Raw genomic sequence first — 143759 nt, forward strand, 5'->3', positions numbered from 1 at the left:
GCAAACCTGTACACAGCCTGTAGCTAAGCTAAGTGTAAAAGCTTACACCACATGGGTAAGATTAAGACTGCCATCATTATACAGCTCCAGAGTTTATCTCTGTGTGGAAACAGACATGAAATCAATAAGGGAGTGATTACTTTAGGAGGGAATACTGGTGTTTAGCTATCACAGTTGACAGCCAATGCATCACTAACAGAAACTGAACCTTCTATTGATGCAAGCATGGCTTGTACAATACATGGTGCATACACAGCTACTTGCCCAGCTCAATTTCCTAAGGCTCATTTTTGCATATCCCAATAGAAGGGTATGGGAAATGCATCCGGGAAGGAAAAATGTATTAAGGAGTTAATGGTCTGACATGGAGCCCTGCCTGCCTGTCCCTTCCCCCTCCCTCCCTCGTTAAGTTTTTTTTATATGGTGTGAGAACAGTCTTTAAGGTCCTGAGAACTTGGGAGGAGGTGAAGCCCCCCCCCCCAGCTGCCTTAATTGAACAATTTCAGGCAGTTTCTTTGAAGTTCATGCACAGACTGATTGGCCACAAGGCCATGCAAACTGAGGCTACCTGGGGGAGTCACTTCACTGCTTCTTGAGGGCTTCCAAGTGGCAGATTGAAGTGTTGGCTTGGTACGTATACATTGCCTGCTGTTTTAGAATAAAACCTTTAATCTTCTCACTTGTCTATTTTGTATTGCTTCTGAATCTCATTTTAAAAGAACCACCTTGCCTATGGCAAGACAAGAGGGCAGTTCATAGGTAACTCTAGCAAATGAGCGAACATGTAGTTTCCCCAGAGAGAAAGTAGTTGTTGCCTTGCTTCTCCAGTTCTGCTGTTGCAATTGCAGGCATGACTTGTCTGATCATTAAAGCAAGAGTCTGGGTTCAGGTATATCTCTTCGAGGCAAGCCACAAGTGGTAAGCTATAGAACACACCTTAGCTATATGTTATGGTTTGTTTGATGAAAGATAAAATCATGAGCTTAGGTTTGGATGCAACACCAAGCCAAAACATAGCTTATAGCAGCACAGCACCAGGAAAGACTGTAGAAGTAGGGTGGCTGCTATCTTTACCTTTTTAAAAAGCTGGACATTTCTAATTTACACACACAAAGTGGGTATGGCTAATCCATCTTCCCTTGGGATAGCAGTGTTAGAGAACCATCTATCACTTAGTTACTTGAGACCACCAGTATGTCTTACAAGCCAACTTCTCCTCCCCTCCCAAACTTTTACCAAACTAGTAGTGCACTCATAAACATCCTTATTTAACACACTGCTATACTACTGCTCCAAGACACTGAATGTTGGATAAAATTCCAAAGGGGTCAGTTGCTTAGTCTGTTACAGAAAACTCAAAGTATTAGAGCTGTTTGTTGTACTAGAACAACTTATCTAGTATGCTGGATTTCAGTGTCTTTTCTGAAACCAGAGTTAGGGTCACCCTGACTGCCTCCATCCCAATCTGCTAATATGCTACACAGAGCTCTATTGTTTTTAAGAGAAGTAGCAGGGAACAGAAGAATAATTTGGCTTAATCCCAGGTCAACAGGCTTTTGTTCCTGCTCACTAGCTGAAGTACAACCATGAATGTCAAATACGTAATTCTGCTAGACCTTTAACATCACTATGGAAAACAGTCAGGCCTAAAAAAAGCAGTAAAACTAAGCGACTTATTCTTGGCTGCCATTTTTATAATCAACCAAGCTTTAGACAAAAGAGAAGGTTCTTTATATTTTAGTTCAGAGTAGATTTTAAGCTGCAGTTATACATAGTAGGTAATATATTTAGAGAATCTTGCTTAGCAGTTGAAGAATTGCATTAAGTATTCAGGCTGCAACTGAAACACAATGGAAAAGTTGTGCTGATAAGACTAAGAACCCTCTGAATTGTGTCAAACGTGTCAGAAACAATGGAAAAGCTATTATAACTGTCTGGTGTACCCATTTCCAACTTAGGCAGTACTTCATGCAACCTTTTATTGTAAAAATAATTTATGGTTAACTTTACAGCTGAGCTTTACAAAGTGGAAAGCAAGAACAGAGACCTGGGCTTTTAAAAGTGGTATTGTTTTTGAATGCTGTTGGGCTGCCAGACAGGATTCTCAGTCTATTTGCATATTTAATAACTGGTACAGTCACAGAAGTCATTTACCAAGCCAACACTTAACAATGAAAACTGCAGTCAATCCACTGCTATCATTACTAGTAGACATGCAAAGGGAACTTTGAATCCAATTTTACTGGAACTATTTCTAGTATTTCAGTTAAAGCCAAGTCAGTTGCAAATGCACTCTACTAATCAGACATTCTAAAATAAATGCATACTGGACAAATGAGCTTGTAGAAGATAAACATTAACCATTTAATGGCTGGCCACTTTTACAAATATGTCTTTGCTTAGGCCCTATTATTCTGAGATGCACTGCAGCATTATTAGGTCCTTCATGCAACCACAGATTATTTTGTTCCTGTCTGAAGAGTTTTCTTCTCATTAGCTGCTTTCTGCTTTTGCTGCATAATTTCGGAGTCTCTGGAAAAGAAAAGATGATGTTTAGTGGAAACAATGAATATTTTTCAGGGCAACAAGAGTTTTGGTTTCTCACCTTCCTCAAAAATCCCCCAACCCTCTAGAATGGATTTTGGAGCACACAAGGGGGAAGAATAAGAAGTCCTGTTGAACAATGTTAGTTCTCAATTTTTAAAAGTTCGGTGTTATAGTTCTAAATTCTAAACTCCGCCCCCCCACTTCAATTACAGTAAGGCTGTATCCATTCCAAATAGCCAAATGCAAGCCTAAACACATTAAGTTAGCTTCCCAAACATTAAATATAATTTTTCAGTCTAAGACAGGGCCACAGTACAGAAATTATATTTTATATTTAAGCATTCTGAGGCAGAATTTTACACTACTTATATATGCACCAGGGTATGTGGGTTGTCAGATATTGCTATGCAAACATACCTCTGTTTCCTTTGAGAAGCCGACAGAGTATCCTCTTTTCTTTTTCCTTTATTTAGTTCTTGGTTTTTCTTCATGTTCTTTTGGCGGGCGAGTTCACGCTGGTTCCCACCTAAAGTTGGAACAGTTTTAAGAGTTAGGCTTTATGCTAGTTACCAGTACCTATTTTTGACGAATAGAGCCAAAGATTGTCCATCTCTTAGTTGCACAATAGTAAATCCTGCTGCCGATAATCCAAATTTTCCCCTTTACACTATGTTAAAAGTACCACACTTTGACTGCTCTTTGGTAAATGAGGCTTGTAGGCAAACCCTGTTGGATCAGCTGCACTACTGAGTTCCCAACTACGCAGTCCACAGTACAGCCGATATTCCCAACGAAGTGTGGCTTTGATAAGTGCCAGTCACCAAGGAAATACTTAGCTTGCCCAGGTAGTTTGAAATCCAATCAAGTGGGCAAGTATTCAAGCTGGCTTGCAAAGGAATGTGCTAAATCCAATAACATGGTGACACCTTAGCCTACAAGCTGGATAGTTCCCAACCAAAGTGGGCTACTGCATATACATGTTGACAAGAACTTGAACAGCACTGGTATCGATGCCCTTTAGGTAGTCTTTTGATGCCATGGATCCCCAATATGAAATATGTGTGCGTGTATATAATTTTGCTGCAAGTTGCTTGGAGACCTTTGGGTGACAAGCAGCTAATAAGTTGAACAAATAAATAAAAAACAACCTCTATGCCACAACAACTAATTCTGTAGTAGAAAAAGTTTGAGCACTGCAGTACAGTTTACATACACTTCAGCCAAATTTCACACCAAATCATTACTTTTTATACCTCACATCTTATCAAAATGAAATCTTCTATAGTTCTCAAAACTCGATACCATTAATGGGCTGCTACTCACATTTATTATAAAGTTCAAAATCTACTTTCTGTATGCTCAGCCATGTGAAGCACAATGAGTTTGACAACTATGCTTGCTAGTTGCTCAGGAGACTGGCTGTGGCTCTCTGTCAAGTGTGCACCAAGTGGCAAGCTGGCTTCTTATGCCCATTAATACTCAATTTTGTTGAATTCCATCCACATATTTCCTTGATGCAGAGAATCATGCAAGCTCTAAAACTAAATCAATTCAGCAAACAATTGCACAGGCACAATCAGCCTCATGACTGCCTTTATTTGTTGCAAGGATACAGATTGGACAATAACTATGTATGCCACCCTGAGCTCTTTGAAAGTAATGCAATCATATGGTAAACATCAACATACAGTTGTTTCATTCAGCAAAGTTTATGCACACTATTCTAAAAGGCAAAATAAATACAGAATATCAGCCAGGTGTTTAAGGTCCAACTCCTAGTCAGAAAATATGAACCAGATAACTCTACAGCTCTGCTGGCACTATATACTGCTTGAATTATTGTTTCTGGTGTCAGTGAAGCTGTAACCATATAGACATTTTATCCCGGCAGCTTCTCTCTGTGCTGAATTAGGAACTAGGAACCACCTTCGGGGGAATGAACTTAAGGGACCTCGTTTCCAAGTAAGCCTGCACACAATGAAGCTCTCAGCAAAACTTAGTTCCCGCTGAGGAAACAAATCGGAACGCTCCTATATAGAAATTAAACACACTGAGCAGCATCTTTTGTTTCAGTTTGAAGTCACTGGAAACTGAAGTCGGCGCCGCAGCTGTTTCCAAAAAGTTATGCTGCAGTTTGAAAATACAATACAGCCCGCATAGTGCAAACATTCAACTACTGAGGCATATTCAGCATTCACCCGCGGGACACCGAGCGTCACCGCTAGCTCTCTCCACTCGGGGAAGGCAGTTTGTGGCGCCAGATTCGTGAAAAGGGCCCTTTCACACGGCTCATTCCGAATAGGGGAGACAGTAACGCGAGCGCAGCAGGGACGTATCCTGCTTACAAAGAGCATGTTGTTTCCCCGGTCGAGGAAGGAAAACAAGAGTTGCGCTTTCTCAGGCCAGCCTTTCCTATGGCTTCCTCTTAAAAGAGAAGCGCTTCCCTCCAAGGAGAGTCCCCGTTCACCCCAACAGACAGACACAAGGGCGGCTGCTGCCCGTCCACGCTCGACCGGCCTCTCAGGCAGCGCAGCAGCCCTCGCCAGGTCTACTCGGGAACAAGCTCTACTGACGTCAACGGGGGCTTCTTCCCCAGACAAAGAGGGTCGCAAGCGAAACTACCAAGGTTTCTGAGGCGACTTTACAATTGCCTGTCTACAGGGACCACAACACGGGAGAGGCAACCCACGGCTGGCCTACGGTCCCCGCAAGGCCCGTTTCGGCCCCAGGCCGCCGCCGCCAATTATACAAGTCCCAACTGGCGAGGGAAGGCCATCAGCATGGCGGTGGCGGGCGAAGGGGCCGCCCACGCCGCATACTTACGGGCCATGGCAAAACAATAACCCCAGCGGCGACGACCGTTACGCGCACCAACAGCAACAACCCCGCTATCCGCTCCAACTGCCAGAACCTTCTGCGCGCCCCGCCCGCTGTTGTGCTCCTTATGTAAGGGGCCGCCTCTGTGACGTCAGGCCGCACGTCGCCGCCTTTCCCGTTCCCAGCCACGCTTCTTGAGCCGGTCCCGCGGTGGCGGTGCCCTTACTGCGCGCGCGCGCGCAAAACCCACCGATCGGGCCTCGTTGCCTCGTATCTGCTGCGCGAGTTGAAGCTGAGACGCTGCGCGCGCGTTACGCGGGAGAGTGGCTCAGTCAGTGGAGCTTGCTTCCGAGTTAACGCGTATGGTTGGGATGTCAATACCGCTACTTCCCGGCACGTGCGGGATATGATTGCTACACATAGCTGCCAAGTTCTCCCTTTTTTAAAGGGATTTTCCCTTATGCTGAATAGGCTTCCTCGCGAGAAAAGGGAAAACTTGGCAGCTATGTTGCTACACGATCTCCAGGTTTCAAATTGGATGCGAGGATCTTGCCCTAAAAGGCGGGATGGAAATAAAATGAACGGATATTCCTGTTTTCAGAAGCCCCACTGAGTTCGATGCACTTACCCGTGATTCATCTGAAATTATGGGGACTTTAAAGAAGTCTGGGAGGATAAGGCTGCTTTTTAAATTATAATCTATATCCAAAACTGGGGGATGTATTTTGAGATAAACCACTTGTTTGGTCACTTCCAGTGGTTGAATTCTACCATGTATATTTGCATATTTCTGTTGTATTGATGTAATATGTCAACAAAAAAGGCAAGGAACAACAACAACAAATGCATTACAATTTTATACTTTTATTGACACCCCTTCACATCCAGAACTCATCTGAACAGAACCAACTCCTATGGGTCCTCAAATCAACCAAATTCACAGGTCACACTAATGGATAGAATTGATGCAGTCACAAAGCTTAAGCAAAAAGTACTGTACATTCTGATACCATTTATTGCCCAGTATCATTTGTAGGTCAGATCAAAACCGATATGAATGAGCACTAAGCCGCAAAACGGTGTGCTAGTTGTTTGGAACCACATTGCCCAATGTGGCATGAATTTGATTGGTTTAGCTACTCAGAAGTTGGGTGTTCCTGACTGTTCTTCTGCAATATTGTTTATTGCTTAGAACAGGAATGAGGATGTGGTTTCTGTGGACTTCTTGTGGCTTACTGCATCATTCTCACCTGTTCCAATGTGACTTGTGAATTTGATTGGTTTGGTTCGTTTGGAAGCTGGCGCTCTGGGCCATTTTTCTGAAATACCATTTTTGCCGGTAAGTAAAATAAGGATGTGGTCTCTGTGGATGTTTTTTGGCATAGCGTGCTCTGGATACGACTAAACAACATCATAAATCCCATCATGGTTTGGTTAGCTTGATTTGAAAAAGTATAGGTTGAACTCATTAAGACACCATCATAAAAATGGGTGGAGAGCTGCAGTCCAAGATACGGTTGCGTCTTTTTGGAACCAACAGTATAATAATGCCATGTTCCATAGTTATATAAAGCACTGCATTTGCACTACTTTTCTGCTGATGCATTCCTTTTCATATCTATAGCTCAGTATATTGACTCATTCGGGTAGTGATAAAGCGGGATATCAAATCCAAACTCCTCCTCCTCCTCCTCCTCTTCTACTACTGAGAAGGTCTGCCTGGTTCCCTGCAGCTCCACTTTTCGCAGTGTGGGAACAGCCAGGAGGCCCTGGGCGCTGGACCTCAGTGTCTGAGCTAAACTATGGGGCTGGAGACGCTCCTTCAGATATAATGGGCCAAGGCCGTTTAGGGCTTTAAAGGTCAGCACCCACACTTTTGAAATGTGCTCGGAAACGTACAACGTGAAATTACCTTTTCAAAGAATATCCGCTCTAGGAAAACACTAACATTTAAAATCCAACTGAGGTCAACAAGTTACAGGTAGGTAGCCGTGTTGGTCTGAGTCGAAGCAAAATAAAAAAATTCCTTCAGTAGCACCTTAAAGACCAACTAAGTTTATATTTTGGTATGAGCTTTCGTGTGCATGCACACTTCTTCAACAAAACACCGGTCTCCGGATGCCTTCCTCGGGATGTGGACTTCACGAGGCAAGAGCCGCCAAGCCGGGAATCACTACGAATGCACTGGGCTAATAAACTAGCCGCCTTCCTTCTCCTCGTGCAAGTCAAGTTCAAGGCAAATTCGACAAGAACACGCGACGATCTCCTGCGTTTCAGGCGGGTGTCCGTGTCCTCGCTGCCCAGGTGATGTTCCTGTTTTGTCGCAGAGTGATGACGCCACGCCGCGCGCCGTCCCTGGAGCAGCTGACAGGCCCCCCCCACCCGCAAGAGTCGGAGAGGAAGGGCGGGGAGCTGGGCTTGGGCCGAGCGAGGCCGGTGACATGCGGCGGCCTCGGCGGCCGGAGGAAAAAGGAGACGGTGGGCTTTAGCGAGAGTTGGCGGTTCCCTTTCACGGCGCCATGTTCCGCCGCGCCAGGTTTAATGTGAAGCCCAACGTGAGACCGGCGGCGGCGGCGGCGGCAAGGGGCAGCAACCCCAGGGGCAGCCGCAGCCCCTCAGGCGTCGCCGCGGCCCCGGACCCCGGTCCACAGCCCAGCTCGGCATCTGCCCCCTGCTCTTCGGAGGATGCGGCTGCCTCGGCTCTCCCGTCGGGCGCTGCCGGAAACCTGCAGCAGGACGGCGGCGGCGGCGGCAGCAGCAGCCCCGAGGGGTAAGCTTCGCCTTTGGCTGTAGGCTGCGCGCTTCCTTTCTCCACAAAATAAAAGGAGCCCGTTTCATGAGATGAGCAGGAGCTCAAAAAGCTCTTTTTTGAGAGACCTGCGCCTGTAAAGGAACCCCTCGCAAAGGCCGGTGCTTCACGTCGCCTGGAGTGGGACACAATGCGGCGCTTTTATCTGGAGTCACTACACACGTGTAGCTGGGGATCGCCAGAATGCTGAACCAGCTCGGCGTCTTTTTGTTTTTATTTCAGAAGATTTATATACCTCTTTGATTGTCACAAACCCTCAAAGCGCGCAAGTGCACAATCGTCTATTATTTCATTCCCCCTCCCTTTTAACCAGCATGACTTTGAATCTGCTTTAGAGTGGTGTGTGTGTCTGTGATTCCGGGGCTTAAGGGAGTAGTCGAAATTATAGCTGACATTACTAGACAGTGATTGTGGTGCTACCAAATTTGTGTACTGTACTGCAGGTGTGGGGAGAATTTGCAATATACTGTACATTCTTTGGTTGACTGTGATGAAGAGGGATAACTCTAGATTTGAATTAATTGCTCTCTCCTGGTTCCAGAAACAAAGGTAGACAAGTCATGACCTTCAAGTTGTTGCTGAATGGCCCCATGATCTCTCATCTTATGCCATAGTGGCTGGGCTGGTGGGACTTGTAGTTTAATAGCGTCTACAAGACCACAAGTTTAGCTACATCTTCCCTAATAATAATATGCAATGTATATTATACCATAGTACAATGATAATATAGAAATATATTAGTTATATATGCGGCTGTCATTCCCAGCTTTTAGGTGTTCAAACTTTTGGTCATTAATTTGGATTGTTCTGTGCTGTGCCTATTTTATGGTGTTTATCACCTTTTAGTGATATGGGGTAAGAGTTATTTTTTATAGTTATTGTGGGATGAGCACCCTTATAAATTTTGTTCTGTTGCATTTTTCTATATATTTGGTTTTTAAAAATTATTGTTAACCTTTTTTGTATTATTATGTATTAGTAAGTCAGTTAGAAATATCTTCTTATGGAAAGTGATGACTGAATGTATCAGTTAATATAAATACTAGAATGCTAACAGTGAGCTGTATGTGGGACTCTAGCCATCTATATTCTAAGTAGATATAATGTAATATATTTTTTGCTTTAATTTTTATGTCTAATCAGAATAAGCATTTTCAAAAATAAACTCGTAATATGATGTGATTGGCTTTGTGGGAATATAGCGCATTTATTCATTTTTAAAACAGCCTTGATTACAATTTTTAGAAATATGACAGCTTTCTCTCTTTTAATCTTCCAGAAATGAAAAGACCAACGCTAGTGGTGATGGAGATTGTAGTAGACATGCAGAGACACTTCTGCAGAGAAGAAAACGAATATCTACTATGCCTAATCTTGCTAAACCACGAGTTGCACCACTATCCACACAACGAGTTGCCACTTCAGCATCAAAATGTTCTCAAAAGCAAGTACCTCAATCTCCTGTTATTTGTAACCCTCCACTTCAGAAGGACTTGCCGGCTTCTGAGAAGACCAATGTGGAGAATTCCCCGAAGTCTCCCATACTTCCTGAAAAGAAAACTCCTGTTCCCCAAGTACCACAGTTCTCTCCATTCAAAAAGTCCATGCCAAATGCATGTGTAACAGGTCAAAGAAGCGATGAAGCCCTGCAGAAGAACACATCCTCACCCCTCAAAGAGAGACCAACACAGGAAAGTCTGATTCAAGAAGAAATACCACACTCAAAATGTATTCCAGCCAAAGAGAAAAGAATATGTTCTGATCGTGAGAAAATAATCAAAGCTCAGAAGCTAAGGAAGATGCTAAAGGAAGAGTTGAAGAAAGAGAAGGTATAACAACACTTAAGAGTTTTGGTTATGAGGAAGAGGGGAAAGTAATAGAAAGAGCATATAGCCTGATTTCTGCAGAGAAGTCATACTAAATCAAATTTGGCATTTGATTGTCTCTACCCTGATTTTCTAGGGCTTTGGATAGGAGATTTATGTAGTCTTACCTGGAGATTAGCATTCAAAGCATGCATTTTGCCACTTCCACAAGAGATGTGGAAGCTCTTGATGTCATGATATGATGCTTCCCTATAAAAGGTAGTTTGCTAAAGGTTTCCAGTTTTTAAAGGTAAAAGCTGGTGTGACCCTCAGCAACATCAATTTATAATAGGGATAAGGAAATTATGGCCCTGCAAATGTTGTAGTACTGTACTAACTCCCATCACCCTTGATGCTCGGCCATGCTGATTGGAGTTGATGGACGGTATAGTTCAACAACACCTGGAAGCTCACTTATTAGCCTGCCGGATTTAGTAGCTTAATGGCCAGCAGACATTGAGCTTTGCTTGTATCTGTGGGATGTATTTTTGTAAGATTATCATGGTTGTATAGTATGCTCTGAATGTGAAATGATATAATGGAACTGGTTAGTGCCTCTCTTTAGAAGGTGGCATCACATGAAATAAGATTTTTAAATAAAGCGTGCTGCCTTTTAAAACGGAATGTAGGGGGACCTGTTAGGATAGTCTGCCCTTGGAGTCTGATGGATCCAATCAGTTTCCAGGTGACTTTGGAGGATTTTCTGGCTGATATATCTGGCACTGTTGTCGAAGCCCTAGCTGACCTCAGGAACATCTGAATGGGTTGCCATGATCACTCTTGAGTTCCTCCCCATCTTTGTGGAGCCTTTTTGGCTTACTGGTTCACAGCAGAGCTTAGGGCAAGGAAACAAGCTAAGTGAGATGGTTTCAACACAAGTGGAGGAAAACTCCAGTCAAATGCAGTCAAACACTGGTGAGGGCTCTTCATCAAGCCTACTTAATGACAGGGGGTGGGTGGGGGTTGGGGTTGGGACTCCCTGGTCCTGAATGGGGTAACTGTACCCCTGAATGAGCAGGTGCTCAGTCTGGGAGTCATTTTGGACTCACAGCTGTCCATGGAGGCGCAGGTCAATTCTGTGTCCAGGGCAGCTGTCTACCAGCTCCATCTGGTATGCAGGCTGAGACCCTACCTGCCCGTGGACTGTCTCGCCAGAGTGGGGCATGCTCTAGTTATGAAGGCAGCCCTGTTTAGGGAAGTTTTTTAACGACTGATGTTTTAATGTACATTATTTTTAATCTCCAGTTGGAAGCCGCCCAGAGTGACTGGGGAAACCCAGCCAGATGAGTGGGGTATAAGTAATAAATTATTATTATTATTATTATTATTTCTTATTATTATTTATTACTGAAACATATACACTGCCTTTCTGCATTCAGTGCCTAAGGCAGCTTAGACTATTATAAAAACAAATAGAAATAATCATATTAAAAGAAAACAATACATACAATTAAAACAGAGTAGTTGCAATTACTCCAGTAAAAAATAACATTAAAATGAGCAGTCAATTAAGGTTAATCAAAAGCTCCCACAAGGTCACTTAGAAAAAGAGCAAGTTGTCATGGATCTGTCTAAATAAGAAAAGTCTTTGCTTATATATTTGTTACGAAATATATGAACTTGATTTTAACATATAGACTCCCCATAAGAAAGCTGATTAAGTCTAAAACCCTATCAAACTCATATGAATGTTAATTTTTGTGTCTAGCAACAACAGAAATACAAATACCCAGTAATTGAAAAAAGCATGCCAGAAGATCGTTCAAAAATGGTTATGAGGGACTTCATATACTATCTGCCTGAAAACAATCCGATGAAGTAAGTATACATTTTCTTTTTTATTGTAAATGTAAATTGTTTTTATATATTTGTTATGTCTTCATTTTATCCTTCCTTTAAGATACCTAGGCCTCCTCCTTTTCACTTTCAGGGCTTGTTTAAAATTTGAGATTCCTTGTTAAGTTGCTTTAAATAATATCAGTGTTCTCTGTTGTCCATAGGAAAACATCAGGGCTCATAATAAAGGAATTTTAAGCAATTAGATTTCTAAATAATTCATAGTTGTCTTGTTCTGATAACCAATAAATCACATAGATACATTTTCCCCAATCCCACTGAAGTTTGTGTGAATTAACCAATTAAAAACCTAATATTTCACATTAAAGTGTGCTCTGAGTAGGATGGTAAATCACACAGGTAAACTGCAGGAGTTGCTGTCTTCAAATTTTATTTTAATAAATGGTTAATGAGAATTGTGTTTTTTATATTTAATAGATCTTCACTGGTGGAAGAAAAGAAATCCGAAAAGCCTTCTACAGTGACTCAAGCAAAAGAGTAATTTTTTTGTCCCTTCTTTCAAATAGAATTAGTGATCTGTGCAATAATTTAGCACAGAGGGATTTGTATGAAAAATATTTTAGTAGTATTGAATTATTGCTCTAAAGATTATAATCTAATCTGCTCAAAGGATTATAATCCCAGACATTTTTCTTTTACTTGAAGATATACTACTTTGGGCAGTGTATTGTAATAAATTACCTACATGGTAAAACTCTGCCAGGACCAGTTTAGACATAATCCTAGCTAAGACCAAGAACATCTTGTGTTCTTGGGTACATGGGTTCCCCAAGCCTCTTCCCTCTCACATGGAAACTCACTATACCTTATCTGCACTGCCTTTAACAGTTGTGGGCAAGAAAATCTCAGCAGAAGTCTTGTGTGCAAGTGGGTTACCAAAATTGGATACCACCTTTTTCCTCCACTGACATTAACCATGTTTAACCTTAAGTCCTAACCCAGCATTTGATTCTTGATTTCAAATGCTGGTTTAGGAGTCCCCAGGGTTAGTACAGAAATAATACCATGGTTGATGGCAGCAAGAGGAATATTAGTACATCAGAGGAGTGGGTTAGGATTGTGATTTATTTATTTATTGGACTTTCTCATCTGCTAGTGGATGCTGGCTCTCAACAGCCTATTTAAAATATATGCCTATTTAAAGTGTATGTGCAAGAACACATTACACTGATTACAGTCTTCTGGAAAAAGGTGTACAGTATAATGACAGTTGTTTTAGTGCCATGGTTAGAAGTAACTGATAAGTGCTTGGGCCATAGAAAAGAATTTTTATTTGAAAAGGAAATATGAAGAAAGTTCCCTGTTACTTAAACTGTTATCTCTTCCAATTTCAGGCCTGAAATCATTCTTGAAAGTGAAAATGAGGAAGATGATGATGAAGAAGAAGGGGGAGATGATGATGATGATGGCCCCCTTCTTGTACCTCGAGTAAAGGTTGCGGAAGATGGTTCTATTATTCTCGATGAAGAAAGGTTAGGTTTTGTCAATTTGTATCTGCTTTAGGAGAAGAACAAACATTTGCAGAATTTCTCAGTGTTGGCTCAATATATTTTGCTGCCTGGGGCAAAGCTGAAATAGTACTTCCACCTTGGCTAAGACCAGCACTTTAAGAAGGCTGCTGCACCACTTAGATACCAATTCTTGCCTTAATTCCTTCCTTTTCTGGGCCCTGGAACTCTTAAGGTCTCTTGTTTCTCAAATTGAGCTTAATTGTTGCTGGATTAGTGAACTATATTCATATTGGCAGGGAATGATAACTTAAGGCCATACTGGAGTTCACTGAAAAACTGTAAGCTGTTCATTAAAGTGTTTGCTAGTAAGAGCCGAAATTCTTGTAAATTTGAGGTGGGAATCAATTGGTCCTCACTATTTATTCACACAATTTTCTTGGAGCATTTCTTTTGTATTATAATATCTCTCGATTTCACATTTAGCTTAACCGTAGAAGTTTTAAGGACAAAAGGGCAATGTGTGGTGGAAGATAATGATCCCATCTTTGAGCGCGGATCCACAACAACCTACTCAAGTTTCAGGAGAAGCTATTATACCAAGCCATGGTCAGAAAAAGGTAGGTGCAGCTCAGTGATGTTCTTTGCATTTGGTTTTGAAGACCTACACTCTTTTAAGTATCTTGGCTTGTATGGCTTGAGGTGGACAAAGCTAGTGCGAATGGCAAGAGCTGCATGCATCCTTATCTTATTTCTATCCTGGACTTCAGTCTAGACTGCAAAATCATGGCGTTACTGTCATGGAATCCTACTCAATATTGATCCAGTGTAGATTCCATTGTCTAGTTGGCAGAGTAACAACTTAAAAACGTTGCAGGATTTAAAAAAAGAAGAAAAAAAAAGACCAGAGGCAATTGTATTTCATCCGGCAGAGCTACTGCTACTGAAGGCAAATGAGCATAATAGTCACAAATCCAATACATTCAGGATTGGCACTGTCCATAAGAAATCCAGTTGTAGCAGACTTAACTTAAACTTACAATAACTTATGACAAGTCTAAACCTTAACACTAAGCATGCTGTGTACAGAAGGAAAAGAGATAGAGCAAAGTGAAACCCAAGCTCCTTCTGGCCTTACTTTTATAGTCAGCATGACCTTGACTGAAAAAGATAACAGGACCAGTATAAGCCAGCTGTACTCAGCTTCTCTGAAGGAATAACCCAAACATCATGAACCTTCTGCTTGTTTCTTTCACACAGAGAAGCTTCCAGAACCCTCTTGAATTAATTAGAATAGGAAAGATCTCTGCACATCAGATCAATACTTTCTGCACTAGAAATGCAAATTGATAATCAATGGGGAGATACTGGAAGATCTGAAAATTAGTAAAGGGACTTGACAAGGATGCCCACTATCGCCTCTACTTTTTGTATTGGCGATAGAGTGTCTTATTAAAGATATAAAAGAAGATGATAATATAAAAGGGCTAGTAGTTAAAAATAGTATATTTAAAATCAGAGCATTCGCTGATGACATTGTGATTATATTGGAAGACCCAACAAATTCAATCCCGTTCTTGGAGGAAAAATTGGAAAAATATGGAGAAATTGCAGGGCTAAAAATCAATAAAGAAAAGACAAAAATAATCACTAAAAATATGTAAGGAAAAGAATTAGAGGATGCGAAAAGGATATTAAAATGGGGAATAGTTGAAAAGGTAAAGTATCTAGGAATAATTTTAACATCAAATAATGTAAATTTATATGAAGAAAACTATGGGAAGGTCTGGAAGCAAGTCAAAAAAGATTTAGAAAAATGGGGGAATTTAAATTTTTCAATGTCAGGGAGAATAGCCACCATAAAAATGGCAATTTTACCTAAATTTCTCTTTCTCTTTCAAATGTTGCCTATAATTGGAAGAACTGAAATTTTTGAACAATGGAGGAAGGAATTAAGTAAATTTATCTGGGGAAACAAAAAACCGAGGATCCAATATAGGCTCTTAACAGACGCCAAAGAAAGAGGAGGTTGGGGAGTGCCAGATCTCAAAATTTACTATGCAGCAACAAGTCTATGTTGGAGTTGGAAGGCTTTAGGAATGCGCTGAGCTGGCACACCTACCTGGTGAAGGAGAGGGAGAGAAATTATAAAGAATTTACAGATCACATTATAAAAAGATCATTATTGAGAGTTTGGGAAGAGAATAAAAAAATTTTAGAACCGAAAACACCCTGGTGGGCCTCTCCACTTGAGATGACAGCCATAAATAGAGGGGGAAAAGAGGGGAAATGGAGTACATATCAAGAGATAGTTAGGAAAGAAGAGGGGAGCTATCTATTGAAACCATATGAAGAGGTTAAAAAAGAATGTGCAAGCTGGCTCCACTACAACCAGGTCCAGAGTCTTTTCCAATGTCATAAGAAAGTGGGATTCCAAGAGGGAAAATCAAAACTACAAGAAATATTAATTGAAAATGGGGATAAACAAATTACCAAATTATATAAATTTTTGTTAGAATGGAATTTAAAGGATGAGGTAGTAAAAAATACAATGGTGAAGTGGGCGCAGGATATTGGTAGAATTATATACAGCATACAATGGGAAAGACTCTGGAATGAAAGCATGAGATTCACAGCATGGACGGCAATAAAGGAAAACATGCTAAAGATGACATACAGGTGGCACCTAACCCCTGAAAAACTACATAGAATATACAAGACAGGATCCAACAAATGTTGGAAATGTCAAGATAAGATAGGTACACTCATGCATTGCTGGTGGCACTGCAAAAAATACAAGAATTTTGGGACAAAATTTATGAGAAATTGAAAAATATTTTAAAAATAAAATTTGAAAAAAAACCACGGAATTATTTCTCTACCAGAGAATATACCCAAAGAGAAGAGAAATGTATTATTATACGCAGCAGCTGCAGCAAGGATAACAATAGCACAAAAGTGGAAAGGGGCCATAGCTGCCAAGTTATCCCTTTTTTAAAGGGATTTTCCCTTATGCTGAATAGGCTTCCTCGCGAGAAAAGGGAAAACTTGGCAGCTATGAAAGGGGCAGAGGTGCCTTCGATACAAGATTGGTTAATTAAAGTGATAGAATATATGAATTTGGACAAAATGACAGCGGCCGTGAGAAATGTAGCAAAACAGAGAGTTCAAAAGGAATGGAAACCAGTGGAAGATCACCTTAGGAAAGAAGGTTTAAATTGTGAATTGGTAGTTTGTCTAATTTAATTTGAGGATTGCTTAAAGAGAACATATGGGAAGTAATGGGAGAAGAGTAACCCACAAAGGGTGGGAAAATAAGAAAGGGAAAAAACAGGGAAAACTAAAAATTGTGAGAAACGGTATATCAACAATCGGATGTTTGTATTTTAAATTTATCTTTTTTTCTTTATTTATTTTTTTGTCTTCTTTCCTCTTTTCCTCTGTGGATTTACGTTCTTTCCTTTTCTTCCTTTTTCTTTTTTCTCCTCCTTTTCTTTGTCGTGTTTTTGTTTTAAGAATCTTAGTATATAATTTCATGTATATTATTTGTATTTGCATTTGTGTTTTTTTTGTGATGTGTTGATTTTGTGGATTTTGTTGAGTTTGTGGTCTGTATGTAATCTTTTAAAATAAGAAATAAAGCTTTTTTAAAAAAAGAAAGAAATGCAAACTGACAGTTACATCATGTAACATAATTTGTATTTTTGTTTTTTACAATCCATGGTATGTGTGTGCATGCATGCAACTTAATTGCAATAGTAAGTCTTAGTGGCATTTACTGCTGCAAAGTGTTACAGAGCCTTCCACTTTCTGTGCAAATCTGGCAGTAGCGATCAAATGATTATCTATACTACTGTATCCATATAATCTCAAGTAATTCTCAAGTTCTAGTTCTATTATCATGGGCAGCCACAGTGGTGCCCATATACATTGTTGGACTGCAGCTCCCATTAGCCCCAGCCAGCATAACCGTTAGTGAGGGATGTTGGGAGTTGTAGCCCAACAACAACTGGAGGGCACCAGGTTAGTTACCCCTACTCTAGATCTAGTGTACAGAGTTAAAAATAGCTGGATCCTAATTGACAATGTTTATCAGTGTGCTTTAAACTTGGTAACTCACACTAATTATTCATTGCTGCCAGAGGAAGATTAGTGTTAGTAGTTTGCTTCTTTAGGCTCCATTTGTGGTCCTGGAGACATATAACTCAGTTTTGCACCCTAACATTTCGAGTGAATAGCTTAAAATCCTTTTCACTGAGAACACCTGAAAAACAGAGCTGTGTTTCACTGAATCGTAAAGCTATGCATCCTTTATTAAAAGGTGCAGTACAATGCAGTAGCTAATGTTAGTATGAAATATTATCCATTTCATAATATGCAGCTAAAGGGAGATGCTTTGGTATTTAGCTGAATGTGTACATTTATTGATCATGAGATTAAAATTGGTATACCAAAATTGCTCATAAAAATGGCTAAACTGTTTTTTCTCTCTTACAGAAACAGACATGTTCTTCTTAGCTATAAGTATGGTAGGAACTGACTTCTCGATGATTAGTCAGCTTTTTCCTCACAGAGCAAGAACAGAGATTAAGGTAGGCACTGAAAAGCCCCCAAAATCAATTGAGAAGTGATAATCTGGTTGTGGATCTATCATTTTATGCTGTTCTGTTAAACATTTGCACAGATCATTCAATTGAGTTTGCTTCTGTATCAGCTGATGATCTGAGAATGGCTTATATGGCATAACTTTCTGTTTTCAGAATAAATTTAAACGTGAAGAAAAGGCCAATGGATGGCGAATAGATAAAGCATTCAGTAAGTATTACGACATGTTTAATCATTTTTTTCATTTGGAGGAAATGATGTGTGCACTCTAGCAAAATTAAACTAAAATTCCATAACTGTACCTTTTTACAATACTGTAGATAAACATTTTGAGTAAAGGATCTGTTTCATCGCTCTGTTAGATCTCATTTAATGGTTCTTGATATTCAGTAAATATTATGTTTTTTCTTGCTATTAAGTAGCATCAGGACTACATGTATTTTAAAATACTAATTTATAGTTGCATGAACTTTCAGTGACAAATCCTTTCAGGGCAACAGAAGCTCAAGACAAAATTATTATTTTTAGCTGGAATGTTTGTACATAAAATAACCATCTCCCTTTTTTACAGAAGAAAAAACCCCATTTGACTTTGATTTCTTTACAAAACTCCTTGAGAAGGTCCTGGAAAATGAAAAGAGAAAAAAGGATAAAGATGCTAAATGTCAGCATCAAAAAGAAAAAAATCCCAATGAGAAAAAAACACTCAAGAAAAAGCGAAAAGGTATTTCTAAGTACTTAAATGTATTGTGGAATAATAAGTAAATCCTATTTGTTATTAAATTTCTCTTCTAAGATCTGATGGAGCCACTGTTTTGCATTCCTTCTGTATGCAATGTTAGATTTGTCAGTGTAGACCAGGGATTGGCAAAATTTTTTAGCCGCGGGCCGGTCCACTGTCCCTCAGACCTTGTGGTGGGCTGGAGAAACAGCACTGGGGGGGGGGGAGCTAGAAGAAGAAGCGAGGGGGGCAAGTAGTCTTCTTCCCCACCCACCCCCACTCCCAGCCACTGCAGTTACCTTTCCAGGGGCTGCTGCTGCCCCCACTGCCACCACCGCTGCTGCAGAGGGAGCTCGTTTGCTCTGCTCTCTGGCCCACAGGAGCACCAGGGCAGTGATGGTGGAGGGAAGATGAGCTGCGCGAAAGGGCTGGCTCTGGAGAGGGGCTGCTTAAAATGGCGCTTAGCCAGCTCAGCCCGGCCCCCTTCCTCTAGGCAGGACAGGGAGAAGCCAGGAGGAGAGAGGGAGGAGACGCCATCACAGTGTGTGTGTGTGGGGGGGGAATGGAATGGCGCAGGGGGAAAAATGGCGCAGCCCCAACGAACAGAATCCCCATGCCGATCCATGGACAATCCGTGGGCCGGGTTCTGAAGGCAATTGGGCCTGATCCTGCCCTTGGGCCTTAGTTTGCCAATCCCTGGTGTAGACAGTACTGCACTCTAGAAAGCCCTTCTGAAGGCTTGATTGGCAATGAAGGCTGCAAAAACACTTTGCCTTACAGGCATTTCACATAGTGCATGTTTGATTGTTGCATTTTTCAATGCTGGAGTTAGTTTTGTTTTGATTTCTTTCACTGTTTTGACAGGTCATGGGCTTGTTCTCTTTTATCCTTGGGTTTTTATTTTAATTTAATATTACCATCTTGAATAGTTTTGATTGGAGTTTGTCACATGCATAGTCACATTGGGTGATATCCAATGGTGCCCATCTGCCAGCAGAAAAAACTTTGAGCTTCTCCTTCTCCATATAGACCTCATGGTCTGGGACAGATTTAGTTAGTTGGATAGATTTGCTGCAGGGAATGAGAAGTCCTGCTTTGCTATGTTGCATTTCTCTTACTTTCATATAATAGTGGCATACGTGTGGAATTAAGACTTTTCCTCACAGCTAAAACTGTCTTTGTGGGTGGGGTACAGTGGAGGGAAGGAGGACTGATGGAAGGGAAAGCAGAATACGTTGAATAATCTTATATGGAGGAAGTAGAATTCTATTTTTGTTCTTGGGATTTTGAAAAAAAGCTTTTTGGTATTTTTTTTAGCTTCCTTGTTGAGAATTGTCTTGCTGTAGGTATATTTACATTGTATACTTTGATAGCTAAAGTTGTCAATGGACAAGCAAACCATGGTCAGGATGATCCGCAGAATGCCAGAATTTCTGATGCAGAAATGGAAGTGGATGCTGGCACAGCCGAAAAAGAGAACGAAGAATCTCCTAGCATTTTGGAACAGGCAGACGGGCAGACAGTTACTGAATCAGTGATGGTGAAAAAGAAGAGAAAAAGGAAGAAAAAAGATTCTGAACAGGAGGCAGAGAATCTTCCTGACGAAAGAACTATTTCTGCAGAAGTGGCTGAGGGAGAAAAAACAAGAAAGAAAAGTAAGAATCTATAAATGTTGCTACTATGTCACAGTGTGCATGTGTGCTGATTTTGCTAATCTTCCAGAGGCTAAACCTGGCCCCCCCAGCTGTTTTGGGACTACAATTCCCATCATCCCTGACCATTGGTCCTGGTAGCTAGCGATGATGGGAGTTGTAGTCCAAAAGCAGTTGGAGGGCCAAGTTTGGCCACCACTGGGATAAACACTATTTGTTGCAAGGTAAAACAGCCTTAGGAACACCACCAGATTTAATAATCACTTAACTGAAGCTCATTTACCTCATCTTAATGGCAAGTGTACAGCATAGAGATGATTTCCATCTAGAATTTGAGACTTACAGTTACTTTAAAACCTGTATGTAACAAAATGGTTTGATCTGCATCTGCAAGTAATTGGATACGATATGTGTTGTATTCCCAAAGATTTGTAGGCTGTGCAATTGCACAACATTGTTCTATATTTCAGGGTCAATTATGAAAAGCGAGTATTATAATGGTTTATTGAATTGTTGCCACAGTCACAAGAATATATCCACTTGAAGTTATTTCGTTAATTGATTTTTCATTATTTTTTATGTCATTTATTCCATTAAGTATTTTCAGGAACTGTTGTCATAGTTAAAGTGCCATATTAATAATTATGAGAAATAATGAAAGATTCAGCTTACCGTTAAATAAACTGGCATTAGAATGGCTGGGTTACGGAGGACATTGTGTAATTTTCTTTTTCCTTCCTGTTAACTTGAATACATGATTAATGCTTTTTAACAGTGGGAAATCACAGATCACTTTAGGAAATTGCACTTCTTTCACACTAGAGTCCTTCCAGTAAAGGGAACCAGTAAATTAAATGCTCTTCATCAGATCCACTGAATAGAGTGCAATAGAACTAACTGGATCTGGTAGGAGGAAGCTATAATTAAAAGCATATTAGTTATTCAAAATCATCCTGCCTGTCCATAACAAATAGACCAGTGGTGTAACTGAAATTTACTTTGGGGTGGGTGGGGAGGAAATGATCAAAGATCAATTTGAGAAAATGGGAATGCAACACAGAAAATACTGAAATGTAGTGCTTTTGAAAATTGCCATCTGGATAGTAATTTCAAGGAAAAATGTTAATATGAAAGCAACCAGAGGCTCTGTCTTTTAAAAGTGTGTTTGAGTGGTAATTACTTCAGTAGACATACCATATAATGTTCAACAATATATTGTCAGGAAAAAAACTATCATCTGATGTGGAGATAAATGGCACAGAAGAAATTGGTGAGGAAGTGGAAGTCCCTGATGAAGAAACACCTGCTAATACTCTTCCATCTGTTGAAGAAGACCCACAGGTGGATGAAGAGACAGAGGGAGACCTTGGTTCAACTTTATCTGGGTAATAAGATATATTATCTTTGCAGAATTATATGAACAAGCCTTGATACAACGTGTAAATATATCATCTTTATTACTTCCTTTCCGAAAGTCTCCTAAAGGTCCCCTGCTTTGCTGTATTACATAGGGCCCATTTCATTTGCCACTCAGATGTGGCTGACAGATCTGCCTATAAGGTGGATACGTATATGGCTGCAGTCCAAGTTGGAGGGTTACAAGTTAGCCTCTCCTATTTTGTTTACATTTTTTTATATGGAACTATTGAGTCTTTAATATACAGAAACAAACATTCTTTTGTTTTTGTTTGGAGAGTGCATAGAAGCATTCAGAACAAATGTCATAACTTGCTTTCACTTTGGGCTGGGAGAAAGATAGCACATCTCTATAGAATCTCATAGGCAAATATTGAATAACTGCAGTGTGCTGTGATCTTCTTTTTAATTGCTATCTGTGTGTGAGCAGTGGGATTCTGCTTGAACAATGTGGCCTCATCTTTCCTCCCACATGTAGTCCCCTGCCCCATGCAGCCCCACATCTGCTCTGAAAGGTTGCAGGGGGAAGAGAATTAGAAGTCCTATTGTGTGAGCAGAAGTGTGCTTTCACAATGATGAATTTTGCCTTCAGATCCTTTGATAGGATGTTACAGTGCAGTCTTCTAACTTCAGTGGGGCAGCAGTGGAGTGTGATAGAATGGCATAGCCACCTCCACAACTCCTCTGCTCATGCTTGCTGGGGCAGAAGGCAGTGGGAGGTAAAAACCCTGTCACGCCAGCCTGGAAATGATGCAGTGATCAGGCCAGATGCTGAGTTTCCTGGGGGAGTGATGCCAGTGGAACTGTTTTGGGCTTGGCCACCCCCAATTCCCACCCCCAGCAGTACAGTAGATAGGCAGAGAGAGGGGGGCTGGATTCCAGCCTTAGCCTTATATGAGTATACAAATGTGACAAATAAAATAATAAGTGTTAGATTTAGACTTCATGCTAAATTCTTGCCCAGCAAGTGACTCTCGGGGTAATCCTGATTAAAGCCTTACCTTATCTTTGTTTTCCAGCTGTAAAATAGGAATAGTGAACTAGTCTTCCATAGTAGGTGCGATGAGATTGCACATGAACAATCGTGTGTAAATGCCAGTAAAGAGAGAAGTGAGTTTGAGCACTTTTCGCTTCTCAAGCTCTTTGAGTAAGCCTCTATCTTAGTTAGCACAGCTGTTGAGAGACAAAAGTGAGAGGCAAGAATCCGCCATGAACCTATGGGATAGAGTAGGAAAACCACTAATGCTTTCTTCATATTCTTCTTATCTTTCCAGTATTCAGAAAGGGAATGAATTCCTAGACATTGATTCTGGAGAAGTAGATGATTCAGATGTGAGTTCTGAGCATCATGTTGAGCGGCCTTCAGAGTTTCAGATGTCTCTCAAAACAAATAAAGAAGGTTTTGAAGAAAACAGTGCAGCAAAGGTAAACAATATTTACATGTGTTTCTAGCCTACTTCCTATTTCAAAGAAACAACTCATAAAAATAAAACCCACGAGAAGGCACTGAATGCCACACTTAAGGTTTCTGTTTTGATTCGGCATAGATTCTTGCATACGGATACTGCTTTTGGATGTGGGCTGTTACATACAGAACAGGGTGGGGTAGGTAGTGCGTTGAAGACACTGCACATGCATTTGCAGTCCTGCTACCAGACAAGGGAGTGTTACCACCTCTGATAGCTTATTTGGACAAGGACTCATACCAAATGTTCTGGGAGCTCACTGATCGTTTCCCATTTCTTTGTTCTGTATTTGTTCCTTCGGGTAAAACAACTCAGAATGAGTGGAGGACCAGCTGGGTGAGGGACTGTTTCAGCCTTCTTCTTCCCAGTTATTTTCCCACTCAAAATTGCCTTCTTCCCAAATGCCTTTTTTTCCTTGAGGAAAAACAAATAAACCAGGACCTGTTTCCCTTGGGGAGAAAAGCAGCCTGGGAGAGAGACAATTCTGAGAGATGACTTAGGTGAGAAGGAAAGGATTAAGCAGTCATCAACCCACATGGGGAAAACATTCATGGCACTATGTGGAATATGCATGTCCACCCAGAGAGTGCCTTCAGTGGGGGAGATGCACAGCAGTCTGCAAAGATTTTTGCTTCGTATGCACAAGCTGTAAAAGCTTCTGACACATTATCATCATCACTATTGTTATATTTATATATTTATATATTACATTTGTATACTACCTTTATCTTCCAAGGAGCTCAAGGTGGTGTACTTGGGAGCTGGCTGAAATTCTGCTTTGGTTCAATTTCCCCCCAGAGAGTTGGAGAACAATGTGTACCTTCAGCCATGACACACACATGAAATTCTCATCAGTGTTCACTTCTGTTTTGTAGAGGAAGTCAGCTTAGTGGTTAGAAGTTCTTGCTCCCTGGCATAGCCTCTCCCGTAATCATTAAAGAAGCCAGGACCATAGGATCATACTAACTGTTCTGATTTCCTTGCAGAATGAAATAGCAGAGTTAGATCAACCGGATGAAAATACAGCCTCTCCAAGTTGTAATGATGAGCTTATGTGAGTAAAATAATTGGCCATGATTCCCATTTCCCCACATATAATGAAACTAATCCTTTAACCTGATTTGGGGGTGGGAGAGGCTTTCAAACAAGTTTGGAGTTCAGGTGATCTCTCTATGGATAGAGTAGGAAGGAGGTTCCTGTCTATGATCTCATAACTGCTATTCCTGGTTCTCAGCCTTGCTTTTAATTTATTACATGAGCTTGGTAAAGTTGGTCTGGATATTTTTGAAAAGAAAACTCACTACCATTTGAAGTGAATAAAATAACAGAAAAGGGGTGGACAGTATATGATGGGTGTGAGGTCTATTTGCCGAAAGGAATCTGTCTTTTTCATTTCATATTTGCTTTTCTAGAGTGTAATCCTATGTATGTAGATTCAGAAGTAAGTCTCATTGAGTTCAATGGGGCTTACTTTCAAGTAAGCACATAGGAATTTGTATGTTCCTATTTCTGTTTCTTAATGTTTATAGAAGTAGATCCTCTGCTGTGCAAGATTGAAATACATAGTTTGAATCCAAAAAGTGTGAGTATTGTTTTAGTGGCAAGTCTTAGATTTTTACCAATTTCTCCATCCTGCAGAAAATTTCTAGGCTGTATTGCATGCCTTTCTGGAAACTCATGTAACACTCAGAAGTGGCTTTTGGGACACAGGGGGTTTCAGCAGGAAGTGACTGGCAGGAAAACATAATAGATGGCACCACCACTTCTACATCCCATAATAAATTATGTTAACTGAGACGGTTGGTGATGGTCTAGATTTGTGTGTTGGAAAATATAAATATGTTCAATTTAACTTCAGGGAAACGGATAGAGCAGCTATTGAAAAGCCCACAGAGAAAGGACAGCTACAGAGACTTGCATCAGAACCGTCAGAAGAAAGAGAACTTCCAGTTGATGACACATCTGAGGGCAAGATTTCTCTTTCAGAGGTTCTGGTTGCTGCAGAAAAGGTATGGGACTAAATAATTTTAAATTAATACAAGCTTTTATTGTCTCTTCTGTGTGCATGGAAGCTAGTTTAATTCACAACCCAATCCTGTTTGCAGAGGGCTTAGGAGATTGGTTGCATTGTTGCACACACCTCTGTTGTTATTTCAATTTGTATACTGCATTTTATCAAAAGACCCCAGGGTGATGGACAGCATTGCGGACACATTTTATGGAGCATAATAATAAAAACATAATACAAAGCACAATAAATAGACAGCATAATGATAATACAGTAACTCTTATCTAAGTTCTTTATGTCTCTTTCATTTAGAGTTCTGTGCAAGATGAGACTGTTAACATAACTGAACCTACCACAGAGCAAACAGACAGAGCAAGCAATGATGTGGCAAATGAATCCCAGTAAGTATATGTAAAGTAGAAAGACTGAAAAATATGGCTTACAGTGTACATCACTCACCACTTACAATATTTAGCTGTGGTGAAGGAAGCTGCTCCTAATAGTGCCTACAGAATGTCATCTTCTAATCAGACATTGTAGGAACTACTAGGAGTTAAGCAGCTTACGCTGATTTGCGTTTCTTTGGGATAGAAGAAGAGGTGACATTGTGGAGGAATGTCTTGCTTTGATACTGAACCAAATCTATCCTTTTTAGAGATGAGTAAAATAGTACTAAACTTTAACCGTGACAGAGCATTAGGCATAACTGTTGTAATGAGTGGAAACTAAAAACAGAACTTTTCACAATTTCTTTTTGGATTTTTTGCATTTGAAATCACTTAGACATTTTAGGGAAGGGATGGGGAATCTGGTCCCATCCCCGATGTTGTTGGACTATAGCTCCCATCGTCCCTGAGCATTGGCTTTGCTGACTGGCGCTGATGGGAGTTGTAGCCCTACAAAATCTGGAGGGCCGCAGGTTTTCCATCTCTGTTTTGGAGAGTATAAATAATTGTTTTTATAAATTATTTGCAGGTTTTGCCTAAATAGTGTTGGGATTATAATTTTCTCTCTCTGTGTGTGTCCAGAGACACTCAAAAAGGACCTGTAATGAGAGGCCGTCGGCAGAAACCTAAACCTAATATATTGAAAGTGTCGAGCAGAAAAGGAGCATCTCTCCGGGACCAGCCTGAAAAGCCAGAGGCTGATGAAACAGTAGGAAAGGTATTCTAGATGTTAGATTTAATTCTCCCCTCGCCCTGCTCCTGCAATTTGGGAAGCTGAACTACTATTATTTTAAAAATGTATACTCCACTTATTTTTATGCCTATTCCTCAGAACAATGACCAGCATGATGCACTCAGTATCATCACAGAGGAGACTGCAGAAAAAGATTGCCAAGTTTTAGATACTGAATCTCTGTAAGTACATTTATTCAAGTTTATTCTATAATTTATAGGCTTACTGTTAGAGTTATCCCACAGCAGGTTGCTCATCGACATATTATAAACTTTAAAATTGTTCTATAAAACACAATACGGCTAAAACATAATAGCAGCAGCAGCAGCAGCAGCAGCAGTTAAAAACAGTATCAGAGAATTAAGCAGATTCAGATAAGCTGGTCTCAAAGCATATCATACTTTAAAGACCAAAGCCAGTACCTTGGATTGGGCCTAGAAATTAATAGGCAGCCACTGTAGTTGGCACAGAATAGGTGTGAGATGACTGGAACACTTAGTTCTCATAACTTTTCTTACTACTGCTTTCTGTACCACCTGAAGTTTCCAGACAGTCTTTAAGGGCAGACTAGTGTAGAGCACACTGCAGCAATCCAACTTGGAGGTTAAGAAAGAAATGTATTACAGAGGCAATGTCTGCTTTCTCTGGATAAAGCCACAGCTGGTAAACCACTCCTGTTTTTATTATACAACTATGCCTGTTTATATACTGTTGTTGTTGTTGTTGTTGAGGATATACCTTTGGTTTATTCATATGGGGAGAGTTGATCCTCCATGGTGACAAGCTTCTAAAATTTGAAGTGCCACCTGTAATTGGTTCAAATAACAATCAGGTTCAATTACATTATGAAATGAATGATCTTTGCAATGTTTAATACACCCTAATTCTTTCCCTCCCTGAAATCATTGTTCTTTCAGGACTAGTAAGAAATCACAAGAAAGCAGCAAGCAGGTTGTCTTGAAACCTGCACCATTAGCAAGGGGACGAATACAGAGGCCCAAGCCAAATTTAGGAAGGGTTGCTAGAAAGCCGGAAGAGCCAGCAAGAAACATGGAGGCAGAAGAAGAAGAAGAGGCAACTGATGCAGCCATTGAATCATCTGAGAAGATTCAGATACAAGATGAATATAACAGCCACGAACTCCCAACTGTTACCACAGTAAGTACCACAGCCTGCTTCCGACTGTACATAAAACATTATGTAAGCACTTGACATTTTGGATGAATTAGATTCCAGCCAGGAAACATTTATGCTTCTTACAAACCAGTTAGTCTCTAAGGTGCCAGAGCACTCATTTTCTTAATATAGATGGTAAGATTCACATCTAAGTACTCAAAGCTTTCTGTATTGTATTTTTTCCTGGAACCCCACATGCTTTCCATCCCCTTTGTTATTATTTTTAGCTAGTTTCATAAAGCTGAACATGCACAAATTAAATGAGAGGAAGTTGCAGGCTTACTGTACACACAGTCTAGATCTTTAATTCAGAATTCTGGGGAATGGGTTTCCTGCTGATGTAGAAGCTGTACTCCGTAGATGCACAGGGCATTCTATCCCTATTTTAGCAGACAGCATACAAACCTTGCTTATGTTTGTGGGACTGGGTCCTATATTTGAAAACATTCAAGAGCTCAGCATTATTTTGCTTAAATAAGATGCATTCTGGTCCAGAAAATAACATGTGCACATATTGGCTTTGTTACCAAAGTAAAAACTTGCCTTCTTTTTTCCAGATGTAATCCTCAATAATTCAAAACATATGTTTTATTGTGCTAACTGTAAAGGGCAGCACACTTTTGAATTGCATTGACCTCATGAATAGAAGAATCCTGAGCAGCCTGAAAACTTACTGCTTTATCATACCAAAGCAGTCTAGTACATTAGCAATTTTGACACCCCCAGTACCAATGTAACTTATATTTTTTGTAACTATTATTTTTAACTGTTCTTTCCTTTTATATTGATATTAATTTCTTACGTTAATGCGGGTTAAAGGCTTAAAAGAACACACTGCTCTCGTCTAAGTATACACTAGCTGAATGTCTTCAGATTATTTTCTTTATGAACTATTACACGTTGGAGGTTTCAGAGAAGTTTAATTTGTTTCCTAGGAGGCAGCTAGTTATGAAGCTGACATTCCCCACTGTGGTGTTTTAGAAGACAAAGCTGTTGCCAGTACTGAGAAAGTGCTTTTGGCACACACAATCCAATCTCCTGTAAAGACACTCTTTGAATGTGAGAGCCATGAATTTAAAAATGTGTTTCCGTCAAGTGATAAAGTGGAGGATGTGAAGGATCTTGCTACCAGGTAAGGTTTATTATATTTTGAAGGTTAAAAATAAGGGGCACAATGCCCTCTTCTTAATGGAAAAAAATGCATACTGACATGTGTGTATGTTTGTGGCAAATATATTGTGCAGGCACTCCCCCCGCCCCCAATGCACATTCCACTCGGGTTCAACCATGTTTACGTGCATTGCCACAAAATAAAAAATAGCGCAGAAATGGCATGAAAAGAGTGGAGAGCAGTGGAAAACAGCTTGCCTGACTGCTCCAAGTGTCTTGTTGCCTCCACCCACTCATCCTTTTTGGCTTTCTTCTTCCTGGCCGCCAGAGCCATCGTGTGTGGGGTGCTCTGCGCTTCCCCCTGCCTGCCCACCTACCCATGCCTCCCTTGCTCACTTGTCAATTTTGTTCCTTGAGCAGGATCTGAGAGTCCCTCTGCCCTTTGATTGCCATCACCCACTCCTTCGCCGCCCCACAAACAGGCAGCAACATTATTTATTGGGGCATGAGTGAGAACATCTGTTGCCTGCATGATAATTATGGGAATTGTCCTTAGTAATTGAAACATGTGCAAAGAGTGTAAGTAAGCACATATTCATGTGGGTTGTGGTGTTGTATTGGGCAACACTGTGTTGATTAGTTTTTTTGTTGCTCCTGAGATTTTAAAAAGGAAAACAAAACCACACATCCTTTCTTGCTTACTTAGAAGTTATAGAAGTCCTGTTGACCTTTCTTCATCCAACAGAGATTCCAGTTTTGTACAAGAAGAAAAAGAAAATTCTGCTGAAGTAGAGCCAACTTTGAAAAGTCTAAAGGAGAACACAGAAAAGGTGGCAGAAACAGAGGAATTTATACAAGCAGAAAAAGAAATGCTTACAAATGAACATAAGACTGACTCTGGAGAAACTATCCTGAGTGAAGGCAGCAAGTCCTCTAATCTGGATGTAAGACTTATTTTTAATGCTTGTTCTTGATAATTTAATAGCTTCAGGTTGCTGTATCGTTTGCTCCTGAAAGTACCCATGAATTCACTATCATCACAATAAAACATTAAACATTAAATTATATTTAATACTGAGATTTATAGAAAGCCCTGTGTGGGACAAATGGTGTATTGGCAGTCAGTTTGCATGTTGTTTCCTATGAGATCACTTGTTGACCTTAGGCCAAAAATGAGATACTTGCAGTTTAAATTCAGGAGCACAGTGTCACTATTTTTTCCTTTAAAAAAACCCAGGAGTTCCTGGCATTGTATGGCAAATCATTCTTGAAACTTAAGCATGAAGGATTTCTTTGTGAAGGATGTCCATGTTTTAACAAAGACATTAATATGATTTTCTTAATTTGGGGTGGTTGTTTTTTAAAGTCACATAGGGACAGGCTTGTAGTAAACTGCATGAACTATTTACAAAGCTTAACTGAATATCAGATTCTTAAAATGACTGAGAGCTAGTAGAACAGTTCACCTGGTTTAATGCCACTTTTCCCTTTGCTGATGTTGCATTACTTCCATGTACAAGAACTGAAAAATATTACCTTGTATGTTAAAATAGAATAAGCTTTTGGTAGTTTTGTGTTGTACTTGGATTCCCTGCATGATTTGTGTGTGTGTTTTCCCTTGAACTTTATAATATAACTGCATGCATTTTGCACCAGGTATTAAACATTCTGATAATATATTTTAGGAAACTATAGCATGCGTAATCCTGCCATCGTCACTTTTGTCAGAGGGGAACTCTGCAGATACTCAAAAAGCAGCTGCAACAAATGAGACCCACTTGTCTCCCCCAAGCCATTCAGACTTCAAAAGTAGTGATCCAAATGAAGTTTTATCATCCCCAGATATCCAAGAAAATATTACAGTTGGGTAAGGATCTATCAGCTTTTAAAGAGTTTTATCAGTTGGAAATCCACTTTCCCCCCTTTACAAGTCTGCTGATTTGAAACATAGGTTGAAAAAAATCTATTCATTTGATATGTTGATAGATGTTGGAGATAACGGATTTTCCTCAACTGAAAATGAGATGCAATAAAAAACATCCAAAATTAAACCTTGTTTTCCATCCTTCTGTGATGGAGCTATTGCCAGAACAGGTTTATCTGTCTCGCTTTGGGGCCAGGGATACCCAAGCAGCCTTGCCACGGATTGGTTTATTCCCTCTAAACTGATCACTGCAGTACCATTTCTGGGGATTTCTTGATCTTCAGGAGTCACTGTTCAGAGGTGGGACATGGTGCTGCAGTAGTGTAGGCATGGAACATGGTTCCCTGCATCTAAGCCGTAGTTAACTAGGGAATCCTTGGGAAAGAAATGAATGTGTGATTACTGAAGATGAAAGCAAGATAAAGCCACATAATTAAATTTACTGATGAACTGAAAAGAAAATCTATTTTGATTGGTTGAATTTACTTATGTGCCGTTTTTCCACAATGAACTGTGTCCAAAGCTGACAGCCGCAAAAGGCATATGTTGGGGAGGGCAATGATGGTAAGTCTCTCCCTCAGCCTTGTGGAAGTACCAAATGCTGGTTTTATTGCACTTGTTTTTCTGTTACATATTTGAGAAGTACACTAGTTACCATCTGTGAAACATGGGATAAATTATTAAACCTATGGATATAGTTTTGTTACATGTGTGTATCACTGGTGATGTATCTGATGAGTGATTTTAACTGCCGTATATGCTGCTTTGGGTCTCCCCTCCAGCAAACAGAGCACTGTTCAGCCAACACCTTTTCTCAGAGGCAGATTCCAGAGACCGAAACCTAACATAGGAAGGGCAGCTGGAAGGAAAGAAACACCATCTCTAGGAAATGAAGCAGCAGCAGCTGGAACTAAGAAACCAGAACTGCAGAAACATGGACCTTCCAGAACTCTCCCTGCAGTAGTAAGTTAAGAAAAGGGCCAAACTTTCTTTAGTAGTAAAGACATTTCAAATTAAGAGAGATTTTGTTTCTATATTTTTGCAAATACAGTGTAAAGTTAAGACCATCATTGCTAAAATGGTTTCGCGTTTTGATGTTCGATATTACTTCCAGCCTCAGTTAAAGAGTGACAGAAAAAAATTACCTGCTGAAGGCGTGGAGAACAGATTGGTAGACATGGAGAAAGTGATTCACGAAGACCCTCAAGCACCCAGTACCTCTCAGAATATTTCAGATCAATATCCCAGGTGTGTGTTCTTCAACAAGGTCTTGTTAGCTTGTCCCAAACTCCCTTTATTATGTGTGCATGACTTTACAAATCCTCCATATTTTTAAGAGTGCAGTTATTCTCTGCTGGGGCCCCAGTGGGGATAACTCTTCTTATGCCCTCAAGCTGGTGATGCTCAGGTTTTGATAATACAGCAAGAGGGAAAACAAATGGGGGTTCTGCTGTGACACAGGGTAGGCAAAGGTTATCTAATTAAACCATCTTAGCTATAGGAGAGCTTTGGGTTAGTGCATTCCCACTATTAGCAACTAGAGGGCACACAGTGATAAGAAAAAAGCAAATCAAGTCCTCCTTAACCGGGGTGGGGTGGGGTGGGGAGGGAGTCCTAGGTTATTCCACCTTTCCCTTTTCTTGTGTGCGCTTGCCTTGGGCTTTCTGGAGCTACCTGTTTCCTTCCCTGCTTGGGAAAACCTGTACCTCCTTCCTAGCAGTCTCCCATCTGCTCCCCCATCACCCAAGGCTATCAAAGCATGTTTAAATGGCCATTTATCCTCCCACACACTTTGGATGATTACATACCCTCCTTTCTGTTCTAGCTGCAACTGTTTTTCTCAGGTGTGGAGATTATTGACTTGAGGCAAGGATGCAGCTAGCATGGGGCACAGCTCTGGCAGAACCCCAATACACTTTGTTACCAACTGCAGTTTCCTAGGTCCGAATTCAGGAAATGGCAGTTGTTGCAAACCACAGAGTCACATTTCCTCTCCTGCTTCTTTGTAGAAAAAAAAAGATGAATGATAATAATAATAATAATAATAATAATAATAAATTTTTATTTATACCCCGCCCTCCCCAGTCAAAAACCGGGCTCAGGGCGGCTGACACCAACAGAACCACAATAAAACATAAAAACAATTAATTAAAATACAGATTAAAATACAGTATTAAAATTTAAAGTGCAGCCTCATTTCAAGTAGGCCATAAGTGGCTGACACCAACAGAACCACAATAAAACATAAAAACAATTAGTTAAAATACAGATTAAAATACAGTATTAAAATTTAAAGTGCAGCCTCATTTCAAGTAGGCCATAAATCCAAGCCATGAGGGAGAAAAACACAGGGGTCAGGCTGAGTCTAACCCAAAGGCCAGGCGGAACAGCTCTGTCTTGCAGGCCCTGCGGAAAGATGACAAATCCCGCAGGGCCCTGGTCTCCTGGGAAAGAGCGTTCCACCAGGTTGGGGCCAGTACTGAAAAGGCCCTGGCTCTAGTAGAGGCCAATCTAGCCATCTTGTGACTTGGGATCTCCAGAATATTATTGTTTGTGGACCTTAAGGTCCTCCGCGGGGCATACCAGGAGAGGCGGTCCCGTAGGTACGAGTCCCGTAGGATCCTGAACCCTTTTCAGCATATTAGATCTGAATGCAGCCATTCAGCTCTTAGGCATTACTTTACTTCCTCTGGTTAAGTTTGCTCTTTCTTGCGCTAGAACTGCCACTGAAAGAGAAGCAGGGTTGCTCAAGTGGGAAAATCTGTGAATTTATTAATTAAGAATATTTCTAAGCTAAACTTTCGGGTGGAGCTATCTTTCCTTCCTCAGTAAAACTGTAAACAACAACTATTGAAAACAGTTAAAACAATTGTAGCACTGGCTTTGTAGCTGGTGCTGTAGCCAGGAGATATAGATTGGCTGCAGATGCAGAGGTCACAAGACTACTGCTGCTCTCAGCTGCTGAGGCTGGCTTGCCTAATGGTGAGAGGCTCAGCATGTGCAAGGCTAGCAAGCAGGGGGAGTAGCTGTAGATCAGGCATAGGCAACCTTGGCTCTCCAGATGTTTTGGAACTACAACTCCCATGATCCCTGACCACTAGCCCTGTTAGCTAGGGAGCATGGGAGTTGTAGTTCCAAAACATCTGGAGAGCCAAGGTTGCCTATGCCTGCTGTAGATGGTGAAATGATTGAAGTCTCTCCTCCCTTCTCTCCTGTTTGGTTTTTGCCACAAACAGCACTCCCTTAGTTCCTGGGCCTGTTGAATCACTTCAGTAACATTTTCTCCTTTTGTGGGATAGGGAAAAACCAACTTCCCAAGAGAATAAGCCATGTCCTATCAAACCAGCTCAGCTGGTGAGAGGTCGATTCCAGAGAGTCAGGCCGAACCTTGGAAGAATGAATGACAAGAAAGAAGACCCCGTGTCAGAGAGCATTACTGTTCCAGTTGAGGGAGACATAGGAAAAGCAGAGGTGACCAAGGAAAGTGATCTGCACCCACCTTCAGAGGTTAGCCACACACTTAGTTTAATTTAAGCACAGCTTTACCTGTTCCAACATTGTGGGAGATGCTGCTGTTTTTCCAGTTCATTTTTGGGCAGGTGAGGGAGCAGAAGGGTCTGCATTAGGAAAGGGGGCACAGAAGCAAAATGGTTCTGTCCCACATCCTGAGATTGACCATTTTTCTTGCAAAGGCTTTATAGAGTTTTTCCCACATCTTTTTCTATTGTATATTTTAAATTAATTGTGTTTTTCAACAATGAACCTATTTGTGTCACCTTAAAGACTCATAAATTTACTGTGGGGTGAAGTTTATATGAGCCAGCAAAGCCAAACTTAAATTCCTACAGCAATGATAATTCAGACAGGAGTCAAACAGAAAATTCTTAAAGAGTTGAGCATCTTAAGACTCTACAGGGAAATTCCAGTTCACACTAACTTCTGGATCATAATCCAGATGAAGCTTTTGAGCAGGGATGCCATGCAGATGTTGGTAGACTGCAGCTCCCATAATTTCTGATCATTGGCTGTGTTGGTAGGGGCTGATGGGAGTTGGAGACCAGCAACGTCAAGGGGTTGAGCACTATGTTGTTAGGGTTATGTTTTCTCTGTTAGTAAACTGACAAGCATATGTGTTCTAAAAAATCAAGGATAATGTCAATGTCCAGGCATCCCTTGGTGATCTGGAGAAAAAAGAAGTGTCAGAATCCAGTGAAGCCCCATCATCCGAAAGGTATATTGATCAGCAGAAAATTGATTGTCCTGAGAAGCCACAGGGATGTGAACTTCCAAAAGACCAAAAAGAAATGTTTGTTTCTAAAGATGTTGAAGGAAAGTGTCTGGATCCTTCAGAAAGGTAAAATAGTTTTCAATAAGTTAAGTGTGTTACTTTGAGAACCCAAGTCTTTATATCAAGTGTTATTAGAACTTTCAGTGATCTCCAAGCTGAAAATAACCATGCCAGAGGGGTGGGGTTGGGGTTTTGTTTCTACTTTTTCTCACTACCACAAATTTATTGGGTTCATGTGGAGGAGCTAAGAAGGAGCTAAGATTGGTACTGGGTTTTTAAAGGAAAAAATATTAATATGGTCTAGAGACTCTAGACAATAAAAGGTAGATATACCCACGCGCGCGCGCACACACACACACACACACACACACACACACACTCTTTCAGGAGTAACTAAACACTGGAATGATCTAATTGTTTTGCTGTTGCTTTTTCTTTTTGGTCAGTGATATCTCTGGCACTCAGGAAGGGAGTCTTTCAAAAAGCACAAAATCCACACAGCTGTTGAGGGGTCCTCTTCAGAAGCCAAAACCAAACCTAGCCCAAGCAGCTAAAAAGAAAAAAGCCTCTTCAAAAGGAGAAGTCAGCATCAAAGAAAAAACTGGAAGCAGTACACAAAGCAACACAACCCCAAGTGACAGCAAATCTGGGGAAATACCCACATTAATGGTGAGCCCTGATCATGTTTTGATTTAAATGGTTTTGACAATATTGGATTTTCATAAACAAGCTAGTTGTCAGTGGTGTATTAAGATAGGGGGGGCGTGCCGCCCTGGGTGGCAGGCTGGGCGGGGGGCAGCAGGCTGGACGGGGCTGACCTTCGACGGCTGCCGCACGACGCAGTTGCCGCCATCGAGGACTTAAGCCCCAATGCGAGTGAGACTGCCTCACTCCATGGCTTGCTCGCAGGGTTTGCTGTGGCGCCGCCCGTAGGCCTGCGTGCGCATGCGTCATGCATCATGACGCATGCATCGTGATGTGCGTTGCATGTGCACGACGGACGCCCCGTCCCCCCCGGCTGGGTGCCTTCGGGTTTGCCGCCCCGAGCAGCCAGAAGGCTAGCGATGCTGCTGCTGGTTGTTGAACTGCTTTTATGCTGTCTGAAATCACCTGCAGCAGCATGGGAACAGCAATGAAATCCTAGGATGAGTGGAAAGCACCCAATCATGCAAAGGGTGTTTTTTTCTGATTTCGAATGATTCCCTTCCCTCCGCACCCACCAGATGCAGTGGCCTGTGTCACAGTGAACCCTTTGGAGGGGTTTTCAGGGGACACATAGAGCTGCACCAGGAAGGAGAAGCCAGGAAATCCTCGAGGTGTATGTGTTTTTGTTTTAGCAGATCTTATTCTCAGGTTCAAAGTCCTTGAAATTGCCTCCCGTTTTCTTTTTTAAGGTTCCTTTGGCAATAAGATACACAACATTAAGATTTTGTAGCGTTCTCTCTCCGTTTCTTTCTCATTAATTAGTTTTATTAAAGTGGTAGCCTCACTGGCCTGGTGTTCAGCTTTTAAACCACAGCTAAGCTTAACTGTAGTTTAAAGTTACGTGCAAAAGAGGTCACTCTGTGGACCTAGCACAGGCATCCCCAAACTGCGGCCCTCCAGATGTTTTGGCCTACAACTCCCATGATTCCTAGCTAAGAGGACCAGTGGTCAGGGATGATGGGAATTGTAGTCCAAAACATCTGGAGGGCCGAAGTCTGGGGATATCTGACCTAGCACACTATCCACTTCATTACCAAAATTAGTAATGGACTACAGATATAAATCAACAAGTATAACCTGGTTTTTTTCCCCCTGTAGCTGTTAAAACAGCCACCTTTAGTGTCAGTGTGGAAAGCCACGATATAATTTAGATAATAAATTTGACATTTTAAAAAGAAAGACAATTATTTCAACATTTTTAGATAAAACTGAACAGTTTTTCAGTTTTACCTGAATGTTAAAGAAGCTGGTTGTCTGCTGCTTTTGTTTAAAGCTGAATGTGAAAGGAGGGGTAGGAGATCTGAAAGGACACAGAAGAGTTTAACGTATTAAATTTGGCACAATTTTGTATTGTTTCCAGCACAATTCCGCATCATCTTCTGAATCAAGACAAAGAAATCATATAGATAGTATTGAGATGATGTCCCCAACAGGACACGGGCACTCTGGAAAATGTGATTCTTCAGAACAGTCCCCTTGGAGTGGAAGTCAAATCAAGAAAGAAACCTCTAAGGCCCATTCAGTCCAGGAGAGAGCATCTGAAAGAATAAAAGGGTAAAGTTACTCTTTGAACTTTATTCTTTAAATCAGGCACCCCCAAACTTGGCCCTCCAGATTTTTGGGACTACAACTCCCATCATCCCTAGCTAACAGGACCAGTGGTCAGGGATGATGGGAATTGTAGTCCCAAAATATCTGGAGGTGCCTATTTTGGGGGTGCCTGTTTTAAATGGAAACGTGGGATATAAATGCTTCTATGAATAAGTAAAACTTGAACATTTAGTCTATATTGATAATGTAAATGCAGGCCCCTAAGGAAAAACATGTTAGCAAAAGTTTTGTATCTGTTTAAAAAAGAGTTGATTGCTATCTTTTTTCATCACAGAAGAAACATAAGTATGCACCCTGGCTTTTCCACCTGTTACAATGAAATCTTCTTAACAAAATGTCTTTTTATACTTATTTAGAAAACAAGTGAGAAGGACAGTGAAACAGAGGAAAAACATAAGTGGATCAATAACGTCTTTCACTTCTGAATGTGAGAATGACCTTAGTGAAAAGGGTAAACACTACCAAAAGGGGAAACCAAATGTTGGTAGAGGCAGAGGTTCAAAACCAGTCCTTCGCAAGAATGCTAAAAAGGAATATGGGAATTCAAAGGTTAACCTGGTGACTCTTAGGGCTTCTTCTCAGCAAGAGGATGATGATGATGATGATGATGGGGATGACTTTGAGCCAGACTATGAAGTTGAATGCTTTTCACCAGAGGAAGTAAACAAAGCTCCAGTGTTTGTTCCTAAAGGGCTTCGATCTCCAAATCCAGTTCCTGTTCAGATTGAGGAAACAATGGAAGAGGTATGACTGAAACACCTGTAAAGTGGGGGTAAGGAACCGGTGCCCCTCCAGATGTTGGACCCCAACACCCATATGGCCTAGCCAGCATGGGCAGTGGTCAGGAATTATGGGATTTTCAGTCTCATAACATCTGGAAAGCTATAATTGCATCATGCCTGCTGTAAAGAGATGACTGCAGATGTGCCAGTTCAGTGTGTCTCTCTGATTGGCCATACTTACAAATAGCTGCTCAGCATCCTTTAAGCTAAAGCAGAAAATAGAAGGTCTTAGACATTTTATTGTCAAGTATGAAAGAACAGCTAATGGAGAAGAGTTGATAGATCATTTTGCCATGACAAAGATGGTCTACATTATACAATATGGGGCCGATTGCTTGACATGACTTTAGTTTTTTTGGCCCCCGTCATAGTCTGTGACATAGAATTCTTTCCATGTGTTACCTTACTGGCAATCTGATGACTTGTTCTTAAGAAAGTTATTTCTTCAACATTTCATTTGATGTTATCTGTCCATTCCTTCCGTGGCCCCCTCCCCCATTAGCAATTGTTCATCTAAATATTCCTATTCCTAAGAGTGCATGCATACTTAAGTCCCATTGAGGTTTTGCTTATGCCTCTTTTAGGAATAATTGCATTTTGAGAATTGTGAAACACATAGCACTTTGACTGCATCTGAAAATATATCATACCGTCACTTTTGTTATATTTAACTGTGCAGATAGCAGTTACAATGCACACAGGACATTTCTTAGATCCCTTTTCAGGATGTGTTTGGTTTTGGGGAACTGCTAAACTGAATTGGTATGCTTCCTTGTCCAACAGCTTGAGATATATGAGAATGTTGCGGATGAGCCATTTCTGCATCACGAACTGAATGTAGATGCTCAGCCTGTGATTCAGAGAGAGAAAGGATTGTATTCCTCACAAAATGTAAGTATTTTGATTTCCCCCTTTATGCAATATCATTAAATGCATTTAAAACTTATTTTCTCTAGCATAATTCAGTTCTTGTTACTTTAGGACAGTTAACGTATGATTTGCATGAATAGGGAGAAAGGCTAGCGAAGATATTACACTTTTGTGATGCCAGTTGAATAATCCCCACTCCCTTAAGCAAGATGAGAAGCAAATGTTTTAGGGAGTGGCAATACTGATTAAGGAACTGAGTTATTTTTAGCAGTGTATTCATCTATTCAGATAATGCATGTAGCACACCATTCCAGTATGGCATGATAACAGGCAATCCTGTAGGAATGTGGAGCCTTGTTGTTTGTGCTGAGGTAGGCCTTATTTGCTCTTCCTCCTGGTGTGACTTGGCTCTTCCTGTTTCCCCGCAAGGTGTCCACGTGGCTTAAATGAGCTATAGTATGGCTGATGATGTCATTTGAATATGGATCATGGTTTGCGTGTTTCAAACAAACCATGCACCGGGTTCATTTAAACAAAAATGAAATACATGAAACATGAAATAAACATTAAATGAACCTTGTGCATGGTTTGTTTGAAACAAGCAAACTATGATCCAGATTTGAACAACACAACAAGCCAAAATATGGTTTGAGTTGTGTGGGGAGTGTAGATCCATGTGGTAATAGGGGAGCAAGTTCATGATTAAAACACGTTTTATGACAAAATGTGGCTTATGATATGCCAGCCAAGGTGTTATTGTCACTATGCATGCAAAGTGAAAAAGCAAACTGATCTGTAGAATTTAATTTAATTGGAGGGGGGGAAGGATTCAGAACTACAGTCGTTAACTTGTGTTTCTTTTTATCTAAGGCGGTTGCACAAGAAGATCAAGAAAAGAAAGCAGGTAAATGGTGCAAGTTGTTGACACTGAACAACTGAATAGTCACTTAAAGAAACTTGTAGTCATGAAATTCTTATGGGTTTGATTTTCATCCTTTTCCTTTTGGGCCATGTCTTCTAGCAGGAACTGTCTTACTATTGATTGATATAAGCCACTGGGAGCCTTGCTTTGAGTGAAGCGAAGGGTAAAAATACTACAGTGGTACCTTGATTCTCAAACTTAATCTGTTCTGGAAGTCCGTTCCAAAACCAAAGCGTTCCAAAACCAAGGCGCGCTTTCTCATAGAAAGTAATGCAAAATGGATTAATCTGTTACAGACTTTTAAAAACAACCCCTAAAACAGCAATTTAACATGAATTTTATTATCTAACGAGACAATTGATCCATAATATAAAAGAAATAAACTATGTACTGCAGCCCCACAATCAATCAATCAGTAGCTGAACTGGGTTCCACACAGTCACAAAAAAGCCTCAAAAACAGACAGACCTCAGTGTAACACTCAAATCAGAAGCGTAACACTCAAATCGGAAGTGTGGCCCTCAAATTGGAAGTGTAACACTCAAAACGGAGCACGTTCGGCTTCTGAAAAGAGTTCACAAACTAGAACACTTACTTCCGGGTTTGCAGTGTTTGAGTTCCAAGTTATTTGAGTACCAAGGCGTTTGAGAACCAAGGTACCACTGTATAGATAAATAAATGTACCATTGAGACCAAGTTAAATTTGTGAATTTTATTAATACTGGTCTTTACAAAAAAAAAGTTTTAAAAGAGGAGATCCTCAAGTCTCTCATTCACTAAATAAAGAAATAACTACTCAGGCTGCAGTCCCACAGACAAGCCTTGCTGGCTGGGTTCTGACAAGAAATGTACGCCAAAAACATGTGGAGGCCACCAGGTTGGCAAATGCTGCTATAGACACTTACCTGGGAGTAAGCTCCATTGAAAACAACAATACTTACTTCTGAGTAGAAAGCATATCAGATTGCATTGTAAAACAAGAATTTTGAAACCACTTTCATGGTTTGTAAATGAGGGGTGCTGAATGATGCATGTGTCAGAAACTGCTTTTAATGCCTAGAATGATCCAAAAGCAATTAGCTGTTTTTAAGACAAGCATACGTAGTTTGGGTGTATTGGAGAAATAAAATTTGATTTTGGTGGTTTTTGTTTGGTAAACTTTTTTCAGGGATTAGTGATGGAAGTACTGAAGCAGCCATGACTTTACTTGCTATGAGAGATCCAGCATTCCAGTTAAACATTGGAATCCAAGGTATGGTCACTATCACCATATAGCACTTTAGTATAGCAATAGGACAATGAATTCTGTGTTGTTTTTATTCTATTCTAGCATTGTGATTATTTAGGAGGGTGGAAATCCACAGGGCCGTCTCAAGCCGGTTGGGTGCCCTGGCGCGGAGATCGCTCCGGCGCCCCCGCCCTGGTGGGCGGGTGCAGCACCCTCCTGCTGGCCCGGCGTCCTGGCACCCTGCGCCACCAAGACTACCCCTAGAGCCAGGCCTGGAAATCCAGGTCATCCACTTGTCAGCCAGGATATATTTTATGGATTCTATACTGACAGTAGTAGGTTCTTATTTCCAGGAGGTCTGTTCCATTTTTTCTTTTTAAATCTACTTTTTATTAAAACAAAGAGAAAGGATGTGATATGTGTTGGATGGAATGCTTTTATTGAATAAGTGAAACACGAAACTTACACTTGGGGACCATTTTACATTATTTACGCTAGTCACACATTACATTACAGTCTTTTGTCCACTAAAAATGCCTGAAGGATGCCCATCAGATCTGGACTAAGAAGTATCTAGTAAACCCTAAACATAATTTTAGGTACTCTTCGATTTAGAAGGCATTCAAAATGCAGTGGTGTAATTTAATGAAATTTAGACATGAAAAATAAATCATTTGCTTAGGATTTCAGACTTAATCTTTATATTGTCCTAACTGAAATTGCACAGTATAAATGTTTTGTTATACATAAATTAAGAATTTAATTATTGTCAACTTTTTCTTTTTGTGGAAAAAAGAACAAAAAATTCAGGAGTTTCCCAGTAAAGATGAAATGAATGTTACTGATAGCTTCCCAAATGAGTGTCACGAAGAGCAAAGCATAGTCCATTGTCATATGCAACATCCTGCCCCTTCAGAAAATGAATCGCTTTCTTCAGTCAATGCAAACGTAACTGCTGCAGAGAATCATATTGTTGAACCATCAGGCTTGGAGGTTTACTTACAGGAAGCAACTAATGTGTCACTTTCAAAAAATACAAATGAAGCTGCTGCACAGCATTGCAGTACATCGGTTTTGGAAGCATGCTCAGAGGAAACAACTAGAATCAGCAGGTTTGCATCTTTCTCTTTAAAAATCTGATTGTGTTAGCTAGGAATCCCTCTCATTCTTTAGGTTGTAAGAAGTTTTACCATGATAGCATGATATCACCTAGCTCTTCTCCGTTTTAACTTGATCTTTTCAAGCCATCCCATGTAAATATAGGTAAATAGACAACATAGGTGTATAGTGTTATACACCATCTTCAGTCTATGCTTTGTAGGACTTGGTCACTCTCTCTGAAGCTGCCCAAACACATTAGGACATATAATTGTGCTTGCCATGTGGTGGTGAAGACAGCAAAGAAGACAATACTTTGCTGCATTTGCCACATCCTCAAGGGGTCGGCCGGCATTTTTGTGCTCTGTATCCAAATATTAGTTACCCCAGATTCCCCTTTAACAAACTGTGATTAGTTTGAGTGGTTGACAGGGCACTTGGGGGATAAAGCCACTTGACTTTGTAGCGACTTGGATGCCGCTATTATGGCAAATTTGGTCAAGGTGTCCAGTGCCACATCTGGCCAAGTGTTATGGAATTGTGGCCTGATGATGTGGTCAAAATTCTTGCACTAATGTGTCCAACCACATGCCCTCTGTACCTCTGCCCTTCTTGTCTAGTTAAAGCTAGTTGAAGCGGGGTGGTTGGTTGCGTTCAAGGTGTTTGAACTGTCACAGAAATTCTTATGCCTTTTCCAGATTGGTTGCATAGCTAGCTAAGATTTTGACTATTTCTGTCAGACAAATGTTAAAATTAAGGGTGCTCAGTGGTGGTTTCTGTTTCTCTGCAGTGATTTACTATCATTCAAAGGAGATAAATCATCCAAACAAGCAAGATGTAGATTTCCTAAGCCTAAACCAAATCTTAACAGAAGTCTGAGGCTGAGCAAGAATGCTTCTCAAAAATATATTGATTTGTGTGTTGAACAATCTGAAGAACTCCAGAATGGTAAGTTTTTGGTTCTTGTGTTTAAAGCATTTAGTTATCAGGACTTTACGAATCCTTTACCCTGAACAGAAATTGTACTCTGTGCTTGTGGGGATGTTTTCTGAGAATATCTGATTTTATTTTTCGTAAATTTCAAACTTCTGGTCCCCAAGTGTGCATCCAGACCTGTATGTATGGTACCTGTGTCTGTCTGTTCATCCTTCCAGCTGGGGATTAGGTGATGTGATGCCCTGTCAGTGTTGTAACCTCATCCAAAATAGTATATATTTATTCTGCAAACTATACTGAGTGGTGTTTTAATGTCTAAAATAATAGAAAAGAAGGTGTCAGACAATGCAATAGAAGAGCAGAAAGTTGAACTGGAAAAGAATCTCAAATTGAATGAGCTAACTAAAAGCAGCTCTGTAGAGAAACATAATCTACAGCTTCCAAGTTCTGGTCCTGCCATGCAGAAAGACAACATAGAAAGGTAATAACACTAATAATTTTCACAAGCTTTTGGCATCTCTCTTAGATATCTTGAGCTGCTGTATGCGAAATATATAGTAAATTGTGTTTTATAGAATAGGAGCATATCCAGTATATAGTTGACTAGAATTATGGGAAAATATGGAACTGCACATTTACTGGTTTTATATTTAAAGAGGATTTCATTTTTTAGAGAAAAGAAAGGGAAATAGCACCCTGCATACTTAATATTTAATTGTTAAGCCACATCATCTCACCCAAGTAACTTTTGAGATTTGAGAATAATAAAACATCTTTAAGATGCTTGAGGAAGACACTTTAAGACATTGCATTTTTTATTAGCTGAACTTACCTATGGAACGGTTAATAGTACTTTTAATCACTTTGACAAAATGACTGTAAACCTGACATTATTTGTTTCAAAGCTATGCAGCATGAAAACATTTAACTGATAAGCATTTTATGAAGTGAAACTGGCTTAATTTTTCCAAAGCGACAACACAGCGAGAGAGACTTGGGAAGTTGCATCTCTGTTAACTGCTTCAGAAGTTTCTCCAGAAGCAGACCCTCCTGAACCACCCGGTGGTTGCAGCACAAATATTAGTGCCCAAGTTTCTGCTCCTACTGAACACCAGTTGTTGGCAATTAAACCTGCACAGGTATTTATTTTTTATAACTAAAACTGCTACCTTATGGGGGAGAATAAAAGGAGGAAGCTGTTTCAAGCGCGCGCGCACACACACACACAACCGTTATAAATAGAAGCCATTCTGAATACAGTAGTACATTCCGAGTGTTCCTGATACAGTTATTGCACAATCAACACCCCTGCTTATATGTACATTGTTTGTCTACGTCTCAATCATGGCCCTGGCCCTCATTCTCAGGAGGAGCTGGCCAATCCAAAGACTGCTACTGGCTGAGGAACTGGACTGGACTGACCCTTCAAGAGAGACTGTTTTTTGAACAAGCGGAGGTAGGGCTTGAGGGGGTGGACTAGAGACTGTGTGTCATAAGGCCTCAGGTCACCTCTCAGCCTTTATTAGAGCACGTTAGTCACTTAGGACTATCTGTGACACTGCAGTCGTCTTGCTGCCTTGTGGGTTCCTTACGGGAACCAGGACGGTATTCTTTCCCCCTACTAGATCTCTTTTTCCACAAATGGTTTCTGCATCCCTGTTTGTTGCTGAACTGTATTTTCTATATTTTTTTTTTAAAAGTTGCTTTGAATTTGGGAGCTTGATCAATCTTTTTTTTTTTATTTGTCTTTAATGGTCTTAACACAAAAGGCATGTCAGACTGCTCTTCTGACAAGCATTTAAACTAACTTTTGTTGTAAATGTGCAGTGAAACTGTAGGAAAATGTCATCTGTGAAGCAGCCTCAAGCTCTGTGGGTTTGGATGAACACTTCAGTAATTAGAATAATTGAAGGAATTAATTTTCTTTGAGTTAATGAGCAATCTTTTCTGTGAGTCACTTCAGGCAAAGATTGTGCTATAGGCCAAAGTTGTTCATTACCATGTAGTTACAAGGTAAATTTATAAGCAATATTTTATTTCCTAATAGTACGTTTCCTGTCAAATATTCTTTCTTTTGGGTTACAACTTTTGCCAAGTCTCTTTCCTTTATTTTTAGTGATGTTCTTTCAAAGGAGGAGATCATGTTTATTTATTTTAAAATGGATTTTTACTCCACTCTTCTAAAACATTTTTGCCAGGTGGCTTGGCAGAGGGGAACAACATGGATAAAAATATGTACCGGTATTCATTTTAAAGCAGTTATCAAGAATTTTTCATTGCTTTATTTTCCCCTTTATCTTCTGAGCATTAGTGTTATTTGGCAAGCTTGTTGATTTTTATTGTGATTTTTTAATTGCCAGACTGAAGCAGCCAAGTGTTCCAGTATTTCATCCACTGCAGAGATGACTGCAGGTACATTTTACACTGTTTTATGATCACATATTTGCTGCTGTAGGGAACTAGCTTCACGTAAACATTTGTTATGCATTCATCATTTACAAGTTAGATTAAAAAGAAGAAGAGATATATGCAAATGCGGATCACCATAACCTCCCCCCCCCCAGCAACTAGGTATCATTAAGGTGTCTAAGACTGAAGCATGTATACATCAATGCTTTGGTGAGGATTGAAGAGTTTTACGTTTGAAACACTTTTATGACCAGTTCTGACTAATTTTATTGCTTATATATGGCTGGGGCATGGGACTGCAGCTTGCTGACTCTGCCTTTAGGCCTGCTTGATGGCCACACTTGGCATCTCCCTTATATACCATGCATTCTTGAAAAATCCAGTTTGTAGAATTCAAGTTGTGCTGTCAAATTCCTAGTTTTATGTGGGATGTTGATCACTCAGTTTGAGTCTATGTGCATGGAATGTTTTGCTACGAGACGCTATGCAAACAGTATTTCCACATGTGGAGTTTCAGTGGGATAGGCACTTGAAATGGCCTGTAGCAATCCTGCTTTCCCTACTACTGTACATGTAGCAATAAAATTAATTAGAACTAGTTCTTCAACATTGTACAGAAGGCTTCTTTGCGTTTGCTTCTGTGAACACAAAAGATACAAAGAAAACAGCTATTTTGGTAAATAAAGCTAATGTTTATACTAATAAGCTGTCAGGAATGTTTTTATAAATGTAAGGTGAGGCATAAATATTTAAGGAATAAAAATTGGAGTTGGCACATTATACAATTTATAATGTAGTCTAATTATATATGATTTTAAAAGATATATGGATTCCATTTGTTTGGCTATATCTCTAATATGTGTTACAGTTGCCACTGCTTACATACAAAAAGGGAAGTTGTACATGGCATTATCAATCGTATATCAAGGCTGGCTGCAGGGGGCAGAGAAAGGAAAGATCTGTTGTGGAAGTTTCCCATCTGTTTGAACACCATTGGATACAACCCAGGGTTGTATTCATTATGTAGCTGAGCATGGAACAACCTTAATCTCTTCTTACAGCACTTGCATATCACTTTACTTGTGAAAATAAATAAAAAAATTCTGCAAGGGTTTTTGAATAGAGTAACAGCATGCAGAACAATGTTATTTTATATATTATTAATCTTTTATTTGCCCCACATATGTATCTTAGTAGTTAGTGCTGGAGTTGAAGAATATCCGAAGGGAGAGGAGCCAACCTTCATTTTAACATTGGTGGAAATCACCGTTGGATCAGAGAATTGCAGTGACGGATCCGGTTCGCTACAACAAACGTCCGAACAGCTGCTTCCAGCACCAGTTTTTTTTACCCCAGACAATCTGAACTCCACAGAAGTGGCAAGAGAAGATAAGTAAGTAACATTATCTTTTAATATGAACTGATGTTCTTTTGTTGGGTGTACTTAAGACTGGAGACGATAGTGCCCTTATATGAGTGTGCAGCTCCCAGAGAATTGGCCAAAATGGGAATATAGCCCTCTGGCTGAAAAAAATTAGTTGTGCCTGATTTAAAGGGATATTATGGAAGAGAATTTGCCCTTTTAACAAATGAAAGTTTTGAGAGGATTCTCCTTGTGGGAACATGAAGTAGGCTCTATGTTTCCCCTCTTTTTGTGGGCAGTCAAGTTATTCATGATAAAACTATTAGAACGGCCAGCTGATTAGAACTGTACCTTGTCAAAGGACAAAATGTCTTCTTGTGAGCCCAATGCAAGGAGCGACTTTCAGGAAAAGAGTAGTTTTTACTGCTCTTTCCTAAGCAGGATGTATTAAGGATGTATTCTTAGTTTTAGATTTTGATCTATGTCAAAACTGTTTTCCATTCGGTTGCGTATTTTTTGATGTGGTTTATGTATTGTTTGTGACTTTTGTAATTGTGTTATTGCTGTATTGTTTTGATATTCAATTGGAAGCCGCCCAGAGTGGTTGGGGAGACTCAGCCAGATGGGCGGGGTACAAATAAAAAATTATTATTATTATTATTATTATAAGCATACAGTAGTTACTTGGACTGTAGTCCCATTGGTCTAAGTGAAACCTCTACCAAGTATAGGAAGCAAGCATTGCTTTCAAAGGGCATTAAATTATTGCTATTAATGAGAGTTTTAATTTGAATTACATTTACATTGAATTAAATAACAGTTCCACAACTTTTGCATGGCAACTTTGTACAGCTTTGGCTCCGTAACAGCTGCTGTTGAAGAAAATGCTGTCTCTTTGGACAACACTGCGAGGGCAGAAGAATTGCTGGAAGCCTCGTTGGAACAGTTTGCAGAGCTTGGTTCAACCTCTTGGCGGAATCTGAAAAGGCATGCTGAGGCCCTTGAAGAAAGTGGGAATGCCCCTGAGAAGCAAAAACTGTCTTCTGTAGGGGGAAACCAGGAAAGCACCAATAAGGTCAGAGATTAATTCAGAGAATCACAAAAGTTAGAATCTTTTGGGTTCGCTGTCTGTTGCCTGAGTGAAGAAAACTTGGGAGCCTGCATGAAAAAAGGATGGGGAAAGCACTTCTAATATGTCTCAGTACTGTTTTTTGATGGCAGCAATAGAAAAGAGTCCATTTTTTTAAGAACCCTGCACTATGGTGAAGTGCTGCAATTGAAAACAACATGCTTATTTTTTTAGGATGTTCTGATTTTTAACTGCTTTCTTATGCACAATAGTCCATTCCATTTTGAGAAATGTATTTATTTAGGGTATTTATTATAAAGAAGAAATCTAAAATTAACAAATGTTTTATACCACTCATTTGAGAACTTTGATAACAGGTGTTAAAGAATTTGGCTATTGAGTTGAGAATTAGTTTCCATTGTATTTATATTTTGTGGTTGTTTAATTTGGAGAAGGGTTAGGTACGTGTATATAGGAAAACCAGTACAAAAGTTAAATGACACTATCTATTTAAACAAACAGGCAAAGTGGGCACCTTATAAATCTTTGCAGAAGCATATGACCAACCCAGGGACCTAAATATAAGGAATCTAACCAGAAAGAATCAGCAAAATAAAATCAAAATGGAAAAAACCCTGAAAGTTTCAAAAGAACACAGATTGGGACTGGCACAGTCAAGAGCATAGAAAACCAGCAACATTTGTTTAGCTTGTGCTAAAGCCAGTGTAAATTTCACCTATTTTCATCACCATTTGTGAGCAGTAAGACAGTTTCTGTGACATTTGACTAGGATTCTTGACTTTTCCAACAATTCTGAAAGAAATCTTTTCATCACAGAGTGGATTATGGGATTGTGCAAGAGGTAATACAGTGCCTCCTCATTCTAGTTTAATCTGCATTCAAACCCCATCACTGGTTTGTATACTGCAGGGGTTGCCAACTCGTGGCCCAAGGGCTGTTTCTGCTCCTGCCCCCCCCCTGCCTCTGAAAACAAGTCACTTTAAAAAGTGGTTTTCTAAAAACTTTTTTTTGGGGGGGGGAATTCTCCCATGCTCTGATGCCAAAAGGTTCTTGTGATCCAATCCAGACCGTATCAGAATTGTTCCTCTTTAAAAAATGAAAATGAAAATATTAAACTGATTTTGTAATGATTTTAAAAAATGAATTAAAACAGAGGGAAATGGCTAATGAGAAAGCATTTTTGAAGGCAGCCACGATAATTTGGTTTTAACAAAGCTCACGTCTACATTTTGGTCCCCAGAAACATGACTTGAAATTTCATCCTGAAAAGGTTAGCTACTGCTATTATATTGAGTTGTGGGATCTGCCATCTAAATTAATAATGCATAGCTGCTATTGCTGTAGTCACATTAAAGATAATAGTGGCATTTGTTATCTTTCTATTGTATTTTGTAGAGTAATTTTTGTGTGTTTTTACTATGTATTTGTATGTGGAACTGAGCTTTATTCATGTTTCAAGTTATGCTGTTTGTATGTTTCTATGGGTAAAATAAATAAAAAATATATCATAAACACATGCTGCAGATTAATTAAATAAACTTTGAGAATTTCTCTTAGGAAATTTAGTTTTGGAAATTAGGGGTCCCTACTCAATGCTGCAGCTTTACTGGCTCAAGGCGTTTAAATGTGCGCAATGGATTTTCCTTTTTCCCTTCTGTCCCCTGAGCACCATCAAAATCAGCTCTGAAGATTTGGGAGATCTTCCTGAGCAGATTTGGGGGAGATGTAGAAGAGGAGAGTAAAAGTCCTGTTGAGCCACTGGAACCCCACTGGTGCAACATTTGATTAAAAAAACCCCTAGTTTTCCACTTTATGGGTTGCACCCAATGTTGCGTGTGCCGAGTTCTAAGTGCACAGTGGAACTTCCCCTTCCTTTTGTCTCCCTGTGCACCCTCAAAATCTGCTCCAGGGGGTCCTCCAACTCTCAGGGGCAGATTTTGAGGGTGCACAGGAAAGGAAGGGAAAGTTCTGTTGGATGTGGAAGTCTGCTGTGCTAACAGAACAGCAATGTTGGACACGACCCCATGTTTAATCATTTGAGAACCAGGGAACAAACATGGGGTCGTGCCCTACATTGCTGTTCTGCTAGGACATCAGACTTCCACTTAGCTGGCACAGCAGACTTCCACTTATGCAATAGAACTTTTGCAAGACAAATTTTGTTGGATGTATAAATTTATAGCCTCCTCTCAATTTCTGCTTTAGGTACCTTGGAGTAGACGCTAGAAAAACAATTAATTGAAAACCCAAATCTAAATGGTTTTCTGGAAGCAGTGTTCAGGTTAGGAAGTACATATATGAATTAGTTCATCATGCAAAATTTTGGAAGTCCACCATTGGTATAGATGTTATCTTGAATCCCCAAATAGATGTAGTATTTTTCCATTCAAGATGGAGGATCTTGCAAACTGTTTCAACACATTTACCCTTAGCCACATATCTTAACTCACTTGTATTGAAATATATTGGGGGGCAAATAATACTAATTCAGCCTTACTTCAGGAAATGAAGTTGATGTATCATTAAAAAGTTCATGTTCTTTCACATTCTAAATAATGTAAGCAATTGTATTGTCCTTTTGAATCATATTTCTGAAAAGGAACTTATACTGATGTTCATATTTCCTTTCATGCAGGGCACCTCTATTAAATCAAGTTGTATACCAAGGAAAGCTGCTGGTAGGTGAAATTTATATTGTTTTCACATACAAAGGCACGGTACATGTGATTTTCTATAGTTAGCTATTGATGTACGCCAGCATCCCAAATGCATTTTTGAATTTTTATTTTAGCAGCAGACATTATTAACTAATTAACTAATTAATTAATTAAATTTCATCCAATATACATAACATAATAACAAACAAAAACAATACCTCACACAGTTTTAAAGGCCTTAGTTATGTTTAATTAGCCAAAGGCTTGGGAGAAGAGGAATGTTTTTGCCTGGTGCATAAAAAGGCACCAGATGAGCTGCCCTGGGGAGAGCATTCCACAAACGGGGAGCCACTACAGAATAGGCCCCCCCAGATCTCTCATGGAGGAGGCACTCAAAGAAGGACTTCAGGTGATTGCTGGGTCTGGCTTGGTTCATATTGGGAGGGGCAGGCCCATTCAGATCAGAAACATCTTTCTTTAAATTACTTACATATCATCTTTCATTTCAAAGAAATACTGTGGTGGTTTATATGACAATAAGTAAAATAAAAATACACCATATAACAACAAAAGATCCATATCAGTAAAACAACAATAAAACATTACAATAGCCAGAGATGCTAGGAGCTGTGAGCTTGGATGTAGGTCTGCAGTGGCAGAAGCACTCAACTGTCACTACCCACCTGATTCCTGATTTTGAAACTCACTCTCTAGTTTCAAAAATAGTTCCTCATGTGCTGTGTGGTTGGGCAGATGCTGTTTGGGAAATGCATCTATAGCCACTTTCGGATTCAAAGAACTTGTTTTCTCTTGGGCATGTTGATGTTACTGAATGTCAATTTCTCTTATTTGTGGGGAAATGAGACAAATTTGTTGTTTTGTATAGAGGAAAATGGAATTTCCCTGTAGCAGATTCTATATTTTTTGCTTATTTAGTTGTATTTGTTGTCGTCTTTTTTTTTTAAAGGGAAAAAGTCAGGAAAATCGAACATTTCAAAGAAGAAAACCACCTCCACCACTAGACCAGTACCTAAAACTACAGAGCTAAAAGTAATGGAAAGAGAGCACCCTCAATCTTCTCTGAATTTAGGTGCTGTGCTCCTTGATGAAGCAGCTACTACAGGTGACCAAGTGTCAAGAACACTCCATGCAAGAAAATTAGAAACAAGTGAAAAACAGAATAACTCAGTTGAAACCTGTAAATCTGTACAATCAGAGCAAGCCAGAGGCACAGCAGTTATTCAAAAAACACAATTATCCAGGTACTTTTTTAGTAGCTGTTTTCAGTATGCTATGCTGCTCCCCTGCTTTGTAGTGGTGTTGAAATGGTCACATGTGCTCATCACTAAACAGCGTTTCCGTGTGCTCTGGCTTCTGTCATGGTGTCCCATTGCACCAGATGCAGTTTAGGCATGCTGGCCACATGATCCGGAAAAGCTGTGTGCAGATCAACGCCAGCTCCTTCGGCCTGAAAGCAGAGATGATCACCACATACCATAGTTGAATTTGACTAGACTAAACCATCCAGGGGTACTTTACCTGCTTTACTACTAACAAGGTGCAGAGGAGACTAAAGTACTATGTAAACCCAACACAAGCGTTAAAATAACCTCGCATGAACACTATATCAAGTAGCAATACCACCAAAGGAGTTGGCTAGCTCCCGATTCTGTACCATATACAGCAGGCCCATGGATGACTGTTAGTAGGATTCTTGCATTGCTGGGCATTGAGCTAGAATAACCCTTGGGGTCCCTTCCCACTCTACAATTCTGTGATTCCTATGAGCGGGTTGTGGTTTTTTTTTTTTTAAACTATCATTATTATCACCATATGTTGGACAATTTATCTTGACATTTGTATTATTTTTGTATTGAATAGGTCATATAAAAGATCTCTGGGATTTTTACCTTTAATTTGCAAAAATAATAATAGTGATGATGAAGTAACTAGTAAAGGGAGTAGACAGCCTCTCCAGGAACCTCATATATTGGCCTCTGAAAGCACTGTTGAATTTCCAAAGTTGTCCTCAAACAACAAGGAAGATACTCAAGAAAATAGTTTGTTTCCATCAACCTCCAACTGTGAGAATGGAAGCTCTTCTACTGTTCAGGTATGCATGATTATATCTACACATAATCTATTAAAGTGTGTTGAACTCCGCAGCTCGTAAGATAATGTCATGTTCTTCCTTTATTAGTGCATTCCTCATTGTGTTGCACAAAGAAAGGTGCTTTAGTAGTTAGGCTATATTTTGTATGAATTGTTTCACTTTGTGACTGATGGAATGTAGAACTGCATGGTCTTTTAAAGACAGGCACTGCTATGATAAATCTCTAGCAATTTTTTGTTTAACTTATTTATAAAAAATTATAAATTTATAAATTCACAGAGGACATGTGAAATTGGGAAAAAAAAACTTCTTCCCTGCCTCCTTTCCAAGTAGAATTCTCCATTGGATCAAAGACACTTCTGTTCGACAGTTCGGCAGTGGAACTTGCTGCCAGGAAGTGTGGTGGAGTCTCCTTCTTTGGAGGTCTTTAAGCGGAGGCTTGACGGCCATCTGTCAGGAATCCTTTGATGGTGTTTCCTGCTTGGCAGGGGGTTGGATTGGATGGCCCTTGTGGTCTCTTCCAACTCTATGATTCTATGATTATGGACAGAGACTCAAGCAAGAGAACTTTTGGATTCAATTCATTAAAAAATGTTTTAGAATAGCTACTGCAGTGTGATTTGTATAGAAAATTATATTCTGAAACAAGTGAGCAAAATCATGCACTCCTAGCAGATGTTAGTTTATTAGGCATACATTTAACATTCACATATTTCATATCTGTTGCTTTTATCTGTTTGTTTTTCTTGTAGATTTTATCTGAGTTATCTGAAAATGAAGGCATTTCTAAGGAGCAGGAAAAAGAAGAGCCAACCAGGATCTCAGAATATTTCTTTAGTGATATTTTTATGGAGGTGGATGATTCAGAATAACTGAGATGCTTATCAAATGCCTGGCATCCAAGAATGCACTGTAGCAGTAATGTAATGCCTTTGACTAGTCACAAGTTTTCAGTTGGCCCTTACATTTAATGCAGAATTATTTTTCTTTTACTATGAATAATCTATCATTTGGAAACAGTGAAGAAAACACAACTCTCTTAAGTTCCAAGATACTCACAAGAACAGCACCAGATCTGTGTTTTATTTTGGTACAAGTAGTTTCTAGATGCATGGCTACACTTGAGAAATGCCATGAAGAATGAGCAGACACCATCTAAATATACCGTAATGCTCACGTTTGTGGGGGCTGTAAATTATCTTTACTTCTTTTTGTGAAGTAAATGTTTATGGGATGTGGATCATAAAATAGGCCAAGTTCTGATTTTAGTCATCTTATTAATATTATTATTTTATAACAAATGCCTATGTGAATTTCTTCAAAAATGTAATGTTTAATTTCTTTTCAATGTACAGAGATAAACGTGAAAAAATATTTATTTAAGTTGAATGTATAGAAATTTTAACTATGCCAAGTTAGTTCTGTTGTCCTGGAGATAAAAGAGGAATTTAATATTACTCTACTTCTAAGCACTAAATTTTAAATGAAAAGCTAAAAACAACGAAAAGCATAAAATGACCCATCAAACACCCACTGACAAGGAGAAATTGAATGTTCAAGAATAAGATCAGCCCCAATATATAAAAGGATAATATATCATGATTATTACCGGTTCCCTCCCTCACTTTTGTTATCTGTTTAGATTTTTGACTTCTATCCTTCCCTGTTTATAGGCTTGGTTGGCGATGATTTTGCTAAAAGGCACATTTTTTGGAAAACCTGTCTAAATCAGTTGTGCTCATTCTGAGAAAGGTGTCCTGTTTTCTCTGCATTTTTCTTGAACCTAGTGATTTGGATACCAAATATTGCTCATCTCCTTTACTACAACTAGCAATTGAATATAACTTTATTCTACATATCCCCATAAATATTAATATTTGGAAGTAGTTCTCACTTGCAATTGTCCAACCAAACATACAATTTTTTAGCTGTTTCTCGTTCCCAAATCATCTGGTTTGTGACATATATCATCCCAAAACAAAATTACTGATATTATTAAATTTGATAACAGAAGCATTACAGACTTTTCACTTTTTCTAAAGGTATCTAAAGGTTTTCTAAAGTATCAGTAGCAAATCAGTGGATGTCTACTAAGTGTGTCAGTTCTCCACCAGAACAAACTGTCCAAATGCTATCCAAATCTGCTCGAGTGGGTTGGACTACCCTCTGGAGCAGATTTGGGCAGGTGAAGTCAAAAAGAAAAGAAGGGAAACTCAACTGCACAAGTAAAAGTCCATTCGCATGACACTGCACGTTGCCCAATATTTTAATTTTTAAACTAACAAGTCTATATTTGCCTACTGGTTTGAGCATTTCATTTTTGTTTCAATTCTGTCATATCTGAAGCCCTAAATAGAACAAAACAAAAAACAAAAAAGCCAAATAAATGTGAATAATTTACCAAATGTAAATTTAGATCAACAGACTCGGAGAAAGTGGAATCCATTCCAGTATGCTGTTACTTCATGTTAATCACATGGAGGAGATTTAATGTACTCTCAAATTATGTACACTCAAGAGGCTGCTGAAATAATGAAATACGTATTTATGTAATTTGCTGGAATTGTTTTAAATTACAAAGCAAAACGAATTGTTTTTTAGAAATCACATAAAAAGCTCAGCTAGAAGGTGCCTTATCTTTCCTTGCTAAATGGGAAGAACAATCAATCCTATTAGCTTTCAGTGTAAACCATGTTTTCTTGGTTATCCCTTTTAAACGTCTTTAAAACATGCATATTTCTTTCATGAGTATTGTATATATTTAATGACAGAAGGGAACTAAACATGCCAGGTTCAGGAACAGCATTTCATTTCCATAAAAATATGAATAGGGTTGCTGTCCTGGAAAGTGTGACACACTTTTTTTTTCAACTGTGTGTAATGTTTCTGTGGAAGCTTTCTATTTCAAAGAAAGCGCTAGTGGCGCGTGTGTTATATATGTAAATTATGTGAATAAATAATTTTGTACCACTGAACTTGTTACGTCTTTCTTTAAAGGCTGGTGATTTAGGGTGCAGTAAATGGTACTGCCAACCTAGCAATTTGAAAGCACATCAAGGGGAAGTAGAGAAATAGGTACTGCTTCGTTTCCATGCGCTGCTCTGGTTTCTCCAGAAGCAGCTTAGTCATGCTGGCCACATGACCCGGAAAAACTGTCTGCCAAATCTAAAGTATTGGAGCCTCAGCTTCAGAATCTGTCCTTCCAGTGAGCACTCAGGGCTGATTTCCTTAAGAATGGATAGCTTTGATCTTCTTGCAGTCCATGGGACTCTCAAGAGTCTCCTCCAGCACCACAATTCAAAAGCATCAATTCTTTGGCAATCAGCCTTCTTTATGGTCTAGCTCTCACTTCCATATATCACTACTGGGAAAACCATAGCTTTAACTATACGGACCTGTGTTTGCAAGGTGATGTATCTGCTTTTTAAGATGCTGTCTAGGTTTGTCATTGCTTTTCTCCCAAGAAGCAGGCGTCTTTTAATTTTGTGACTGCTGTCACCATCTACAGTGATCATGGAACCCAGAAAGTAAAATGTCTCACTGCCTCCATTTATTCCCCTTCTATTTGCTGCTCTGTACTTGCCAATTTATGGCTGGTGAATATTCAAAATATCTCAATATATACATAGGTTGATAATAAATTTGCGCATAGTTTATCTACCAAATGTACCTTTTTGAATGGCCCGGCATTGTTTGGAAGGTGGAACTGGCAGCCTTGTACATGTACCCAAAATGCTGTATGCTTTAGGGCTGTGCTAAGCTTCATGGACATATGGTATATTAATTTTATTTAAAAAGGAAATTTGTGGACTTGTCAAAAATCAACTTGTCCTGCTCAGAGCAGTGTCTTGCTTACTTGGGTCAAATACATTGATCATTCATTCTATTTATAGACCTGTTGTGTCTATTACATAATTGTATGCAAAACCTATTTCTCTCTCCATGCTTAACAAAAAGCACCAATCTGGTTTCATAGGCTACTGCCATTTGCATTTCTTCCTTTTTATTTGAAAGTCTGTATGGATGTTCATTAATTTTCCTATAGGGTAGGATGTTTTGTTCCATAACAGAACTTTTAACAGGTCTATGATGAATAAGCATTCCAATAGGTGTAGTTTGTCCCACTACTGAATCTCTACACTAGTAATCTATTTTGTTCACTATTTCACTGCCGCAGAATGTGGATGACAGCAATTAGCTCCGACACACTTTGAAACAGTACTGGTGAAATTTATGGAAGATACAGCTGCTGATGGGCGTAATTTCTTTATGCCAACCTTCCCACCTCTTCCTCCTACGTTATCTCCAGCTGTTTGCAGCTGTACAAAACCTCCACAACCAGAGGTACTCTACCTCTGAATACAACTTGCTGGAGCCACACAGCAAGGGGAAACCTTTTACCTTTACTACCCCTGCTTGTGAGCACCAGTGCAATGGAATCAGTAAAGAATGGAGATCCCGTGGTCCTGTAGTGTAGAAGGTGTTTGGACTACAACTCCCATTATCTGAGAGTGCTGGCTTGGGGGGGGGGGTCGCCACCATCTAGTAGACCAGGGTTTCCCAAACTTGAGTCTCCAGCTGTTTGGGGCCTACAACTCCCACCATCCCTAGCTAGCAGTGGTCAGGGATGATAGCAATTGTAGTCCAGAAACAGCTGGAGACCCAAATTTCGTAAACAGGTCCCAAACTTCTCCACGCAGCAGCACAAAGCTGGTTTGAACTTCTGCCACTCGCGTACCTGCTAAAAAGTCATAAGAACGTTGCCCCGAAAAGAAGGCAGCCTTCTTTTAAAGGGACGGAAAAATACACTCTTCAGGAAGACGGCAAGGAACCTGGAACCGACGGCGAGAGAGGACCGGCGTGTCGGTTTCCACAATCTCCTCCTGTTCCCATCGCCTGCCTCTTCCATTGGTTTGGTCCCAGGAAGAAGCAGGCGGAGGGGAAGGCCTCGTGCCGCCTAGGCCTCGCTCCGTCTCTCTATTGGGCGACGCGGGGGGAGTGGCCGTGAGGTTGGTCCCAGGCCCGGGAAGTTGTTCCTCCGCCGCCGCCCGCCCTTCCTCCCCCGGCCGCTGCGATGTTACCGGGCCTGAAATGCCGCGGCGTCTGCGCGCTCTTTCGCTGCCCGCGCGCGGCCGCGGCTTCCCTCCGCCGCGCTTACCATGGGGACAAGGTGGGCACGGTGGGCTCTCAGCCCGACGTCGCCTCCCCGGTTTATCAGGTAGGCCGAGGAGGAGGGGAGGAGACCCGCTTCCTTTTCTTTTCTTCTTTTATTTTAAAGGAGTTTGAGGTAGTCCATACACGCACACGCGCGCGTGAAGGGCGCTCAGGTGAGCTCGCGCGGGTTTCCTTGGTGCACACCTGTGCTTGTACCTGACGCGGTCCTAGTTTAAAAAGGGAAGAGCTCTCCCGTTTCCACGTAGGGAAAGACGGGGCTTGTGTGCCTTTCTGGCGGCTAGAAGCCTTCTTCCCAATATGGAGAAGAAGCATGTCTAGCAGTTCGGAGTGTGGTATGTTTCTCTGTAGGTTCTAAAGGTAGTCCGAATCAGCGTGGAAGCCTCATCCCACAGCTTCACACTTGGCATTTTCTCTCACGGGGAGCGCAACAGCTTGCCACATTAGCCTAGTTTGGCAGGGAGATAGGCAGCGGTGTAGTGGAGCAGAAGCTCATCGTTAAAACTGTGAGCTATCAATAAGGTGGGTGATCTGTTTCTCCAAAGAGCAGCAGCAGAGCAGTCATGTTGAGAACCCGAGAGGATGCTTCAGAGAAACTAGCAGTTCATTCCTAGTAGAAAATGGGTGTCACATGCTCTGATCTCCTTGACCCCACCAGCAATCGAATCAAATAGTTTGATGTAAGGGAGAAGCAATCCCTTCAGGAACTTGGGTCCCAATCTGTTACCACTTTTTACACTAACATAAGCACCTTGCATGCTGACAACTTCTAGGAGCCACATGTGAGAGCTGAGGTCAGGGTCGTGACCAAAGGTGGACACACTACTCCAGGTATGATGTCCCCCACCAGAGGTACTACTCCTCGCCTAACTATACACTCACAGCTTTGGCTGGCAGGCTAAACCAGGCGGGGGTAGCTGATGGGTCTCAAACCTTTGGTGAGTTAGGTTTTTGCCTGTATGCAAAGACGGGCTCTGGTGGATTGAGCAGACAAGACTAATAGTGGTTCCAAGGGTTAAGAAGCCAGTTTTGCAGGTGCTGTAGAGGGACAGATGGGTCTTGTCAACGCGAGAGAAGGAAAACTCTGATTCTAAACCTCTGTTGACTAGTGGGATATGTTTGGGAGAAGAAAAGGCTAAAGCACTACACAAATCTGGAGTACAGTCCCTGAGACAGTTGGATGGTGCCTTGTACCCTTCCTTCTGGCAACTCCTACAGCCAAGCTGGTGCACAATATATTGCTCTATTTTCCTTTGGACCACATCAGTGAGGCCGAGAGAGCAGACTTGTCATCTGGGCAGCCCAGGGCTTCCATACACACTGCCCAGACTTGTGCCCCAGGGAGGTCACTTTGGTGCTGCTAATGGAGCAGTTTGACTTCACCCCGGAAGGCACACTCCATTGTCTCTCAAGACAGATGGATGCCAACAAGCACCATAGGCAGCCAATGAAAATTCTTCCAAATGGGTATTATATGGCTTCGATGTGTTGAACCATGTAAGAGTCTTGTGGCTACATTTTGCACTGACTGCAGCTTCTGGACTGCCTCCAAGGGTAATTATTGGCCTTTTGGAGCATGTTGAAGACATTTTTCCTTCAGCAGGCCAGGTTTTTATCCCAGCTGGTATCTGTGTTGGATTTGAGTGGATTTTATATATGTGGCATTGTTGTTTTAAATTGCTATACATTTTTTTCTAATTGCTTTTATAAATGCAAATGTTTCAACTGTTTTGTATATGCTGTTGCTCTCTCTATATTTCTATTTTATTCTAAATCGCTTCAGGATGCCACATGTGAAGTAATTCATAATTGAAATAAATACTAATAACTGTAGTCCCACATTGTAGGGTTTAGCAGCTAGTGGATCTGGCACCTAGTTGACCGAGAGAAGAGAGGTGCGTGGAAGTTTTTGTGGCTGTGGCAGTGGCTTGCTGGAAGTCCATTTGGGGCTTCCATTCACTCCTGTGAAATCAGTTGCTTGTTAGTGCTCTGCTGGATCTCATTGTGAGTCTTGATTAGTTTTGGATTTTCTTTTAAAATTATTTAAAAGGAAGTTTCAAGTGAATGGCCAAGGCAAGCCAGATGTATCCAGTTATGCTTAATAAACAACTATTCACGGGTATATCTAGTATAACATTCAAGGAGCAAGATGGCCCATGTTGTTAGCTGTTGAACAGGTGTAGCTATTATTTATGAAGGTCATAATATGTACACTTTGTTTCACCAGCATGTGAGGTTCCTTCCATGAGGTGCTCATACTCTGAGCAAATGTAATATGGCAAGATACTGTGCAAACTCAGAAACGGTGCAGCAGCAATAATGAGTTCCCCTTCTTGATCTTTATTGTTTGTTCATTTCTGAAGATTTAACAAGGCAGGGTGGAAGATAGTTTTCAAGGCAGGATAGATGGAAAAGTAGTTTGGTAAGACAGAAAGCGTATGTGTTAGTTCAGGAATCTAAATTCATTGATGAGGTCACAAGGACAGAACTGGCAGCAGATTCATGTACCGTGTTTCTCATATTATAAGACACGTCTTATATTTATTTTTTCCTCAAAAAAACACACTATGGCTTATTTTCAAGGGATGTCTTATTTTTTTCCTCCTCCTCCTGCTGCGGCCGGTGCCTATCACTATGGCTTATTTTCGGGGTATGGCTTATATTCCTTGAATGCTTAAAAATCCTGCTATGGCTTATTTTATGGGTATGTCTTAAAATATGAGAAACAGGGTAATGCACCATTTGTTTTTCCTCTCTGTGTTAATAATTATACATTTAGTATTCTGCTTCTTTACTTTCCATTGTCCAACTAAAGAGAAAATAATAATGGATTCAATTACATTTTGCTGTGGCTACATGAAGTTCATAGTTCTTTTCAGATCCCATTGTCCATGATTCATTAAATACAAAGATCCAGCTTGTATATACTGTAATGCCAAACCATGGCTTATTGGCTTATCCCTTGCATGAATCAAGGTTGGGCAGAGGCACCCTGATTCCTTTGCTGACTTTTGGCTTTGGGCACATCATAGTTTTCTGTTACACATCAACAAACTGGTTTGCATTTGCTCTTCAAATCATGGCTTCCAGTTCTCATTTGGAGAGCAAGCATGTTGTTTCCTGCTTTGGTTATAACAGTATACCATGGCTTGCCAATTCAGGTATACCGGTGATAGTAGGGAATTGGCCCATGCAAGAAGAGGAAGGAATTTGCGAGACTGAGGCTTCCTTAAGGGAGCTTTGGATTGGCAATTCTCAGACAGCAACCTTTGATTCCCTATATAGCAAGCCATATTTGAAACTTGGGAGACTTCAAAAAACTGAGCAGAAAACTGACATTTTGTTTTACAAATGGGAGAAAGAACCAGAAATTTGTGGCCAAAGTAGATCTTTGAATCCAAACTATAGTGGATAAAACTGGAAGTAACTTATGAAAAAGGAGACCGTTGCTGCTGTGTAGCTTCAGAGTAAATAAATAGTATAAAAAGTTTCTTATTCAGCCCATTTTTACTTATCATTCTGTAAGAATATTCTAACATCAATAGAGTGACGGAATGTAAAATATAATTTAAGCATAAGTAGTCCCTTTTTAAGGCTTGACAGGTATGAATAACTGAGGCAGAGACTGACCCATGGTCATTGTTCAGGATGTAGGGTTTATTTTATACACTTGAACACCCTTCCCTCCACTGCTCTTCTTGTGACTAAACTGGCATTACAAGCTTTTATTTGTAGCCCACGAAATGCCATTATTATTAGTACAAAAGGGCATGTTAACTTGAATTGGCTACATGGAAAATGAAGAACAGTCAAAACTTATGTTATCAAAACAGATTTCATTGTCTTAGTTATCCTGGACTTTAATCCAGAGAGTTTCTTTCAGTACACAGAAGTGGGGGAACACATGTACTTTTTTGTGTCATTCGTGCTGGTCTGGGACATCCTACTGCATTTGTCAGCCTCTCTCTCTCTCTCTCTCTCTCTCTCTCTCTCTCTCTCTCTCTCTCTCTCTCTCTCTTTAAAAATTCATCATCATTACCATCTCTCTATTTGTATCCCAACTCTGCAATATTGTGGCCAAAGCATCTAATAGCTTATCAAATGGGCAAATAAAATGAAACATAATATGAACAATTACCAAAAAAAACCTAGTGTCAATAAGCAAGTACATAATAAAAATCAGTGCAACTCTACAAATAAAGTAGCCTAACTCAAGAGCTTAAGACTAGTTGGAGCGAGAATAAAGTCTAACATGAGAATAACAACAACATATATGGCCAACTAGATCTCAGTTCCACAAGGCAACAGGATCTTCTCCATATTTAACATGCACACCTTTGTTGGTAGCCTCACCTCTCACTTGAGACAGTCTTTCTCCTAGTGCTCATTTGGCATGTTCTCTCACTTCCCCAGCTCTGATATGGGGAAGTAAAGTATCTTTCCTCCTTCAAGCCCCATGTATATTTTATTCAATCTTCTCCAGCCAGCAACTCTTCCAGGCAAGCTTTTTAAGGCACCGTGGTTGTGGTGGTGGAATAAAGCAGGTGGAAATGCTCTGACCCTTGATTTTGGCCTCCCCATCAAGCAGCTCTTCTAGCAAAGCTTTCAGGGCATTTAAAGAATAAGTAGGTAATATTTATGGATAAAATAAAACAAATAACAGCATGTGTTCCTTAAAAAAATAAATAAATTAGAAAGCCTGGGAGAATAAAAATGTACAGTTTTCTGACAGCTGAAAAAATGGTTTGGCACCAGGTGAATCCCCCTCTGAGAAGACTTGCTTTTTGGTTGCCATCCGGAGGAGAGCCTTTGAAGATGGCTTTAATGCACAGTAATCGGCAGTGGTATTTGGTGTGTGTGTACTTCTAAAACTCTGGGATAAATACACAAAAGAGAAACAAGTATAAAGAAAATGCAGTTAAAACAATGGATCAATTGAAATGTATTTAATAAGCCTTTAACCAGCTTTGAACAACATGTTTTGGAAGAGTGGTTTATAAACATAATTGTTCAATAGTGAAGAAAAGGGAGGATTTATTGTATTCTGGTTAAACATTTTCATAAGTTAACCTGTTGAAACATTCTCCACCAGGAAAACTATGAACGGATGAAGGCATTAGTAACAGAACTCCAACAGCAATCTGAAAAAATCAGGTTTGGTATGTCCTGTTTTTCTCCTATTAGAGCATTGTATAATTGGAAACTGGTTGCCACTGAGCCTCTTGGGCTTGCCGATCGGAAGGTCAGCAGTTCGAATCCCCGCGACGGGGTGAGCTCCCGTTGCTTGGTTCCAGCTCCTGCCAACTAGCAGTTCGAAAGCATGTCAAAGTGCAAGTAGATAAATAGGTACCGCTCTAGCGGGAAGGTAAATGACGTTTCCATGTGCTGCTCTGGTTCGCCAGAAGCGGCTTAGTCATGCTGGCCACATGACCTGGAAGCTGTCTGCGGACAAATGCCGGCTCCCTTGGCCAGTAAAGCGAGATGAGCGCCGCAACCCCAGAGTCGTCCGCGACTGGACTTAACGGTCAGGGGTCCCTTTACCTTTACCTTACCGTGATAAAATGTCATTGCTTTAGGACTTAATAGAGAAAGACAGAAATAGTATCTTTTAACAGTTGTTTAGCATGAATGTACTATATTACAAATACAAATAACAGAAGTTTATGAAAATAATGCATCTTTTATTAATGTCTTTGATTATAAAATAGTATTGATTATTGCTAAAGGGCATGAGCTATTTTTTCTGCTCCTTGCACAAGGAATAATAAAAGATCTTGCATGGCAGGTGGTGGAGAGAAAGCACGGAAGCTTCACACATCAAGAGGAAAATTGTTACCTAGAGAAAGAATTGACAGACTTATAGATCCTGGGTGGGTACTTCTTTCTTCATTACAGTATTAATATTTTAATGTACAGGATGTTTAAGTTAGCAGATTGCTTTGTTTCCAAGATTTTAATGTCATGGTAAACAGTTTCAGATTATATTAGAAATTACTCAATTGGAAAGACAAATATTGTGTACTTATGTTGTTTTGGTAGCCATCATTATGCAGGATCTATAAATTATGTCTGTGTTTGGTAACCAGCTGTGAAGTCAGTACTATCATGGTTGTTCTTTTTTGGCATCTGTCTGTCTTGGGAGACAATGGAAGAGTGCACCTTCGGGGGTAAAGTTGGAGAGTTACAGTGTCTGCTGTAGGTAGCACAATAATATTATATGAATTTATCAACATTTAAAAGCAAGTAAACTGAGCCTGAGCTCTGGGAAATGGAGGCACTGTGCATTGGTGGCTCCTGTCACGTATTGGAGATTAGCTGGTTGCTTGTTCTGGATGGGGCTGAACTTCCTCTGAAATAACAGGTACTTGGAGTTCAGGGTTGCTCCTGGAATCGTCTTTGTCTCTGGAGGCTCAAGTAGCCTCAGTGGCTAGGAGTGCCTTTTATTGCTGGTATGTTCACTATGGCTGTCCTTGAGCAGGGATAATCTAGCCGCAGTGATTCATGCATTGGTAACTGCAAGACTCAGTTACTGCAATCTGCTCTATAAGGAGTTACCCTTCGGCCCAGTCTGGAGGCTCCAGCTCAGGCATAGGCAAACTCCAGCCCTCCAGATGTTTGGGACTACAATTCCCATCATCCCTGACCACTGGTCCTGTTGGCTAGGGATGATGGGAATTGTAGTCCCAAACATCTGGAGGGCCGGAGTTTGCCTATGCCTGCTCCAGCTAGTGCAAAATGCTGCAACTTAGAATGTTGATGCTGGCAGACAATTGCCAGTATATGACTCCAGTGCTCAAAAACCTTGTGCTGCCTTCTCATCCACTACTGGATTAATTTACATGGCCCATAGCCACTTGGGTCCAGGATGGAGCTTTACTTGTGGCCTTGCCCCATATATACCCACTTGACAGCTTCAGTCCTCAGAACTGGCACTGTTACAGGTGCTACATTAATACTCATTCTGCTGTTGTAAGAAGTTTATCTTAGTGTGGCAGCACTTTGGAACTTCCTACCTATCAACACCAGGTCTATTAACAGTATGCTTATTTTAATTTTCTAAGAATTATAATAACAAAATATGGCCAATTTTTCAGGGAGCCCTGCGGAAATTTAAAGAATGAACTCATTTCTGGCATGAGTTTTTATATGCAGGAGCAGGCAGTTTGGTGCCTCCAGATATTGTTGGACTACAACTCCCATCATCCTTGACCATTAGTTATGTTGGCTTGGGCTGATGGGATATGTAGTCCAGTGAAATCTGCACACTACCACATTGCCTACCACCGCTATAGAATTTATGTCTCAGCTTCAGTTTTTTCCAACCTGGTTGCTTGTTCTGGATGGGGCTGAACTTCCTCTGAAATAACAGGTACTTGGAGTTCAGGGTTGCTCCTGGAATCGTCTTTGTCTCTGGAGGCTCAAGTAGCCTCAGTGGCTAGGAGTGCCTTTTATTGCTGGTATGTTCACTATGGCTGTCCTTGAGCAGGGATAATCTAGCCGCAGTGATTCATGCATTGGTAACTGCAAGACTCAGTTACTGCAATCTGCTCTATAAGGAGTTACCCTTCGGCCCAGTCTGGAGGCTCCAGCTCAGGCATAGGCAAACTCCAGCCCTCCAGATGTTTGGGACTACAATTCCCATCATCCCTGACCACTGGTCCTGTTGGCTAGGGATGATGGGAATTGTAGTCCCAAACATCTGGAGGGCCGGAGTTTGCCTATGCCTGCTCCAGCTAGTGCAAATTGTTTGCTCCTCTAACAGCTTCCATGAAAATTATCTGACCCAATTCATGGTATCATAAGCAGATACCACTTTTCTGTGAGATAACTCAAAATCTGGCAAGATATAAAACTTACATTATATGTGAGAATGGAAAGGTGGAATAAGAATTCCAAATAAGTAATACATGTAATTAAATTATGTTTTGGAGCCAATCTATGGGCTTGAAAAGTTACCTACCTAAAATGCTTCATATGACTTATGTGCCTGAGATTTCTAAAAAAATCTTTTCCCAGGTCTCCGTTCCTGGAGTTCTCCCAGTTTGCAGGTTACCAGCTGTATGGCGATGAAGAGGTACCAGCAGGTGGCATCATTACAGGCATTGGGCGGGTGTCAGGGTGAGAACTGTTACTATCTGTGCTTTTTGTGGGTTGCAGCTCTGGCTTTCTGACAGTTTGCAAAAAGTCAGAAAACAATCTCAAGAGATCACAATTCATAGTTCTTTTTATTTTCCAGAATTACTGTGTAATAAGAGCTGTTTCTGAAGATTCATTAGCAGCACATCAGATGCAGCAATGCCACCTTCAGTTTAAGTGTAATAGATGTTTGTGTAACACTCTCTGTCATGATACAGGACTGATGGAAACCTTTTATCAGATGTGATTGGCATTGCAAACCTAAGTGTGTTTATTTGGATGAAAGTTTGATGTTTTTCAATCTTGTTAGGATTAATGCCAGCAGTTCTCTTGCTCAACTGGGAAAGATTTAATCGCTGGAAATAATTTGTGTTTCAGAGTGGAGTGTTTGATTATTGCAAATGATGCAACTGTCAAAGGTGGAACATACTATCCAATCACTGTAAAGAAGCACCTGCGTGCTCAAGAAATCGCAATGCAGAATAATCTCCCTTGTCTATATTTAGGTAAGTTCTATTGCAAACACTATTATTAACTGATATGCTAAGGTTGGAGGCAGGCTATATTTTTAAGAGTAGGCTGTCAATGACAAATTTGTTTTTACCCTTCTAGTGGTTGGGCTGTGGAGCCATAATGCTTTTACTCACCAAAATGTGGTTAAGGAAGCTCAGTTATGGTTTGGCTTGGTGTAAGAATTGACAAAACATGGTTTACAATCAGCTGGCAAATTTGAATAGGAAACTCTGGTTTGAAGTGAGTTTGGAAATCAAGGTTTGCTCTAATAAATGTTTGGCACTATGTCTGATTTGGCAACCATAGTTATGTTCATCAAAGGCTGCTACACCATGGATGATGGAAATGAATTTCTGAAGCTGCATGCTGAAGACAGAAAACAAATGCACACTAGTAGCTTTAAACTGTAGTTTGTCTGTTGTATGTCTTATTTATTTATCCTTTATCCCACCTGTGAGGGACAGGAACTATAGGTTGCCCCCTCCCATCGTGACAACGAGTTCCTTTCCGAGCACCAGCGGGAGCAGGGAAGGAGATGACTCTAGCGGAGAAACAGGAAGCAGAGGGCAGGGCTCTGACAGGGTCACAGAGCCTCTGCGCCGACCGGGAGAAGAAGGAAGGGAGAGGGAAAGAGGGAGGCAGGAAAGCACGGCCAGGAGACCCCCTCCCTCCAGTTCCGGAGTTGCGCGTAAAGAAAAGGGGGAGGAGATTGGGGATTCTCAGACTACTTTGCTGGAAAAAGACGCGGGAATCCCCATTCCGGGGTACTGACCCAGACTGAGAACATGTATATTGTACAGCTGCTGCACTGTAAATAGTCTGCACATAATAAAAGCATGAAAAGGCAACGTGCCGGAGTCGTTACTCTAGAGTAGCCGCCAGCGATCCTGTGACACCACCTTTTCTCACAAGAGAGCCCGATGCAGTTAACAACTTTCATGAACACCACACACAGTTTTTTATACCATAATCTAATGGGTGCAAACTAAGCTTAGACAGTGCTTAAATTAGGCCTCTGTGTGTGCATCTTTCTTAGAAATGGCAAACATAAGTTGAAGTGGCAGAAGATGGGTTTTTGTACACATTACATAGTGTTTAAACAATTCAGAGCAGTACAGTGGAGCAAAGTATTGAGCGCAAATATCAAATTGCAAATCAGGCTGTACGTCTCTAATGCTTCATCTAAGCATCCGAAATGGCTGGGCTTTAAGCAATTGTTGTCCAGAGTAAAGCTGCCTGTTATTCCTTTTTCAGGTGCTGGACCCAACCCTGTTCTTCCCTTCAGTGGCACTTGCTTAGATAAAGGGCTGTAGACTGCAGGCAAGGACAACCCTTCATCCAAGCAATTGCCACATAAGGGTTTTGGCTTGCATTGCAGCAGTGACAGTGGCTGATTAAGGACTTTGGACGGGGGGAGGGGGAGCAAGTGCCTTTTCTTGCCTCAACCATCTATGATTTCTCTGCATCTGAGCTTTCTCAATGTCCTCCGCACAGGGAATAATGCTTTCCAGTAATGTTTAGATAAATATGTTGTTTATCAATGTTCAATCTTTATTTTAACTTAGTTGACTCTGGAGGTGCAAACCTACCACGCCAGGCAGAAGTGTTTCCTGATCGTGATCATTTTGGTAGAATTTTCTATAACCAAGCACGCATGTCTTCACAAAGAATTCCACAGGTAACTTTATTTGAGAATAAAAGAAGGAATATAATTAAGCTGGATTGTATAGGCAGTGACATGCATCATATGGAATTGAGTACTAAATCATTTTCAGTTACAATGGAAAATGCCAATTAAAAGTCATCCTTGCTATTTAGGAGACATGAATTTCTTTTCTCTGTTTATCACATTAGTGTTTGTCTCTTGTGTGTATTTGGAGTTGGCAAGAAAACTGTCTCAGGTTTATTTTGTTAAACCCAGACCTCTTTGCTTTTCCTTTGTTTTATTTCAAAGGGACATTTCTTCTTCTTCTTTTATTCATGTGCTGCTGAAAACACATAGCAGTGGGTAGATTATTTTATACAACTTGTTTAAAGAAACTGTTTTGACCGTATCTGATCTTATGCTTGGAAGCAGAGGCACAGCAGCAGGAAGCAATTTGCTAGCACTTGACCTATATGGCTTTACCCCACTCCATCACCATTTAACTGGAACAGCTTTGAGTGTGTACTGATGTACCTCAAAACGGGAATTGGCATTCCCCTCCCTATTTCTGCACATCATTCTTTTACCTTTTGCACTGCAATCAAAATGCGTACTTGCCTCTTTGAACACTGATTTAGTTGTTCACTTTGTCCTTCCTTCCATATCTTTAGGAAGACTGTCTTCTTTTTAAAAAATGTTCAAAAGACTTCATTTGGAACTTTTTTCAAGAGAAAGAAATAATTTTTTCTTTTTAAAGTTGCAAAAGTTCACTGGGCAGAAGGGCGATGATGGATTCATGATACCATAGGTCCCAGCCGGTTAGTACTAGGCACTGTTTCTGAAGCTGGCCAACTGGGTTTTGCTTGTATTTGAGACTGGAAAGAGAAAGGTTTGTCTGACCACAAGATGATGAGTCTTCTTCAGAGTGCAATGACTCCCCAAATAGCTCTACGTATTTTGGATTCCCTCCTTCACTGCTCTCCCACTGCCAAGTGGCTGTCTGTCTTAATTTCTTTCAAAAGTGAGAATCTAATAAACTAGAGCAGGCATAGGCAAACTCAGCCCTCCAGATGTTTTGGGACTACAACTCCCATCAACCCTAGCTAACAGGACCAGTGGTTAGGGATGATGGGAGTTGTAGTCCCAAAACATCTGGAGGGCTGAGTTTGCCTATGCCTGAACTAGAGGATGTTTTCCCCAATGTAAAATTAATATTACGTAAGTCCGTGGGTAAATAGATGTCCCTTACACATTTAGGGGCTTCGTGTTTTTCTTGGATGATTGAGAAATATATTTGTCTGACCCACTGGGATAACAGACAAACCTTTATGAATAAATAAATAAATAAATAAATAAATTTCTCTTTCTGGATTCTCTCTTTTTTTAAATATGGCAACCCTACCAACTGGGATAACAGCTATCAGGTTATACATTAAAATAAATGATTCTTACTCATTCATACAAATTGCTCATATGTCTGGCATATAATAGCCTGGAGACAGTACAAGAGTTATTTTATCCATTTGGTTGTTGATTATCGTGTTATATATAAGAAACAAGGTCTTTACAGCCATGTCATAGTCCTAGAGGCATGTAATTTAATGATTGGGTTTCAGATAATATCACAAAATCGATGTAATTGCAGCCCCCCCCCTCCAGCTCTGTTACCTATATCTTTCCTAAGTTGTTCTTGTGGAATCAGATTTCTGTTTTGAAAAAAATATAATCCTGCCTTTCTTTTAATCAAACTAAGAAAATACTTTTTTCCTCATAAATGTCTTAATGATGTGAATAGTAGCCTGTAACACTTTGTCCTGTGCCTTTAGTGTTCTTAATGGACATAAAGGGGGCCTTTTCAGTTGATGATGATGCCTAATTTACCCTCGATTTTGCAAAGCGCATTTGCTTTTAATACATACCCACCGAGACAGCAAGGGCGGAAGGTTATATCCTTTCATTTCTCTTTCTTGCTTTCTCAAGCTCTTTCTATGCTTTTATGGTCATACTAATTTGGTGAAAATGTCATGCTCTGTGCTTCCTATTTAGAGGTCTGAGTGCACCGGTTGGAACAATATTCCTCTCTTACATTGCAGGAATGAAACTTTAAAGAAGGAGTGACTCTGGGAAGGGTTAATATTACTGTTCTATAAAACGCTGCCTGGAAGGACCCCTTGGAGGGGAGTGTTGGACACCACTTGGCAAGTTTGCTTTCTCTGCTTGCTGAGCAGTTGGAGGTAGAGGGCAGAGGCTTGTCTTTGTGCCTGAAAGCCCTTGAAGCTCCATCTTTCCAACAGGTGCAGAGTAAAAGAGAGAAAAAGAAGATAGCAGAGAAATGTGTGTAGCTCTGCCCGCTAACAGCTCTGACTCCACCCAATATCTACTGTGGCCCCCAAATGGGTTTTATATGACCTTCCATATAAAAAAGGTTTTCCAGGCTGGTTTTAGAAAGAAACAAACAAATAATATTTTTTTCCTGCAATACAGGAGATTGTACTGATCACTTTTAAATGTTCAGAGGCATCAAGACAGCATTCAGAGTGCAGCAGTGGTCCCTGCCACGCTGGTGCTACAGTGGTCCCTTTCAGTCCAAAGAACTATGGGGAGCAGCACCAACCAGCAAAGGCTCATTGATGCACCTTGTTGATGCATTCCAGACTTTAAAGTGACTTGCTCCTCCTTTGCACCTGGTAACCTTACACAGCAGCAGCAGCAGCAGCAGCAGCTTGCATAATTTATAGATCCAATTGACAGAACTAAAGAGAACTATTCCTCTTCTGATCAGCTTACAGTCTAGATGTAAATAAATACGAGCCAGTTGCTGCACGTTAGGTTCCAAGACTACAAGGAAATGAAGTTGCCCGTAGGTGAGTCTATTTGTTTTGTTGAACACTGTGTTTTCTCTTTGTTTTCTCAGATAGCCGTGGTTATGGGTTCATGTACAGCAGGAGGAGCCTATGTCCCAGCAATGGCTGATGAAAGTATAATAGTTGGCAAGCAAGGGACTATTTTTTTGGGAGGCCCTCCATTGGTGAGTGAATGGTTTTGAATGGATTTTGTAGGATTTCCTGCTTTTGTTTTAACATATAAATGTGTCACAGGCTTCTATGAAGAAATGGGGTCACACCAAAAACGATATCTGCCCTAGCTGTATCTCAGATAGTTGGAGAAAATGTCTGAGATAATATGTGTTCTATCATCTAGCCATTTTCCTTCCTGTATCCTTTTCAATGTGATGTAATCTATTACAGTGGTGCCTCGCTTAACGAATGCCCTGCTTAACGAAATTTCCGCTTAACGGAAGGATTTTTCGAGCGGAGCTTGCCTCTCTAGACAAATGCGTTTTACGCGTCTAGCGAATCGCGGTTTCCCATAGGAATGCATTGTAATTCAATGCGTTCCTATGGGCAAAAAAAAGTCGACAAAAATTCAGTGCATTCCTATGGGATTCGCTAGACGAATTTTTCGCTATAAGAAAAGACCCGTGGAACGAATTAATTTCGTCTAGCGAGGCACCACTGTATTTCCTTAACTATATCCAATTCTGCTTTTTAATTATATGCATCCATTTTCCAATATTTTGTCAGTCCTTAATTAAAAACATAGCTAACACATTAAAGGGGAAACATGATATGGAACTTTTAGAAGTTTGGAAATTTGTAGTTGTTGAAAAATATTTCAATAAAAAGTGGTAGCCACTACCTAGATTTTTTTTTGCATACCAAGATGATGCGGTGTCAAAGCTGAAACATGCACATTCATTGCTTGGCTTGCAGGGATAATGACTTCAGCGTGGGAAGTGTTTTCCTGGGTCAGGAATAGTGTTCTGGTACAAAAGTAATCAGCAGAAGCAGACACAGAAAATCAATAGGAAGCTCTGGATGACGAAACTCTACCATTTAGCCCTAATTAATTTGTTACTTAATTTCCTGCTTGAATTTTCAGCACTAATTATATCACTTTAGAAAAATGGAACAGACTCAGAGCTTATTGAACAGTTTTAAGCGTAAAATCTTTCTTTTGAAACAAATGATTTCTTTAAAAAAATGGCTTTGAGCTGCTCAGTTGAATGGAAATGGAGAATTGAGGTAGGCAGGCTCTGATTAGCATCAGATTAATATTAAAATGTTAAAATTACCTCCCGCAGTTTGGTCAGACTCATGTTGGTAGCTTCGAGAACACTGTCCAACCATATCGTCCTCTGTTGTCCCCTTCTCCTTGTGCCCTCCATCTTTCACAACATCAGGGTCTTTTCCAGGGGGTCTTCTCTTCTCATGAGGTGGCCAAAGTATTGGAGCCTCAGCTTCACGATCTGTCCTTCCAGTGAGCACTCAGGGCTGATTTCCTTAAGAATGGATAGGTTTGATCAGGGGTCAGCAAACTTTTTCAGCAGGGGGCCAGTCCACTGTCCCTCAGACCTTGTGGGGGGCTGGACTATATTTTTTTGGGGGGGGGAAATGAACGAATTGCTATGTACCACAAATAACCCAGAGATGCATTTTAAATAAAAGTACACATTCTACTCATGTAAAAACATGTTGATTCCCGGGCCATCCGTGGGCCGGATTTAGAAAAAGCGATTGGGCCGCATCCGGCCCCCGGGCCTTAGTTTGGGGACCCCGGGTTTGATCTTCTTGCAGTCCATGGGACTCTCAAGAGTCTCCTTCAGCACCATAATTCAAAAGCATCAGTTCTTTGGCGATCAGCCTTCTTTATGGTCCAGCTCTCACGTCCATACATCACTACTGGGAAAACCATAGCTTTAACTATAAGGACCTTTGTCGGCAAGGTGATGTCTCTGCTTTTTAAGATGCTGTCCAGGTTTGTCGTCGCTTTTCCCCCAAGAAGCAGGCGTCTTTTAATTTCGTGACTGCTGTCACCATCTGCAGTGATCATGGAACCCAAGAAAGTAAAATCTATCACTGCCTCCATTTCTTCCCCTTCTATTTGCCAGGAGGTGATGGGACCAGTGGCCATGATCTTAGTTTTTTTGATGTTGAGCTTCAGACCGTATTTTGCGCTCTCCTCTTTCACCCTCATTAAAAGCTTCTTAATTTTATGTTATTTGGTTATATTTTTATGGCATTTAATACTCTACTCAATCAGCTATGTCCACTGGGCATAGTGCAAAGTGCTCCATCCCCTCTTCCCTTTCCAGCTTGAGTATCCCTCTCTTTTCTTTCCAGCATTAGCACCAAGTTTAGCACAAACCAACTGTGTAGACCAGTGTTCATTGCTAGGTCCAAACCTTGGTTTATATGGGCCAAAGTAGTGAACTTAAGAGATTCTTGGATGAGAGGTGGGGGAAGTTACAGGCAGGGTCCAAAGCCTGAAAATTTCAAAGATTAATGTAGTTAACTTTTTTTAAAACAAACAAACAAACAAACAAACAAACAAACACATAATTGCATTGCTGCTTATCTTTGTAAGCTGTTTTCGAAGCCTTTTCAGCTATGGACTGAAATTGCTTTAAATATATAAATAACAACCCTAGTTCTATGAACTTCTGTGCTGAGACTTCGTTTTGTGATTTAGGTTAAAGCAGCAACAGGGGAGGAGGTATCAGCAGAGGATCTTGGTGGTGCTGATCTTCACTGCAGGTAAAACAAAACACTCCCCTCCACCTTCAGTACATTTTAATGGAACATGCCATAAATGATGTTGCTCTGAACTGTTGTTGCATTCACCTTGCTTTAAATAATGGTAGACTCTTCTGCTATCAATGGATATTACTGCTAAATGCTTACCCTTTATTTCTCAAGTTTCCTTTGTGTTTGGGTTCTATGGCCTGTCATTCCCTGCCCCCCCCAAAAGTATTTCACCATTGAATAGTAAATAAAAATATACTGCTTAATAACATGCCATGGTCTTGTATTTTAAATCTGTGCAGAAAATCTGGTGTAACTGATCACTATGCTTTGGATGATAACCATGCACTCCATTTAGCTAGGAAAGTGGTGAGAAGTTTGAATTACCAGAAGAAAGTAGACGTGAGTATGTTTTGTTCAGTTTCCTTTGAAGCAATGTATGAAATAGAATACTTAGAATGTGGCTTTGGTAGTAGTGCTGTGCATTTAAAGTTTCCATTTGCACTGTGGCCTATTGAAAACATAGCACCGCTGGTTTCTTAATCATGGTTCGATTGAGAGTGGACTGTAAGCTTATGTGTTCCTTCCCCTCTCCCGTTTCGATTCTACCCACCCTCCCTTGTTAACACTATCCCTGGAGCAGTGTGTTATCTGTACGGTCACTAGCCAGGTTTACTCTAGGCTAGAGTTTGACATCAGAGTTTGGCCCCTTATTAAGTGTTGCTCAATTAAGTGTTGCTCAGTTAGAGCCATTGAAATTAATGCACATGAAAAAGTGAAGTCCATTAATTTTAATAGGTCTACTCTGAGTTAACTTCAATCATGGTTTTCATGTAGGTACAGATATATCATTCAACAGACCAAGGTTCATATGGTGTTCATATGGTGGGAGCGAGTGGCAGATGAAGTAAGCAAGTCTGAAGATGTATTAAACTGAGTTCAGAAAGTGGAACAGTTATGCCTGCGCTGGCCCTGACTAGATATTAGACTATTATTACCTTTTTGGACCAACAATTTAACTTGTAGTGGCACTTAGGATAGTATACATCATCCATCCTATCCTCCTGTCACACACAAATTCATCTAATCTTCCTTTCTCCGTTCCAGGGTTATGTGTGATTGTAATGAAACCACAGGTGTTCCTGAACTTTGATTGTGATGCTCAGTGTGAGTTTAGGAGCATGGTAGTATCACCTCCTTGAGCAGAGCTGAAGCTGGACACACCTGCAAGAAAAAAACCTCCTTTGGTCTCAGGGAGAGAGAGTTGGAAGGAGAGCCCTGCTGTGCCCTTCTCTCCTCCTCCTCTTCCTCCTCCTCCTCCTCCTCCTCCTCCTCCTCCTCCTCCAGGGGTGACCTATTTGGGCTTTAAGGCTAATTTCTGCAGAGGCCATCTGCTAAGTCTCAGCACAGCCCAGTGTGCCTCTTTCCCCCCTAGCAGCTCAGACTGTTGTCACAGCAAGACTTTTGCAACAACAGGATGGCAAAAATAGAATGATACCCCATTCCCAGTCCCTTAACCAGGGTTCAGTTTTCTTTCTATCTTTTATTTAATTTGATTTCATACCCACCTTTTCCTATATCCCTTTTAAAATGTGTTGGGGATGGGTTTTTTTTGTTTTCATTTTTATTATGAATTTTGTGTTTTTATATTGTGATTTTATGTTGTAACCACCCTTAGACCTGAGGGTGTAGGGTGGTATACTAATTTAATAAATAATAGGGTCCCAAGGTGAGTTACAACGATAAAATATATAATTACAAAACAAATGAACAAATTGTAGGTCAGAACTGAACCATAAAGCTGCTTTGGAAATGTGTACCGTAAATTACTGCTGGAACTTAGAAAGAGCTGCGAGGAAGAGAGAAATGTTCTAAATCCAGGATAAGTTTAACTGCCATGCTGAATGAATTGTTACTCAGATGCAAACACTTGAGCCTGAGCTGGTATAGAGAGAGACTGGAAAAGCCTGTAGGAAAATACTGACGAGCATTTTGATTAATTTGTGTTTTTTTGAACTTTAAATTATTGCAGGTGACAATAGAACCGCCGGAAGAACCTTTGTTTCCTCCTGATGAACTTTATGGGATAGTTGGAGAGCAGCTTAAAAGAAATTTTGATGTTAGAGAGGTATAAATACGAAATATTGCTACTGTGTCATGTACAGAAGAGTGTTCACACATACTGGTGCATATAGTGTATATTATGTGCTACCTTCTGGCACAAGTCTGCCAGACCACCTTCCAGGAACTCACATGTATTTTGCAAGTTACTGAACTATGTTTCAGTTTTGTGTGGAGCTACCCTTGGGCTTGGTCTAGAGGCTGCAGTTCGTGCAGAAGGCAGTGGCTAAGTTGCTTGTAGGGACAAACGACTGCCAGCATATAAGACCTTTCTTGCGGGGTTTGCACTGGCTGCCAGTCTGTTACCAGGCCAAGGTCAAAGTGTTAACATTTGGCCCTATGGAGCTCAGGACCATCTTATCTCTTATACACCCAGAAGATCACTGCACTCAGTGGAAGAGTTTCTCTTGTAAGTTCTAAAGATCTCAGTGTGGCTGATCCTGTGTGGAATAGCATTCCTGTTGAAATATGGCAGATGTCCACTATCTGCGCATTCCAGAAATAACTGTAAACATTTTTGTCGTCAAAAGTTTTACCAGCTGGATAAATGTGTCTTTGCCATGATTGTCTATTTTGTATTGCTTTAAATCTATCTGCTGCTTTTTGTGTTCTTAATTGATTTTGGGTTTCCCCCCGCTATTTTTATTGTACCTCACCTTGAGACAATTGTGAAGAAGGTGACTGATGACGGTGATGATAACAGCTACTTTCTATAATAACTGGGCTTTCAATTTCAAACACGTTCAGCCTAGTGTGTTCCTTCAGCTGGTGGTAATGAAGCCCAGTTACTTCGAATTTAATATCAATCTAATACAAAAGAGAATGTGATCTTAAAAATATTTTCAGTTGTAACAAAGGATGAACTAATAATGTGCGTCTTGTTTGTTTTTCTACTTAAGGTCATTGCTAGACTTGTAGATGGAAGTAAATTCGATGAATTTAAAGCCTTATACGGGGATACCTTAATCACAGGTATTATTTTTAAGTGATTAGAAATCAACTTTCCTGCAGCTTTATCGTCTGCTATACATTTCAGAAAGTAGTTTATTTGTTTGCTATGGACTTAGACGCTTCTTATGATATCAGAATCAAATTTGCATAATGGTTCCTGAGATCAAGGAGCAGATGCCATTTTGAATCAAGATGGTGAACTGAACCTTTCAAAACCACCTATTTTCTCTACTTATTTTAAAACTGAACTGATTTTTTGTCTTTTGTTTATAATTCCTGAGGAACGCGAGGTATGAAGCTGCTAATATTTAATACATTGGAATGTGGGTATGTTTGCCTTTTAAAAATATTTTGTAAGAGGTTGTGGAAAATTAACCATTCATATAATATATATGGAAGAATTGTGGCTGCAGGCCTGAAGCTCTTATTCTTAGAATACTGATTTCATTCAAAAGGTGTTGGAATGTTTTATGCTAGTAGCCTTTCATTGTGAGGTACATGTGCAATTTTCTCTTATTCTCATTTCCCCCCCTCTAGGATTTGCTCGAATATTTGGTTATCCGGTAGGAATAATTGGAAACAATGGTGTCCTCTTTTCAGAATCTGCAAAGAAGGCAAGTATTACATACGGTATTGAAGCTCTGCCTTCCAGATTTTCATTATTGCTGAGAACAAAGCAAACACCAAAGACTACATTCAAAGTGGGTAATTAATTACCTTTTTGGTAGTTACTTATGACAATAAGCATAACCAAGTCTTCAAAATAAAATAATTTTGTGTTTACATTTTCTGACATTTTAAGGCAGGGATGGGGAACCTGTAGGCTTCCAGATGTTGCTGGACTGGAACTCCAGTTGGCTGGGGAATTGTAGCCCAGGACATCTTCATGGCCGCAGGCTCCCAATCCCTGTTTTAAGGAAATATAATTACTCTTGCTGGTTTTAGATGTAAATTTGCCCAATACCCAAGACATTCTGTCATAGTTTTATTGTTTGGTTGTGTGTGTATGTAATAATACTGACTTACATTTCAGGGTTGTTGTAAGGGTTGCAACTAGTCAGGCATCCCCAAACTGCGGCCCTCCAGATGTTTTGGCCTACAACTCCCATGATCCCTGGCTAACAGGACCAGTGGTCAGGGATGATGGGAATTGTAGTCCAAAACATCTGGAGGGCAGAAGTTTGGGGATGCCTGAACTAGATAGTGCACGTGAAACGCTCTGAACATTTGTACAGATGCTAAGTATCATTATTAACAAAGTTATGAAAGCTTTTTCTCAAGACCTGCCACACTGCAATAATTTTTTTAGTCCAACCTGCTATTTTGTCACTCTTAATGGCAGTGATCTAACGTACTATTTCTAGCATTCAGTACCGTAGCAAACTTGTTTCCTCAGTTATTACCACCTACCATTTATCACATCCTTATGTGTTGAAACTTGCTTCAAAGCTATTTTAGCAGTTATCGGGGAATGAGTAACTTCTTCATGAATCAGCTGTTTAAGGAGATAAGTAACACTAATTGGGAAAAGTTGTTTTGTTCTGAAGCAATTTGAGAGTATTACTACAGTTGGAAAAAATAAGAGACAAGCTGATGCTCAGGTATAGGGTCATTTCCAATGGAGGGAATTGGGAAAGTGCAATTATGTGTTTGAATGTTTTTTTAAATTAAATATAAGCATTATATTTCATGTAAAAGATTGTGATTTTGTTATATACATACACACACACACACACACACACACACATATATTTATAGCAACTTGATAAAACTTTGTCATGGAAGCACCTATTGGTTTTACCAATAGATGGGATTGAAGATAAGCTCTCAGTAGATCAACTATCTTTTTACTGTCTTTACAGGGCACCCATTTTATTCAGCTTTGTTGTCAGAGAAATATTCCCATTGTGTTTCTGCAAAACATCACAGGTCTGTGACTCGTTATGATTTATGCAGCTGAATCTCAGGGCAAATCAATTATTTGGAGCTGCAGATTCATTGCATAGCCCTTGGGCAACTAAATATGTAGTAGGAATAAATATATTCCTATCCATTATTTATAACCTTTGCTTGTTTTTTTTAGGAGAGCTATAGAGCTGACATTAAGTAAAGTGTTATTAAAGTGTATTAAAATCTAAGCAATATATAATGACTGAAATTAAGAACAAGAAACCCTGCCCTGAATGTTACAATCAGCAAGGACTGTTATCTTAAAGTAAGAATAAATTAAAACCTTTATGAAAACCAACTTGGTAAAGCAGTGAGGAAGCTATTTTTGTCGTGTTTTAGTTGGGCCCAGTAAAGGTGTTACCTTACTGTTGCTTTTGGATTCTCTCCCCACCCCCTCTGTAATGGACCAGTAAGATTGCTTTGCAAAATTGTTTGACATTGGTTTTGCTACTTTTATAATTCACTAGGTTTCATGGTTGGTAAGGATTATGAAGCTGGTGGAATAGCAAAAGATGGAGCCAAGATGGTAACTGCTGTAGCATGTGCCAATGTGCCTAAAATAACAGTACTAATTGGAGGTTCCTATGGTGCTGGAAATTATGGGATGTGTGGAAGAGCATATAGGTAAGTACGTGTGGCCCAGGCAGACTATGCTACCTGTGTTTATTCGTTCAGAACACCTACACAGGTGAATTAGTGAATGCATACATTCGTATGTCCTACTCATTGTATTAGATCCCTTGGTCGTTCCAGTTACACGGTGCTCATGTCACTTTGTATGTGCAATGTTGCAGTATCCGGGCACAGAAACTAAAATACCCCTCCTTTATAGCTAGAAAAACTTGATGAAAATTTTGATGCTCACTGCAGGTATCAACAGCTTAGAGTTTATGGATAATTAAGCAGTATAACAACAATGCTAAATGAATTAAATAAATGGCATGGTTAAGGAAAATGGATCTTTGTTGCTTTCATATTATGCAAATCACAATGACAGTAAGGAAGTTTAGGCAGGTGATGGAGCGGGTCTTTGAAATTCTTCCTCTCCCTATGCCCCTCAAAAATAAAATTAAATTAGAATAATTCTGGAGTAGGGAATTTGGAAAAAAGCAGGAGATTTGTGCCCTGTTTTAGTTTGTTTTATCTTTTTCAGTCCCAGATTCCTTTTTATGTGGCCAAATGCTCGGATCTCAGTTATGGGAGGAGAGCAAGCTGCAATGGTTTTGGCTACAATAGCCAAGGACCAAAAAGCAAGGGAAGGGAAGCAGGTGAGTGTTGTCTGTTACTGACGTGGGTAAGAAGACAGGTGTAAATCAGGGAACGGGGCAGGGAGAGAGATGTGAGATTGAAACTTGCTGGTTCTCATTCTTGCCATGCTAACCTATGGCCTTATGCAACCAGTGTGCAATATCACTTATTAATATATAGAAGTGTAGCTCTTGCAGACTAAAATCCCACTTTCTTTCCATATCAATTCACTAGCTAACTGAAGAGGAGGAAAAATCTCTCAAAGAGCCAATCATCCGGAGGTTTGAAGAGGAAGGCAGTCCTTACTACTCTAGTGCACGGTAACATATAGATTATAGTTTAACATGCTATGGTGTTTTCCTTCCATGTTGGTGGTTATGATAAAGCTTAACCTGCAAAGATGTTGGATTGTCACAAGACTCAGACAGATAATGCATTACTCTTCCATTAGCGGAACAGAGACTTGATTGGATCAGGCCCTTTATTATAAACTGTTTTTTAAACATTGCTAATGTGCAAAGTGTTCAGTCCTGTGCACCCACAAAATTGGTAAATAACCCACACTCCAATTTAACAGATGAAATAAAGGGACCCCTGACCGTTGGGTCCAGTCGCGAACAGATGAAATACAGTCATACCTCGGTTTAAGTACTCCTCGGTTTGAGTATTTTCAGTTTAGGTACTCCGCGGACCTGTCTGGAACGGATTAATCCTCTTTCCATTACTTTCAATGGGAAAGTTTGCTTCAGGTTAAGTACGCTTCAGGTTAAGTACAGACTTCCGGAACCAGTTTATGTTTGTAAACCGAGGTACCACTGTACTGAGGTTCAAATATAATAACTCTAGTTAAGGCTATTCTGTGTACCTGAGGGGGATGTGAAGTCTGATAACCAAGGATCAAGCTCAGTACTCTTATTTACTAGCCGAAACTGGCTTTTCATGATCTGCTAGAGATAAATTTACATGGATCATTTTGTATTTTACTAGGCATGAGAGTAGCTAGCATCTCTTAAAATTACTAAAGCAGAGTGTATGTTTATTATGTTATTTAAAATCTTTTATTTAGTACAGTAATAGTAAGCCACATCTTTCTTGTGATACCGTAATTCAAGAAACACATTTGAAGAATGCTAGAGCTTTTATCTTCCAAAAAGCAAATAAAACTGTTTACCACAGAGGATATATTTTACTTGCATATGAATTACCACCTTGTAAATCTGATCAGCCAGATTTATTAAAAGGTGTTAATAAGTGTGAGTTTAAACACAAAACTTCACTGACTATTATTCATTATCCCTGTCCTACTGCCAACACCAAACAATTGCAACAACCCGGGGCGATCCTTTTTTTCTTGAGAGTTGACATAGCAGGCTGTGTTGCATGTTGTCACTAAGCCATTGTTTAGCATTCTGAAAACAAACTGCAATGAGCCTTACAGGGCTTGCTTGCTCCCATCTTCCCCTCTCCTGATCCCAAACAACTGCAAAGAGGTTAAGCTCACAGCTTGCCATGTTCTCTGAACCCAGACAAACTGTGACCAATGTTAAATATACCTGGTTGCAATAAATCAGCTTATTCAAACCACAGTCAACATTGACTGTAGTTTTGCAGGGTTCAGATGATAGGCTAAAGCACAGTTACACTAAAGCAGTAATTTCCTATCCATTGGCCATTCCAGAGGAAGAAAAGAGCTTGCAATCCTGAGGTTTACTACAATTTGTTCTCAGAATGCTAAACCATGGTTTTAGCATTAAAATCCAAATGCATCCAGCGTTTGTGAATTACTCAGTTCTCACAGACTTATCTATATAGTAGTAGCCTATCTTGTACTCCTTGCTGTCAACTGGAAATTCATGGTCTTTGATATAGATTGGCCTTAGCAATAAATACGAATCTGGGTGCTACATCTCAGTTGCAAAAATATGTGTGGTTAAACTGCTTGAGGACCTGGCTTTGTCTAGCTGTCACAAAACCTCATATGTCTCCCCAGGCCAGAAGGGACAAATAAATACATGTATTTTCATCTTTTATTATTGGATTATGCTGGAGTCAAGAAAGCTTCTCATTGAACTAATTACATTAAAGAAATTATCATCAGACTGTATGTGCTTAAACCAAATCCTTAATTTGGAGGTATTTCCCCCCCTCTCTGTGTTCTCTTCTTGGATATAATAACTGGAGGCCCTTTATAATTTTTATATGTGTCAAAGGCCTGAAAAATAATTGGATTTTTAAGCATGCAGTATGTGCATAGTTGTGATACAAGAAACATTTGCCTTTCAGTGGATGATCTTGTAAGCAGTCAATTAGTTATTGGTTGTACAAAGGTTATTTTAAGTTTAGGCTTTTAAACTTGTCTCTAATAAGAAATGTTCATTAATTGTGATGAAAAGGCTAAAAATTAGAGGCATTCCATCATTCTTTGCTTCTAAATTTGAGATCTTCATGAGAGAACATTTCAGACATGTTTGGTCTGCCTCTACCTATGCGAAACAAAATTAATTTTTTTAAAAAAATCCTTCCAGTAGCACCTTAGAGACCAACCAAGTTTGTCATTGGTATGAGCTTTTGTGTGCATGCACACTTCTTTAGATACCTATGCGGTGCTTGACCTTTTCAGTAATAAAGTATCTCTGATGCTCTTCAGATCCATCATTAAATTGCTGCATTGTTAAAGTACTTGGAAAAATAGGATCTACTAAGAACATTTCATATACAACCTCATTGAAAGGAATAGGACTTACACAAGGGCACAACTGTGATTGCATAGAATTTCCTGATAGTTTGTATCCACTGATATAATTGGGCAGTCTAGATTCCCTTTTCCAATTCAGCTTCTTGAACTTTGTTGAAGGTACCTCTAATGATCCCCTGCTTGTCATAAGCAGTGTTTTAGGTGGTAAAAGGTAAAGGACCCCTGGACAGTTAAGTCCAGTCAAAGGCAGCAACTATGGGGTGTGCCGCTCATCTCACTTTTCAGCTCGAGGGAGCCAGTGTTTGTCCACAGACAACTTTCCAGGTCATGTGGCCCGCATAACTAAACCGCTATTGGCGCAACAGAACACCATGGCGGAAACCAGAGCACACGGAAACACTGTTTACCTTCCTGCCGCAGCAGTACCTATTTATCTTCTTGCACTGGCACGCTTTCGAACTGCTAGATTGGCAGAAGCTGGGACAGAGCAACGGGAACTCACCTGTCACAAGGATTCGAACTGCTGACCTTTTGATCAGCAAGCTGAAGAGGCTCAGTGGCTTAGACCACAACGCCACCCGCAAGCAAGAGCTCCAAAAGCCTGTTTTCTGCACACAAATTATATGTACAGTACTTTATACCCTAAGCATTGAAATATACATCCACCAAGTGGAAGTGGAAATATTTCACCTTGACTAAATTAATCCTGGTGTTTCTAGTGGGTAAAAGTCTGTATGCTTAAGTTCAAAAGGAAAAGCCATCATTGTCTCAAAAGACACTAGTCTGTGCTACAAGGGTGTCAGAACTACAACGAGGCAAAAAAGGGGGAAGCTCCTCCTTTTATTTTACGATCCACCACTGACTCCTTTGATCCACTCTGGCTACTATTAGCGCCTGTGTGGCATTTTGCTGCTGCTCTTGCTTGATATAAGCTTAGGAAGTACTGTTTGTTTCATAAGAATATTTCCCTCAGAGCTGCAATATCAATACACAAATCCAGTTCTTTTTGACATTAAAAAAAGTTTTCTCATTGATTTGTGACATCAGAGTGATTTCTATAAAAGACATTAAGAGAATGCTAGATTACAAAGTCAAATAAAAAGAATTTTTATTGACATTATTATAAGGCCCAAGTATCTGAATCTTGGACAAATTTCCAGGACCTGTGTGAATCTGCAGTAGTGGATCCAGTGACATTTTTGGATCGAGACCATAAGAGATCAAGGCCAATTTGGTTTTTGTTTGACCCGCTTCTGGGTTAGGAATAGTGTGTGCTTAAGGGAGCACTGAATTGCCGGAATTAAGATTGCCGGAATTAAGATTGCCGGAAGAAATATCAACAACCTCAGATATGCAGATGACACAACCTTGATGGCAGAAAGTGAGGAGGAATTAAAGAACCTTTTAATGAGGGTGAAAGAGGAGAGCGCAAAATATGGTCTGAAGCTCAACATCAAAAAAACCAAGATCATGGCCACTGGTCCCATCACCTCCTGGCAAATAGAAGGGGAAGAAATGGAGGCAGTGAGAGATTTTACTTTCTTGGGCTCCTTGATCACTGCAGATGGTGACAGCAGTCACGAAATTAAAAGACGCCTGCTTCTTGGGAGAAAAGCAATGACAAACCTAGACAGCATCCTAAAAAGCAGAGACATCACCTTGCCGACAAAGGTCCGTATAGTTAAAGCTATGGTTTTCCCAGTAGTGATGTATGGAAGTGAGAGCTGGACCATAAAGAAGGCTGATCGCCGAAGAATTGATGCTTTTGAATTATGGTGCTGGAGGAGACTCTTGAGAGTCCCATGGACTGCAAGAAGATCAAACCTATCCATTCTTAAGGAAATCAGCCCTGAGTGCTCCCTGGAAGGACAGATCGTGAAGCTGAGACTCCAATACTTTGGCCACCTCATGAGAAGAGAAGAATCCTTGGAAAAGACCCTGATGTTGGGAAAGATTGAGGGCACAAGGAGAAGGGGACGACAGAGGACAAGATGGTTGGACAGTGTTCTCGAAGCTACCAACATGAGTCTGACCAAACTGTGGGAGGCGGTGCAAGACAGGAGTGCCTGGCGTGCTATGGTCCATGGGGTCACGAAGAGTCGGACACGACTAAACGACTAAACAACAACAACAAGGGAGCTTTAGTCATGATTCCTATGCCTGAGTCTCTGGATCTAGTTCCCTGCAGCTGCTTTTATAGATTCCAGTCACTGGATTTGAATTCTGTGCCTAGCACCCAACAAATGAAATTTCTGCTCATTTGTTGGGGATTTTGGGGAGGCAGATTCCAGTCTCCCCATCACTTCTTCAGCGGGTGATTGACGGTATTAACAGTGACAGTGTGCTGCATGCATGTGTGTATATATTATTTTGCAAATCACTCTGTATGCACACTGTGTTGTTTATATTGACACTGTGATCTTTGTACTATAAAATCGGGACTAGGGAGGCAGAACAGTGCTTTTTCAAAAAATGGAGGCACATTTCTTTATTAGCTCTGCATATAAATTATATCTCATTCTATGTACAGGATGTCAGTAGTCTGCTCCATAGTTGTATTTCCTCATCAAACGTGCCTTTCACATGCAGAGGTCTTAATTATCAAGAGTCATTAGCCAGACATATTTTTAATGAGCCTGATTAATCTGCTTTCAGGTCTCTAAAAGGAGTTTAATCAGTTTACCTTGTAATAAATGACATGAGCAGCTTTCTTCCCAAGCCTCTTTTTCTTGCAGAGGCCCTGTTATGAATTTTTTACAAGCAGAGATATGATTCATGGTCTCGCCATGGGGTTTGATGGGTTGCTCAATAATTAATGCTTTGTCCTGTTACAGAAGGCAGTTTTCACTAAACAAAGATAGGAAGCCACAGTGATTTGGAGAAAGTAATCTTTTATCTTATGGTGAAAAATCTTTCAAGTTGCCAAAAAAAATTCTATTTGCCATATCAAAATTGTGTTCTACAGATTTAAAGGATAGACAGATATTTTTCTTGTTATAGTGCTTTTTTTAAAGGCTAGACTTGGGCCAATAAGATTTTCTTAGAATACAGTCCTGGTCAGTGTTTTCATTTAATTTTGATACCTTGTCTAGAATATCAAAATGTGTGTTTTTTTAAATCCTGAGAGAGGAATTCATCTTTGGCTTCCAACAGGACCCCAAGAGGCTATACTGAGGTTAAAGCCAGAAGGATAAAGTGTAATTGAAAATTCAAATGAAAAGCACAGGGCAAAGCAGGTTTTTTAAAGTCCTTAAAACTACCAGGCAGAAGTGACTATGCCAAAAGCATCCTTGAACAATATGGTTTTTATAAGGAGTCTAGAACCGCCATCAAGAAAGAGCCAGCCAAGCTTCCCAGGGCAATTCACAGTCTTGGCATCATGAATGAGATGTGCTTCATACCCACCAACTGTTCAGGTGGTTGTGAAATTTGTAGCAGATCCTCTATTGAAAACCTGAGCAGAAGGATAGGATTGTGGGAGGATTGCATTTTAAGTATCCTGGTCCCAAACAATTGAAGGCTTTAAAGGTCATAGCCAGCATTCTGAATTGGGCTTGGAGATGGACCAGGGACCAATTTAGATGGTACGTAATTCACCAAGACATGTTACCAATCAATGTGTAGGAGCAACCAGATCTGCAAAAGCAATCCTGGCCCTAGACATACCTTAGACATTTAGAGCAGAGCAAAGCTGGAGCCATGCACACTCCCAAACTGCGAACCTAGTTCTTAGTGTATTGTTCAACCCCATCCAAAGTGGGTATCAATTATTCCCAACCACACAGTAGTGCTGCTAAGTACAGTAATTTCTAGACTCTGTTTTGCTAGTCTTAAGAACCCTCACTTTAAATGCTAGTGTGTTGTTCCTTCACCTACTTCAAAGTGTCGTAAGCCAGTCTGCTGCATTTGGGGGCTCCCCTCATTCTGCCATGGACTTCTGCTCCCAAATACTTCCCTGATATCAACACTCCAAACAAACTTCATATTTTAAAAGTTCAGGCCACTCGCATATTAAAGAAAAGTACTATCTTTAGTTAGTTAGTTAATTAGAAAAAGATGTGGCTAAAGGATATATGTATTTATTTTTTTAAAAAAAGCCAGAAGCTAAAAGATAAATGAAGAGGAGCTAAGATGCAGGAGCACATTGCAACAGAGAGAGCATGCTGCTTGGAAATCTCACATCTAGTAGTGCTAAGTTTGAATAATCTTTTAAGGAGCTTGAAAAAGGTCAAAGAACAGCTGTTATGATTGTAAGTGTAACAGGCAAAAGCAAACCAAGACCATCTCCAAGACCTGATAGGGTTAGGCTGCCATAATGTTTTCATGTACAAATGAAGTTTGGTTTGTCCTGTTCTTTAGGAATATTAACACTCTGGAAGCGGGCTGCACGTTTTCTGCATAATTAGATTTAAAAATATAATCTTCAGACAATAAACAGTTGAAGGCTTGATTCTTTAGCCAGAGGAAAATACCTTATTCTAACCATTCAGTTCCGACTGCTTATTCGCAGATGAATGTTCTAAAGCACTTGTTTTCCAGATGGCCTGCTCTCTCTTACTTCCTGCCCTCTAAAATAATAATCAAATGAAATTACTTGAGAGATCTGTATGATCAGTTTATTGACTTTGCAACTGGCTAGCACCTACTGGCTTCCACACACTCAACATAAATCTAAAATTTAAATGAATGGATGTACTCAGCATTGGGATAGAGTGCTTTTGTTACCTTCTTTTTTTAAGTTTTGAATCCATTGCTTTAAGGCAATTTGTTATGACTTGGATTAGTTTCCATTAATTTCCATTCTTCAACAAAGAAGATTAATGAAATGATTGTTGGCAGGGCATTACAAAGAAATGTCTCACCACTTTCTATATCTTTGAGTTGAATGCGAAAACCATATTTACTTTACATTTAAGCCTAGTAATTAGTCATAATTTACATTTCATTTCCTCTTTGGAGAACAGATATTGTAAAAAAAAAGTGTGTGTGTGTGTATGTGTACATGTGTACATGCTGGAGGAGATTTGAAAGTTTCTTTGGATTGTGCACTATATGTGTGGGATAGCGTAATACAAAACTAAATAGTTTTGTTCAAATTTGTTGAATAATAATAACAATAATAATAATAATAATAATTATTATTATTATGATTAACTGAATGTATATACCGCCCTATTGTTTTTGTGTAAACCGCTTTAAGATTCTTGTTACATGTTGTGTGTGTGTGTGTGTGTGTGTGTGTGTGTGTGTGTGTGTAAACAAACAAACACTGGGTTTAGAGCATAGTTGTCAGAAGGGCTGACCAATGCCTGTGATTCGCATCCAATTCTTGCACAAAAGACTTTTCCTTTAAAAGGTTCCCTGTATGGAAGCTCCTGGATAGGTCTGCCTGAAATTCAGAAGGCTTTATCCTCTAAAAGAGGGGCTTCTTTGCATGCAAATTTCATCCACATGTGGAAAATAAAAGTGATACCCCTTTTTGGATTTCCCTCTTACAGTCAGTGGTGGTGAAACAGGTTCAGATTTAAAAGTCCAGATTTTGGCCTGAATAACAAATCAAATTGGGAGAACACAAAGTGCATTCAAAACAGATCTGAAATGTGCTATTTCCACATACTGCAGATACGGGTGAATGTTGTGGTCACTGCAACCTTTAGCCTTTATGTTGATAGGTGGTGGTGGTGGTTGTTATTCCATTGTAGTTTGACTATAGAAAAGTTGCATTCTCCTCTGTTACATAGTTGTCACTTTTGGTTTTTTTGCTTTTCTAATGGAAATACTGGTTAAATATTGAATGACTGACAGGATCTATAGCAGTTTCAGGATGGAATCGTAACTGAATAGAATCCATTGGGATGTTGTGGCCTTTAAATGTAGCAAAGCTACGTATGTGGGAGCCACATGGCACAGTGCAGATTCTACTATAGTCTACTGCCCATGTAATGGTGTCACTTAAATGCTACTACTAGCAAAATGTAGTTAGGTACTATGCTAAAGGTTCCATTTATTGCTTATTAAACTGAAATAGCTTTCTGTGTCACTTGCAGTAAAAATGTAACCCTTTATTTTTGCTTTTTTTTCTCAGTCTGTGGGATGATGGAATTATTGACCCGGCTGATACAAGACTGGTTTTGGGTCTCAGCCTGAGTGCCGCACTCAATGCACCCACCCAGAAGACAGAGTTTGGAGTTTTCCGAATGTGATTTGGATGGTCTGGCAGTGGCACCTCTGGATTATTAATATGATTTTAATTAACAAATCAAAAAGATAAAATGGGCTAAAAAAATCAGTATATCAAATAAAGATTTGTGCAATACTGTAGTTGGGTTTTATTATTATGCATACTGAAATCAGACTTCATATGATACTGCTCTAGTAATTAGACAGGTAATTGTGGCATTTTTGTAAAAAAAAGGGGGGGGACAATTTATTAAATAATTGAAATTTGATCCACAAATATCTTTCCCCCATAACATTCAAATTTGCATCTAGGGCATATAAATGATTCAGAAGTCAGACAGCTTGTACATCTTCATTAATTTAATTTAAATAGCCAGGCATCACACACACCTTTATATATTTTAGTTAAACTAAAATGAGCTATATTAACAGTGAGTAACAATGAGTAGGTAAGAAAGAACAAAGCCATATATCTTAATTTTGCTGTACAATCATTATATTTCTCTTACACAGATGTTATTTTGTCACTAATGTTCCTCTCCTCCTTTGGTGCCCCACCTGTAACGTACAGGGTGACATTCAATGATGTCTTGCCACTTGCCCAATGGAAATATGCTTGCACAATGGGAATTGCAGTCGTCGTCCCCCCCGCCAGCCCCCATGTGCCCCTCCCAAATTATTTTGGTGGGAGGAGAGAAAGAAGAAGCCCCACCATGTATAAATGAACACCTGCTTCCACTATGTTGGGTCTCACCCACAGCATTTAATAGCAGAAAAGACTTGGACTCCAGCAAAGATTAATTGCCTTAATGGGAGGAATTTAAGATAATACAGTAAAACCAATGGGAGCTGCTTGATACTTGGCATTTTTGAACCTTGTATCGTATTCCATAACCCACTCCATAGCAAGGCAATCTGTTCCAAGACACAGCTTTAGTCCAAATGTGTTCAGGCATAATTTAAATGAAACTAGATTTACTACATTGTTATCTAATTGTAATTCTCCCCAAGTTACATACTCAAATAATTAATGTTTCCTTGGAAGGCAAGAGTGTGCCCTGTGAAAATATGCACTCAGAAAGGCAACGAGTGATGCCCAGTGGATTGCCGGATGGTGTGCCAATGACTTCTGGCTAAAGCTGGGTCAGAGCATTCAACTCCTGCTGACGTCAACAACACTCACAAAATATGTGAAGGCATGAAGAAAGCCTTTGAGTCAACAATCGGGAAAACGTCACTGTTGTAAACCTTGTTGGGAGAGCATCACAGACCACAGCAAGCAGATGAAGTGATGGGCAGAGCACTATCAAGAACTGTACTCCTGGGGAAACATGGGTCTCTGACACAGCAATCAACAGCAGCCAGACTCTGTGTGCCTTGGAAGAGCTAGGTGTCCCTCCCTTGACAAGCTGAAGAACGCCATCAACTTTCAGGCATGTGAAACCCCAGGACAGGATGGAATCCCAACAGAAGTGCTGAAAGCTGAATTCCTCCCACATGATACACCTCGACAGCCTCCTCTTGTGTTGTCCAGAACAAGGCATTGTGACCCTCTGCATCAGGCATCCCCAAACTTCGGCCCTCCAGATGTTTTGGACTACAGTTCCCATCATCCCTGACCACTGGCCCTCTTAGCTAGGGATCATGGGAGTTGTAGGCCAAAACATCTGGAGGGCCGCAGTTTGGGGGTGCCTGCTCTACATGAACAAAGGTGACCGCCGTCACTAACAGCTACAATGAAATCTCCCTGTTGTGAACTGTGGGGCAAGTCTAGTTCTCAACAGATTACAGTGAGGTTCTGTATCTACAGCAGTGACGAGGTAGTATGACTACTGGGAGGAGAGCCAAGAGAAGAAACGCTATGGAATGTCTGCTGCAGCACAACTGGATGCCTTGATCTGCCCCAGTTGCAACAAAACATATATTTCATATTGGTCTCTAGAGCCACAGCAGGTGCCGTAGCTCTCCAGCCATTTGACTTCACCCCAAATGGTGTAGTCTTCCATTGTCTCCTGAAGACAGATGGATGGCAACAAACAGGAGGACGGGGAGGTACCAACTGCCTTGAAGGAGGCAGTGATGCCTTCTCTCCTTGCCTTGACCAAGAAGTGTTAGACAATTATTTCTTAGTGGTGAATATCCTTTTTAGAGGCAAGGTGTTGGAGAGGGTGCTGGCGGTGTAGCTTCTGGCATGCTTGGAGGAGACCTATTACCTGGATCCATTTCATTCTGGCTTCAGGAATGGATGGTCATTGGCACTGAAACAGCCTTGGTTACCTTTGGTTGATGACATTTGTTACGAGAAAGATGTGGAAGTGTGGCCCTGCTTGTTATTGACTTCTCGGCAACTTTCAGACCATAGTAACTTCTGGAAAGGCTTAGCAAGGTGGGACTTGGGGGCACAACACATTTGTGGTTCTGATCCTACTTCCCAGACTGTAAATGGAAGTACAGTGGAACCTCGGTTTATGAACACCTCGGTTTATGAATTTTCGGTTTATGAACACCGCGGACCCATCTGGAACGGATTAATTCATTTTCCATTACTTTCAATGGGAAAGTTCGCTTCGGTTTATGAACGCTTCAGTTTATGAACAGACTTCCGGAACCAATTACACCCATGCTTCAGTTTATGAACATTTCAGTTTAAGTACTCCGCGGACCCGTCTGGAACGGATTAATCCACTTTCCATTACTTTCAATGGGAAAGTTCGCTTCAGTTTATGAACGCTTCAGTTTAAGTACTCCGCGGACTGTCTGGAACGGATTAATCCACTTTCCATTACTTTCAATGGGAAAGTTCGCTTCAGTTTATGAACGCTTCAGTTTATGAACAGACTTCCGGAACCAATTGTGTTCATAAACCGAGGTACCACTGTAGTTATAGAAGGGCAACTCTGAGTGCCATGGGGGATGTTCTATGGTGTTGAACAGGATTCCATCTTGTATCCCATGCTTTTTGATATCTTTCTGAAGCCACTGGCTGCTCTGATCAGGAAATTTGGCGTGAGTATCAGCAATATGTAGATTAATTTTATTTTATTCAGAATATTTATATCTCACCTTTCCAACAGAATATTGCTCAAGGTGGATAACAGTAAAAAGGAAATTCATCAACCTAGAGACTGTTAAAAATATGTTGGTTCTTATGGTGAGAGGCGCTCCTTTCTATTGGGGTCCTGAACCACATAAGACTTCATAGATAAAAACCAGCACATAATATTGGGTCATCTTTCCTATTCTAAGCACATTCTTCTGGGCTGCAGACAATGCCTCATAGAACTATTTGCCAGATTACTTGTCCTTTAGTTGCAGGGAGTGGGAAGACTACTTTCTGATCCCAGGCCTTTGCTGCAGAATTACATCCTTAGCTTGCCAAGGTTCCCACAGAGAGTGGTAATTAAATCCCTTCTTGAGCTGGGAATAATTCATCAATAATCTTGAGATGTAGATAATGAAAAAGGATGCATTTCTACAGACTTCATACCTTGCAAATGTTACCTCCTGGTTGCTTATTATAAGATGTAGGAAATTATTAATTTTCACTGTGTTGTCATATACATATGTAGTCTTGACTCTCAGGCTGGGGTTTTGTTTAGGGTTTTGTTTTTGCGGGGAGGAGGGGGTTGTTATTGATAGTATTTGTAAATATATTTTAGATACTATGGTTTATGTGGAAATTGTTCAATTTGGTCGTGTACTTTTTGACATTTTTATTGTTTAAAATGGTGGCATACAAATAAAATTATGTATATTAGGTAACATTTGGTTTTATTCATTGAGAGTGCATTAAAATATTAAGGAGCTAGGCCTGTTATGGTTGAGGAACAGATGCAATTCCTTGGGGGGAGAGTACAAGGGATAGTATCATAGAGTCATAGAGTAGACCCATTAAAATTAATAGTCTTGTTAGTTGTGGCTAACTTAAATAATTTATTTCCATGCCCTACTAAAGTAGGACTTAGATGGATACATCCCAAGTTGCATCCGCAGACGAGAGTCTAAAACTCAGGGCTTTTTTTCAGCTGGAACTCACTGGAACTCTGTTCCGGCACCTCTCAGGTGGGAGCCATTGCCATTATTAGAGAACAATTCATGCTGAGTTCTGGCACTTCTTTTTCTAGAAAAATAGCACTGCCTAAGAACATGGGCAGTTCTTGATAGAACTGGTTATTTTGTGTGAGTCATGTAAGTGAGATGTGATTTAAGTGCTTGTTTTAAAATTACTTGGCATTACACGGTTGGTTAATGAGATAAGTTAGACCTAATCTATAATAGCAATTTATTTTGAAGTCCATAGTTGAGCAGTCATTGCAGTTTCTAAATGTTACATTCACTGCCAAGCCTTAAAGCACCTTACCTCCACCACCTCAACTCTATCCTGTTTTATAAATTGTATAACCAACAATCCAAAACAATTGGAAATGTGTGTCCTTCCAAAAGTGGAGTACAACTCTCAGCAGAAGTCATGGGCCTAGCTTGGTGATATTTAGATGCTTACAAAAGACAGCTTTGTTTACAAAGGCTTTTCCTGAAGTGTAACTCAGTCATTTATGGAAAAATCAATTTTACATTTCATGAAATGTTTTTGTTGTTTTTTGAGTTTTGTTTGGATAGTTCTATTGTTACAGAATTTGTTGAACTGATTTTCTTGTTCTTGGAGATTGTGCTTCTGTGTTTTACTTTGTTTTTACCCTGGACACAACTTTGATGGCTTTATACCATGAAGCTGTCTATAAATTTGTTTAATAATAATACTTATTAAATTTTTGACCATGTACTATGTAGGCTGGGGTTGGTGAGGGTTGGAGTCCAAAAAATATCTGACCACAGCCTCCCTATCCCTGACCTATACCAAAAAGCCATTTTAAACAACATATTACAAACATGCAGGATGCAGACTGCCCAGTACCACTTACAGCTTTCATTTGTAACAAGAGAAATGCTAGACTGAAGGCCTAGAGCCACCATGACCATTTTCCTTGGCATGATGACAACTGCATAATGTAGACTGCAAAGTTATTCCCCCCACTACCACCAATCCATCCTGTTGTGTGAATTCAGGTCTGGTTGAAATGTGGTCTTTGTGCTGTGATTGCTGCCTCTTCTAGTTAGCTCTTGTGCTTTACTGGCATCATTTTAAGTTCTGTACCACATTAGAATCATATGGATATTTCGCCTGCCAGTGTCAGCAGTCCTGACACTAGGAAAGCAAGCAGGAGCAGAACCATGAACCACATGATGTGGAACTTTGAGCCTTAGTGCATAACATGGGAGCCACCCATGAGCGTGACATTCATTCTACAAAGGTAACATTCGGATTACATCCAACATTAACCAGCTTTCCCAGATTCCTGAATAGCTACAGAAAGTTGAGAGGAAGGACCAATGATCCGAACTGGCAGGAAGGAACTGCTTCCTATGTTCAGTCAACTGTTTTCTTTTATGTTTTCTCTGGGGCAACATGTCTGGTGCTCTCATTGTCAGCTTTTTAATGCCAGGCTATGGCATTTCTTTTGCCCATATACTTCAGTATGATCAAGCCTATTTTGTAGTACTCAGCTTTTGGTCTGGGGTTATCCCTTTCATAGGACTCCTGGATGAGAAAATTTGTTCACTGTGTTATGTTTCCCTATTGTTATCTGGTTCCTAACTGGTTTTATTAGTTTTCCATTTTATGATGCTGCAAGTTGCTTGGAGACTTTTGTGTGTGTAATGATAACATATTTAAAAATACAGATATTATATGTCAAAATTTTAGATGCTCCCAGGTACCTTCTGACCATGCACAGTGATACTAAGTTGGAACACACTCATGTCCATGAGGAACATGTTGCGTTAGAAATAGGAATAGTTTCTGTCTCCGGAAAGAGGCCCGTCACTGCGCTTTACCCTAAGTGCAGCCTTCCACCCCACCCCACCCCACCTCACTTTTCTTGTTGTCTTGCGTCTTCTTCTTGCTCTCGTTCACCCTGGAGGAAATTGAGCTAATCGCCCAACTCTCCGTCATCCACCTTGCAGTCCCCGCCTCCCCACCCCCACCCCATACACACACACCCGCGCCAGGACTGACGTATCGCAGAGCAAACAGTTCTGTCAACAGGTGCCCCCAGCCAGCTGTATAAAGAGGGCTCCGCGAGGTGCAGCGTTTTCATTTCAGCACCATGGAGAGCTGCCGGCTGCTCGCTTTGCTGGGAGCCGCGGTGCTGCTGCTGGTGGGCGTCAAAGGGCAGGAAGAGACGGACCTCCAGCCGCGAGGCTTGGACATCTACTCCACGATGGAGGACACGTCTCACGAGAAGGAGCTGGTAGGTCCTACAGCAGGGAAGGGTGTGCATGGGCAGGGCGGGGGCCACCCAGAAAGCGTGCTCGGATCGCGGGTAAAATAACTTGCTTAGTTGGATCGCTCCCTTTGCTCGGCAGAGGTAGAAGTCTAGGGGAAACTTCGCCACAGTTAAGAGCAGGGAGATGATCTAGGGACTGAGGTGGAGATGAAGCTCGAGGAGGAAGGCGCTCAAGGAGGGTGTCCAATCTCGTGGCGCCCATGGGCAGCGCAGTGCGTGTCCGCGAGAGGCAGGGAGTGACCCCACCGCCCTGCGAGGTTTGCTTGCGCGATGCACTGACGGCTCGCTTTGTGTGTCTGCAGATCGAGGCGCTGCAGGAAGTTCTGGAGAAGCTGAAAAGCAAGCGGCTCCCGCATTACGAGAAGAAGTATGGTCAAGTCCCCATGGTGAGTTGGCTTCCGAGTTCCGATCCCATCGCGCTGAGAGGGAAAAGGGCAGCTTTCGAAGGAGAAAGTTGTCCGGAGAGGGACCAGAGGAAGTTGCAGGGTGTGTGTGTGGTCAAGACAGGGCTAGGACTGTCAATCCGGACTTCAGCCTGGTTGACTGGTTCTGATCCTGGCGTCCCCCACTTAATTTGAAATCGGGACTTGGGAGTCCACACCTCTCAGAACTTTTGCAGGTTGTTGCTCTTTCACGCAATTGCTGTGATTCCAAGAGTTCTGAGCTCTCCCTGCCCTATTAATCTATTAGGTATCCCCGATTACACAGACCTGGGAGTAAATCCCATTAAATTTACTTCTGAGTAGACATGATTGAAAATCGAGTGGAAGCGGAAGGTTGCAGTCTTAGTTTCTTTGCATTTTTTGTTATATTCTATCATCTAAAATTGATGTGGAACTTGGAGCACATTAAAAAGAAAATTCCTTCTGAGTAGCCAATAAGAAACTGGTCATTGATTTCAGCTGAGGACTAGATTTCACTTACCCCTTGCTATATTAAGGTATTAGAAATGACTTTCTATTGCACTGGGAGACAAAATTCCTTAATGTTATTAATATTTAAATTTCCAGTTTGAGTTTTGAGTGGATTCTTATATAAGTAGGGTTTCAGTTCTCGATCTGTACTTGAAACGTTTGGCAGCAATATGTGTGCTTTGGTCAAAAGAGTTATTTGCTTGTGATCTTTTATTACTTACCTGGAAGGAAGCACCACTGAAAACAATGGGACTTCTGAGTTGACACGTACAGGATTGCTAATTCAAATACTGCATGCTTCCATTATTAAACAACAAATATCCCTAGGGGAAGTATGTTTGGGAACTTTTTGATGAGGGCTAGAGATTTTAATGTGGTTTTCTAGATACTCCAATATTGGTATCCATGTTTCCAGATGGGTTATTACTGTGGGATCACTGTTCCTCGTTGCAAGCAGGTGTTGGTTTTGTTGTTTTGTTTTGTTATTTTTGCAGCACTACACATCATAATTGGTCTCATAGTGCCAGCCTGGCTTCACCTCCATTTAATCTGAATTTATCTGAATGAGTAAAAACAAAACAACAAAACAACAACACAAAGACCTGTTGCCAATGACCTATCTGCAGAATGTCAGTGATCCATTTGCAAATTAAGCCCCATTCTGGAAGCCCCCTAACCTGAAGTCGAGCAAACCAATTCTCCCACTCATTTGTTGTCCTGTTAGGATATTGGGATAGCAGAATATTAAAATCCTCAAAAAGTAAAGCTCGGGTGTTGAAAAATTAGTAGAAATGGCACTGTAGCCATTTTTGTTCTTCTGCATGGTGACTTCCTTTGTCTAACTGTTGGTTACTCTCAACAACAGTGTGATGCTGGAGAGCAGTGTGCCGTGCGGAAAGGATCCAGGATCGGAAAGCTCTGTGACTGCCCCAGAGGAACATCTTGTAACACTTTTCTCTTGAAGTGCTTGTAAAGAAATGCCCCTCCCTCGACCATTGGAGAACAGAGAAAGATCCAGTTTTGCCTTGCCTGAAGGATCATACCTGTGACACCGTGGCGGGTGGGGTGGGGTGGAGAATAGTATCCATCTCTCTCTCACACACACACACACACACGGGAAAAAAGTAAACAGTTATATTTAACTGTTGCCAGTGCATTACCTTTTAGGATGTCTGATATTTTTCTGTCCTGCCATTTCTTCTCCATCTTGCCGTTCAGTTTTCTTCCCTGTGCCCATCTTCGTTCTTTCCATGCATCTGTATCTCTGTGCAAAGAAGCTCAAATGATATTTTGAAATTAGTATTTTTGTATGTGGAATGTCCTCATGACAACTAGATCTAGGGAGCATCCATTAACCTGTCTACCTTCTTTGCAGCCAAGGGCCCGAGAGACAGGACATGTGGGAGGTTGCAACACATAAACAATAAATAGGACAGTGTCTGTTAATACCTTTTTCATTAAAGTGCACCAAGGGAAAATGTGTATATGAACAGTAAGTAAACAAAGGCATCATTCCAGAGCCCCCTGTGGGCCAATCCTTTTGTCTCTGTTTGCTAATACCTTCACCCCAGTGCCTGCACCTTTTAGGAGGGCAGCCAAATTATTGAATAAAAAGCAATGGAAGCTACTTGTATACTGCATGCTAGGATTCTAGGTGCAATTAGAAACTAGGAATGGTTTTTTCTTGACCAGGTGTGTAATGGATCAGCCTGTGGTGTTGCCATTTCAAAGGGCAAGTGTATGTAATAGTAGCCACATTGCAAACATGCCACTATGGTGACTTCATGGTAAACAACTTCAGCGAGTGAATCTGTACTGATTAGCCACCCATGTTATTTCATGTTTGCTTCTTGGTTACTAAATTCACGTGGTATGAAAACAGTCCTACGTTGAAAACCATGTACAGTTGATCTGGAGCAAAATCTGAAATAATTGGAAGAAATGCTTAATATGTAGCCAGATTAGGTTTTGAAGGAACCACAAGGGGGGGAAAAGGAATATTGCTCAAATCTTCCTCTGTATAAACTCCAGTTGTTGGGTCTTCCTTTCTCAACAGTGAAAAAGCATACAGGTTCAAGGAAAACAAGGGTCTTCTTCAAATTGTCCAAAATGTCTAGGCTTTTACCAACAGTTTTACTTGTAAGAAAGCATTGTTAATGGATGTATCCACTTGAGATTGTTTTGGAGACCCAGTGCATGAATTTGATGCAGTTACTGCAAACAGCATGGCCATTGTGCACATCTCTGACCATTGTGCTGACCAAGTCTTGGCAAGAGATTGAAAAGAATAGGTCAAGGCATCATAAACTCCAAGTAGCTCACATTAAAGGTGTAGGAGTTACTGAATCAAGGTGGGTACCACAGCACTAAAAATAACAACAATGTTGTTGTTGTACAAATTTCTATTAAATATGGAACACCTTCCATTTTTAGGCACTATTTCTCATACATCTTATGTTGTGTGGAGTGAATGGTAGCTGTTGCAGAATAGATCAGGGTCCAGAACTGTGAGACTGAGTGTTCAGTGGAAGAGTTCTAATGTTTTAGAAGCACATGAAACAGAATACTTCTGTACTTCTGTAACAATGTACAGCTCACATATTTAGATGTTTTTCAGTAATGTCCCATTGTGTTCAAATCCTTTATTTCATTGTTAATAAAAATCATTGTTACAAAGTCCTTCTTCAATATAGTCCTCCTTCTTTTAGTATCTTCAGACATCGAGGAATTTTTATACTTGGGCATTTTGGGTTAGGTGGTTGCAAGTTCTTTTTCGCCAGCACAAACATATGCATACATGACTGTGTGAATAGCAAAGCTGAAGCCTTGGCAATAAAATCATCAGAATTTGGTAAGGTAAATTGGAAATTTGAAGGACTGCTGCCTTTGTTTGGATGGACATTGTCAGCAAGATTAACCTGATGCTCTAAAGAATGCCTACAGCAGAAAATGCTGGGCGGAATTAATCAGAGCGGCGGAATCCAAAGACCAAAACCTTTTTTGGAAACTGGTGGCCCCTGGCACCCGCAAGACCAACTCTTCCCTAACCTCACAAATTCCACCAAACCTCTGGGTTTCGTATTTCCAATCTCTATATGACAACATTGAACTACCACCCCAGACCTGCAAAATAGATCAACTGGCAAAATGGCCCCCAGTAACACTAACTGAAATGAAAACCTACATCAACCAACTGAAATCGGCTAAAGCCCCAGGCCTAGACGGCATTACGCCAGAAATGTTAAAAGCACAAGTAGACTGGTGGGCACCATTTCTAGCCGCCTTCTTCACGCATATAGACGACTCTGGTCATATCCCCAGAGATTGGGGAATAGCCTTAATAGTGCAATTCTACAAAAAGGGCAACAGAAGGGACCCAGCAAACTACAGGCCGATCAGCCTACTAAGCGTGACCAGTAAGCTCTACGCAAAGCACCTTCTCACCAAGTTTTCAGACTGGTTAGAGAAGGAAGACATTCTGGCAATCGAACAAGCGGGATTCAGACCTGGCCGGTCCACGTTGGATCACTGTCTAACGTTACAACATCTTATAGACAAATATAAATCAAGAGAGCAGGCCGCTCTGTAGGCCGCCTTCGTAGATTTAAAAGCAGCCTTTGACACCGTGTCTAGAACCAGACTCTGGGACAGACTGCAGGACACATCAATCGACAAACGGCTCCTATTACTAATTCAGGCACTCCACGCAAACACGGCCCTCAGAGTCAGGTGCAGCCACCTAGGGCACCTAACAGATCCCATCAAAACCTACCAGGGCGTCAGACAAGGGTGCCTTCTGGCTCCACTACTTTTTAACTTTTACCTTAATAACCTAGTAGCTGCACTAACTGATTTAGACTTCCATCCACCAAAGCTCGCAAACAGGCACATCCCTGTCCTTTTATATGCTGATGATGCGGTCATCTTATCCAGAACACCAATCGGACTTAAAGGGGCACTAAGGAGGCTTGCTATATATTGTGAAACAGAATGCCTCAAAATCAACTACCAAAAAACTAAGGTAATAGTGTTTGGGAAAAAAAAATCAAAGCCCAGAAGCTGGGATCTGCAAGGATATAGATTAGAGCAAGTTTCCAACTACAAATATCTCGGAATGGCAGTACAGGCCACAGGATCCAATAAATTGCACATAAACTCTATTGGAAGCTTAGCGGAAAAAACCGCAAACTGTATTCTCAAATTTTACAGAACACAAGGGGGCTTCTTGTTCTTGTGGCCCTTAAGCTATTTAAGGCCAAAACGTTGGCTCAGCTCCTTTATGGAGCCTTTCTAGGCCCGCCCTCCTCCTCCTCTCCCTTGGAGCGCGTACAATCCAAATTCCTCAGAGCCCTCCTACACGTTCCCACGACGAGAGTGGAGGCTTTAATCTGCCTATCATCAATCTATAAATGGCTGGCTCTATATTTGAAACCCCAAGGGATTGCGCCACTGATCCTATGCGACCAGTTCCAGTCCAGTTGGCAGCTAGCGGTTCTGAACTCTCTCCAGAGTATGGGCCTTGCCCCCCAAGCCCTCCTAAGATTGGATCTAAGACAAGCTAAAACAATGGTCAGACAACGACTCATTGATATCGAAAGACAACAGGACTGCTCAAGATGCCCTGAATATAGAATTGGAGAAATTGAGAGATACATAGCCGCCCCGGCCGGCACCATACCTCTCCTTTCTCCTGGCAAAAAATGCAAGAAGGGCTTTTACACTTGCCAGAAGCGTGGCATTGCCCACGCCTGTGCTGGAGGGGCTTTATAAAAAAAATCCCATACACCCAAAGACTCTGCGTATGCCCATTAGGGGAAATAGGAATCCCAGAGCACTTGTTCTTCAGATGCCCCCTCTATGAAGAAGCTCAAAGGGAGATCCTGGACCCCTTACTGGTGAGGTTAGCAAGCCTCCCGGAAAAGCAATTATACAACCTGCTCATGCTAGGTAATGACCTGAAGACAACCAGGGTGGTCGCCAGATTCTGTGCCCAAATATGCAGACACAGACTTTCTCCCGAGTCCGCCTGAATTTCCCCAAAATATGGTACCCTGAGCGAGCTAGGCTCAGCTTTCTGCAGCTTCTATTTTAAGGGTTAAACTTTTAGCATAGTTGTATAATTAACAATTATCTTTTAAATGTTGTTCAAAGCATCTTATATACGTTATGCTCCCGGAAACTGTTCTTTCAAAGGGATCCATTTTATTTTTATTTTATTTTCATTTTACTTTTAAGAGCTGGTCCTCGACCGTAATAATAATAATAATAATAATAATAATAATAATAATAATAATAATAATACCTGATGCTCTACCAGGATGCTCCTACCACCAGCTGCAGTTGTTAAATGGTTAATATTTCAGAAAATAGGGGATGGCCCAAATGCACTGGTATCTAAGAGGTCTCTTGGGGTGGATGGCCATATTATCAGGAGCACCAAGGAGCAAGGTGGGATCCAGGGTTTGCGCCCAAAGTCACTGGTGATATTGTGGTACAAGTCTCGTGCATACTTCCATGCCCTCTTGCATCCTGTGAAACGTTGCAAGGATTCAAGGATGGCCACCTCTCAAATGTCTTGGACTGCCTCAGGGAAAATGATGGAACAATGATGGAACAATGATGGCTTTATCATAATGCCCAGGGTTTTTTAGTGTTAACATGTGCTCAATAAATAACAAATAAAAAAGTACCATGTGTTAGATTCAGACTATGTTAGTCACAGTTTGCACTGATCTCAGTGGCAAGAGGGACTTGCAGTGCAATCCTAATCATGACCTATGTGGAAGCAAATTACATAGTTTAAGTATTTGCTGTGTGAAGAAGTTATTTCTTTTGTCCATCCTTAATCTTCCAACATTCAGCTTTATTGAATGGCCCCCAAGGTTGGAAGCAAAGGAACGGTGAGAGGAACCAGCTGGGGAACCACAAAAGGAAGAAGGCTCAGAGCCCAGAGAGTGGTGGTGGGACAATGATGAGCAGTCGGGGGGGGGGGGAGACTGGGGAAAGGATGTGTCAGAACTCAGAAGCTGAAGAGGAAACCGGGCTTAGTGAGCTGGGAGGGTCTGGACAGAGAGAAGTCCAGTATCAGAGGAAGAAACTGAAGCAGGTGAGTCAGAGGAGGGAGGTGAAGAGGCAGTGATGAGTCAGGTTGATGAATAGTCACAGGTGCCCCCTTCCTGCTGCAACAAGCTCCCTTCCCCTCCATCTCCCAGAACCAGAAGAGGGATGAAACAAGACCAGCAACAACAGGTGCAGTTTCTGATTGCTTGAAAAAAGCTCTGGAGAGGATAGGACTTAGATGGCAGTGGGAAGGTGGGGACTTTCAGCCAGTGTGGTGTAGTGGTTAAAAGCGGTAGACTCGTAATCTGGGGGACTGGGTTTGCGTCTCCACTCCTCCACATGCAGCTGCTGGATGACCTTGGGCTAGTCACACTTCTCTGAAGCCTCTCATCCCCACTCACCTCACAGAGTGTTTGTTGTGGGGGAGAAAGGGAAAGGAGAATGTTAGCTGCTTTGAGACTCCTTCAGGTAGTGATAAAGCGGGATATCAAATCCAACCCCCCCTTCTTCTTAGCAATGAGGTAAGACCTGCCGGGGATAAGTTGCTGTGCTTATTAGGCCTGACACTCAGCCAAGTCTATTAAGATTGTGTTTTTGCTAATAGTTAACTCCAACTGCCAGCTCACTCTTTGACGCAAGGTCTAACATTATGAGAGAGGAAGCATCTCCTGGACCACTTTCCCCACACCTGGAAATAATTCCCATTGAATTCAATAGGAATGCATCTGAATAGACATGGTTAGGAGTGCACTGTCAGTTTAGACCCAACCTAATAAACTGAAAGGGGTGGGCTGCACAAATGGATGAGCTGAAAATAATAAAGCCACTATTTTATTGAACTAAAGAAACACAATTAAAAATAAACCAGTTTGGAAAATAGGGAAGTTATGTGCACTATATAAAGGGTCTCTGGATGTGAGTCTTCTCACCCTCCACTACTTCCTTGGCAGTGACAGTGTGCATATTTTGCTCCCTCCTCTGCAGTTTCTGGATATCTTTTCCAGTAAGAAGGCTGTGTTGTCACCCAGCACAATGACACAGACAGTGGTGATTTAAGCACCACTGGATGATTTAAGCCTTTAATAGCTAATTCAATCAAGCATTTGCAGGTGCCTTGCGTCAGTAATCTAACGGGTAACAACGTCCCCCAGAATAATCAGCAAGCTTGACGATAGGGTCTTGGGGTGTGCGTATGTACTTTTAAATGGTTAGCATTCTACGAAGACACCGTGATTTGCGTAGGTTTGGCTATCATTGTCAAGTATATCTGTGAGTGCTCAACACACAGTGCAGATTTAGATGTGCATGTACCAAATCAAAGTCAATTGTACTTTACCTATGTGATTCCACGCACACCATGCATATAAAAAGAAGCTATGTTTCGGCACCGGAGGAGGAGGAGGAGGAGAAGCAGCAGCTATGCACTTGCACCATACTAATCCTTGTAAGCTATTTGATAAATAAAATTTGTTCTGCACTACACAATGAAGTAGGCAATTTATTAACAAGTATTTCACAAGACGATTGCAATAAAATGATTTTTCATTTTTACCTCCCAAATAATTTGGTATCATCAGCAAACTGAGCCACCTAACCGTCACTGCTAACCCCTAACTCAAGCACTGTTCTCAATAGATTATTGAGGGTCCCCACTTCTCACATCCGTTCACTGACAAAACTGTCAAACTATTCATAGTTTTGGCTTCCTGTTTTCTAACTCAGGTCAACTATCGATTTACTTTATGACTTAACCTATGAGAAGTTCAAAAAGATGTACATGGTATCACCAGTCACTTCTGCTCAGATCCTGGACCTCGGAGACTTTCACACTGTTATCAGGGTTCTAGCCACTTTGGGGTGTGTGTGCCTATTTAGTCAGAAGTGAATCATATTGAGTACAGTGGGGTTTGCTCCCATATTGTGTACACAGGATCACATACTAAACCGGCTGACTTTGGGGGCGGGGGATAAGAATTTGATTTTCTCTTATTACATACCGTAGGATTCTAAGCCCAAAGGAAGTGGAATGTAAAAATATATCCATGTTGTTTTTATTGTGTTCTCAGTTCCACACTTGACAGCATTAGACTGTCACTTTTTGCCAGATAGACACACTTCTTTCTATTTCAGGACAGTATTCACTCCTCCGCCGGTGAGATTAAAAATAGTTGATACTTTTCTTTTCAGCACATTTGACAAATGGTAGTCAACAGCAGTTGTTGAAATGTTCAAAAAGGCCTAGAGAGGGCAGGGGAGAAGCCTCACTGCTCAGCATTTATGTCTCAGATAGAAGCACCTACACCTTTGATCACCTCTACTCACCGAGGGGCTGTGATAAACAGTTCATAGAATCATCCTATATAATAATGTCCAAGTTGTCCCTGCGTCCAGTTGTCCCGTGTGTCCCTGGGGTACTGCGCATGGGCCCCAGGGACACAGGGATTGGACGGAGAGACAACAGCCAACCGCCGCTCCGCCAACCGCCGCTCCGAAGCCCAGTCTCATGCTGGAGGCGGCGGGGGAAAGAAGCGCTCCCCCGGCAGCCTTGCCGCGCACCGCCGGCATAGGACGGCGCTTCCTCGGCGAACACAAGCAGGCAGACAGCCCGCCTGCTTGCTTCCCCGAGGAAGCCGAAGCGGCAGCGGGCGCCGAGGGAAGCCGGCTTTGGCTTGGCGGCGGCGGGAAGAAGGGGAGGAATTCCTCCCCTTTTTCCCGCCGCCGCCAAGCCAGTCCCCGAGCCGAAGTGCGGCGCGGCGGGGGCTTTTCGCCGTTTGCCTTCCCGGAGCGAAGGGGGAGGCAAACAGCGAAAAGCACCCGCCGCGCCGCACTTCGGCTCGGGGACTGGCTTGGCGTGCGCGGCGAGGTGGCGGGGGGGAGGAGAAGCGCTACTCCCCCCCGCCGCCTCGGCACGCAGCGCCGACATGGGACGGGGCTTCGGATACCTTCTCCGAAGCCCCGTCTCATGCGGGAGGTGCCCGGCGAGGCGACGGGGGGGGAGAGAAGCGCTCCCCCCCGCTGCCTCGGCACGCAGCGCCGGCATGGGACGGAGTTTCGGAGAAGGTCTCTGAAGCCCCGTCTCATGCGGGAGGTGCGCGGCGGGGGGGCGGGCGGGAGAAGTGCTTCTCTCCCCCCCGCCGCCTCACCGCGCACCTCCCGCATGAGACGGGGCTTCGGAGACCTCCGAAGCTCCGTCCCATGCCGGCGCTGCACGACAGCAGCGTTCTAGCGCCCGTTTTTAAACGGGCTGAATTCCACTAGTAGAATCATAGAGTTGGAAGAGACCACAAGGGCCATCCAGTCCAACCCCCTGCTAAGCAGGAAACACCATCAAAGCATTCCTGACAGATGACTGTCAAGCCTCCGCTTAAAGACCTCCAAAGAAGGAGACTCCACCACACTCCTTGGCAGCAAATTCCACTGCCGAACAGCTCTTACTGTCAGGAAGTTCTTCCTAATGTTTAGGTGGAAACTTCTTTCTTGTAGCTTGAATCCATTGCTCCATGTCCGCTTCCCCTGAGCATGTCAGTTTGCTTTTAAAAAGAAGGGATGTGGTGCTGGCAGCTTAAGAACAGTGCTGCAGTATATAAAAAGGAAAACACCCACACTGAATACTATTTTTGTAATGTAATCTTGAGAACTGACCAGGCTTCACAATTGTAAGAAGAGTCTACTGGCTCATGCCAATGGCTCTTCTAGACTAGCATCCTGTTCTCATAGTGGTCAGCCAGATACCTGTGGGAAATGTACACACTGCTGCATCACAACTGCATATCACCTATCTCCATGACTCGGAGACTTGTCTTATTTGATATGCACTAGCACCATGTGTGTTCTTTGCTTTGGGTAACTGAATGGGATATCTGAAGAAAGGTGAATGTTTGTTAGAGTAGTACCGTAGTAAGCACATCAATTTAACACACAACATCAAGTGTGCGCTCACTTTCCAATGTGATATGTATGCCACTGTTTGCCAGCAATGCTTTTCTGTATTTTGTGTAGGACACCCAGGCCAGTCTCAACATACAAAAATAAACAAGCACAAATCCGAGAGCAGAAATGGCAATATCCAAAATCCAGCGAAGACACATTTTGACCTCCTAGTGCATTTCATAACTGACTTTAACGTGGTCATCGTCCACTTTAAAGGAAGACTTGTACAGTGGTACCTCGGTTTAAGTACACAATTGGTTCCGGAAGTCTGTACTTAAACTGAAGCATACTTAACCTGAAATGAACTTTCCCATTGAAAGTAATGGAAAGTGGCTTAATCTGTTCCAGACAGGTCCGCAGAGTACTTAAACTGAAAGTACTCAAACTGAGGTGTACTTAAACCGAGGTATGACTGTATCTGAAACTGCTGAAGTACAATTTATCAAGAGGTTCTCAATTCTGTCTCTGCTCTCACCTGGTTGCCAGTGGTTTCCTTCTCAACAGTCTGGGGTTTAGTGGCCTGCAAACAGCCCTAATTTATAGGTTATGTGTTTTATTTCCATTCCCTTGATGTCTGTGGCTGCTCGGATTCAGATTGCTAGGGGTTCCAGAGCCAGAATGAAGAGGAAGGGAGACAGTGGACATCCTTTTTTGTGCCTCTTTGGATTGCTATGGTATTTTGGTCCTGTATTTTGCTGAGACTTAGACACTCTGCCTCTTTGACTCTGATACCTCGGAAGAGTTTTGCCTCTCTGCTGCTACCCAAAAGTGTGAGCCTGACTCCCTCTCCTGGTAATAAGAGAGATTAGCATTCACCTTAATGGGACATGTGCGGCATTTTCTCATGCAAAGCCCAGCTGGAATGGGTGGAGGTCCTGCAGAGGCTATGCCCAGTGGATGACACTCTGCTGCAGGCACACTTTTTAAATTTTCATATTGCAAAATAGTTCTTTCATATCTAATGCTTTCAAAATAAGACATTTTGGTGCGAAGGATGATATTCACAATTTACCAAGGAAGGAAATTCTCTTTGTAATGAAATGTGCCCTTTTCTTCAGGTACAAGTAACAAAAATGCAAAATAGGGAGGGATTGATGTGACTTTTTGAGCTTTGGATATATGTTTTTATTGAACTCAGACAAGCTGCAATCAATCCTGAGGACAGCCAACTGCCGTTTATAATTGCCTGTATTGATTAAGGACGCACTGGATGCTTGTTAATTCAAATTACCGTAAGTAAGGCTTGAGAGTGAGAGAGGCAGTGGAAGGTAGATACAGAGGAACAAGAGGCCATAAACTGCTCTAGGTTTGGGTTTTCCGGTGGACAACTCCATACAATACTTTTAGGAAATGGTGCTCCCTGTGAGGCTCTGACACAGGAGGGGTAAATCTGCTCCATCCCATGACCCCTGAGATGCTTTCCCAGGGAACGTAGAATTACAGCTTTCAGCTATATTTAAACTTTGAATTTACATTTTAGTCCATTTTACATTATGCTTCACTCTCCTGGTCCCAATGCTTCTTGTGAAACAGTCATATGACACTCAGGGATGCAGGTGGCACCAATGCCAGATTTACATATAAGCTAAACAAGCTATAGCTTAGGCCCCCACTCTCTTGGCCCCCCCCCCAAAAAAATATTTAAAGAAAAAAAAATCTGGACGTACATTTCCAAAATATAAGATAAAAAACAAATAAAATAAAACCTACATACAGAAACAGTGTTTTGTGTTGTGTAGGCTCCTATTCTATGATCTAATGGGCCACGCCTGCTAGCCTGCTCCCTAAAATATTTCTATATCAATTACTTTGATAAAATACATATTTTGTTATGTGCAAATGGCTTAAGATACCTATTAGGTCCATAAATTACCATATAGCATATATTCAACACAAAAAAACAGTGGCAATTTGTTGTTGGCAAAGGACAGCTGGACATATAAAGGGCCCCATTACCTCCAGTAGCTTAGGCCCTCATCAAACCTAAATCCGGCCCTGGGTGGCACTGTGGTCTAAACCACCGAGCACTCTTGAGCCTGCTAATTGTAAGGTTGGCAATCTCAATCCATGCAACGGGATGAGCTCTCCTTGCTCTATCCCAGCTCCTGCCAAAGTAGCAGTTCGAAAGCATACCAGCGTGAGTAGATAAAAGGTACCGCTGTGGTGGGAAGGTAAACGGCGTTTCCGTGTGCTCTGGCTTCCATCTCGGTGTCCTGTTGCACCAGATGTGTTTTAGTCCTGCTGGCCACATGACCCAGAAAAGCTGTCTGTGGACAAATACCGGCTCCCTCAACCTGAAAGCAGAGATGAGCACCGTACCCCATAGTCGAATTTGGCTGGGCTTAACCATCAGGATGTTATTTACCTTTAGCTTTACATATGACATATTCACCAACCTGCAGTTATTCTGAATCACTTGTCACAATTACCAACTTGTAGTTCTTCTGCTACTTCAAGCCCTTTATTCTGGGATTTTTTGGATTCATTTTATGACACACACACACATACCACCACCACCACATTTATTTCATTGTCCTTCCACTGCTAGTTTCTAAGTGTGGTTATTAATGTTACTGGTGGGAATGACTTCAACCCTGCAGAACTGTTTTAAATTCTAACACTTTGCTGCCCTTTCATGAAAATCAGCCACCACCTTGCCTAATGGTAGGGCTGGCCCTGGTTAGCGGCAGATATGCTGCAGCATTTTGTTGCAGGTTGCCACTTGCGCTGTCATGTCATGATCCTGGGAATCAAAGTGCCAATCTAGACTTCCCAGGGTTCCTCTGAGGAGAAGGATTTGCTTTTAAAGCCATTTAAATACAGCATATAGAAATAAAATACGCTTGTTCTTCCCCCTATAACCATAAGACATGCCCTTGCGGTCAGAACTGCTTTACATCCAAAGCCCACTGCAAAACTGAAGACATGATGCTCTAATCCCTCAAGCAAGCAGTTTCTAAGGCAGCTGCTGGCATTAACATATGGCTCTTTCCTGCCAGCGTATGAATGCCAGCTTTCTGGGTGTTTTTCCCCCCTCAGTATTGCTACAAGGTTTCTGGGAAGCTGCTGCAAGATTCCTTTTCTACCCCCATCCATTGCCGGCATCAGTCACATTGCAGCAATTGTTGCCAAGCAAGGTTTTATTTTAGTGCAGTCATTGTGCCTAAGGCTTTCTTGGCACATCATTTTATTTTGCAGAGTTTGTTTCCCTTAAGTGCATCTGTCTTTGCACCGGAAGAGGCAGCAACATCAAATTAGACTTTTCACCTCTGTGCAAATGCCTGAAACTCAGAAACGGCAGGTGGGAATTTTGATGTCTCAGGGTGAACAATATACCTTTTTTTAAAAAAAAAGTTAAGTTTTTTTTTTACCGTGCACAAGCATTTCAATATCAGCATGCATAGTGGAGTGGAGCTGCCCTTTCAGTGCTGGTCGTATTGCTGTTTATCTGGATGAGGCCGGGGAAGAGATTTGTGGTGAGGTCAGGTTTGAGTTGCTACCACCACTCCAACTTTCCAGGCCAGCCAAAGTATAGGGACAATAAAATCCAAAAGGTGCCCTTTAAATTTTGCCCCCTTGAGGGCTGTTCCCTCCTCGCCACTCCTGTGGGATGTGTCCTGTGGGGCGCCGACCCTGTTTCTCTCTTCCCTGGGGTCACCCTGATGTCTCTTTGCTGACTTTGGGAAAAGAGGAGCACCTACTCAGACAATATTGGGTAGCTGTGACCACTGAACTGCACCACTTTCACTACTCCACATTGGGCCAGCCTGGGAGCAGCTCACTTTGGACTGGAATTCTGTAGGGCAACCCCCCCCCCACTGTGTGTTTGGGGCCGGGGGTAGGGATGGAAGAGAAATCCAATTATGTTTGCATTTAAAAGCAAACTTTCCAGATTCATACTGTCAGGGCTGGAGTCAGATGCAGGTCAGCAATAAAGGAAGCAGATCTCCGTTGTCAGTGAAGTTAACTCTTTATTCAAGGAAATGAACATACAACTTGCCCTTGTGGTCTCAGCGACACTCCCCAGTAGGTCTTGCCCCTATGGAGCAGTTTCCAGAACTGAAGGTCCCTGCCTTCCACCCTCTCTAAGGCTCCTTCTCTCCTGGGTGTTTCGCAAGCAGTCTCAAACTGCATTTGCACACCTCCGTTCTGCTCCTCTCATTACTCTGCAAGTCCTTGGAGATGACTGGGGAGGGGAGCTTGTCACAGTAAAAGAGGAAGAGTCCTTGGATTCTTCAGCAGTCCTTTGAACAACCCCCTCCTCTGCTTCAGCCTTGGAGTCTGAACTGCTTCCTGTCACAGGCTCTCTCTGCTCACTGAACCCTGTTGCCCCTTCAGCATCTGACACCTGCTCTCAATCTTCTCCCTCTGACCTCCCACTCAGTTTAGAGAAAAGGCAAATAGAATATGATAGAAGTTTAAAAAAGTATGCATGGAATGGAGAAAGTGGATAGAGACTTAAAAAGAAAGAAAGAATTATTCCTCTCTCTAGAACACCTGGACACCCATTGAAGGTGAATGTTGGAAACTTCAGGACAGAAAAAAAGAAAGTACCTCTTCACATAGTGCACAGTGGAACTCGCTGCCACTGGAAGTAGAGATGGCCACCAGTTTGGATGACTTTAAAAGAGGATTAGACAAATTCATGGAGAAGAAGGTTATTGAAGGCTACTAGCCATGATGGCTATGTTCTGCTTCCACAGTTGGAGCCACAAATGCTTCTGAATACCAGTTGCTGGAAACCACAGGATGGGGAGAGATCCCTTGTGCTTGAATCCTGCTTGCTGGTTTCCCACAGGCACCTGGTTGGCCATTGTGAGAACAGGATGCTGGACTAGATGGGCCATTGGCCTGATCCAGCAGGTTCTCTTATGCTTATGTTTACAGAGATGGAGCCCAAGGTATGCATATCTTCTATTCTCCTTTTGCCTATGGAGTCCTGTCTCCACTCTCTCCTCAGTTGTCAGTTAAGGTCCCCCTGGGAAAGTTAAACTAACTTTCACCTGACCAGAAAGAAGACTACTCTATCAAACACACTGCAGTGCACATTACGGTACAAATAGCAAAATACATTATACAATGTGCTTTAAAACAGAGTTTAATTATTTGATTATTTTTCTGAAGGGGGAGGGAAGAGCAAAAACTTTCCAAAGGCATGCTGGGAAATGTAGCACTTTTCCTTTTAACCAGCAATAGATGATGTGAGCTAGAAATAAACGATTGTAACAGTAGCTTCCTTAGGCAGGGCCAGCGCGCCCATGAGGCAGACTGAAGCAGGTGCCTCAGGCAGTGGAAACCCATGCAGGTGGCCCTCTTGCCCCTCCCACCACCAGGGTTGTGTAGAGTCAGCAGTTTCTGGTGAGAACTGGTGAGACCCCAATAAATGAGGTTTCGGCTGGGGACGTGGCGATGGCTAGGGCAGGAGCATCAGTTTCAGTCATTGTACCTGGACAGGGATATTTACACAATCCAATCTGTTGTTAAGGGTGTGTGTGTCAAGAAATAGAGATGCCCAATCATTCTGATGCTTGTCCAGACCAATGACCCATTTCAGTTCTTAGCCATGGAATAACTTTTCTGGCGAGCATCATTTATATAATTTTATTAACTGCCAATCAACACTTTGTTTACTGATACTGCTATCAGCTAGGAACCTGCAGTTTTCTTGAGTGGACCGATTTATTGCTTTTAGTAAGCAGTTAGCATACGCTAGCAGCAAGTGACTGCCTTTGGCTGTTATTCAGGCTGCGTCTGCCTGGTGGCAATCCTCTCATGCCACATATGCTTTGTTGCTCCCAAATGCTCTCAGCAGGTTTCATGGAAACTGATTTAGTGCAGCCAGTTTCCTTGGCAAACCCCTGGGTCTTGATTCATGCAGCATCACATCAGAAATCCCATCTCTACGTCTTTGGAAGCAACTGAATTCAGGATGAAAGGTAGCCATTGAAGTTTTCGGAGGAGCAACCTAGAATGGTCTTGTTTTAGAATAACAGCCTCATTCTTCCCCTTTCCTCTAATTTTGGGGGTTCTATTTCGACAACCCCCAATGCAACATAGTCACATATGGACATGCATATGCAGGCAAGAGATCTGAAGGGTGCATAGCAGCTGGTTGCCTCCAGGGCAGCTTTAGATGCTGAAACGACTCTTGCCTACATGGTTCCAACACTCATTGTACAGAAACATATGTGCAAACTGTAAGCTAGAGGTTGGCTTATTCTGGGCAGAAAGGATGCAAGAGTCTGTGAAATAAACAAAGAAGGTGGTAAAATGATCATCGCAATCCTATACAGTGGTACCTCTACTTACGAATTTAATGCGTTCCGAACACACATTTGTAAGTCGAAAAAAATTGTAAGTCGAATCCCATAGGAATGCATTGGGAGAAAAAATTCGTAAGTCGAAGCAACCCTATCTAAAAATTCGTAAGTAGAAAAAATCCTATCTAAACCGCATCCAAGATGGCGGACGGAACTCCATTTGTAAGTAGAAAAATTCATAAGTAGAGTTATTTGTAAGTAGAGGTACCACTGTACTTGTGTACTCAGAAGTGAGCCCAACTGAATTCAATGGGACATACTCCCAGCAAAGTGTGGCTGGGATGGCAACCTAAAGCTCTGTGAAATAAATGAATCTGCCCATTAGGAAGGTAGCATTTGGATTTTTGGGGTTTGGTTTCTGGAATGTTTTGGAATCTCTGACCATTCTGAATCAGTTCAGCTAGAAGGATGGGTTTCATTGAAACCTACAGCCCCAATCACCAGCCCCAATCATCCTTCTTGTGAAGGATTAATAATAATAATAATAATAATAATAATAATAATAATAATAATAATAATAATAATTTATTATTTATACCCCGCCCATCTGGCTGGGTTTCCCCAGCCACTCTGGGCGGCTTCCAACAGAATATTAAAATACATTAAAATATCACACATTAAAAACTTCCCTAAAGAGGGCTGCCTTCAGATGTTTTCTGAATGTCAGGTAGTTGTTTATCTCTTTAACATCTGATGGGAGGGCATTCCACAGGGTGGATGCCACTACCGACAAGGCCCTCTGCCTGGTTCCCTGTAGCTTTGCTTCTCGCAGTGAGGGAACTGCCAGAAGGCCCTCGGCACTGGACCTCAGTGTCCGGGCAGAACGATGGGGGTAGAGACACTCCTTCAGGTATACTGGACCGAGGCCATTTAGGGCTTTAAAGGTCAGCACCAACACTTTGAATTGTGCTTGGAAATGTACTGGGAGCCAGTGTAGGTCTTTCAAGACCGGTGTTATGTGGTCTTGGCAGCCGCTCCCAGTCACCAGTCTAGCTGCAGAATTCTGGATTAGTTGTAGTTTCCAGGTCACCTTCAAAGGTGTTGTCATTTTAGAGATGATTGGGTCTGATGCTCAGGAGTCATGGAAATAGATGGGTATAAGACTCAGGCTGCAGTCCTTAAGGACTACTAACCAGGAAGCAAGTTCTAAATGGAATCAATGGGACTTATCTCCGTGTGTGTGTGTGTGTGTGTGTGTGTGTGTGTGTGTGTGTGTGTTTTGGGCTTGCTTACTGGAGAAGGACAAGGTTTCTGTACCTATCCAAAGATGGCTGGAGAAGTGGAAAAGATTCCTAGATTCATTATGGATATTGTTACATGCTCCCAGATAGCACCCCTTGTGGTGGCTTCCACAGTAGACACTGTATTGGCCTGAATATAAGCCTCACTCCCCCCACCCTGCCCCAATTCTGACTGTGAAAAGTTAAAGTGTGGCTTAAATTCGCAACCTTACAAAAACTGGGTTTTATGATATTGCTGCTGAAACAGACACGGTAAAATGGAATGAGTGTGAGTGTCTGCGGAATTTTAAGGGGGCAGCTTGTGTTTGGGTATTATCTTTTCTTCTTCTTTCCCCTTTAATTTTAAAGGTGCTGCTTATATTTGGGCCAATACGGTACACCTGGAGAAAAAAAGATGGGGGCTACTGAAGCCACCTAGTCTTGACACTCAGTTTTTAAAAGGAAAAAAAAATAGTGCACCCTTGGAAATTTTAGTGGAAGTAATGACAATGTGGGAAATCGGCAAGCTGGACACGAGTGCAGCAGCACTCTGCTCACCTGTCACTCTCAGCAACTGGCTTCCAGAGGCATAATGGCCCTGAAAGTGGAGGAAGAACACAGCCCTTGTGGCTTGTAGCCATTGACAGCCTGATCATCCCTGAATTTGCCTTTGGCTGCCTCTCCCCTGCCACCATGACATCAGATGAGTCCATAGCTGCCAAGTTTCCCCTTTTCTCGTGAGGAAGCCTATTCAGCATAATGGAATTTCCCTTAAAAAAAGGGATAACTTGGCAGCTATGGTTGAGTCCAGCCAATACTGTAAGGAGAGACACAGCAGGTAATTGTGGCAGGGATTGCCAACCCTCTTAGGCCCATGAGCCCATTCGCAAACTGTGGTAGGCATCACACACAAACTTCAACCATGCATACACCACAACCATGCACATACACACACACACACTCTGCAATGACACCTGCACACTCCCCCACTCCACTAATAATAAGGCTTGGAAAATCACACTTCCTCCCTGCCACAAGCCTAATTGGGGATGATCTAAGGCCACTAGACCACCAATATTTTTGCTGTATATATGAGTGAAGACAGGAATCTTCTTGCTGGTCTAGATTTAGATATTTTGGAAGTTGGTTCAATCTCCGAGCAAATCACAAGCCCATGATGAAAGCTTTTTAACTTGCCCGATGTATATGAAAGAACAGTTCTGATTTTATTGATCGCCTTGGGGATGTTAAAACATTTACAGTTGCTTTTTATAGCTGTGTTGATCAATACTGCCAAAATGCAATGCCTATTAATGCTTTATGATGTGCTCTTCAAATTTACTTTGAGAGAGAATTTATGTTACAAAATGAAATGGAGATATGGACATTTTGGTTGGCCCCCCCGCCGGGCATTTCAGTTCACTTTATTTCACTGCTATACTTCACCTGATGCATTTTACCTGATTTCTTTTCCCACTCCAAACCCCAATCAGTGGTGGACTTTGGGCTGTCAGATTTCAGCAGTGCCCTATGCAACACTAAAATTTGGCACCCCCTGGGCCTCTCTTGCTCCATTCTACAGCATTGCTTTGGCGCCCCCTGCAGCATGGTGCCACCCTAACACTGCCTCTGCCCCAATTCACTGAAGCTTCGATCTGTCCATGTGCAACAGCTGTCTGATGTGTACATACCTCAGGTTAACCATGGCTTCCATTTTCGAATTGGATGGAAGCTGCTTTGAGGGAGATCACATCAAATAGAAGTATTTCTCAAGAAGCTGCAGAATACAAATGGATCCATCACTGAAATATCCTTTCATATAGATCAGGCGAGTTAAAAAAGCTTTCTTGAAGACGGAAAGACCTACAAAAACATCTAAATCTACATCTGTGAGAAGCGTCCTTTCTTCACTCATGCATACAGCAAAGGTGATGACCGTCAGGCAGCCTTGGGACAAGCCCCATTTTGACAACAGAAAAGTTCAGCCAATACTACAAGGAAAGGCATGGCTGGAAAAGTGTGAGGTGTGATGTTTAGCATAATACAGAGGGATTGTGGCTTCAGAAAGCAGAGGTGGGAGCACACTGGATCTAGAGTAATTGGCCATGTGTACACAGCCTTGGAGAAATCATTGGGCTTCCAAGTTCCACATTGCTTTCTTACGGACACATAACCAACATTTATGAATGATGAATTTAACTCATTTTAATTTTTTTTGGAAAGGACAGTATAGCGTGCCTCTGAATGTCACTCCCTGATAAAAAGCAGTGGGAGAGAACTTCTGTAGCCCCTCTGTTCTGCTTCCACTGTGGCCACAGTAAGATAGAGTGCTAGGCTAGATGGGCCTTTGGTCTGAGCCAGCAGGACTCTCCTTATGTGGCTTCAAATCATATTGTTGGCATTCATCTGTCTTGAAAGGCAATGGCGTGAGTCTCTGGTGCTGTGTTACCAGCACCAAAGTGACCTCCCCGGGATGCAAGCCTGGGCAGTGTGTATGTTACACCATTCAAATCATATAGTTCACCATTAACAAATGAATGTAGTGTTTTTCTAGTGTTTGCCACTGAAGGGCAGCAATGATCTACTGAAGCCATCAGAATGCCGGCATTTCAAGCTACAAACAGGTCATAACTATTTTAAATTGTCTTCTATGTAAATTACTTTGAGATGGTGGTTTAGAAGGTAGTTTATAAATCAATTTGTAATCATGATAGTCATGTATAGATCTTTAAAATGGATGAGAATCCATTTTTTAACTGTACAAAATCATTATATTTTTTGAGGCTATTGCAAGTTGTGTTTTTTTAAAAAAAGTTTACTGCTTGCCTTGTTGTTGTTGTTGTTGTCGTTTAGTCACCAGGCACTCCTGTCTTGCACTGCCTCCCGCAGTTTGGTCAGACTCATGTTGGTAGCTTCGAGAACACTGTCCACACTGCTTGCTTTAGAATGTTTAAAATCCACTAGTTCTGCTGCAGGGATAAGCTTAAAAGTTGCAGTGTTCAAATCACAATGTGCTGGGCTTATCAATTCAAAAATAATCTATGGAGTAAACTGGCTGAAGCTTCTGGCTGAAGTTCCTATTCATCCAGAACCAGTTCTACTGAAGTGTATGGCAAAGATTGAAGCCAACATTCAAGGTAACAAATGTACTATTCACTTAAAAGAACTGATCTCAATGCTACTTCTAAAGAGTTTGGATGTGATTCCAAATCCTTTTGTACTTGCATGACTCCACATTTATAGAACACCCTGCCTACCCAGTCCAGTACAGAAGGCACCAACCATGATGTAATTTCAAGGGCTAGGCTGAGCTCTTTTTTTATTCTTGAAGGCTTTTAATGGAGTGATTTATATCCATGCTGCTTTTGCTTGATTCTAATAATTATACAATTGAATAATTTCATTTATATCCACCTCCCCTCCCCACTGTTTTCTACTCAGGGCAGCATTGAGAAGTCTTCCATCTGAAGACTTTTGACCTGCTTTGATTTAGCAGTTATTACCTTCTGTACCTTTGGACCATGGCTTTCGACCATTAACTATTCCTGCCATTGTAGATTTTTTTTAAAAAATAATTGTGTGAATTCTATTGTTTGTTTTCTTGTAACTGCTTAGGATATTTTAAAATAGAAATATATTATTACTCTATAATAAATATTTTTTATTAATTTGCACAGTGGTGCTGATTTTTCTTTTCTTTTTTTTAATGGGCATGCCTTATGAAGGGAGGAATGAATTCTGTGACAGCATTGGGGGACCATTGGACCAGGCAGTAAATAATAGTTACATTTCCACCAGGCCCTTTCTCCAAGGAGCTCTGAGTGGTGCTACCCATTTCCATTTTATTCTAACATAAATTATGTGAGCTAGATGAAGCAGAGAGAGAGAGAGAGAGAGAGAGACTGATCCAAGATCATTACAGGAGCTTCACAGCCAGGCAGAATTCACACCTGGATCTTGTAGTTTCACTTTTAAATGCAAATTGAATTGAATCTCTGCCCCATCACTGTTAAGCATGAGGTAAATCTTGCCTTAGCAGCACCCAACATCCCAGTAAGGAGAAGCCATACCTAGAAAGCATGGCTTTATCTTACATTATGAAGCATGTACAAAGGTTTGAGTGACGTGTTCTGCTAACAGCAAATTTACCTGTCCAAAACTTCAGAGAGCTGCTGCCAGTCAGTGCAGACAATAGTGAGCTATATGGAGTAATGTTCTGACTCAGTATAAGGCAGCATCATATGTTTCCTTAAAAGCCTTGGGGCTTTCTTCCTCCTGAGTTTGGAAAAAAAAGGTGGTTGTTATGCACACTCACACAAACACTTTCTGTCTTTACTGTTCCCGTACCATAATGCCATGGTATTAATGATTCCATTCAAATATTCCATTAATGATTCCATTCAAATCCCCTTTTGAGAGAGCAAAGTGGGGCGTCCTTGAACCAGAAAGCTCCCAGTGCGACATGTGTTATTTCTTAATGCATGCAGTATCAGGAAAGGAAGATGCCAAGTTATATACGACTAGGACACAGCCTTCGGGAACCAGCTCATGGAGGCAAAGAAGGTTTTATGCCACCCAGAACAATGGTAAAGAATAGGACAGGGATTTGGAGACAACCAGGCTCAGCCCTCAAAGAAGACTTATAAATACATGCATACAAAGAACAGCATCATCAGGAGGCAAGGAGGGAAAAGTGTGAATGCTTGTGCTCTTTAAAACCACCGTCTGTAATTTAGGGCTTAAGCAAGTGCAGATCCCATTAGAGCCATTTAATGGTCCTCGGTTGCCTTAGTAATAGGTGCTCCTTCTATGAGCACTTTTTCCACCTGCGCCTCCACACATCTACCCTCCCCCAAGCTCTACAAATGATTAGGCAAATTGGGTCCCATGCCGCGCATTCTGTTTCCATACGAGACAGCGCTTAAAAATCAATGCTAAGCTTGGCAATAAAAACACAATCTGTATACCATACAGGAAATTTAAATTGATGAGAAATGGGAGGTACTAAAAGATAGGTGTTTTAGAAGCAGCCCTTCTATAGTCCTTTTTATTTGCACAATAGCATCTCAGCTTAGACATATGTGGACGTTGCAATGAGGAGGTGCATTTGATGTTATTTTTCGGTTCATTCATTACAAGCTCAGCTTTAAACGTTATAAGACCACAGAAACCTACTTTGTGATTCTTGCTCTCAGTGCTCCAGGATCACATCCTATTCATGTCCCATTTTTGGAATACTTAATTGTACCGAACATTCATATGGTGCTTTTGAAAGTTCCAAGGACTTCACATGCCTTTTTTCATTAAACCTTACAATAACACAGTGGGGATTATAATTCTTGTCTTGCAGACGGAGGGGCTGAGAGGGAATTGGTTGCCTAAGGCTAACAGCGAGGTCAGGGCAGAGGTGAGATTCAGAACCGAAGGCTTCTTCATCCATACTCCAATCTCTTAGCCAAGATGCGACACCAGCTCTAATCCTACATCATGATAGCGAACTCTCCAAGTGTGGATGTTTATGTAATCAAAGCAGAACTATCTATGCTCGAGGGAGAGGTCTCTGTAGGGTTGGAGGATCCAAAGATTTGCAGTAGTGCAAGCAATATTTAGGAAAAACCTAATGGGGAAAAAGCCAGAGAGAGGGAATGTAATGGCATATCCTGGAAAAGGATGTGGCTGGCACACCGAGCAGGAGGAGTATTCCATGTTGAAAAACATTTTATTGCATGTTCCACTTGCAATTTCTAATAATTATCACTACAAAACCAAAACAGCTGGTGAACAGAAAGGACTTCTTTGCAGCAAACCCACCATGTCCTCAGCTCTTATTAAATGACTTTGGTATAATTTAAGACACAGCCTTCAGATGTGCCTATACAGACGACTGCTCAGGAAATAATCCCGAGTCATAATTCTGAGTCATAACCCCGAATGCTGTATAAGGAGTGGTAGCTGCTGCTCAAGAAGAAGAAGAAGAGTTTGGATTTGATATCCCGCTTTATCACTACCCGAAGGAGTCTCAAAGCGGCTAACATTCTCCTTTCCCTTCCTCCCCCACAACAAACACTCTGTGAGGTGGGTGGGGCTGAGAGACTTCAGAGAAGTGTGACTAGCCCAAGGTCACCCAGCAGCTGCATGTGGAGGAGCGGAGACACGAACCCGGTTCCCCAGATTACGAGTTTACCGCTCTTAACCACTACACCACACTGGCTCTCCGACACGACTAAACAACTAAACAACAACAACAAGCTGGTGCCTTAAACAACTGGTAGCGACTGGTATCTGTCCCCCTCTGTGGTTGATTTCCTGACACCTGCCTACCAGATTCTTTCTCCCACATGACTCGCATAAGAGGTAAAGTGTAGGCTGAAGTCTATGGCATGTCTGTGACGCAGGGATGCACATCACTGCTGAAAATGGAGCTCTCAGGCATGCTGCACTGGCCTCAGACAAAGAGGCCCATCCTCAGAGTCCAGGTTTATAGAAACTGTTTATCTTTTGGTACAATAAGGACATGCTTTGGAAATTTTGTTATTAAAGTACCAGCATTCAAAACCTGTCTCGGTATTAGCTTTAATGCAAAGAGAGAGAGAAAATGAAAGACTGATCTGATATTACCAGCTGCTGGAGGCATTTGATGAGAGATGATGCTTGCCTTTGTGCCCTGTTTGCGAGTGTATGAGAGCCTACCGGTATGTGTGAACTAGGCAAACTTTTGCTCAGATCCTGCCAAGCAATTTACTATTTTATTTAAAGGTATAGTGTGCACACATCCTATGTGTGTGTGGGGGGTGGGTGGGTCTGGGGCAAACCACACTGTGAGTACCCCATTGGCTTAATCTCCCCTCTGCCTTTTTCCTCCTCCTCTTCCTCATGGTGGCAACCCCTCTTTGCCAATGAGTTCAGAAGTTCTTGGTACTGCCTGCTGCTCAAGAAAGGGAGACAATATATTTTCCAACACATGACTGTAATGGTTTAACAGAGAGCAACCACATTCAGTATCCATTCACTGCCATAAACTTTAATGGGCTGTAAGTAAATTTGGGTCACCCATAAACTACCTGATAGCTTTGTGAGTTTTTTAAAAAAGGTTGCCAGCACCACATTTCCTAATCCTTTATCTCCTTTCATTGACGTGGCAGGCAGAAATGGATGGTGTGCGTACAAACTCTAATTAGCAGTTTCCAAGCATCCTTACAAAGTCACAAAAAGAGCTGTGGAATGCAGGCTGGCAGGCGGAGAGGCAGAGACAGGCCTAAACCTGTGCAGAGGGTTTGTTTTCTGCTAAATTCCTAACGGGACTGTAATTTCATTTTGATTTGTGACAAAGATTTACGACAAGCCTAGTGGTGGTGGTGGGGAAATCACATAAATTGCCAGTAATAATATTTGTCTCTGTAAGAGAAATCACAAAGAGAATGCCAAGGCTGTAGGGTAATTACATAGGATATGTGGAATTCAAAACAAACAAACAAACAAACGCCATATTTTTAAACTACTCTTTTTTTTAAAAAAAATTATACTTTTCAGATACTGTATATACATTTCACTGATTTTACATACATTTTGACATTTTGACTTCCTTCCCCCTCTTTCTGTAGTTCCTTAAATTTATTTTTAATATCTTCTGCATATCCAAATTAATTTAACTTGCTCATTTATTTATCTTCTTTGTGAATATACTGTTATATAGCTTCAGGTTATTACAAAGATCCTGCCAGTGTTTTTATCTAGTTTGATGGATTTCTGTATTTTAATGTTTGTTGGATTTCTGTATTTTAGAATTTCTGTTTTGTTGGAAGCCGCCCAGAGTGGCTGGGGGAACCCGGCTAGATGGGCGGGGTATAAATAATAAATTATTATTATTATTATTATTATTATTATTATTATTATTATTATTATTATTATTATTATTATTATTATCTGCTTACAATTTATCTGTAAATATTGAATAAACCATTTCTATTCTTTTACAAAAAGTTTGTTATCTTGATTTCTTATTCTTCTGGTAAGTTTCGCCATTTTTGCATATTCCATAAGTTGTTTTTCTTTTTAGAACTACTCTTAGGCTGCAGTACAAAAAGTTTTTCTCAATCCAGAATCACTCATGCTCATCTTCAACATGCTGCTTTCAATCTAGATTGATTCTAGATCTTACAGCCCACAAGGGTAGGTGTGGTTACTTGATGCACATTTGAAAACACTCCTCTTGGTCAGGTTGCCCGTGCTGTTTCTGCTCTGCTCAGGTCCCAGGTGAATGAAGAAGGAAGTGGTGATGGCGATATTGGTGCACGCCCATCCACAGCATCATAAGGCAGGCATGGGCACACCTTTTATTGCCAGGACTGCCTACATCTTTCATCTGTTTTCAGTTGGATATCACTGCAGAACAGTGCAGAATCATAGAACCAGTTTCTTCTAACTGCGCAAGAAATCAAATTCCACACAGCGCCACACAGTGCAAATAACAGCTGTTCATAGCCTCATAGAGTCTGGATGGGTTATATAAAATATACCTAGATTTGAGTCTCAAAGCAAGCATGCAGTATAGCCATGTGAATTATGACTCATCGGCATTAGAGGTGATACCTGAAACCATGTGCTTCAATGTTAGTGATGAGAGAGAGAGAGAGAGAGAAAGAGAGAGAGTGGGGGGAGTTTTATGGATTTGAATAAGCATGAGACACCACCAAAGCTATCTGACCTAATTATAATCTGACTCTGGATCTTCAAATATAAATGATTAATTGGTTAGCCGTGTGGCTCCCTCATCCTGATTAATACAGAAGTATGTTCTAATAGCTTAAAGTGGTTATTCAAATAATATAGCAGAAAGCAAAATTCACACACCCAATAGCACCTCCCAGTACACACAGAGAGACACATGCACACTCAATTGCCAGAAGTTTAAATCTCAGAAACAGAAGGAAGAATTCTTTCTGGATGATGGAAAAACACTCTGAGATTCTATAGAGGGGTATTCTTTTGTATTGTGAATTTCCGCCTCGCCCCCAGTCTGTTTGCCATAGTTGTGGTCAAAAGCAGTGCAGCTTTTTCAGATTGTCCCAACATCATAGCCAGGGCCGGCTCTAAGGCAAGGCTGGGTGGCGCAAGGCGCCAGGGCGCCGGGCCACCAGGGGGTGCCGCGCTGCTGAGCCTGTGGCAGCCGCGCTGCGCCCGCCAGACAGCCGCGCTGGGAAACCGGGTGGGGGGGCGCCGGAGGGATCTTCACACCACGGCGCCAGATATGCTTAAGACGGCCCTGATCATAGCACATGTTTTTAGAAATTTTTGGCAGGGATTGCTTGTTTGGATATGAGATTTCCCCTTCAGTTAAGGTCAACCTCAGATGCTCCACTCTCAATCCTGCCTTTATATAAGATTAGATGAGACCCCTGGCTCCCCACAAAGACTTTCCAGGGATGGCACAGTGATTAAAAGATATCCTTCCTGTGTAGGTTTGCTCGAACCTTTCTCTTCCAGACATCATTTCAGGTTTTTATTTTGCATTTGCATTTTCACTTTCATTATTATTGTCACAAAAACATACATATTTGTACAGCATAGCAAATAAAAATAAATTAAAACCATTGATCATAACAAGGATGAGCAACAAAACTATAATCACCTCATCCATGACCAGAAATCATAATGAAAGTCTAACAGAGGGATATATTTGATCATTCCTACCTATATTATCCCCAAATTACAATTTTGACAAGATTTATTTATGACTTAATAAAAAAAAACCTCCAAGCAGTTTACATCAAATGGTATAAAATATTCATAAGAAAATACCAATAAAATCATCAGACTTTAAAATCAAGTAGACCTAATTAAATTATCACACTATAGATAAATTCAACAGTTTTAAAAACAAGTTGTTGTTGTTTAGTTGTTTAGTCATGTCCGACTCTTCGTAACCAGAGCACGCCAGGCACTCCTGTCTTCTACTGCCTCCCGCAGTTTGGTCAAACTCATGTTGGTGGCTTCCAGAACACTATCCAACCATCTCGTCCTCTGCTGTCCCCTTCTCCTTGTGCCCTCCATCTTTCCCAACATCAGGGTCTTTTCCAGGGAGTCTTCTCTTCTCATGAGGTGGCCAAAGTATTGGAGCCTCAGCTTCAGGATCTGTCCTTCCAGTGAGCACTCAGGGCTGATTTCCTTCAGAATGGATAGGTTTGATCTTCTTGCAGTCCATGGGACTTTCAAGAGTCTCCTCCAGCACCATAATTCAAAGGCATCAATTCTCCAGTGATCAGCCTTCTTTATGGTCCAGCTCTCACTTCCATACATCACTACTGGGAAAACCATAGCTTTAACTATAAGGACCTTTGTAGGCAAGGTGATGTCTCTGCTTTTTAAGATGCTGTCTAGGTGTGTCATTGCTTTTCTCCCAAGAAGTAGGCTTCCCTAAACAAAACAAAAAAAGTTTTTCTTAGCAGGCATCAAAGCAATACAATGAATGTGTCTGCTTAATATTTACAGGCATGCTTTTTTATATTTGGTCCTACAGCACAATCCTAACCATGTCTACTCAGAAGTAAGTCCAACTGAATTCAGTGAGTCTTACTCCCAGGTAAAACAGGCTGAGATTGCACCCTTATTCTCCCAGTTGCTGTAATCGGCCTTTTCTTTGGCTGCTTTTGAAAAACTGCTATACAGTGGTACCTCTACTTACGAATTCAATGTGTTCCGAACACACATTCATAACTCGAAAAAAATTGTAAGTCGAATCCCATAGGAACGCATAGGGAGAAAAAAACCCTACCTAAAAATTCGTAAGTAGAAAAAATCCTATCTAAACCGCATCCAAGATGGCGGACGGAGCTCCATTCGTAAGTAGAAACATTCGTAAGTAGAGGTACCACTGTAGTTTTAAGATTGTTGTGTACTGTGTGGCTTATTTTGTGTGTGTGATTCTTTTATTATTAGTAGTAGTACATGTAAGCATTATCAAACACACACAAAAGAAGCTGCACAGTGCAAAACCATTTTCTTCTGTACATCTCCTCATTACAATGTGTGTGTGTGTGGGGGGGAATATTTAGCACTATAAATGTGCCTGGTGTGAGAACAACAAGGAGACACGTCCCTTCCTTAGGGAGTTTATACTAAAATCTGACACGGGAGAAAACAGATAAATGGAAGGAAGACAGAAGTGAAGATAAACAGGAAACAATGTGTGGTCAGTTCACTTCCACATACTAACAGTGCAATCCTATGCAGAGTTTAATAAGGCTCTTGGTTAAGTGGATCAAGCAATGAAGAAGCTAGTTTCAATACAGTCTGGAATGCAGACTTCTGTTTTAGTACCTCCCAGTACTGCTGTATTAGCCCATAAATGAGCATCAAGGGGTCTTAATACTGCCTTGTTTTGAGAGCAGCACAACTTCATTTCAATAAGACTGCAGTTTCCCCCCCATTAGGCCTTGTCTGGTAAGGCAGTTTTGTCAAGTCATCCTGAGCTCTGCACTGGGATTCGGAGTGGTTCCAGCTGAGTCACTCCTTTGCGCTGCTTACTAAAGAACGGAGCAAAATAGATGCTCATGGCAATCTCTGTGAGTTTTGGAAGGGAAGCTGAATTTAGTTTGTGGATCTTACGCTAGAGAGGTGCAACATTATGAAACAAAGTGTGTTTATTGCATGCATGCATTGTTTAGAAAAAGGAGAAGCTGTCTTTGTCCAGTTGTAATTGTAACTGCTTTTAAGGTGCAACTTACACTCAAGATCCATCAGGAGGGGCTCTGGAATCTGACAAAGGCCCTGTTATGCCAGCAGAACTTGGGGGAAATGCCACCGGTGTAATATATAGCCTGTACTCCACCAGTGGAATCACTCTGCTGGTAAAGATATACCAGCAGAGCCATCAAAATGGGGGGTGGGGAATCATAACCATGTATTCTATCTTGAGTTCCAAGGAGGGGTGTAAATGTAACAAACACACCCTTTTTCTCTGCGCAATAGGATCCATGCAGAGGAAAAAGCAGCTTGCCCACCCATCCTCATCCCAGCATTAGGGTGGGTGAGATAAAATTCTGCATCTCCAACCTTAGTGCTGTGGAACTGGAGATAACAGGTACCTCTGGCTGCTTTTTAGAAAGGATCTCCTTGACTGCTGAAAGTATCAGTGGTACTAAAAAAAAAGTAGCACTACCAGATATTGCTGTGGGCAAGTGGGGAACACTCAGACAACACTGAAGGAGCCTTGGGAAGGGGTGGTGAAATCCATGAATAGTGAAGTTGAAATCACCTGAAAATTACGGTATGAGAGTTGGGGAAGCTCAGTGAACACCACATAAGTTAAAAATTCAGCCGGGGGGGGGGGGGGGAAGATAATTTGGGGTGGTAGGCAGCTGCCAAATTTATCAATGACAATATTTTTAGGGGGGGGGGCTATCCATGGGCCACAAACACTATCATAGTGGACTGTATAAGACCCGCATGCCATGGGTTAGCTATTGCTGAATTACAAACTATATCATTAGTGTTCTTTTCCTCTATACTGCCCATGTTTTACTTATGACCTCATTCTCTCTCCCTGGTTACAAAAGGAGGAGCAATTCTTCATTTTCTATGCTATGCTAAATATATTAACTATAAACATTTAAAATATGCAGATCCCAGTTTTGATGTTGGGGGCAAGCTTAGCCTGGATCAGGCGTAAAGTCTTCTAGCTGAAAAAGATCCCTGTATATCAAACAGTAACCAGAGGTCAAGATCTTGGCTTGCAAATGGTGAGGCATTTATGTATCGACATTTATATGCAGAGAAAGAGAAAGAAGGAGAATGTGATACTGCTGATGCTGCAATTTATATAACAGTAGCACTTTAAGGGTTGGTGGTTTTAAAATTGTGATGGTTTTTAAAGCCTTTGTTTTCCACAATTTGTTTCCAGGATCAATGTCCTGGCAAGCTGCTGATTCACAGTTGCCTTGGTTTGATTTCTCTCTCTCTCTCTCTTTCCTAAGTGAATCGCTTCTTTCTTAAACAGCTGCTGCTGTTTGGGTGGAGATATTTTACTGCAGTGCTCCAGCGACCACACAGCAGAATGGGGCAGCAGCAGCAGTTGGGCATGGCTAACCTTAATTGAGTTGTCTTTGAATTTCATTGACACATTTACACTTGTTCCAGAAGCAGCTGATGACTCTCTCGACTGCGCTTCTTCGCCTAGTCTGGGTGTCTCAGACAAGGAAAGCAACACTGTTCAGTTAAAGCCTTGCTATGTGGAAAAGCTTGTGACGGAGGGGGACAGGGCCAGGCTTAAAGGTGACATGAAGGAGGAAGTGTGCAGAATGGAAAGGTGACCCTGTTGAATGGGGTCCTATGAATAGGATGACAGGCTACAAAAGAGACAGCTGCCGCCACTTCAGAGCTCCTTCCCTCTCTTCCGGGTAATATTTAGCCTGGCGGAATGTGTGATGTGCCTCACATTACTGGCTGCTGGTGGCAGGAGCCAGGAACTCCACAGAGCAATGATGTCAGCATAAGGGAAGCCAGCATCATACCAGGGTAGGATTCAAGATTAAGTGCCAAAAGCCTGAGCAAACTGGAATGGCTTAGTCTGACAGCTAAAAGCTGATAATAATGGTGTCAAGTAAGTTTCCCTGAGGAAAGCATTCCACAAATCGGACAGAACCATTCACAAAATCTCAGAGCAAGAAACAACCTAAAAATGCAATGGAACAATACGGTATTCATGTTAATGTAACTTAATGCAAAATAAAAATAGATAACATATTAATGACGTAACAGCATCAGCAAAAGGAGGGGCGCCACTTTATTCAAGCGTGTGAGCGAATGCCTACATTTTTTACCTGAAAAGTGTGATGCTGCTTACAGCCGAGAGTCAGAAGTGGTTTGCTGGGTGGAGTAGCTTTGCTAGCTTCCCAGCAGATGGGTCACTGCTGCTTACTGGGAGGAAGAGCGGAAGGGGTAAGGTAGTGCTCTCCTGTTGGTGAACTTGGACTGGGCAGACTTCCTCACCACCTCCCTCCCTGCTAGGAAGCTAGCATAGCAGTTCCACCCCGCCTGGCGATCTGCTTCTGCCAAGAGGAAGGGCATTGCTGAGTGGTGGTGTTGCAAGAAGCCCAATCTCTGTGCAGGAAGAGATTCCAGGGATTCTGGTACAGTACCTGCCCAGGGTTCAGTTTCTTTGGAATGAAGGTCATTGGGGACTGTGGTTCCTTTAGAATGGAAGGAGGGGTGCGCAGCACTAATACTGCAACAGCTCTTTCCTCCACATTAGGTTTCCATGGGGGCCCCCAAAAGCCATAGCTTTGGATTCAGCACATCAAAAATATGATCTTATTTCAAACTGTGCTCATGAGGTCAGTCCTGCCTTGCATTGTTTGAGAACCTTCCTGCTCATTCTGCTGGGCACTGGAGGCCTGATTGTGACTGTGGATGTGTGTCTGTGGATCTAGGCCACACAAGCAATGGGGCCAAATATTTATACTTCCCTCCAATAGAAACATGATTCATTCATACTGAAGTACTGCCAGGATACTTTAAAGTTACATCCAAATGCAATAGGGTTCAAGAAACAATATATTCAAGAAGACACAGCCAGTGAATTTAAACTGTTCATTTAGGATGCTTTTTAATGGTTGAAGTCTAAGCCAGTGATGTCTATTGCCATGAAAGCTGTTGGTGGGGAGGAGGGGTAGTACATCCAAGAGATCGTTTTTAAGGCTTAGCAAAGAACAGCATTGGGGAAGAGGAACCAGGGCAGCTTCAGAAAAATCTGCATTGTGTGTTACACCAGGAGGAGATCTGGGTTAGTAGCTGATATTGAAATTGGTGGCGTAGTATCCTAGGGCAGGAGTGGCTAGCCTGTGGTCCCCCAATAGGTTTTTTTGGTGACCCCCTTCCAAGAATGTGGGTCTTCCACCATGATGCAATGATGCCAATAGAACCTAGGGGGAATGTTACTCCAATCCTCAGTGAAAAACAGCAACACAACTAATCCAGAATGCGGCAGCTAGACTGGTGACTGGGAGCAGCCGCCGAGACCACATAACACCGGTCTTGAAAGACCTACCTTGGCTCCCAGTACGTTTCTGAGCACAATTCAAAGTGTTGGTGCTGACCTTTAAAGCCCTAAATGGCCTCGGTCCAGTATATCTGAAGGAGCATCTCCACCCCCATTGTTCTACCCGGACATTGGGGTCCAGCGCCGAGGGCCTTCTGGCGGTTCCCTTGCTGCGAGAAGCCATGTTACAGGGAACCAGGCAGAGGGCCTTCTCGGTAGTGGCACCCACCCTGTGGAACGCCCTCCCACCAGATGTCAAAGAGAACAACAACTACCAGACGTTTAGAAGACATCTGAAGGCAGCCCTGAAGGAAGCTTTTAATGTTTGATGGATTACTGTATTTTAATATTTTGTTGGAAGCCGCCCAGAGTGGCTAGGGAAGCCCAGCCAGATGGGCAGGGTATAAATAAATAAATTATTATTATTATTATTATTATTATTATTATTATTATTATTATTATTATTATATTGACTTCACCCCAGGCTTTCTGACAATATAGACACCTCCGTAGTTATGGTACCTTTTGCTTGTAAAGTTTGAGATTGGCATAAGGATTCCTGCAAAGAATTGCAATGCTGCCTTCTGGGTGGGTTTTGGGTAGCTGTTTAGCTTTGTACAAAGGCTGCAGTGCTCACCCTGTAATCAATAGCACTATGGACAGCGATGTTTGCAATGCACAATAATTGTTCCACAGATATTTCCTGAAGCAGCTAGTATTTCCTTCTTAGTCTGCAGATTGAGAAATTAACCCTGAAAATGGCTTTTTTGAGTTTTTAATATAACAGAAGTTGTTTGAGCCTCCCACTGCAGACATGATAAGCCCTCATTAGGAATAAGATTTACCTGAGGCAGCTTCTGCCCCATCGCCATGCCAGTTCCAAAAGAGTCTGAAATGAGATTACCTTTTCCACCTTGAACTTTCATAATTATGTATTCATTTTTTTTTATTACCAGCCTACTGAGGGGATTGATTGAAGGCTTATGGAGAGGTTACTGCAAATGGCCAGGTGTCATGTAAGACAAGTGGGCAGGAGGAGAACTTATTACAAAACAACCAAGTCAGGAGCGTGAAATGTTCCAGTTTCTGTGCCTCCCCATAGGCCTCGCAGCTCTCTCTTAATCCTAAATCCCCAACAGAGATAAGGGATGCCTGCTTAAATTGGGACCCTGGGTATGTTTTAATCAATGTGGAGATTGGAAGCATTTAAATATAGAAGGCTGAGTTAATGGATTTTGAATGAGTTCCTCAGCTGTTTGCAACTAGGTGATCGCCATATATTTAGGCAAAGGGTGGCTAAGCCCTGCAGTACAATGTGGGATTTACTTACCAAAGACTTAAAATAAAAATAAAAATCTGGTAGGCTTTCTGCTATCCAGAGTAATCCCATAAGATTCAACCAGGCTTGTTTAACTTGTGTGACTTAAGTTTACAAAATAAAAAAATTCCTTCAGTAGCACCTTAAAGACCAACTAAGTTTTTATTTTGGTATGAGCTTTCGTGTGCATGCACACTTCTTCAGATACAGTTTACAAGTTCAGCATTCTGCAGTGCACCTGGGCAGTGGGCGGGGCATCAGGTGTGCACTGGCTGCATGACAAAAAGATAGCCACAAGCATCACCATCAAAATATCACCTTGCCAATGTGTTTGGATGAGGGAACAAGAACCCTTGGGCAAGAAGATCTTGTAAGTACATGGCGGCTGCTGCAGCCTGGCTGCCTCTCTCTCTTCGTACTCTGCTGTGGAATCAACAAGTGAGCTGCTAAATTTGTATCTGGGTTTGGTGCCAGAGGAGAACCCCTTGGGAGGCAGACATTAGAATGTTTATTCTGGAGAATACATGAGTGACTGGGACAGAAATCGGCATGGCAGTGGCTGTCACTGCAGGCACCTCAGCAGCAATGATAGGAAAATGTCCTGGCTCTGCAGATATACCAAGCGGACAAAGTTCGCTGTCGAAAAAGAGTGTAACGTTGCAAGAAGGTTTAACTAGGTATAGCACATCTCTGAAGGTCAGCCTTCAGTTTTAGAGGCTGTTGTGTAGACGGTAGCTAGTGCCACGCTCACATACCCCAGGTCTCAGATACAATCCCTGGCACATCCAGGTACAGTTGGGAGAGACTCCTGTTTGAAACCCCGGAGAGATAATGCCAGTCAGCAGAGGTCAGGGGTTGCCAGTGTGACAGCCAAGGACACAACTGCATACCCTCCAACATTCCTCAGCTGAAAATAGGGACATTTTTTCACTGCCAACTGACTGTTCTCAACCCCCCAATTTGGGTCCCCTGCCCACCTGCAGAGCATCTCCTTTCAGAAGAAGTATGAACTTATCAACAGGACACAGCGCACATGCTGTCCACTGTCCTGAGAAAACCCCTTAATCCTGATTTTTTAAATTCTTTGGTAGATTTACAAACACACACACACACACACGTTTTAGAAAGGGGCATGATTATATGCGGACACACAAAACATTTATTTTTTAAAGCAAGATTTCTTGCATTCCCCTTAGTTCCCGCCCACGTTGGCCCTGCCCTCTGCCTGCACCTCAGAGCTGGTGCGTTACAGGAGGCTGGGCCTTGGCAGCCTCAGCCTCTCCTCCTTCTCGCCTGCTCTCCAGGAGTTGCTACAAGTTGTCCAAGGGAGGAGGCTAGCAACCATGGCCATGGAGAGGCAATGGGATTCTCCTTCGAAGCTGCCACTGCCACCATCGCTTCTCAGGATAAGCACGGTCTCATCCTCCTCCCCAAGTTTGGCAGCACTGGTGGGGGAAATAGGGACATTCCAGGATCAGATAAGAAGCTGAGGTGGCTTTCATAATTCTGGGACTGTCCCTTGAAAATAGGGACACTTGGAGGGTCTTTCCCTAGTACCCACAAAACCTCTGAGCAGCCTCCTCCGCCACTCACTATTACCTTTTTCCTTCTTAAAATGTGCATAGAACTGAAGGAGGAAGTTGGATGAGCGACACTGTTCCCCACTTCCTCTTTCAGTTCTATGGGCTTTTCAAGGCTCAGATTAATTCTACTGGTTCTGACTTGCTAGAGAAATCTCATAGATTTAAAACAACAACACTGTTGCTATTTACAATCTTAAACTTTTGTCTGGATGGAACCACCCTGGCACTGTGGCCGTGTGGGTACACACCACACATTAAAGCATGCCCCAAGAATCCTGGGAACTGTAGTTTGTAAAGGGTGCTGGGTCTATGAGGGGTAAACTACAGCCTCCAGGATTATTTTTGCAGGTTGTGCTTTAAATGTGCCTGAAATGTACAGTGTATATGAAGCCTGTTTTAACACACTGTTCTTGTTTCTCTGTTTTATTAAGCAAAATAAAAAAATTCCTTCAGTAGCACCTTAAAGACCAACTAAGTTTATATTTTGGTATGAGCTTTCGTGTGCATGCACACTTCTTCACACGAAGAAGTGTGCATGCACACGAAGAAGTGTGCATGCACACGAAAGCTCATACCAAAATATAAACTTAGTTGGTCTTTAAGGTGCTACTGAAGGAATTTTTTTATTTTGCTTCGACTCAGACCAACACGGCTACCTACCTGTAACTGTTTTATTAAGGTCACTTGTAAGTAAACTTCTCAGTGTTGGTATTCGTGGTTGCGGTTCTCCTTGGCAACAAAATTTCCACCAATCTTCTGGATGCTTTTTTTGTTAGAAAGAGAGAGAGAGAGAAATTGCCTGAGCCTGGAAAGGCACAACCTTCAGTAATAACCAATGAACTAAAGATTGGTTTGGAATATGAGCCAATAATAATAATAAACAATATTTTTAAAAAACCACCACCTAACCACCACCTCCTGTCTGAAACTGAAATTCAAGGGAGGAAATAGAAGAATAGATGCCCTTTTTCTGCCTTAGTGATAGATACTTGAGGCCAAGACCCTGAAAATAAAGAAGTATATTATATTTTAGAAGCTGCACTTATGTCAAAGATATGGATTTTTGAAAAGCTTTTCCTTAGCTACTTAAATACCTCTGCTGTACATAGAATAGAATCAATTCACAGCCTTTGTATGCCAGTTATCATTGTAATAATAACTGTTTTAGCATCTCCCAAGGGCAAAAAAATGACTTTCTTCAAATATCAGGCAACTGAAAATCCTTATCACACAAAAGACTGTACTTTGGAACCGTCAGTTATGCATTTAAAATGAACATTACATAGTGGATACAATATAGAAGAAAATATTGTACAGCAATGGGAGGAACGTACTGTAAAACACAACTACAAACGCCAGCTATTTCCACACTCAATAGGTCTATTGTTATATCCGCAAGTATCAAAAGATAGGCAAAATGCTCTCTGTCTTGTATGAGGTTTGGAGTGTACTCAGGTATTCCTTTGTTGCTTAAACGTTACAGCTAGAACAAAAGCATAACAAACCATCCAACATGATAAATGTAACTGCTTATGGGAGAAGACAATGTGTAAAATCTGTGCCAACATGCCAAATTTGACCCTCCCACTGACTTAGCTGCAACCCAAGCCTAAATATGAACTGACTCTCATTCTCCCTGCTCAGCTATCCTCTCTTTTACTCTGCCTCTGTTGTCTTCCAGGAATGTGTTCATGTTTCGCTTTTTCCCTTCTGCAAACAGCCATGGACAATGATGTTGTCCGTTTCTATAGGGTCTTCACCCTTGTGGCAGGTCCCATAGAAAGCAACACGCCGCTCCCTCAAGCTGTACACGAATACCCCAAACACATGTGAGGATCCTTTAGCCCTCCAGATGTTGCTGAACTACAACAGCCATCACTCCTGGCCATTGGTTGCTCTTACTGGGGCTGGTGGGAGCTGTAGTTCTCCAACATCTTGAAGGCCAAAGGTTCCCCACAGCTGGATTAAAGGAAAAGATGTTCCTCAGTACTTATCTACTCTTCATGCCTGTGCATCTTACGCAGGAGAGTTGAGTACTCTCATCCAAACCTAGAGCATTATTTCAGTGCTTTTTTTGGAAGCTGCATCTGAAGGTTGATCACTTTTTGGGAGTTGCCTATCAGCTGAAGCAACCCGAAGGTGGGGTACTCTCTGGTAAAGTCCTCTGTCCTCAGCCCTTATTGCCAACTCCCTCCCTTGCTTTGGTATGCTTCTGGAAGACTCCAACTACAGGGCGTGTGTCCTCTTGATGGCAGATACTGATCACATTTTCTTTATTCCTAAACAGCCTTTGGCTGAGAATAAGACAGGATGCTTGTGACTACAGTATCTATGTTATCCATATCTTAATCTATAGCACAACAATATTAATTGAACCACATTGTTTGGCAACTTCTTTAAAGGGGGGGACTCCATTCCTTAATCTGATTATTTGTAAGACATTTTCATTTAATCCCCCCCCGCCAAAAAAAAACTCTGTTTGCTGCGCATAATCAAATTAGAACAAAGGCCAGTTTAAGCCACTGGGGAAATTGCTATCAGAGCCCCTCTTGTAATTAACCAGCTATCTTGTATTAGATTTCATTTCCTCAGCCAAATGCATCCTACGGTGCAGTTCTGCCATAACATTTAATTTTAGTTCCTTCCTAGAACTAGGAAAAGTGTTGAATGGAACAACCTGCCCAGGAAACTGTGAACTTGTTAACTTTCCTCTTTGGGGGGGGGGGGGAATCTTGCTTCTCTATGGCATTGCTATCTTGTGACAAGGTTCCACTGGTGGTTTGTTTGGTGTTTGATCAAGAAAAAAGATTTATTTCAAATGTTATTTCCCAAATCTGTATGATGTGAAAGAAGATAAGAAGAGTCGTGCTAAGTCAGGCCAGAAGCTCTTCTAGCATCGTTCTTCAGACTGTGCATCATTTTACAAACCTCTTATCATTTCACTAATAACAAAATGGCATGTGGCAGGACAATACCATCCTAAATCATACAGAACTATGATGATGTACCCATGTGCCAGTCACAAAAACAGAAGAAGACCCATCCATCTTTTGGGGTCTATGAGCACATTTGCAAACTGGAACATGACATAAAAACAGTGGCCCACCAGGTCCAGGTTCCTGTTCTCACAATGGTCAATCAGATGATTATGGGAAGCCTAAAAGCAGAATCTGAGCACAACAGCACTCCACCCACTTGTCATGTGGCACTCAGAGGCATATTGCCAACAGCGGAGATCATAGCTGTTGATGGCTTTAATCTCCTTGAATTTCCCTAGTTCATCTTTTCAATCCATTAAAGTTGGTGGCTGTTGTAAATTTTAAGGAGATATATATATATATATACAGACACATGTCTGAAGCAGCACAGGAAGACAGGCCTGACTGACACCATTTTGACTCTCTCTGACCAGAATCACACACACATTTCCACATGACTATCAACTTGGGAGCCATAATCCTGTAAACCGGAGCCTCTGCCAACTGGACATTTCCCCATCAATTGTGCCAGACTACTAGCCATCTCATTCACAATGGAAGACTCCTCCGAACAAAAGTGATCAACTTTTAGGAAACTGTTAATTTCTCTTTGTGTTTAGGAATTCACACCTGGGAGGGGTGAGAGGAGGACTAGGAGAGGTGTCAAAGGTGCTCAGATTTCTAACTTGAACCCTCCCTTTATGTGAGGTATTGATTACGTAGCTGTGATGTAGGAATGATGTATTTTGGGGGTGTTTCTTGGTGATGGGAAAACTGATAAAAGTGGAGGTTCTCTTTTGTTCTGGGTTCCTTCCTTGCTCTCCTGCGTGAGGGGAAGGACCCTGTTGAAACAGCAAAAATAAAGGCTTTGCTTCTCAAAATTCTCTGGTTGGCCTCTGTTACATTCTCCGACCGATGGAGAACCCAATAGCAGGGGTGGCCAACTCCCAAGACACTGTGATCTACTCACAGAGTTAAAAACTGGCAGTGAGCTACCCCTTTTGGGGGGTTCAGGTCAAAGTTGTTGAGCTTTTTTTTCTTTAGGAAAGAAAGCCCTAGTTTTTGGGGTTCTGGTCAAAGTTCTTGGGCTTTTATTATGACTGAGGACGGCCCTTTTTTGGGGGGTGCAGGGCACACATGTTGAGCTTTTTCTAGGGGAGCAAAAGTTGTTGAGCTTCTTTGGGGGGAGCCAGTGATCTACCACAGATGTCCAGTGATCTGCCAGTAGATCACGATCTACCTGTTGGATGTGCCTGCAATAAGGGAATAAGAGCAGATTTTTGCTTATAACAGTGGCCGTGGCTATTTCTTGTGGGGCTGTGTCCCATTGTTTAACTATGCCATGTGAAGAAGTACTTTACTTTGTCTGCCCCAAATATTCCGGAATTCTGCTTCATTCTCATATTCCTGCAGGAACTCAATAGAGGAGCCAATCCCATGGGCTTGAAGTCATTGCCTATCAGCTGAGGGGCAGAAACTCCCAGTCCTACCTGCCTCCCGCCTTCTGCGTGGAAGGCAGGTACCCCACCAGTGACCTACGACCTTTCCCAGTCACTTCAACTGTAACTTTACTGGGTGCAGCTGCAAATTAGCCTTCTGTCATGTGCCAGTAGAAAATCATTTTTTCCCTGAATCCTTCTGTATGAACTCTTGTTTCCTAGGAAATTGCTATTCAGGCAACAGTACATAAAAGGAGTTTGCCCTGCTGCTCACATAATCACCTGGAAAGCCAAAGAATCAAATGTCATTGTTCTGTTCTCCCTGCTGTTTCAGACATCAGCTGTCTGTGCTCCTAATGATAAGGAGGAGATGTGGAACGGCTTCCCCCTGCTAAGTGTGTCACTCTGTGGGAACCCTTTTACATCCTGGCCCCACCTCTTTCCATTCTTGGTTGCAATCTGGCTCTCTGTTCAGTGAGCTGGTGCAACACATACACACACACACCAAAAAATTAAAATAATGTTTTCAAAATGATTTATTTTTATATGGAAGTTCTGCTGAGGAAAAAAGTCTGCTTTCTTGGAGGGTTTGTTTTGGCTGGACAAGTACAGAGAGAACATGCTTTATGCACTTATTTGAAACAATATTTTCTAAAAAAATCTTGCAGGGAGGCACAAAATATATTGCAGGGAGGCTTAAAATATATGCCAGGAAGGCACACTGACTTTATTGAAATGACAGTGAAGACAACTGACTGAAATAGAAATAGGGAAAAAGAAGGAGAGGAACCAATCTCTCTTTTTTTGTATTTTGCAAAAACAAAGCAAAAGGAATTATTATTTAAACATTTGTATCATCCACATATCTAAGCCTGGCTCAACACTGGAAATGGTCAGTTATATTTCCTTAATCACAAACTTTGCACACTGAGCTGCTGAAACAATTCTTATTTGCTTCACTCTTATACCACATCTAAGCATGGGAAGATAAAGGAAGAACATCCAGCATCATCTCTTGGGTACCAACTTAAATATGATGTCCTCCACAGCAGCCAATGTCAATTTTGTAGTTTAGCAGTTGTCTAAGAATGCAGCCCATGCACTGGCAGAAAAAGAAGTCTTCAAAAGCATGGAGAAGTCATGTGACTGTCGATTGTGACTGATCTCCAGTGAGCCACATCTCAAATTAATCAGTTGGATCAGGAGCTTCTGAGCTACACACTGGAAGGTACTGAGCTGGACACCTTGTACTTTGCTGTCAGTTAAGAAAAATCTGAAAATATTTAAAAAATGTGCTCTGATTCATGGCCAAAGCATGCTGATCCCCATCGACTGTTTTATACATTGACCATGTTGTAGTCTTCAGAAAAATCTGTGTCAGGCTGACTCATTTGCAGATGGGGGAGGATCAATTGTCAACATTCAGTTCCCTTCATGTCTCCATGTTCTGGCAAATGATGATTATTTGCCAACATGAACTCACTAAACAAAGTAAAAATGCCTCTATTATTTGTTGCCCAGAGTCATTTGTCTGCCATCTCATCCTTGCTTCCAATATACAGACAATAATTAAACTGAAATGTAAAAAAGTTTTGTCTGTGGGCCTAAAATGTGTGAAAAGGGTGATAATCTCTGCTGTTTCCTGCTAGAATCCCACACATGTTGGATCAGCAAGCTCTCCTAACTCCATCTGTTCATGCTTGTTCACAGAACCGTGGGCAACAAGTTTTTGTGGCACATTTGTTAGCATTTGTTAATGTTTGAAGGCTTAAGGTAGTGATGTATACACACTATTATCAACTCTCTCCTGTAGTTAGGCTCCAGAAGAATTGTTTATATCAGTCCCTTGTGCCACCGCCTTGCCTTCCTCACCTGCTGTTGCAAGAAGAACTCCAGGTATGTCCTTAGCAGCTGGGGAAGGGGGTCAGGACAGGAGCCAGGGGAGGGAGGTGATAGGAAGAGCCTGGACTACTATACTGTCACCCACAGCTTCATTTAAAAAAAGAATGGGAAACCTCAAGTTGATCCAATATTAAATGAAATATTAAATTCAGAAGTGGTACTGGGGGAAGGAGGACAGTCCTGGAATGGGAGAAGATCAGAAGCTTCCTCTTCTGTTCCCTCTGCACTCTCAGCTTTGCCTACCTCTCTCTCCATACATTAGCTTTCAACTCAGCTACTCTAGAGAGCTCTGCTCCCAAGACAGAAGAAACAAGATGGATCTAGTTGCCGGATCCTAGTAAACAGGCTTCCTCACTTTCTCGTCTATATTAATTAGCCTTGACTCCAACAGCAGACTCCCTTTTCTGCCTGAGCATTCAGAGAGTGGGCTCGCCATATTTTGGGGACCATGAGTGACCCTTCTAAGGCAACGCTCTAGGCCTAGATGGAAATGTGGTTGGCTCTATTCCAAGGGTGTTCTTACATTTCTTCGTGTGTACTCAAAACATTCTTTTTACTGCAAAATGAAAAGGCATTTTATAGTAATACTAATGGTTTCTTTGTGCTAGCGGTGAAGATGGATGCTTGACTTTGGCACATAGTTACTATGCAGCTAGTCTTTGCTATATATCTGTTGTTTGTAAGCCCAGGAAGATACTATGGGAGGTCTGCAAAGTTCATGGTCATAGAAGCTTCCCTATTTGCCTTAGGATGGCTTTGAATTAATATGAAAATCACAGTGTCAGCTGAATCAGCCTGACTAACACAAAGTGATGAAAAGTCCAAATTTTCACAGCCAGGGGCTGATAACAAGATGTTTCACAGCAGATCCTATATGTGTACTTGGCAGTTTCCCCAATGCAAGAGGAACAGAACAAAATTTATGACTTTGGGCTTGTAGCTAGGCCTGCCTGAGCAATGAGAAGTGTATAGAATTGCTGAGATATTACTTTACCAAGAATACGCCAGAAATCAATTCTACTCACAACAAGCAGCCATTGACCCCTTGATTGTGTTCTACATCAGTTTTCCAGTAGTAGTCAAACCAAACTTGCAGACTGTCTCTAGGAAGAGCCAACCCTTCAGCAGATATCTTAATCGCTCTGCAACATCTCCTGTAAATAATTCACATAATGCAAAAGTGGCATCAGGCTAATGAAACCTTTCCAGTACAACTAGACTGGGCCATATATATGTGACGTCCTGAGTACAATATGCTGACAGCACAAGGCTCCTGGGTTTTATGATCTGCTCGGTTGTAGGGGGAAAGCTCTGGCTATAAGGAAAATATTGGATTTATTTCTTTTCTGCGTGAGTTTAAATATGAGAGGCACATTCATGGTTCAATGAAAGCCACATGTCCATATTTGCAAAGAGACGTGGATTAGACGGAAGCTACACGTCCGCAGTACTTAGAAACTGGCACACATACACAAAACGCCGTCATCAAAAGAACCTGGTCTGTCTATGTGTGCAGTAAATGGGTGTGGTTTGGTGTAAGGCAGGGCTGGGGAATTTGGGAGAGCATCTGGGAGGCCAGGGATTCCCCACTCCTGGTGTAAGGGGAGGGTTATGCTAGATTTCCTTGAGAAGGAGAAGTTAAGCTAAGGTTACCAGATTTTTTTCCAAAGAATCTGGGGACACTTTTTTTTTGTTTTGAAAAGACAGTAAAAAGTTATTTTCTTTAAAAAAATAAGAAGTAATAGCTTCTCTTCTGCGGTCTCCTCTGTCGCATGGCCTTCCTCTGGGCCCCGGCCTGCTCTCTTGGAGAGCTAGCCGCCATAGAGTAGGCTCAGGTTGGGCCTGGGCTCGGCCATGTGTCCTTGCCCTCCCAGTGCTCTCCTCCCTCTTTTCCTCAGCGGCAGCAGCGGCGCAGCAAGGTCAGGGCTCCCCTCTTTTTTCTCCTTCCTCTTTCTCTCTCTCCCTTCTCCTTCTCTCCTTCTCCTTCTCCCTGAATCAGCTCCTGGGGTTTTACTGACCCCGGCGCTGCTGGACAGGTGTCCACGTGCTCTCACTCCCGGCTCGATTTGGGTCACCGGGGTGGGTGGGTTAAGCAGTTTCCCCAGTTGTTGCGGCAGGTGTCCCCGGTTCCCCCTCGGCAGTGGTCATGGCAGCGGCAGTCTCAGCAGCCCGGAGCCAGCCTGGTAGCGCAGTTGACTCTGGCTGGCTTCAGGAGCTGCTTGCTGCCATGGTGCCCGCGATTTTGCCTCGCCGGAAGTCCCCATATGATGTGTCTTGTGCTGTTGAGCCAATCACGCAACATTCATCCCCTACTAATAAATCTACAACACTTAAAATATAAATCTGGGGACATTAAATGAAATCCGGGGACATTCCAGGGACAAATTTTGTCCGGGGACAGATTTGTAATTCAGGGGGACTGTCCCTGGGAAACGGGGATGTCTGGTAACCATAAGTTAAGCCTGATATTGACAGGGAGCACCAATGGAACGATCGCCGATTGGCAGCTTCTGCCCAGCTCCTGTTTTTGCACCTGGAGAATTGAACCCTGTGGTGGAATCAGGTGTATTTGTGATGGCAGTTGCATTTGTGGTGAGGTGAGAGCACCAATGCAGCCCCTGAACGTATAAAGGTTTTTTGCTCTGTTTATTGATCTGTTGTACTTTTACTGTAGCTTTATTGCATTTTCTTTTTTTGAACTGTTCCCATTTGTATTTATCCTCTGTGGCACTGTGGGAAGAGGAAATGACTTGGCAGAATTTTCTGTAGGTGGACAATGCTAAAATGAGAGGAAGGGAAGAGCAAAAGAGCAAATATTGCAATGCAGTGTGGGTGGAGTTTAGAAAGGTTTCGGCATTTACCAATCTGAATGCCACAGACGAGACAGGAGCTTGTATATCAGATAGGAAAGGCTGCCTACTTGTCATTTAATATATTTTTGCTGGCTGCCTTGATTCTTTGATAGTGTAGCATATTACTTATAGTTTAAATGGATAATGTGTGGGCAATCGCCTTTCCTTGGAGAAGAGCAAAGTGTTCTTCTAAGCCAGAAATACACCCACTTTCCTGGGCTCGATGCCTGATAAGTGAAGAGGGAATTGTTGACTCATTGCTGTTCTGTAGTACTGAGAACTGAAACACAAAGCACTGGATTAACATGGGAAATGACCAATTTCATGAGCAACAGGGAAAGGACAGGAAATAATTGCACTGTGACATTCTGAAAATATTAGGATAGTTATCCATCTACATCCACAGAGTATCCCTCAGCACTGAAATTATTAGAAGAGTTGATCCTTGAATGGAGCTCTCCATATAAATCACAGTTATTATGAGGGGACATACTGAGTGTATGTACAGACTCAAGATTGACTTCGTACTTGTACCTTCCCCCCTCTACCTTAAATCACCCTGTTTCTGTTTGCTTTAGTCTGTGACTTGGGTTCCAAGCAACCCTGTGTAAAATGAAGCAGCGTATTCCCCATCATTCTCGTGAGAAATCTATAAATGGCGATAGCATTTTTCCATTTGAACAGAAGTAGATGGAATTTGTAGGTAGAGAAACCCCGCCCCCTCCACTGTGAATTAAGCCTGCCAAATTGCAGACAGATAGGTCCAGGTTTTTTCTTAATGGAGAAAGTAAAAGAGATTCACCTTCCTCCACAACCCTCATTGCGGCAATAATTTATTAGGCCAGCTAAAATTCCAAAATGCATATTAGTTTCTTATCGTTAAGGCAGGGAAGTGAGGGTTTGTCTCTTGCAGTGAAGCACCCTTCAAACCACAGAATAAATGAAATACAATAAGCAGAAGTTTATTGTTCTTCTGATTGGCCATCCTTTGTTTCAGTCACAAAGCCACATCTGCTTATCTATAGGGTAATTAGGGGTAATGTATATAGAACTAATTGGCTCATATGTCAATCATGAAGATACCTATCCCCAGAGCTTTGTAGAGAGGGGACCGAGTTGGACCCAGAGCTTGCACGTGAATAAGAGAGAAGGTGCAGAGAAGCAGAACTCATCCTGCAGCAGGAAACCCAGACCCAACTTCTGTTTGAAGTTATGTCAGATAGAATGGATAGAACAGGGTGCATAAGTTACAAAATAATGCCCTTCCATCACCTAAGGTTCCAAATTTGTATATCAGTTGAGTTATTGCTGTATTCAGAATCCAAACACAGCTATCCTGTAGCTTTTTTAAAAAAAATTGTAGCTTTTTCTACAATTAGACAACGCATGTCAAAGTCTACCATTGAAGTAAAGGTAAAGGTAAAGGGACCCCTGACAATTAAGTCCAGTCATGAACGACTCTGAGGTTGTGGCGCTCATCTTGCTTTAAAGGCTGAAGAGCTGGTGTTTGTCCGCTTCCGCAGACAGTTTTTCCGGGTCATGTGGCCAGTATGACTAAGCTGCTTCTGGCAAAACCAGAGCAGCTGCATGGAAACACTGTTTACCTTCCCACCAGAGCGGTACCTATTTATCTACTTGCACTGTGTGCTTTCGAAGCAGGAGCTGGGACTGAACAATGGGAACTCAACCCGTCGCAGGGATTCAAACTGCCGACCTTTCAATTGGCAAACCCAAATGGCACAGTCGTTTAACCCACAGCGCCACCCGCATCCCTACCGTTGAAGTACCACATTTCTAATCAAAAGAACACTTTCAACCATTTGAAAAGGAGGAAAATAAATATTTGTAAAGATATTCATCCACTGTGCTTAAACTGTGAATCTACAGGCACTGTAATCATTGTTTAAAATGTTGTTTTAGGGCTTATTATGGGCCTTAATGCAATTTTGCAATATGCAGATTTACATGGACAAATGAGTAATAATGAAAAAGGGTTTTAAGTAATGCAGAAAACTGTACTATGTGGTCCTGTCATATCTCTGTTAAAAAGACCCAAATCAAACAAGAGCAAATAACCAGTGCTTCTCTTCACAGAGTTTTGTATTGTTCTCAAAATTGTCTGGAATGCATTCATTACAAGTCACCTCAACTGCATCCTTTGCCTTTAGACTGCACTCTTTTCACAGAAGCAAACTGGGTTCAATGTCTCCCTTGTGCTCTGCACCTGACGTTCCTGCTGAACATCTGATAGAGCCTTCAGAGATGAGATGACAGCCTGTGCAAAGAACAGGCCACCAAGCAGATGCATCAGAAGAAAATCAAAAGGCATTCAAAGGATGACATTTACTGATTTCTTGGCTGGCAGATTCAGATCCTGACATGTACCAGAAGATGGCCTGTTCTCTCTGCTCCCATGTTGCTGGGTTTCCCCACTCTTCCTTGTGTAGTTTTCATGATGACAGATTTGGAACTAGTAGTTAATCCAAGATTCCTCCAGCCACATGTCATGAGAGAGTGCTCAGTTTGGGCTTATCTATAAGGAAGGGTTCGGGCACTCGTTAGATGCAAACTCAAATAAAAATGCCTACTAGCTTTTATACAGCCTGCTTTATTTTATATTACATTTTATTGGGTTTTTTTTATTACACACCACTCTGATCTTCTAAATGATTAAAAAAAAATAACAATGGAATTATACAAAAGCCCTAAAGGGCCTCGGTCCTATATACCTGAAGGAGCGTCTCCACCCCCATTGTTCAGCCCGGACACTGAGATCCAGCGCCGAGGGCCTTCTGGCAGTTCCCTCACTGCGAGAAGCAAAGCTACAGGGAACCAGGCAGAGGGCCTTCTTGGTAGTGGCGCCCGCCCTGTGGAACACCCTCCCATCGGAGGTCAAGGAGATGAACAACTACCTGACATTTAGAAAACATGTAAAGGCAGCCCTGTTTAGGGAAGTTTTTAATCTGTGATATTTTAATGTATTTTTATATTTGTTGG

At 41.4% G+C, this 143759-nt stretch overlaps 4 protein-coding genes and 1 long non-coding RNA gene across 8 annotated transcripts; 3 read left to right on the top strand and 2 right to left on the bottom strand.

Moving 5' to 3' along the window:
* Nucleotides 1–1965: 1965 nt before the first annotated feature.
* SERF1B (small EDRK-rich factor 1B) lies at nucleotides 1966–5450 on the bottom strand. The gene is made up of 3 exons (XM_035100162.3): nucleotides 5371–5450; nucleotides 2965–3073; nucleotides 1966–2532 (listed from the first exon to the last, which is right to left on the bottom strand). Exons 1-3 carry the CDS (start codon nucleotides 5375–5377, stop codon nucleotides 2460–2462), a joined length of 189 nt encoding a protein of 62 aa, XP_034956053.1. The 5' UTR covers nucleotides 5378–5450; the 3' UTR covers nucleotides 1966–2459.
* Nucleotides 5451–7744: 2294 nt separating this feature from the next.
* On the top strand, nucleotides 7745–55647 carry BDP1 (BDP1 general transcription factor IIIB subunit). 3 transcript variants are annotated; one of them, XM_035099861.3, is made up of 42 exons: nucleotides 7745–8134; nucleotides 9453–10002; nucleotides 11747–11856; nucleotides 12313–12372; nucleotides 13230–13367; nucleotides 13830–13963; nucleotides 17841–17935; nucleotides 18104–18158; nucleotides 18520–18672; nucleotides 20043–20324; nucleotides 21544–21706; nucleotides 23012–23162; nucleotides 24190–24257; nucleotides 25062–25212; nucleotides 25524–25612; nucleotides 26240–26375; nucleotides 26490–26572; nucleotides 27308–27548; nucleotides 28502–28698; nucleotides 29422–29620; nucleotides 30362–30543; nucleotides 31383–31563; nucleotides 31715–31848; nucleotides 33900–34107; nucleotides 34749–34954; nucleotides 35335–35557; nucleotides 36954–37147; nucleotides 37561–37948; nucleotides 38770–38877; nucleotides 39727–39760; nucleotides 40947–41030; nucleotides 41803–42118; nucleotides 42895–43052; nucleotides 43368–43521; nucleotides 44014–44179; nucleotides 45401–45452; nucleotides 46644–46842; nucleotides 47665–47887; nucleotides 50538–50580; nucleotides 51527–51821; nucleotides 52441–52672; nucleotides 53425–55647. In XM_035099861.3, the coding sequence occupies exons 1-42, from the start codon at nucleotides 7884–7886 to the stop codon at nucleotides 53542–53544; spliced, it is 7206 nt and encodes a 2401-aa protein (XP_034955752.2). In that variant the 5' UTR covers nucleotides 7745–7883; the 3' UTR covers nucleotides 53545–55647. The 3 variants fall into 3 exon arrangements, with proteins under 3 accessions (XP_034955752.2, XP_088509404.1, XP_034955753.2); XM_088653278.1 differs by having other exon boundaries at nucleotides 46647–46842; XM_035099862.3 differs by having other exon boundaries at nucleotides 34767–34954.
* Nucleotides 50670–57760, bottom strand: LOC148684423 (uncharacterized). The gene is made up of 2 exons (XR_015946231.1): nucleotides 57411–57760; nucleotides 50670–52027 (listed from the first exon to the last, which is right to left on the bottom strand). It is a non-coding gene; the product is annotated as an uncharacterized LOC148684423 (long non-coding RNA).
* Nucleotides 57742–89009, top strand: MCCC2 (methylcrotonyl-CoA carboxylase subunit 2). 2 transcript variants are annotated; one of them, XM_060280223.2, is made up of 18 exons: nucleotides 57742–57784; nucleotides 57815–57890; nucleotides 62937–63003; nucleotides 63630–63714; nucleotides 65861–65962; nucleotides 66359–66486; nucleotides 68059–68171; nucleotides 71053–71166; nucleotides 73671–73735; nucleotides 74026–74125; nucleotides 75756–75851; nucleotides 76744–76816; nucleotides 77333–77409; nucleotides 78658–78724; nucleotides 79213–79369; nucleotides 79899–80013; nucleotides 80228–80313; nucleotides 88774–89009. In XM_060280223.2, exons 1-18 carry the CDS (start codon nucleotides 57747–57749, stop codon nucleotides 88889–88891), a joined length of 1677 nt encoding a protein of 558 aa, XP_060136206.1. In that variant the 5' UTR covers nucleotides 57742–57746; the 3' UTR covers nucleotides 88892–89009. The 2 variants fall into 2 exon arrangements, with proteins under 2 accessions (XP_060136206.1, XP_034955821.1); XM_035099930.3 differs by having other exon boundaries at nucleotides 57742–57890.
* A 5895-nt stretch (nucleotides 89010–94904) lies between these two features.
* On the top strand, nucleotides 94905–98805 carry CARTPT (CART prepropeptide). The gene is made up of 3 exons (XM_035099931.3): nucleotides 94905–95176; nucleotides 95515–95598; nucleotides 96992–98805. The coding sequence occupies exons 1-3, from the start codon at nucleotides 95033–95035 to the stop codon at nucleotides 97097–97099; spliced, it is 336 nt and encodes a 111-aa protein (XP_034955822.1). The 5' UTR covers nucleotides 94905–95032; the 3' UTR covers nucleotides 97100–98805.
* The last annotated feature ends 44954 nt before the right edge of the window (nucleotides 98806–143759 follow it).

Source organism: Zootoca vivipara, chromosome 10 (genome assembly GCF_965207765.1).
Source record: "Zootoca vivipara chromosome 10, rZooViv2.hap1.1, whole genome shotgun sequence".
NCBI lineage: Eukaryota > Metazoa > Chordata > Lepidosauria > Squamata > Lacertidae > Zootoca > Zootoca vivipara.

What these genes read in the sequence shown, in the direction of transcription:
- SERF1B (XM_035100162.3), bottom strand. An exon ending in GCTTCTCAAAGGAAACAGAG is followed by an intron (nt 2,533 to 2,964) that starts GTATGTTTGCAT and finishes TTTCTTTTCCAG; the next exon opens with AGACTCCGAAATTATGCAGC.
- BDP1 (XM_035099861.3), top strand. Translation starts at nt 7,884, where the DNA reads ATGTTCCGCCGCGCCAGGTTTAATGTGAAGCCCAACGTGAGACCGGCG. An exon ending in GTTTTAGATACTGAATCTCT is followed by an intron (nt 26,573 to 27,307) that starts GTAAGTACATTT and finishes TTGTTCTTTCAG; the next exon opens with GACTAGTAAGAAATCACAAG. An exon ending in CAGAAAGACAACATAGAAAG is followed by an intron (nt 43,522 to 44,013) that starts GTAATAACACTA and finishes ATTTTTCCAAAG; the next exon opens with CGACAACACAGCGAGAGAGA.
- MCCC2 (XM_035099930.3), top strand. Translation starts at nt 57,747, where the DNA reads ATGTTACCGGGCCTGAAATGCCGCGGCGTCTGCGCGCTCTTTCGCTGC. An exon ending in GACAGACTTATAGATCCTGG is followed by an intron (nt 63,715 to 65,860) that starts GTGGGTACTTCT and finishes ATCTTTTCCCAG; the next exon opens with GTCTCCGTTCCTGGAGTTCT. An exon ending in AAGCAAGGGAAGGGAAGCAG is followed by an intron (nt 80,014 to 80,227) that starts GTGAGTGTTGTC and finishes TCAATTCACTAG; the next exon opens with CTAACTGAAGAGGAGGAAAA.
- CARTPT (XM_035099931.3), top strand. Translation starts at nt 95,033, where the DNA reads ATGGAGAGCTGCCGGCTGCTCGCTTTGCTGGGAGCCGCGGTGCTGCTG. An exon ending in CGTCTCACGAGAAGGAGCTG is followed by an intron (nt 95,177 to 95,514) that starts GTAGGTCCTACA and finishes GTGTGTCTGCAG; the next exon opens with ATCGAGGCGCTGCAGGAAGT. An exon ending in AGTATGGTCAAGTCCCCATG is followed by an intron (nt 95,599 to 96,991) that starts GTGAGTTGGCTT and finishes TCTCAACAACAG; the next exon opens with TGTGATGCTGGAGAGCAGTG.